Source organism: Lotus japonicus, chromosome 6 (genome assembly GCF_012489685.1).
Source record: "Lotus japonicus ecotype B-129 chromosome 6, LjGifu_v1.2".
Classification (NCBI taxonomy): domain Eukaryota; kingdom Viridiplantae; phylum Streptophyta; class Magnoliopsida; order Fabales; family Fabaceae; genus Lotus; species Lotus japonicus.
In genome coordinates, this window is record NC_080046.1 from 64,510,670 (window position 1) to 64,635,416 (window position 124,747).

Sequence of the window (124,747 nt, forward strand, 5' to 3'; positions counted from 1 at the left end):
CTCCAAGTAGATACTGCGAGGTAGTGGTCGAACACCATCCAGGGACCTCCTTCCATTACCTTCACTCTGTCCGGCTCCATATCAAACTTCACGATGTAGAAGCCATTATCCACATCCAGCAAATCGAAGGATCCCGCCAGTCGCCAAATGCTTGTCAACTTAGCCTTCATCGTTCTGAACCCCACGCGCTTCCCCAGCAGGCCAACCACGAGCGCATCCCTCCATGGGGCACACATTCCTTCAATCACTTCTTTGTCAACCACAATCTTAGGGAGCATGGGATTGTCATTGACGTACACCACCTTCATTGTTCCCTTGTCCACCAAGTCGATAAATGTCTCCTGAGATGGAGGGGATGCCCCCCCCCCATAAGCTTGTCTTTGAACGAAGAACGTACAGGTTGCTCGGGATTATCTGGTGGTCGCCGGTGGCCCTCCCCATTGAGAGAGAATTCCGACGACTCGCACTCCATGTCACTTATTGATGATTTCAAGTCACTAAAAAGCGCAAAGTGTTTGCCAAATATACTAAAGTATCAAAATGGATTAAAAAATTTCAAAATAAAAAATATAATAAAAAACTAAAAGGTCTGCAAGAAAAACATAAATTAAGGTGACTACTTAAAATAGAAAACGTTTAAGTTCCGTATGCTTTAATGTGTTTGTTTTTCCATCTTTCAGTAACAATTTTTTTACTAATGTGAGATGCCATTAAGAAACTAAACTGACCGATCCTGAAACTTTCAAGGGTGAACGACTGAACGTGACCATTAATAATTAATTTTTCTTAAAAATAAATTCTAAAGGTTTATATACAAGACTTTAAGATAGTTAATCATTTAAAAACAAGCGAACTATTAGTTAGTTTTTTAAGGAAAAAAGGGGGAAATTATATGTATTTATCTTCTTGTTTTAGTTTGGCGCTGCAAAGGAGGAGTGTGTCACATTCACACACAATTGGATGGCAATTACCTGCCGAACATCACTTATTCTAGTGCCATTGGCAATCTTTGTTTGTCGACATTGATTGCCCACTCACTGGCTTTATTCCTTCATACACTAAACTTATGATGGATACTCAAACTTAAAGAGCAAGTTTGTCTATGGATTAAATTGGAATTGAAACGTGGTCCCTTGTCTAAGAGTTGAGAATATATATAATACAATAATCGTGAATATACAAGAATATAGTACTGTTTTATTTTCAAAACATTTTTAAAAAATTATATATTGCCCAAATTAATGTATATACCACATGTTGTTTATCTTTCCATTTCTTTTAAATGCAGTAAAAGTCCAAATTGGAAAGATTCATAAAAAATTCTTTGACTAGTGTTACTAATTTTCTTTCAATATATTACTTTGGCACAATGCTAACTATCTATTTAAGAATGCCGCATCATTTGGACAAGATTTCGAGTACTAGTTTTGGGACACATTAAAAGAAACACACATACTAAATATAGGCATGCATGTAGCTAGTGAAGCAAGCTTTTTTATGAATTCATCAGGTGAAAATATTCCATAGATTGATAGATATAACTCAGCAACAACAATATATATCTTAAAATGACAAGGATTTGACAGAAGAGAGAGAGCTTCCGCAGATTGAATAGGAAGGATTCATGCATGGGGGATTTTATTTTAATGCTCATGTGGTGCTTGGCGGCTTGACTTGTCCCCTAATTAAGAGAGAAAGTCTGAAATTAATATATCTCCTCATCCATTAAATCCTTCTCCTTGAAATTCAGATGCATTTTTGCGACGCCTCTCATTATGTCCAGCCAAGCGCCTTCTACAACTCCTTTTTGTGTCATCAAACTCTGACAGTTCATGAAACCTGCAGCAAACACCAAGTTCCAAAGCAAACTCATCAACTAGCTAGCTAGCTATATAATTGATTGAAAATTTTCTAGACATGGATCGAAATTTGCAAAATCAATTGGGTCTTGCATTCACCGAGCATTGTTCATTAAGTCATGCAACAAAAATGTTCATTATTTGGTGTGAAGTGTGAACTGTGAAGCCATCGTGTTTTGTCATGATCATACACCCTGGAGGACCTTCTAACTTAAAAAATGAATTAAACAAATGACTCCAGAGTTAAGTGATCGATCACACTGAAGTGGAAATGCTATCCATACTTGACATGTAATTAACATAAATGCCAATGAGAAATGACTCCAATCTCCATAGGTGTCCGATCCCTGCCTTAGTACAAATACTTAATTGACATGTATAAATGCTCGATGCCCATCAATTTGGCTATGCTTTTTCATTTTTGTCATTTAAGTTTTGCTTTGCAATTCTCTTTGAGTTGCATTTCTCTTTCTTCTCCTTCTCCTGTAAACAGGTTTAACCGTGTTTAAAGCACCCCTTGTGGTTTGGTTTAAAAAAATCATGATCAGGGTACGTATCTAGTGTCAAGAATCATGTACATCAGATCGTTCAATTTGGACATTTTCTGAATCTTTGGAGAACTAGAGCAATATAATTGTCCACTATTATTGGTACCACTACTAGTAAATAGCTTACCACTCTTACTAGCCAACTATGCTTGCTAGGAGTGGAAATCTGAAAGTACACAATTTTGTGGAGTTCTCAAACCTAACCAATAAATTTTTTCCTCTAGAAATTACGGACTTGTCTAACTTATTCTCAATACACTTAATTCTAACTTTTGGCCTTCCAAAAAAAAACTTAATTATAACTTAATTATTACATGAACTACCTAGATAGCATAGGTATATATATTTAATTCCTAAGGTAATAAGTTAGAAACTCCAAATTTTATACATATAGTATTGACCTATTTCATACCCTTCAATCAACCACACCCCTATAAGAATTGTCTCTAGCTAGGGTTGATTGAATAGTGGACACACAAACCTAATCAAACCCCATCCTTCATCAATCACAGAAAAAAAATACAAATACCATAGTGTAATTAGATTCACAAAAAAAACTGTTTCTTTTGAAATAGGTAAGGGTTTCTAAACCTGCTGCATTGCTGGCAAAACCTTTGCTGTTGTTCAGAAAGTAGTACGGAAGGAGCCTTGGCATGGTGCTCACACACCTTGTGCCGCCGGTGGTACGCCTTAGCGCCGCTTAGATCAGCATAGCAACCCTCCACCTGACAAGAAGGCGGCACAGCTGAGCCTCCGGCTTTGGACCCTCTCTTGCTGTATAGATCAGTCACCACCACCCTTTTCTTCCTAATTCCATCCTCTCCATAAAGTACGGCCTCTTCTTCTTCTTCTTCATCTTCTTGCTCTTCTTCACACTCATCCTCTTCCTTGTACATCAAGATCCTCTTTCCCTCACTCCACCTTCCATCCATAAGTGTTCAGGGAATTCTGCAGAAAAAGAGGATCAATGAATCACCTGATGAACAAGGTTATGGAGAAGTCAAGAGTCAAGACAAGGCGAAGACCATAAAAATGTGTTGATATAAATAGAAAAACACAGAAGGGTTAAAAGAATAAGATGACAGAAAGGGTGACCACAATTCCACAAGAGGCTCTTCATTTATTGGTGGCAAACTTAAGGGTATGTAATAGTTTAAAAAAAATGATTGATACCTCAAATTTGAGATAAAAATAGAAGTGAGTAATGAGAACTAGTGACATGACTTTAATTTGTTCCAATGATAAGAAAAATATGGTTTATAAATTAAAAAGCATTTTTCTACAAATTAATTTTAGCACATAAATAAAGATATTGGAAATATATGTAGTGAATGTTAGCACATAAATAAAGATCTTACCTATAGTTGTATTATTTATATGGGTGATATATGATAGATAAATAAACGAGAAATATGTAGGTGGAAAATAAAAATACGGTGGTGGTAGAAGTCATAAATTATATATAGAGCCATAGAGGACTAGCTAGCCAACATTTATGAACGGATAATTATTTGTTTACATCTCAAAAATGAGATGGAATGAGGTGGAGGAGGAGAGAGATAGGAAGAAATGAAAAAAGTAAGAGAGAGAAAATATAAGATGTGATAAGTGATAAGAGGAGAGAGATAAATATAAAAATAGGTGGAAATGAAGTGTATAAAAAAGAAGGTGTGTATATATCATTGTTGTTTATGAACAATACAAGCTAGCTAGAAGACCCAGCGAAGACTGCTAGCTACAGCCCTTATCTCACTTCCCCTTGGATTTTTGTCTGACGACAATCTTACACTAGACGTGTTGTTAACGTTTATTTTAACACTTTGTCAAAAAAAAAAAACATTTATTCTAACACCTTATTTTTAACATTTTTTTTTGTGATTGGTTAAAATTAATGAGTTCCACTAAATTAAAAAAAAAAACTCATTTTTAATGAATCTCACATATATTTCATTTAACCAAAGAAATTAAGGACGGTGAAAAGATATTGTTTGTATAGCATTTTTCATTTTTGTATATGATAATGCATGATAACTTGGAGTGGAATAATTTTTTAGATTAATTTCTATGCACCGACGGTGTAAAAAGTTTGACACCATCATTCAATCACAACCTTCCATTTCCTACTTTTAGATATTCTTAAATTCAAAATTAATTGTAATCTAACAAAATGAAGGATGTGATTAAATGATGGTGTAAAACTTATTTACACCGTCGGTGCATAGAAATTAATCTCATAATTTTTACCCGATTCTTGAAGGTGGTGAAAACATGGTTCCATATTTAGTGGCCCTCAACCATCTGACCCAACCATTTCAAGGCTCTATAATTTCCTGCCATGGCGGCTTCCAATTTATATATTTCACCTTCATCATTTGAGAAACCAATAAACTTGAAAAATTAAAATTAAGAAAGGTTTTTTTTTTTTAATTTACACATGTTATTCATGTCATCCAATAAATAACTTATAGGTTAAAAATATTTTTTTATTTAAAAAAAAAGCTAAGGATTTTTATCCATTTGAAAAGAGATTCTTGGATTTTGTAATATTCAAGGGATACTAATTACAATTTGTTGCAGTCATAAACCATTAGAATTATTTTTTCTCTAACTCTATTATTTTAGTAGTTTAAAACTGCCACAAATTAGATATATCGTTTGAATATCATGAGATTCAAATTTCCATGACCTCTTCCCTTATTTTTTTGTGAAAATTTAAAAATTTATAGCAAAATGTTTCCTTACATTACCCAATCAAGTTAATCATCATTTCTGACTTTCAGTACAAAAAAAAAGGAAAGTGGGTTAAATATATTGTTGGTCCTGCAAAGTTTCAATTTAGTCCTTATGATTAGGGAGTTGTTTATTTTCAGTCCTCATCTGAGCTAAGGTGAAATACTTGCGTGGCTGGTCATCGTTTATATGATATTATCCACATCATTTAATGAGGCTGAATTGGTTCTTATGTACTTTCAATTCAAAATTAAATATTATAACACATGTATAATTAAAAATTAATTATTTAAATATAAAAAATACCCCTATTTTTTCACTCCTCTCCACCTTCTTCTCTATAAAGAAAAAAACTTCTTCGATGGCCAAAATTTTCAGAGACATAATGATTTGAGAGTGTGAGCGTCTAAGTGGAGGGAGTATAAGACTTATAAGAATGATTGGATGGAGAAATTAATGACCGACACTAACCTATGAACTTAAAAGACGGGGTTTCGGATCCACTTCACATTAGTGTTTGCCAAAGTCGACTCTAAAGGGTGGTCGGCTCGAAACACACCGCTAATGAATGGCGGGCGGACGTTATGTCGGCGAGTAATATTGAGGTAAGAGGAACCATGAAGAAAATAAGTATGGCTTAATTACAACTTTGGTCCCCGACGTTTACCAATGCCACGATTTTGGTCCCCCACCTAATTTAATTACATGGATGGTCCCCGACGTTGTAGGCTGCGTGCAACGTTAGTCCTATCGTTTATTTCTTAATGGAGGAGGCTTACGTGGACGTCTAGTTGGAGAGAAAAATGAGATATGAGGAGAGAGGGGAGCAGTATCACGTGAACTCACGTGAATCTTATATGAACCCATTATACCAAAATCCGAAACCCTAGGGATCTAAATCGTGTTACCTTCTTCGTTCCAGGGAGGTCAGGAGTTTAGGTATAATGGGTTCAGATAAGGGTCACGTGATACTCACGTGCTTCCCTCTCTCCTCATACCTCCTTTCTCTCTCCAACTAGACGTCCACGTAAGCCTCATTCATTAAGAAATAAACGGTAGGACTAACGTTGCACACGGCCTTCAACGTCGGGGACCATTCATGTAATTAAATTAGGTGAGGACCAAAATCGTGGCATTGATAAACGTCGGGGACCAAAGTTACAATTAAGCCAATAAGTATCAATGTTATGAATGTATGGGTTAAGTACCTCTCCTTGTCTTGAGCTCAGACAAAAAATTGGTGTCGTCTAGCTAGAAAGCACCGGTGATAATTAGAAAGCAACAGGAGCCCGTGTTCAACTTTTTGAAGAAAGAAAAGTGGAGCCCCTCACTCTGAATTTACCTTTTTCTACCGCCTGCAAACAACATTACATGTCCTTTTCGGATCGAAGATGGAGAGTGTGTGTGTGGGGGTCGATTCGTTACTCAAGCAGAGCAAGCATCTGAAACTGCATTATTGGATCCAAAAAGAGAAGATACGTTGAACTGATTTAACAAGTTTTGGCCTATTATATAATGTGACTGACTACGTACCATCCACTATTAATTAATTAATTAATTAATTGCATGGTTAATTTTTGTATCTTTTGTTTTTTTGCTTCATTTGTAATTTTGTTCCTCCCAGTTTGCATTTTGATCCATCGCCAGCTAGCTCCAAACTCACCTGGGCTACTCACTGTCCTTAGTGCCTCTCCATTATCTAGCTAGCAGGACCAGGACCACTTTTATTCATTCATTGTTATCGTTTTTTACATTGGTCCCCAGTTGTACCAGGTGGTAATGTTTCCAAATCAGTTTATTTTGTTTGTTTTATATGATATACATGTAACCGGACTGATGTTTTGTTATAATTTGAATTTTCAAAGTGCATACAGTGGAGTTAACTCTGGATCAAACATCAAATTGTTTACCTCTAAGAGCAGAATTTCATCCAAAAAAGAGTGAAATAAGTGACGGATAACTTCTATCACAAAGTTTTAATTAAAAACGCCGTCACAAAGTACGTTGGTGACGGAATTCATGAGAAACTGTGGCAGAATGTCTCATCCGCTAAAAAATTGTGATGAAATTTACAGTTTGTAACAAATTAGTGAAAAACAATTATCCGTCACCAACAAACGATTAGATTGAAGTTTACTTTAAAAGAAAAATCAATCACTTAAGATTCTACCTAAGTCGAAGGAATGAAACGGAAAGGAATTAAGATGAAAAATGGAGGGAATGTGTGGTTTGAGTGTGTTCAGGCATGTGATGAACATATGCATTATTATTCCACTAGCTTTTGAATCCTACATTATCTTAATTTGGTGACGAACCTATTCTGTGTCCATTCCATTGATGATAATAGCAAAACAGAAAAGGAAACAAAATATCAACTTGTTTTGGGAACCACTCAAATTACTGAAGAATTTGATTCGCTAAAACATCGTCACTTCGTCAGTATTGAGATCATACTCTGACGTATAAACTGTACTATTATTATGTCACGGCAGGAGTGGGATTAATTAATCTATACATCTTTCCAACTTATTTATATCAAAATCCAACCTAATCCGTCTGATTCTGTAATTAAATTTAACAGTTGAAAAATGCACTGTAGATGAGCCCAACCGTGAAGAAAGGCCCAATCCCCCAAAAAAGAGAACAATATATTGGAAACCCAAAACAAAATAAACAAAAAGGGTGAGCACAAAAAGAAAAACAGATGGAAAGTTCCAAACCCATAAAAGCAAATATGATAAATCCAGAGTCTTTCCGGTCAAGGTTAACCATAAGTCTCCCACATATATTATCAGTATATTATTTCCCACATATATTATATATCAGGGATTCTATTTCCTTTTTTTTGTCAAATCATGTGTTATTCTGTCTATACATTGTTCTGTTGAATTCAGCTCAATGTAAAAATATACATACATTAAGGCGACCGAATAGAACTAAGCCCAGCCCAGTTATCTAGTTTAAAAACAACAACCAATACACACTTTTTCACCAAAAGAAAAGAACATTTTTGTATTGTTTACACATTACTTCTTCAACAACCATCATCACTAGCTTTAGACACATTTTCCCCTTATTTTTCTGGAGACTCAAAACCCAAATAAATAAAAAAGAGAGGAAGAATTTGCATGTCAAGGAGTGCCGACTTGCGGACCCCGGCCATTGTCAACCAATATAATATTATGATCCAAGTAGTTTAACACGCCTTGATTAATGGATTTATCTTAATAACTAAGTAATACATATATTGTATAGATATTTTTTTTTTTGACAATAATAAGCTACCTATACATAAATAATGCAACTATCTAGAGTTACAAATATAAAAAATAAATATTGGCATTATTACAACTAAGGAAAATTCTAAAAAGAGTCATTGTTGATGTCACATGAATTCATCTTGCACAACTGCAACTTCATCAATGTTATCAAAAATTCTATTTAAGAGTTCATCAATCTCATCCGGCTGCATTTCTTGGATGCTAGTTTGCTGCTGATCATGCTATGAAGGCATTGTTTGGGCTTCTTGAAGTGGAAGAGACTTGTTTTGATCAACTTCACCAATGTTATCAAAAATTCTATCCAAGAGTTCATCAATCTCATCCGGCTGCATTTCTTGGATGCTAGTTTGTTGTTGATCATGCGGTGAAGGCATTATTTGAGCTTCTTGAAGTGGAAGAGACTTGTTTGGATCAACTTCATCAATGTTATCAAAAATTATATCCAAGAGTTCGTCAATCTCATCTGATGGCATTTCTTGAATGTTAGTTTGCTGCTGATCATGCAGTGAAGGCATTATTTGAGCTTCTTGAAGTGGAAGAGACTTGTTTTGATCAACTTCATCAATGTTATCAAAGATTCTATCCAAGAGTTCATCAATCTCATCCGGTTGCAATTCTTGAATGCTAGTTTGTTGTTGATCATGCGATGAAGACATTATTTGAGCTTCTTGAAGTGGAAGAGACTTGTTTTGATCAACTTCATCAATGTTATCGAAAATTCTATCCAAGAGTTCATCAATCTCATTCGGCTGCAATTCTTGAATGCTAATTTGCTGCTGATCATGCGGTGAAGGGATTATTTGAGCTTCTTGAAGTGGAAGAGACTTGTTTTGATCATCTAATCTAGTGATAGTTTCAATGGTATTAAAAGTGGTAATATCATGGATACTAGCTCTCCTTTTCATATCATGGATATTACGATTTTGCCTTTTGAAGAACTTTTGAGCATGGCTTGCCACTTGCGTGGGAGTTTTTGTGAATACAAACTTGTGAGCAATATCTCTCCATCTCCCTTTGCCACATTTTAGAAGCCCCTCCAAAAAACGCCTGCAATTCAATATGAAAAAATCCATGTCAATTTTATGACTTAAAAAAGGTTGAATTTGCTTATAAAAATTAAGAGAGACCAAATTTACTGAATTTAATAAAAAGAGGGAAACGAAAAAGAAAAAAAAAACTATCTAGGGGATCAAAATAGTCCAAACTAATTAAGGGGGAAAAGGCAATTAAATCTACTTTAAAATTTAATTTACTATAACGGCCTTCAAATTGTAGTATGGCTAATAGGCTAGATTTACAAAACAGAATAGCATAATAGTCATCGGATAACAATACACTAAAAAAACAAGATTGGAAGAAAAGAACAGCAGATTCAGAAAAGCAAGCCTATATAGATATTGTTTTCATGGCTAAAGAATAAGGAGAAACAAGTGGATCCTTGCTAACTTCCTCAGCCATTTAGTTACTGATTGAAAGATTACAGATATTGTCAACACAGAAAATTACAAAGAGAAATAATAGAAGCCATAACACCCAAACCCATGGACGCAATTTGGAGGATAAGCCTATAGCTTTCTACGTACGTTAAGGGACTCGTTACTACCAGCAAGAATTTTCTTCTTGTTGTAACTCAAAAACAAACCATTAGAACAGTATTAAACTAATTTTTTTATAGGTAAATGTTAGTTGTTAATTATTAGTATATTAGTTAATTCGCCAGGATTTAAACTAGTTAATATATTGGTTATTTAATTTGAACCTCTTGTGCGATATATATAATCATTAATCATGAAATATAATCAAGATTCAATTTCAAGAATGTTCTTTAATTTCTTCTCTGAATCATTTAAGGGGAACGTGAAACTTTAAAAAAAAGTAAACATAATGAATAAAGATTATCATAAAGAAACTCACTTGTGTTCCTCTTCTGTCCAATGGGCTATTTTCTTCCTCTCATTCTTGGAAGTACTCTTGATAGGAATCCTCTTCTTGCTTCCTTCACCAACCATCTCCAACGTGAAAGAAGAGTCAAGGTTGTATCCCTCTTGAGCAAACCCATTTGAAATGAAACAAGGCATGTACGGAGCTTCAATTTCCATAGCTTAAACCTCGAGATTGCACTAGCTAGCTAGTACTCTAAAAGAGAATGAAAACGAGAAACTACAAAGGAAATAAGGAATGCACCGATGACAAACTAACTTATATAACTTTATATAACTTTGATATCTAGGGTACCGGTTTATTATAACAAACTAGTTTTGGTGTTCCTATAATATTTGACATGTGTCTTTGGAAATTTTAACTCATAATAAATATCAATATATATATTTTTGACTCAATATTTACTTAACCTATTTTAACTGACACTTAAATTTAGTGTATCTCTTAACAAATTATTTCTTTTGAGCTAGTTAATAGGCGTGATTTTTTTTGCTTCTTTTTTTAGCTTTACTTCTTTTTTATTCTGGATTGTTTCAATATAATCTATGGTTTATCAAAAAAAGACTATAAAGATTTTTTTATAGAAAATTTAAGATTAATTCCACTCTACCGTCTCAAATTAAATATCTATCTTAATTGGGAGGAAGGGTAGTTCACTTGGTGAGCTAAGAGAAATGAAGAGATTTACAGGGTGAAGGGGTCATGGCTCAAAACTTGGCGAAAGAACTAATTTACTAACCATTCCTATATTAAAAAAATATCTATCTTAATTACATTAGGATTAAAACAAAAGTGAAAAACGATTAACCAACCAACAATCAAACCCTATTGAAATATAAAAAGCAAATGTAGCAGATTAATATTCATTCCAGCTCACAAAAAGCAAATGCCAGTGTATCTTTGATGCGGATTTTTCTAACAAACTTATCATTTTTCTTTTGAAATACTCATAATCTTTTTTAAAACTAAAAATAAAAATAAAAATATAAGCTAAACATATCAAGTTTTAGACAAGTTTATCTATTAAACATTTTATTTATTTATTTATTTATTTAATTTACCTAATGTTATGAGGTTTTAATTATTAGTATTATCACATCCATTCGATCACATCTCTTTATGTTTCATTTTTTTTTGAAAAAAAGTTTTATTTTAAATATTTTTCAATTCAAATTAAATTGTAACATAACAAATTGATGGATTATCAATGCGTAAAACTCTTTTACACTTATAACTCTTTTTTTTTGAAAGATTATAACTCATCTTATTATAACTACTGATTTTTTGGGTTTGGGGTATTGTCAGTGGCGGATCCAGGACCCCCCGGCCAGGGGGGTCAAATTTTTCACATGAACACATCGATAAAAATATAATTAAAAGCAACTGTAATATGTTTATACATCAGAAATTATACAAATCATAGTTGTCCTCTACGCGATTTCATATTCTGAAATCGTTGAACAATAAGCTTGATCCACATTGCTCACTTGATGACCTTGCTCTCTTGATTAAAAATTTATCCATGACCTTCACAAGATAGAGTAGACTTAAATTAGATTCATACATGAAGTTATATACAAATCATTCATGACAAACTTGAGCAATTTGAAAACATTTTCATTCAAATTCCAATCTCAAACCAATTACTAAATCAAACCATTTAAATCAAACCAATTACTCTCATGTAAAATTGAAAATAACTGGAATGTTTTGTAAAATTAAAATCAAACCAATTACCCTCATGTAAATCAAACCAATTACTCTCAATTCTCAAACCAATTACTCCCATTTTAAGCAAACTAGTGTATCAGTGTATGTAAATTGTTTTTTTTTTTTGGATAAGCAAATTAGTATTAGAATAGAGTACTAGGGTACTCTAACCCAAAAAAGTACAAGAAATATTTACAAAAGATAGACAAGGAAAACCAACACTAGTAGACAAAAACCAGTGTTGGTATAGCACTCCAAACCCAGTGTCATTTACAGAACAAAGCAACACTGAAGGAAGTTCCCTGATACCTATTCCACCTTAACTCAAATGAGAAACTCATTGTCATTTAACTCATAGACTAACAACAAGAGACTTAGCTTTCTTCTAGCTGTTTGCTGTCAAAATGCAGCAATAAAGATCCCAAAACACAACCTGCAATCTCACGCTTTCTCCAATCAGACCAAGCACCATGGGCCATGAATCACAAGGCAAATAAATTGTAAAATACAATATCATCTAAATATCTAATCATCCCATTACCGAAAGCTCCTGGTAGTGCTCCTTTTGCACAATGACTAATTGTCTAATTCAACAACTGACAAATTGATTTAAGCAAATTCAACAATTGACAACATACTCTACTTTCAAACTCAGCAAAAGGGAAAGCAAATCAAAATAATAGCAGTTAGGGTTTTCAATTTGGGGTTTAGGTTTTCAATTTGGGGGTTTTCAATTCCAACCAACCTTCAAGCTTCAACAGAGAGAGAGAGTGGGTGGTGGCGTTGTGCAGTGTGCGCCGGCAGCCGGTGGTGGTGGCTGGTGGCGTGGTGTCACTGGTGTGTGTTGTGCTTGAGATTTGAGAAGTAGAACCAAAGACCAGAGAGTGACAGCGTGAGAGAGAGAAGGTAGTGAGCAGAGAAGGATTGTGGTGGGCTGGTGGCTGGTGGCCGGTGGCGTGGTGCGTCGGCTGGTGGTGGTGGACTGGATCGGTGGTGGTCAAGAGAAGGAGAAGAGGTGTGACCGTGTGAATCGACAGGAGGAGAAGATTCGTGAGTGTGGTGAGAGAGAGACCGAGAGTGAGAAGGAGTGCGTGCGTGAGAGAAGGAGTGAGGCTGGGACTTGGGTGCAATTTTTTAATTTCAGGGGGTTCAAAAAAAAATTACTATAGGGGGGTAGGTAGGAATTTTTTTTTTCAGGGGTTCAACTGAACCCCCTGAACTGCACGTGGGTCCGCCCCTGGGTATTGTAGATTGGCCGTTGTTGTTGTTCTTGGTTTTTTTAATAGGTAAATGTTAGTTTTTTTTTATAAGTCAAGCCTTGTATTTAAATAAAGCACAAGGGTGCTACCCAAATACAAATAGATAGAGTCTGGAAAAAAGAAATTCAAAACCAGAGAGTAAGTTAGTTGTTAGGAAAATGTTAGTTGTTAGTACCCTCCACCCTTCACCCTCAGGGTTCGAACCCTTCACCCTTCACCACACTCAACATTTATGTCCTTAGCTCTTACCACTTGAGCTAACCCTACCACTTGAGCTAACCCTTAGCAAATGATTTTGTTTAATTATTTATTTAGAGATTGATAAAAAATTGGATTTGGGGGTTGGAAGATGAAGATGGTGAGATGAAAATGGTGAAAATTTAGATGACGAAGACTGTGGGGGGATGAAAATGATGAAAATTGAGATGATGGAGATAAAAAAAAATTGGATTAGAGTTTGTGTAGGTTTAATTTTTTGTAAATTCTATGGTACCCTGGATTTTTTTTTTGGTGTGGTACCCGGATTAGATAATTTAATAGATTATTATCATATTATTCAAGGTAAATACTACATCTTTAGATTTTACTTCAATTGTCAATTGACTTTATCTCATGAAATTCATTTTTTAATGAAAAATGGACGAGTGGTGGAAACGAATGATGGTGTTGGAGATGCGCGTAAAATGATCATGTTTAATGGATGAATAAAGCTCATAAAACACAACTCGCATATCTCATGTCCCTAAGAATGAAACACTGCATTACTATGATATAACAAAATCAAAACTGTAATCGATATATGAGTCTTTATTATTGAACCAACTCATTTTAGGTACCACACCTTAATCTGGCTTAAGGTACTACAGCAAACACCTTAATTTTTTTATAATTATTTCAGGGTGTTTTATTTGATTTTTTTAATTAATGATGTGGCATCTTAATGGTGCAAATAGTAGAGCCACGTCATTAATGAAGGTCAGCTAAGTGTGACTTCCGTAACAATTGCAGATTAAATTGACGACATAGTCAAACTGTCACAAGCTAAAAATTTAATGACAAAAATCGCTCGTTTTAAACAGTATGGAGTTAAATCACACAAGTATTAGGTTCTTTATGGATTAGGGACCAAAAGTGCAATTAAACCTTTAAATTATGAGTTAGATTCTCTATTAGGGGCTCGCAGGTTGATATAATGTGTAGTTGAATTGATAAGACTTGTAAAAAAATTGTACCAAACAAATATGAAATTGATGAATTAACAAACATACCAAAATAAGATGAAATCGGAAAAATAGTTTGCAAATAGTGTCAAATGCATTTGCAGAGATACAACCGTTGACATATTGTATACCAAAAAAAAAGTCATGTTGATAAATGATGAGTGAATGTTTAGCCTGAAACATAAATCCAAAATAAGTCACGACAATTTGGAAACTTCCGTAATGATTGGGTATTTAATAATATACAGCCGCATCTATCCAAGCTTTGGGGATTCGTTGGTTCGATGGGGACAGAGCAACGATCGGAGACTTGGACAACATCCTCCCTATTACCAATGCCATGCATGAGGTGTTCTCTAGTAGCAGGGGCGACATGATGTTCTCTAACAGACTGAGTAGTGTCCTTCAGGCTAAGGTTGGCTGAAATTTAACCCTGACAGCTTGGTGCTAGCCGATCGACTTCATCACGAGTTGTGATATATTGGTGCATTGAGAGACTCTTATCACTGCGACACTCTCAATATCTTTTTTGCAGAATCATCAGTGGTGTTTGCGACGATGGATATCCCTTAGATGATCATTGAGAGTGATTTGTCTAAGGTAATCAAGACTATTCTCTCGTGCCCAAATAGATCGCATCGATCCTATGCCGACGTCATGAGGCCTATTATTCTCTAGAAGAGCATTGCCCATGATCACGTTTGGTTCACTCATAGTCATAAGAAGTTTAATTCGTTAGCGGATTATTTACCCATATTGGGCACAATTTCCCTTTTTGTTTTCATATGATTAAAGTCCCTTATGAGCGCAGTTGTCTAATATTTATCAAGATTTAGCGGAAGGCTACGCCCTCTTCTTCATGTTTAGATATGGGTTAGCTTTTGTTTTGCTCCGGGGCCAAACACTCATTTTAACAAAACAAAAAGGAAAACTGATTTGTGTGATCCAGGCCAGGGTGCAAATTTCCACACAGTGAGTGCACAACTGAGCCATTCTCGTTCTGTCAGAAATTCCACATTCGTGCGACATTAATTGAGTGGGGAGTTATCTCCTCATGTTTCACTCTTTTCATATTCTTTCTGTTCACAGATATCCTCATGCCACACCAAAGATTTGCTTTTCCTTTTCTCGAAACCCACACACACTCACTGATCACCGGCAATTCATACATATATTCTGGTCACTTCATCGATCACTTGCCAGAACACCACTTGTTAATCAATAATTAAGCTTACGTGTATTTGATTCCAATTTAATTAATTTATACAATTTTCTGATCAATTTCAAATAAAATTTTCACAATAATATGTAATAGTTAATTTCAAAATAAAATAAAATGTAATAGTTGTTATATTTCTATCAACAAAACCATTGGTGTTTAATTTATGTATGTTCGTGTCAAGTAAGCTTACTCCAATAATATTTTACAATCCTAAGTCATTCATACCAAACCAAATTAAACCATCACAAACGTCCATGTATATACATAGTCCTGCCAAAAGAAAAAAGACGAAGAAATAGAAACACTGCTTGATCACGCGGACAGTGGGTTAGTTATTGATCATGATCAGGGAAACGATGCATGTCACATTTGCTATTTGATATCATTAATTAGCTCAGAGGATTAAATAAGATTGTTAGATTGACACTCACATAGCCCATGTTTGAATTCAAGTTCAGAAATTTCAGAATCAATATTTCTACTATCCAATGACTAAATTCTACCGGAATCAATTCTTCAACTAATTAACATGAAAATATATCGTGTATACAAACATGTAAAAGAGATGCAAGGAACATGATGAAAGGGCTAATATGACAAATTAATTGGGACTGTAAAGAGAAATTTGAACCCAAGCACTAATATGACAAATTAATTGGGACTGTAAAGAGAAATTTGGATTATCTTCAGTCAGCCACATGCCCATTCCATCAACTTTTTCAATAGAGCCATCAGTGTATCGCTTTATGCATGCATCTAGCATGACTTGCTTCAATTTTCGTCTAAATCACAATTTCACTTTACTTGTAGACTAAACAAATGATGATATATACTTTGCTTTTAGCATCATGGTGAGTAAAAAGGCAGGCAGAGAATTAACAACCAAAAACTTCACCTGATCATATAACTGTATTATATGTAATTAACAAAGTTTAGAAACGAAACAACCAACCTAACCCAACCCCTGCAGAAATTCTCTATCATATCTGTGCAATTTGATGCTACTGACAACACAAAATTCTCTAGGGTCCAAAGTTTGCTATATATTCTACAACTGACACTTCAAAGACAAATAAAACATAAGAAAGCTGAAACAAGACAAACTAATTGCTGATAAACATGTCCGGATTTTCAGGTGCAACAGCTCAGCTCAGTTCAAAGGAGGAGGTGGAGGAGGAGCATCATACCCTGGCACCACATCAGGCCACTCATCTGGAACAACAGAGAAAGAACCACCACCAATACCAGCGCCACCACCACCAGCAACAGATGAGTTTCCAGCACCAACATTGGGAGTGAAAGTGCTCCACATAGCTGCATCAGAAGAAGCCCTGCTACCTGCATTATTCATGAAGCTCAAGTTCTGAGGCTGGTGAGACCAGCCATGGTGAGAAGCAGAGGTAACATTAGCCATGGTGGATTGAACCAAACCTTGTTGAGAGTTAAACAGAGTCGACGCCGCCACGCCACTTCCTCCGGTAACAGGTGGATAGAACAGCGACGGATGAAAGTAGCTCTGGCTTTGAAAGCCAAGAGGAGGAGCAGCAACATCAAAACCTGAGAGAAGACCCACATAAGAATGCACAGCATCACCCCCAACATTCACAGACTGATCAAAAGGGAGTGACGGGTTCAGAGCAGCCAAATATCCACCGCCACCTCCACCAACACCACCTTGATAAAACGGAGCCACCACCGGAGCTACAGCTGCAGAAGGCTCCTTAGCCACCACCGGCTGCTGTGTTTGGACCACCACCTCCTGTGGTGGCTGCTGAGGCAGGGGACGGGGACGGGAAGCATTCCCGGCAACAGCGCCGGCGGTGGAAGAGTTTCTAGCGCGCTTAGCTTTACGGGAACCACCGCCAACAGGAACGTTCCTGAGGGCCCCACCTTGGGTCCAGTACCTTCTGCATGTCTTGCAAAAGTAACGAGGCTGTGTCAAGCTGTAGTTGTTGTAGTAACAGAACTTTGTGTTCATGGAGTCACAGCGAGGACACTTCTGTGGTTGCCGGGCCTGGGCTTGGGCTTGGGCTTGGGCCAGAGCCTCACCTTGTTGCAGCACTCTCCTTTCACCTCTTCTTCCATCTCCTTGACCTTGCTCCATCTCTTTGATCTTCTTCTCACCTTTGATTGAGTATGAGTGTGGGTGTTCAGAATAAGAGAGTTGGTGGGTTTGTATTTATACAAGAAAGTAGCTCTATAGAGTGTTGGTGCTTGCTTCTTTGATTTGTCAGGACATGCAGGAATTAAGGAAGAGGGGGTTTCAGCTCTACGTGTCCTCTCAGAATCTCCAATGAGCAAAACCACGGCGATGATCCTTCCTTCCTTCCTACCTACCCACAATTCTACAAAAACAAAAACAACTGTGGTAATTCAATTTCAATTTTAGTCAAAAAGTTTGGGAGAATATCTACATATATCTTTGTAATTGGTAATGAATTTAATGAAGGTTGCTTTAAATCTCAAATGTATACTCACAATCTTGACTATAATTAAGTTTCTATTGACTCAAATATTGTTTAGCTTGTGAAAAGATGAGGAAATGTGAAATCTTGGGTGATTCTGGGAGGATAATATATAAGATATATACTTGCTGGGCAATGGTATTAGTAGTATGGTCAAAATGAGGATGGAAAGTGGAGAACTGAAAAATCTCTTGGGATTTTTTAGTTTTGATTTGAGGGTGCCTCTTAAGGAAAGAAATTAATGAGCTATAGGAACAAATTAAATTAATTAATACCATTCAAACTTGATTTTTTACATAGATATTTATATACTGATCCTTCCCTATAGGTTATTTATTCAGTTCAGAGTTCAGACTCAGAAAAAAGATACAACCAATAGAAGAGATAAGCACGGATGAAGAACATGGCAAGATTACAGAGTGAAGGAGAAGGACCACAACAAAGAGAGAAGTTGGGGGTGGCAGTGATGGTGGCTGTGTCGGAGTTGCGATCAATTCTCTCTCTTACTTTTTCGTCTCTCTTATTCCTTTCATCCCTCACCACTGCAACAGTTTTTCAGTCTTCATTTCATTAAATTTTTAATAAAATAATATAAACTTTGTTGTTTCAGTTTTATGAGTTTAATTTCTTTAGCCATCAAACGAATGAGCAGTCAAGATAATAATATAAAATATAAAAATACTATTTTCTACAATTATTCACTATTTGATTAGTATTTATGACATCATTTCGTTCTTTTTTGGTCCCCTTTCACACCCACATACTGACCATTTCTGTGAACAAGTCATAGATATTTGGTTGATATCAGAATTGATTTTCGGTCGTAAAGGTCAAGAATTTTACATTCCAAATTAATGTTCTGGCAAACCTTTTTTTACCTTTGGCGATAATTAATTTACAATATTTTAATATAAACTATACTGAATATTCATTTTGACCTCTTAAAGATTAAGAATCAATCAATTTAGTCATTCAACTATATAAATATATAGTAAAAGTACTCATTTAATTATAAGTGCCCACCATGTTCACTTTACCAAAATGTTGCTTTTTTTTTATAATAACCAAAATGTTACTTTAGATGGTTATGTTTTTTTTAATAAGTCAATACAAGAAGGAAGAAATGAGAAAAGAGAAAGAACAAAGAATAAAAAAAATACAAAGCATCAACAAAGATCTCCTACTGGAAAATAACCCTCCACCCACCACCTCCTTTGGAGAAAGATTAAGGAAAACATGTCTCATTAAAACCTAACTAGGAAAAACCTCCTTAGTAAAACTTTAGATGCTTATCTAGTTATGTTTGGATATCTATTCATATCATTGCAAACACACATTATCATCCATTTTATGAGAAATGGTTTACAGAACTATTATAATCATCAGGGATGAGATTTAGATCTTGTCTTCTCGAATGATGTTTTGTTTTCTGCTTCAATTAAAAAATGTTATGTCAATTAAATATATATATATATATATAATATTATGATATTTATATATAACTATACATTTGTATTTTTAATTAATATTACACAATGATATTAGTGAGATCGAAAATAAGACATCATTTGAAGACAAAAGATTTTGATCCATTTAGATGAAAGTTCATTCATATTGCTTAAAACTAATATTCAAACATATATAAATGTTAAGTGCATAGTGTGCATCTAGTGTGGCAATAATGCATCCTTCCCTTTCTCACCCTCTCCTCTACTCTGCCCCTCCCCCTTTATTCCCCTTGCACCTCCACCTCCACTTCCACCACTCCCCCGTCCCCCTTGTACAACACCACGCTCACCTTTGTCACTCTTCTTCTCACCCGCCCCACCTCATTCCCAACCCTACTCCACCAATATTATCTTTCTCTGCCATACCTTTTTCCTCTCCTTGCCAACTCCACGCTTACCCTTCAGTCATTGTCTCCAATACCAATGGTTGACCTCCTTACACCCCTATCATTTTCCTTATCACATCTTCAACACCATTTGTCCCTTAACTCCTTCACTTTCCTATCTCACTCCATATGTGATGTGGATTAGAAATCAAAATGAATGATTTTGAAAACCTTCAGTCTGCTTCACCACATTCTCTTTTGTTCTCCTTTTTCCCCTACACGGTCTCTTTCCCCTCCTTTGCTCCAACCATCTCATCCTTATCCTCCACCATTTCCCCTTCTCAATCTTTCCCTCTTCACAACTCACCTTTTTCCCAAAGTTACCTAGATCTTTTCTCATCTCCTTTGCCATTACTCCACCCCCTTCCCTCTGACGTCCCTCCTGCCTCTCCTACACCACTGTCCTCACATCCTTCACTTCCCGTTCTCCCCCAAGCTATCCACATCCTCCCATTCACTCTCTCATTCCCTCTTCCTAACTCTTTCCTTTCCCTCATAGGCTCCACATCCACCCTTGTCTAATTTTTCTCCCCCACTAACGCCACACCTCTTTCACATTCACCTTAATGCACCCTTCTTTCATCTGTTTCCCCCACCAACATTACATCTCTTTCACCTTGACCTTGATGCACCCTCATTTATTCCCTTTATCACCCCCTTCAACACTCCCTGCATTCCTCACCTCTTACCCTTTTCCTATCTCCACCACCTATATCCCCTTCTCCTGTCTTCGAGTTCTCCCACTCACACTTATTTCCCCTCATTCATCCTACCTCCACCCATCACTCATATTCCCCCTCACCTCATTACAACATCATCTCTTCCTATGATGCCATATTCAATGCCACCCTCATATCCTTCACTTTCCCCTCTCGTCCACCTCACCCCATATTCTATGTGTCCCCCGAACCCTGCCGCCTTCCCCTCCCTCACCCACCCTTGACCCTTGTCGTTTCCCCTTCACTCATTCATCTCTCGCACCAATGTGTCCCACCTTTTATCGCTTTCGCCTCCCCCAACTTACATTTTTCTCATGCCTCCTCCTCATCCTCCTCAACCTATACCTCCTTCCCCTCCATCATTTCCTTTTGCCATCTCCCATTTTCTCCTTACATCTTCCTCCACTACCCCCACCTCTCCAAAATTCCAAACATAAATAAAATACAATCTTTTTTTCCACTTTTTTTCATTTCCTCATTCTGTGCAACCTCTTCCCTTCCCTTATCACCTTTTCTAATTTCAATTCTAGTTTTGAAGCCTACCCATGCAATGAGAGAAATGAGAGAAATACCATTAGTTTACCTGCCTCCTCCAACTTTTCCTCTGTGAGATCCGGTGCCACTTTCAAGGTCTTCAGATGCGATGAACTTGCCAGAGCTCGACCTGATCTTCGAGAATCTTCCTTATTGTTGGAAAACTCTTTAATTGGAGGTACCTCTTTGTGGATTTTGATAGAATCGAGTGGGTCAAAATCAAATTGTGGGTTGAATCCAGATCTATGGAAAACCCTTTTTGCTCCGCTGAGGTCTTAGGGGAAGCTTATAGAACATGTTTTGCTATGGATGGAGTAATGAAAAGAACCAAAGTTTTGAGGTTGATCTTGATGATAAACATGTAGTGACAAGTGTGTTGTCGATTCTGAGAATTAGGTTGCTTAGGATAAGAGTGAGATGAAACAAACTATTGATCAAATTAGGGTTTAAAGGTGGAGTGAATGACACAATGAGTTGAATTTTTGGAAGGAAATGAGGGTTGGAGAAGGATAGATGTGGTGAGGAAGGAATGAGGGTTGTGAGGGTGGATGAGGAGTAGGATAGACAAGAATGAGTGATGGAGAAGATGGAGGAATAGGGTGAGGGATTAGAGAAGGGAATGAGGTAGGGTGAAGGAGGAAGATCAATAACGTACAATTCGGTTCAACTTCCAAGGAAGGAGTATGGAGGGTCATGAGGTGAGATGAAGGCTTGGAGAGAGCAAAAGGGAAGCGAGGAGCGTGGGGCTACAAAAAATAAAAGTTTGATTTATTTATTTTCCACGTATGATGTACATTAAGAACTTACATGTCACACAAAAATATTTAGTAATGTTTGGCAACAAAGTAAACGTGACGAACACGCAAGAACCATTTTGTTTATTTTTATATTAAGTACCGATATAATTAACACATAATACTTTTCAATGACCAGAGTGACTATTAAGTCTTTGTATTATGAAGCTCTATATTTACACTCTTCAAATTAGTTTTTCCAATCATAACTATTTTATATGTATTTTCTACCACTTTTATTCTGATTATTATAATAACACAACGCAAAATAATTATTCTTTTTAATAACTAGTTTGAGTTGGGAACATTTACATTATAATGTAGCTAACTCTTTATTGGTGATTTTATTAGAGTTTAGTTATTATCCATTAACAGTATAAAAAAGTTCTACACAATCATTTAAATAGAATTCATCAATTTGCAGAGTCATAGTTAAATTTGAATTTTAAAATAGTTAAAATGAAAAATAAAGATATGTGATTGGATGAGGGTATAAAACTCTTTACACAATCAGGTCGTATAAATTAAATCCATTTTATTATTGTTTTTCACACATTAAATAATAATAAAATAATAATTTTTTATTTTATCTATTTATAATCTTATATAGACATCTAATTCTAATAGAAATCGTATATTTCCAATCTGAGAAGATTTGATTGCACAAAATCCTCAAAGAATTATCATATATCATATCATTTATTAGCCATCCCAATTAGAGGATATTTGATTGCATCAAATCCTCACTCAAAATCATCATATATCATCTCATTTATTTTTTAACTAATTAGTCATGGATTTTCTTACCTAAAATAAAGCGAGCTAGCCAAGAAAAAAAAAATTCTAATCCAATTATAAATTTTACTCTTCTTAATAAATTTTTTATAGGATATGAATTTAACGAATTGACCAGTAAATCATGTGATGTTACTATGACAATTATGTATACCAAATTTCGTTTAAATTAAAAATTTGTAGGCATGTAATCATCCGATATTTACTAGTATTTCCAAATATATTATCATCAAATTCTAATTATTATAGAACTTGAGGAAAATTTGTATACTTGATCTATTCATTTAAAAGTGTTTTTTTTTTCTAGTTTCGACCAGAGTGTGATGTGTGACGCCCGGGACCGACGAGGGCGGGGAGTGATCGCCGGTGCAGTGAGGCACGGACAAGGAGCGGCTCCTGACAGACTTCTAGGCGGAGGGGCACATGAATGAACCGATCTCACACTCGAACAAGAGGTATTCCGAGACTGTATAGGGATGGACTATACAGTTGAGGAGGGCATAAATGATTTGATTGGTACTACTCATAACAACAAGTTGCAACTTCTTTCGGGAACCCAACTGATAAGAACTCCATGGTTAAGTGTGCTTGCCTTGGAGCAATATCGTGATGGGTGACCTCCTGGGAAGTTTTCCCGGGAAGCGCGCGAGTGAGGACAAAGTGCACTGAAAAGACTCGTGTTGTTACCGTGAGGCCAGTCGTCAAGTCAGGATGTTACAAGTGGTATCAGAGCCGACCTCTCCCAGTACGGTGTGGTTCGGGGACGAACCAAGCGGAAGCTGGTGGGCCTGTGACGCCCGGGGCCCGACGAGGGCGGGGAGTGATCGCCGGTGCAGTGAGGCACGGACAAGGAGCGGCTCCTGGCAGGCTTCTAGGCGGAGGGGCACATGAATGAACCGATCTCACACCCGAACAAGAGGTATTCCGAGACTGTATAGGGATGGACTATACAGTTGAGGAGGGCATAAATGATTTGATTGGTACTACTCATAATAACAAGTTGCAACTTCTTTCGGGAACCCAACTGATAAGAACTCCATGGTTAAGTGTGCTTGCCTTGGAGCAATATCGTGATGGGTGACCTCCTGGGAAGTTTTCCCGGGAAGCGCGCGAGTGAGGACAAAGTGCGCTGAAAAGACTCGTTGTTACCGTGAGGCCAGTCGTCAAGTCAGGATGTTACATGATGGAGATTAAAGGTCTCCCTAGGAGAGTGGGGCTTCTAGAAATTGAATGTTCGACCTAAAAGTTTAAACAAACATTTTTTTATCATTATGACCAGCACGCGTTGTATATTTACTTAAAATTAAGGTTTAATTTGATGGTTTGATTTGCCAATCTCATATTCTTAGTTAGAACTTATAAGTTATGTAATACTTATAGGGCAACTTTTTTTTTTAAAGTACTTATTGAGCAACTTGGTTCCTCCTTTTTTGTTTTAAACGGTTTATAAGGGTTGTGCTAAAAATAATTATTTATTTCTACATTATAAAGATAATTTGCGCTCTCTAATAATTGCCTAAATCACTTAAATTGAGACGTGTATGTACTACTGTCTAGGGGTGTACAAGACCCGGCCCTACCCGCCAACCCCTCCCGGCCCAAGCCTTTAGGGCCGGGTTGAACCAGGCCCGATCATTAAAAGAGACCGGATTTGTGTTGATCTTTGAGTTACCCGACTTCGGGTAGGGTCGTGTCCGGGTTGACACTCGGGTCACCCGGCCCGTCCCACATATATATTTTATAAAATTTTAATTTGTTATAATGATTAAAATGTGATACATGGTGCTCAAATTTATCTTACCATGTAGATGAGATTAAAATGTCTAACATCTACCTTATGAATTAAATAAAAATTTGTCAAACTATGCATACTTTCATGTTCTAACAAGAGAAAATCATGTGTGTATTATACATATGTGAGACAGGTGAAGAAATGATCAAACAAAATGTAAACCTCAAGTGCAATAGATTATGAAAGAATTGGATCCTTTCAAGTTATTTCTTCCAAAAAAATAGTTCTAACTTATAACTCTTTTAGAATGTTATTATCTTTAATTTTTACAATTAGTATCAAATAGTCTTAAATTTATTGTCCCTCGGGCCAACCCGGTCCCGTCCTACATAGACACGTCCTAAATTTGACCCGCATAATGTCGGGTTGCTGCGGGTCTAGAAACGGGTTAGGGTCTATGAATTGACCCGATCAATATTTAGGGTCAGATTAAGGTTAACCAAAACCTGTCCCAACTCATCCCTTGTACACCCCTACTACTGTCTACTAGTTTTCAATATATCACACAACATTAACAGGGCAAATAAACGACGGCACGTGCCCAAGTGGCTTGATGATGCAATAAAGGGAGATGGTGGTGACGTTCGATGAAAATATAGGTTACAACTGCTCCATTATTACTTCAGTCAGGTTATATTCAGTTCCAATGGATCACACGTAAGTTTTGTCAGCTGTGATAGATATATCAATTTCTTTTATGCATTCACATTCGAAAAAAATTCACAATTTTAAACAAATAATTAAGTACATGTCATGAATCATTTTATATTTATTACTTTATAAGTTATAACACAGCATTACGCAAGAGCCTAGTTTTGTTCATTTGGAATTAAAAAAAATACACAACTCACATTTCTAATTCAACTTTTTATTATAAAAATACCGAACTCGAATACGTTTGATTATAAAAACTCTAACATCATATCAACAACTAGCAGCCACCCTTAAAAGAGTGCACAATAGCTCACTAATCCAATCCTCTTGCGCTCCAGCACTCTTACGTTGGAGATAAACGGGCTAAGTGAACTGCTAAAACTGTGAATGTAAAAATAAACTGGTAGGAGAGCATTTTGCTCTAGAGAGAAGTACCCGCGCGAGCAGTGATGGACGAAACTTATTAGACGAAACTTAACACCATATTAACAACCAATTATTTCAAAATTACGGACAACCAATTATTTCAAAATTAAAAGCTTAAACTATTGGATAAGCCTTCACTTCCCACTTAATTTTGTATCAACCCCCTTTCTTCCTTATACCCCACATGGGAGACCGCATGACAACTCTACATCCCCAATATGTAGTTAACAAATATGGTGCTTGCTACGATACCACAACACTTGTGTGGGTATGATACACGAAAAGGTTGTGGACCAATCACATCCTCCGTATTTAAAAAGAAAAAAATTAAAATATAAATTATTTTTGTTGTGGACCAATCACATCCTTCATGTATGATACATTGTGGGTATCATAGAAACCACCAACAAATATTAGTGTTCTGATTTCATGTAATTGTTCCATTATATATTCCATAAATTGTATACTTGCTTCATGAAAATATTCCATAAGAATATATTCGACCATATTTCTAATTAATCTTCCCTTTATATTGATTAACAATCATACAAAAAGGTGGACCAATTCTTATTCCAAGAGGATAATGTGTTGCATCAATATATGTCGCATAAGGGCAGACAAACAGATTTTGTTCCCCACAGCAAGCATATATGTAAACAAACTCATGACCCAAAGTTGAAAACGAAAAACAAACAAAATACAACATAGTATCTCACATAGTATTTACTAAAACTGTGGTACTATCACTCAACCTTAATTAATAATCACCATAACCCTTCCCAGCTCTTCTCCTGTATTCCAAAACATCCTCATCTTTTGCAGGAGCACCAACACCACCACCATAATCATCATCATCATCATCATCATCCTTCCCAACCACCGTCTCCTTAATCTTCTGCGTGGTGTCCTTAGTCTTCTCCCACGCCCCCTTCACCGTGTTCTTCGCCATCTCCCCTGCACCCTTCAACGTCTCCGTCGCAGACCCTGCAACCTCCCCTGTCTTCTCCGCCGTCCACTCAGCCCCTTCCCTGGTCTTATCCGCTGTCCACTCAGCCCCTTCCCTGGTCTTATCCGCTGCAGAACCCGCAGTTTCCTTCGCCCTTTCCTTCGTATCGTACGCGTAATCTTTCGCCCTCTCTTTCACATCCTCTGCTCTGTCAGATGCTCTGTTTGCTCCTTCTTTGGCTCTGTCCGCCATCGACCCCGCGACATCCTTCGTCTTCTCCTTTGCGTCACGCGCGTATTCCTTGGTTCTGTCTTTCATTTCCTCTGCTCCCTCTCGAGCCCTGTCCACGCCTTCGCTCATCGTTTCTTTTGCTCTCTCTGCCATTTCATCTGCGTCACGTCTTGAATCCGTAGGATCATAGGCCTGTGTCCCTCTCCCTCTCGGTCCATCTGCTGCATTTCTCCACTAAAAAGCAGAAGAAAAAAACGTTGAAATCATAATAGAGATTAGTTTTGAACATGAAGTCTCAAGTCAAGATAGATCAATTTTTAATCGTGATGAACTTACGTCTGAGTAGTTGGAAGCAGAGGCGAAGATGACCCTGGAAGGTTTGTGAACGGAGAGTGAAGGGACATGAGGGATTGACTTTGAGAAGCGGAAGAGGGTGTTTCTGGTTATGAACATTGCTGCCATATCTTTCTTTCTCCGAGTTGTGTTTGGTTACTCTGTTCTTCTGTTTTGGTAAGTGTTGCTCTGTTTTTCTGTTCTGTGATGGAAGAAAGTGATTGATTTATAGAGTTTCAATGGGTTGCCACCGTTTCCTGGAGGTGCATGTGAGAAAGTAAAGGTGGCAAACAAATGGGTTGCCGCGTGGAGTTCAGCTTGCCACGTGTACTCTGTAATTTGACACGTTCTTCATTGCTCATTAGGGTGCTTGTGTTGGTAGGCTAGGGAACTGAATTCAAACTTGTTCATAGATCTTTGGCACAGGTAATGCAGTGAGCCTATATTTCTATTTAGATAAATCTTTGGATAACTCCTACCTTTTCTTGATAGCCTGATATTTTAATTTATCTGTTAAAAAAATATATCAACTTTTTTCAAGTCTATAGTTTAATATACGATATGTTCTTATCTTGATTCTGAGGATGAGCTAGTAAATTACAATGCATAATTAATTAAGTATAACCATCAAATAGACAAATTATCACACTTCTTGTTTTGATAGATCTTAGAGACTAATTAGCCCAAGACTTGCAAGTTAAAGTACTAGGTGTACTAAAAAAACTATTTTAGTATCCATTGATTGTTAGAATTTTAAACATCACACTACGCTGTAATTAGATCTATTTGTATTGTATTTAAAATTCAAGATTTTAGATTATACCTAAGGTATTTAAAGTTTTTTCACTTAAGTTACATGTATTATTAACTACTATTCATTGATACTTTATTTTGTACAATATTGGCCTGATCATAACATTCTTATTTTCCGATGAGGTAATTTATCAATTACCCATACACATAATCATAGTTGATCACAACATAGGTATAACAATCCAAGCAAAAGAGGATAACGAGCATACAAATAGCTATTTGTAATTATACAGGTGCAATTCTAATCATGTAATTTATTAAAAAATGAGTGGGGAAAAATATGGCATTTTCATATCCTTTACCAGTCACCACTGTGCTATTGATTTCCAAGTCAAGATCCGATGGTAATTTGGTAGTTTGGTTCAGCGTTCAGACTAACAATAAACATGGAAGTGCATATTTGCAAAGTGCATCCATAAACTCAATATAATAAGCTATCCGCAAAAGCTTTTTGTATCCATGCGCAATTCTAATATAAGAGATGCAGAATCAAACATGATCTAAACAGTCAAACATTCAAAAATACTGAAAAGTGCAGTTGAATTGTAAAATATCAAAACATAGGACTCATTAAAATGAAATTGTCAAAAAACTAGTGCCAAGTTTGAAACTTCATCGATCTAAATGCAGTCTATGCTGTAGCAGCTGGCTTAGCAGCACTGGAAAGCTTAGATCTTCTCTTAGCCAAACTCTCGCTACGGCGTTCCCTCTGCTCCTTCAACCTGGAGGCAAGTAGTTTCTGGTATTCTGCTGCCTCTGATTTTGCTTTGGCAATTCTCTTCTTCTTATCTGCAATTCTTGCCCTCTTCCTTTGAAGTGTCAGAGGAGTGACCAATCGCTGAATCTTAGGAGCTTTGCTCACCTTTTTCCCTGCAACCAAATGCATATTACTCAGACCAGAATCCAACACAAATTATACACCCACAACTAATCTCCTGATCATATGGATCCTCCGTCCCCCAAGTTCAAACAATAACATAAATATGCATGACAAATTGACAATGGTTCCAAGTTTGAATGAGGGATAGAAGTTAGCTTCTTATGCAGCATATGCTAACTTTTACAGGTTTTTCAAGGAATGGAGTAAATGAAGACAACAAAAGAAGCTATGTAATGGAAATAATTGAATCAGAAAAGTTCTCATGACATGTGATATTATTTATAAACCAAACTAGCGCTGTAATGGAGTCGTCTTTACACAAATGAACAGCTTTTAAATGATTTACACATGTAAACTAATTTTCATTACCAACTCCCATCTTCCCATCAGCCCTTTTTTAGAGGAAGGACAAAGCGAAATATAAAATTCACAGAGAGAAGAAGTTTACCAGCTTTGGTTGTGAATGTTCTACGGTATGTGTTGACATACTTCCTCACATCATCATCCTTAGACAGATTGAACAGCTTGCGGATTTTAGAAGCCCTCTTGGGACCCCTCATCCTTGGCTTCTCAACATCAGTCAAGCCAGGTAAATCATTGTCACCCTTCTTCACAATCACCAAGTTCAGAACAGAGAGGTCAGGGCTGACAATGCATCCACGTACAGACTTTCTCCTGCGCTCTCCATTACGCCTTCCATATCCACGGAAGCAAGGAGTTCCTGCTCAAGCAAACAACAAAACAAGACTTAACAACACACCTAGTAACAAAGGTTACACAAGAAAATACTAGCACCAACTATAGAGACAATAGTCCTCCAAAATCAAACATGTTTCAGATAACACAAGTTATAGAACAGAAAGACATCGTTTACAAAAACTCAAGGCCGTACGCATAACATGTGAGCTGAATGATTACAATGGTATTGCTTTACCCACATAAAATGCTAACTACCCCAGAATCAAATGTGTCAGACAACACAAGTTATCAAACAATGAGGAATCAGGAATCATTTGCAAAACATCCAAGGCCATATCCAAATTCATAATATTGTGTTACCCACATCAAATGCTAATTACATTCTTAGCTATTGCGCTGCCTTTATCAAATATTAATAACAATCTCTCTATAATCAGTCACATCAAATTTAAATTACATTATCTCTATAATCAACCAAAAACAAATCAAAAAAAGGCTTTCAACAGAAGAGTGGTACCTCGGTGGAGCAAGAGGCGAACACGGCCAGGGGTCAACACACCCTGCTTCATTGGAAAACCTTGCTTGTCGCACCCTCCAGTGATTTTGAAGACATAGCCCTTGAACTCCTATTGAAAGCAAAACAAGCCAATCATCAAAGTTACTAACAAATTGAACATTCGAAGGAAACACTGAACTGTGGAAAGAATCGCATACCTCGCCCAAAGCATCACCGAGAACCTCTTGCGAGATCCTCTTGTCCCAGAAAGCGCGACTGCAATTTCAAATGGAAAATCAAGAAATGCAACAACATGAAAGCGATGGAAAAACAAATTGAAGAAGGTGAAGAGATTTACAGCTTGAGGTCGTCATCGATTTCGAGCTTCTTCTGGCACCCAGTGGTTGGATTCGCGATGTTGAACTGCAAAAGAAGATGAGAGCATGTTGAGATTCAAGAGTAACAAGAAATCGAAACGAGAGTTAGGGTTCAAAGGAATCAGAGGAGAACCTTCATTTTGAAATCCGGAGTTGGATCTCGCTCGCTCTCTGTGTCTCTGTTCGCGTCGTAGCGGCTGAACTCAGAGGAAGAAGAAACTAGGGTTTATGAATGATCGGTTATTTGGTGTCTTCACCGTTAATGGGCCTTTGCTTTCCTCGTTACGAAGTTCGGCCCAATGGGTCCAAATCCACAAATTTGTTGACAAAAAAATATGATACCACTACCTATTATTTGTTGACAATTATATTTTAAAAATTAAAAATGTTCCGTCTAATAACACTACTTATTTGCCTGATTCTAGTATCAAAATTGATTGGCGGATCGAATGAGTGTAGACGCCTAGAGTTGGATAGGAAGAGAAAAAAAGATAAGTACAAGATGTGAGATGTGATGTAAGAAGGGAGAGATAAAAATAAAAAACGAATTGTTTGAAAGGTTTATGTACTCTTAATGGTTCATGTATCTTAACTCTAGAGTAGGAAAGTTATCCATCAAAAGAGTATCTAGGTAGGGTGTAAACTTGAAGTTGATCAAGGCCCGTTTGGATAAAATAGCTTAATTAAGCGTTTTTGTCATAAGCCACTATAAACCCAAATTTTTAACAAAATCAAAGATGGAAGAATGAAGATTCAAGGCTGCATCCGCCACTTTTGTTTGGCTCTTAATGGAATTTAACACTTTGACCAAAAAAAAAAGGCTGCATCACATTAAAAGAATTTTTTTGCAAAGCAGTGTCAATTCTTTCTTCACTCCTCATCTTTGATTTATTAGCTCTAAATTCATCATCAGAGTGTATTTTAGCTCAATTTCAAAGAGGAAATTCACTCAGAGTGTGGTTGAATTTACTTTAAGCGCATTTGTCATAAAGCAGTTCAAATTTCAATTGGTTAAAGTACCTTTTGAAGATTAATTGTTTATGTCAAATGCACAGGTTGGAGATTATAGGAATAGGAGTGTTGGAAATAAGGTTTCAAATTTTGGTTGCAGTTACATCTGTTATTGGGAAAAAAATTGCAAATAAATGCACATTATGTAGACAGTAGACACAATAGCGGTCACAACGCAACTATGGAAGCTTGAAAAATTATGATGTTGCAATTACAATTTAAAACCATGGTAAAATAGTGGTTGAATAAAAATTTGATTTTAATTTTTTCGGATTTGACAGATTATGGAAGCAACAAAGGTATTGGAATCAATGTCAATGGGCTCTCTTCAATCTAAATGACACCCAAAGCCCTTTAGAAAATATTGAGTACTGGAGCGCAAATGCAGTGATGCAATTTCGTGAAATTTCCACATTCTAGTGGAAAACAAAGCCAAGGAAATTCATAAGATATGTGCATTGTATTGGGCTGGCTCAGGCTGCAGCACCTGTATACAATCTTAACTTTTCCTCTAAAAAAATAGTATGTGATTTTTGCACTTTGTACCTTTACCTATAGATTATTTAATCAATAAAAAAATATGTAGCAGGAATGGAAATCCTATCATACAAATGCCCAGATTAACACCTAGGGGCAAAAATATGAACTGAAATCCTCATTTCCATACTTTCACGCTGTTATCATGGCTAGCTGAGGCTATCAATTCACCTACAGGGGAATCTGCCAGTCCTGCAATCAACCCCTGGTGTGCAGCAATGGACCATGTTTTACTGCCCTCTGTCGGAGACCATGCTTCCAGGGACTGCAATAAATTGTAGACAAATTTGTTTCATTAGAACATGTTGGAGTTTCCACTTATGCTAAAGAGATTGTCAACATAACAAGCAGAGCTAGATTCTTGTCTGCTAACATGATCGTCAACAGTATGTAACATAGAGGCAAAGCCGACATGGATCTACTACTATCATTGGTATATGCAAATGCTAACAGGATAACATTTTCAAGGGGAATCCAGCTATAAAAAAAAATAGAAAATTATCCTATGCGTGCAAAAGGTAACACTCAGTATCATAGCTCAAATTAAAATAAACGAAATGTCCCGAAACAAACGAGCATCGTTATCAGTCACATATTGGATGAATAGTTTACCTGATAGCCACCGATAATTAAGAGGCTACGATATCCCGGATGGAATATGCACGACTGAAACTTGTTCCCAACTGAATGCAACTCACCAATGCATTTTCCGTCTGATGCAGCAGACCAGATACGTGCACTGTCTTCACTAACGGAGGCAAGGAAGTTTCCACTTCTATCCCAACAGATGGAAAGAACATCTTTATCATGTCCCTGTAAGGAGATGAAATTAAGCCATAACACATGAAAGCAAATTCAAAACTTCAACAGATGATGCAAACACTAGGTACCTTTAGATCATGTAGGTGGCTATCAGTCTCAACATCAATTATTGTGATAGAATTTCCAATAGCAGTAGCCAGAAGCTGCCCATACTGAGGCTGGAATCTGACTTGTTTACTTCCTCCCTGCAATACATTATTATCATTATTTTCCTGCATTTGTAGCAAGTATCTAAGCATGAATCTAGCTAAAAGAAACATAGTGTTCTAATAAGTATTTTGTCCAGCTCTGCATGCTTTTTTATATCTTGAACACAACGCTGAAGTCAGAGATTTAATCCAATCAAAACAATAAAGGATGTTAAGTGTGAAGTATTTGTTAGATGTCTTTTAAATTTTAATAGATATCTCAACAGTATTAAAACTAAGATTTCATACATATCTAGTTTGGCAATGCTCAACTTCTTGGACAAATAACAACACCATGATTTAGCTCTTATAATGACATTGGAAATGCTAAAATTAGTATCATTCCAAAACCAAGATATTGGTGTAAAACTGACCCGAGTGGTATGCATGCATTCACTTTGATTAACATTCCACAGGCGAATTACATCATTGCTATCGCTCGAGCAAAGAAGGTCCATCCTTCTCGGATGGAAGTCCAATGACATTACTTGTTCGTCATGCCCAGTGAGTATGCCCAAGGATCTTATAGGCTATATCATGAAACAAATTAAATAGTCCACTACTAAATAGACTCAATATAAAAAAGAACAAGATAGTGAATGAGAATGTAAACATGATACAAAAGGTTAAAGCGAGCAGAGCAGAAGATGGAAATGAATCAAATGATTCCCATTCTAAACAATATGGAAGTTATAAATATACATAGAGACAACCAACACAAGAAGAACGTGAGAAGTAACAGCTTACATTGCTAGCATCCCATAGTCTTACAGATCTATCAAAGGAAGATGTTGCAAACATAGTTGAACCTGGTTGAAACCGAACATCTGTAATGAGATGTGAGTGTGTATCTGCAGATGCAAAATATTGAAAATTTTCCATGTTCCAAATGAAAACCTGTCATCACAAACTTCAATAAGCTCTCTACAAAAAAAAACACCCAGCCAGCCACCCAGGCAATGGTTCAGAATGGAGAAACAAAACGAAAATTGAAAATTGGTCACTTCAAATCACCTTCTTCTCATGTCCAGCACTTGCCATAACTTTACCATCAGATGAAAAATGGCAGGTCAAAACCTTGTTTATGCTCTTGTGAAGGCAACCAATCTCTTGGAGTGAAAAACCTACCAAATAGTAGGAAATCCTTGTGTTAGAAATCAGTAATTATATTCTGAAGAAGAAAATATAAGGCCGCGGAATAATATAGCATCAGGCTTAATAATGTCAACCTTTAGTTACATCCACATCCTAAGCGGCAGAAAAAATGATAAAAATAAAGATCGTACAAGAAAATGAGTGTCAAAGAGAATTTGCATATGCAAATGGCAGGTTTATGGTATGTGATAAAAAAAAAAGATTGTATCATCAAAATAACAAATTATGACAATTGATTTTGGCCATCCATAAAGGTTTTTGGCGCTCTAACTCCATAAATTCCTCCGGAAACCATGCTACAAGATTCACTACTTTCAAAATTATATTAAGCTAAAAGAAGAACTTGTTATAGTCTAGATATATTCACACCAACTTTCTCTTCCATTTCATTTCCACTAACTTTTTCTTCCTATTACATTTCAATCAACTGATTTAATGCACATATTGCATCAAGACAGAATTGTTATCCAACAAATATGGATATTTTACCCTTATTTTCATTTCTACTGCATGTAGCTGAAATACGTTTCAGATTGCTGAAAGGCTCAATTCTATTATCAGCAGGTTCGTCTTCGAAAGACAGGAAAGACTCTACATTTTCATCTGCTGGTTTTGCATCCGCACAGTCCTATTGTTGTATCCCATGTCACGGAATGGACAAAGATTAGAAGATAGGAATTCAATTGATAAAACAAAAACACAATTTGAAAAAACAAGTGATGGTTTGACCAAAGTCCTTTTGTGCAGGGTAGGCAGGGGAAGATATATCCAGGATTATCTTAAACGAAAACCTACCTGGGCACTTTCTACAGGTCTTGTGGATTCTGTTATCATTCTCTTTGTGCTCTTCTGATTGAAAACAGGTACAAATATATTTTGGAAATATAGGCCCAGCAGTTAGTTCCCATTTTCCAATAAGGTAAATTGTAATAATTTGGAATTAAAATGAATATCATACCTCAACATTCTGGGACTGCATCTGTATCTGCTGATCCTGATTGCATTGATGTTCTCCAGTACTAATAATTTGTTCCATCTTCTGTGTCATCATGAAATTAGCTTGTTACTAAACCCACTAAGATAAGTGGAAAATAGATTTATATGAAAACCATTATCTACAAGTTGGACCATTACAACAAATGTTTCCTGGAGCATAACCCGATGGGATATCAATATACAAACCTGGCTATCATTTTTACTTGATCCAGTCTTGGGAATCTTTGGATGTTTATTCTTACGTTTGGTACCAGGAACTGTGGAAGTTTGTCTATTAGGAGTACATGCAGGTGCTTGAGTCAGAGCAGCATCCTGATTTTGTGTTTTCAACACTTGACACTGCTGGTGAGAGTTTGGTGTCTGCAAAAGTGAAGAAATGAGATAATGTCAACAGAACACTTTCAAATAGGCTTCAGTGGAAATTTAATGAAAATCTGAATACAAAGGAAAGTTTTTATTCAAAAGACTTCACAAGAAGACTCCATCACCTACATTTACTGGCCCTCCATTTAGTGGCTGTGGTACTAGATTGAGAGCTTCATTGTTGTCTGCAAAAGAAAAAAGTAACAATTAAGATCTCAAAATATAATATAAAATACAGTAGATGGGGAACAGGGAAATAAGCTCTAGACATACTTGTTTGATGAGGTCCATCTAAAGGAAGCATAGTTTTTTGCACAACATCCGGAGGGTCCCTAGGTACATCCCTCCCAACACGCATAGTAACACCACTACCCTGAAAATTCAAATAAAATAAATATGTTACTTCTTACACTAAGTTTGTGATTCTCATTGGTATATATGCTGGTAAACTGGGTCACTACCTTGAAGACGTACTTCTGGACCTGCTTGCCTACATCTTGCGGATGCGGTAGATGACTGGCAAAACAAAATACAGAACAATATGCAAAGAGAAACTGTGAATAGGGGTGTTTCACCACTATGTAAAACCATTGAAAGTAACAAAAATCAAGAATGCATTTCCTTCAATTTTTGAAAAGACTTTTTTTATCAGAGAGGCTGATAAAAGGCAATGTCTATGAAGGGTGAAGTAGCATAGTACTATAGTCACAATATTGATCAGAGAACCTTAAATAAACTACTTTGCCTAAGAGTGAAAGGTGAAATTGCATGCTTATGGTTTTGAGAGGAATAAGGAACCTTGTGAGTGTGAAAACAACAATCCTAACAGGATAAAGTACACAATCAAATTAGAAGGAAAAAAAAAAAAACTCATGTGTGCATTACTTCGAATTAGTTCCTGACAGAAGCTTCTGGTTATTTTCTCTGAGAAGATCATGCAAACTTGGTTCAACATTTTCGGCCAGATTTCCAAGTTGTCCATTATCAAACACTGCTTGAGGTATTAAACGAGCTGCAGGTTGTGGTATCATGTTGTTAAATCCGGAATTGGCTTGAAATTGTTGAGGTCTGTGTTCATTCATTGGTATTTGAGGGATTCTATGAGGGCTAGCATTGTTTGAATTACCAGCTGGCATCATATTCATTGGAACCTGAAATTTGACAAAAGTATGAGTAATTAATGAAACATGGGATGGGGTAACCCAAAAAAATAAACTTACATGTGTCATTTAGCTACCCACCTTACAAGAGGACTCTGGCCCAGTGCAGTGTCCCCTCCCATACCTTGAGGCAAACACCTCATAGAAAATAGACCACCAATCATAGAGGAACCCATCTGGAGAATCAAGCACTGAATCGAAATATTTCATGTCTGTACTCAATATAATCAATTTTTTCCAATAAGATTCAGAACATAAAAAACTGAGCTGAAGAGCAAATCAAAACCAAGTCCAACCAATTCCAGCAAGATTTAAACTACTAATTGAACTGAAATTGTACATGGAATTCAAGTTCATGATACAATGCATTAAGAATGGCATGAATCACTGCAATGTACCCCAAAAAGTAAAAACAAAAAGTGCCCTGTTGCTTTTTTTTCCCAATTTCAAAAAACTTAACGATGAAGAATCAACTATTCGGTGCAGTTTGGATAGTAGTACCAATTGAATCGATAAAAAGCTTATTCTAATCCGAATGGATTGCCATGCCACTAAAAACACAGTTCTGAGTTTGTTTGAATGTAAAGATAAAACAAGAGTGATGATATGATAATGAAAGGAGATTATATTGATGAGATGAGAATTGAGATAGGTACCAAGAGGTTGGATTTGAAATTGGGCTTCGTTTCTGAAAATCTCAGCGGTGTTACGCATTCCCCTTTTGATCATGTAATCATGCAAATACAATTGAAACCTGCAAATTGAATTAACCCCAAATTCAAAATCGTTAACAACATGTATGTAACTGATAAACGAAGAGAAGAAAAAGAAGGTTTAGAGTAGTACTGACATTGCATCAGCGTCAAAAACCTCCTTGGGATCATTACTGGAAGCCATGGATGGAGGTGGTTGGCGGTGGCAGTTGAGGTTCGGTTGAGTAGTTGAAAGAGAGCGCGTAGAGAATGAATGAAGAGGGAAACGAAGGAGAAGAAGAAGAGAGAGTAGTTATGCGGCAGAAGACAGTGCCATGCAAAAAATAAGCGAAAAGGTATAATAAACAGACAAACAAAATCGCTTTTAAGGGTTTAGAAAACGCGATTGTGAATGTGAGTTGCGTGAGTGTGAGTGCATGGAGTGTTACAATAGACTCGATAGACTAGACTAACCAACGTGGAATGCAATGGACTTGGGTCCAAATTCCAGATATAGTAGTTACTTTGGACTGGACTGGATTCACATGATAGTTGATACTAGCATGGAGCCGTGGATTCCACATGAAACATGGGCTGATCAGACAGTTATTGTGTGAGATAGACTGTGCTGAGTTAGCTTCAATTCTTGAGGATGGTATGGGCCTGAGAGTTCATGTGGATGGTCAGATTCTTCGTGACATTCGATACCTGATAGGAATTGGAGGATTAGTCTTGCTTGGATCCGCCGGAAAGGGAATGATGTAGCGGATTGGCTTGCTAGGAGGGGACTTATTCATTTGCGTCTAGTCTTGTAATTTTTGACATGTCTTCTTTTGAGCTTGAGACCTTCCTATTGAAGGACTCTTTTGAGGTTCCTTAGTTTCCTGGTCATTTGTTTTTTAGTTTTCCGATAAAAAAATTAGAAAAAAATAGGTTAGATATGTTTTTTTTTTTTTGTCTCTATAAACTAATGAAATGATTGATTTTGTTCATTCCAAAAAAAATTCGCTGAATATTGGTTTTGTATGTTAGTGAGGAATTGCATAGGGAACAAAAAGGATGAACAAGAAAAAAATATTGCAGAATTCACACTCATGTGCTCATTACATTTCTTATAATTTTGCGAACAAAATTGTCTAAAACTAGCAACACATGGAACATGCACATGTTATGTATGTGAAGGAGGAGGTTATGATATCCTTTGAATGTACAGACTCATAAGCGGACACATTAATGACTCCGACCTGTGTTTTGTCTCTATGCTCAACGTCACTTCATATCCATCTCATTCTAGGACTAGTTTCTATACATCAAATAATTATTTTTCCTTCAAGATGGGCATTGGTATTAATATCACTGCATCCTCATTAAATTCCATGGAAAAAAAATGCATACCTGATACTGCACCTTCAAAGTGCGGTACATATAGAAATAATAGGAAAATGTGTGTGGTGGTATCTATAGGAACGTACTTTAATTTATTGTTGATTTTTGTTTGTACCTCACAATACTCATGTATTATTATATGAGATACTCCCTAGTTTCTTGTGTGAGATACCTAACAATGTCCCTGATGCCCTGCCCCTGATTGATTTGATTAAAAAAGTCATGATCCCAAGAATAAGTGAAGAAGTTTATAGAAGAACAAGAATTCATCCATAACCAATAATCAATTGGCTTAAGTCCCCCTTTTTACCTTGTATGTCATATGTTTATCCCAAAATGTCTTACATAGATTTACCAGTAGTTCATAGTTCATACACTCGATATTGTTTACATTTCTGGTTGGTTTTAAACTGATTTTATTGCTATATTTTAAATGCAAAAAAGATTATCATAAACTGCTTGCAATCTTAATTTATATTCTTTTACTACACAAATATCATAATACATTCTTCAATCAAATTAAATCTAATCTTAATTGATTTCTTTGGTCTGATGTCCAAATTAAATCTACTTAAAAATGTTTTCTTTGGTCTGATGTCCATTTTATTCTTCTGCTTAATTTTTTTCACTGCCAAGTACCTAACCAACTTTTACCCAGCTTTTTCATATGCAGTAATCTTCAGATATAACACTCAAACCAACCATAAATTAGCATCATATATTCCTCTACAATTTTAATCATAATCTCATAGTAGCCATGGCTGGTAAGCTTGTTTTGTTTTTCACTAATCACGTACCCACTTCTGGGAATAAGGATTTTTTGTTCTAATCTCAACTCTATATATTTTACATGCAAATCAGAGAAAAGTGGCTGAAAGGAGGAGGATCTCTCCTATAAATATCAACCATACATATTTTACAATGCAACCAAAGTGTAGATCAAGGTGCACAAAAACCAAATGTTGAAATGGTTCTAATCTCCCATGAATGTAGGCCCTCTGAGTTTAGGGTCATGCTGGAGTCGCCATTCCTTCTGCTTCAGGCACTCCAGCAGAGACTGTGGCTCACTTCTCAGGTCTGTCACAGCACCACCACACCCATAAGGGATTGGTGTTTGAAAATTGTTGAAGAGACTGGCTTTGTGTTCACCTGCACCAACAAAACCATGATGCAATGGTGGGGGTCCTGGAGGCTCCATATATACACGCTGGTTAGAAGGCACAGCATTGCCCCATCGATCGAATTGATCAAACCGGTAAGTATCATGATACATGAAGTTTTCATGATTTCCATTACCATGAGGATTCAAATAAGTAGGCTGCATATAATTGTGCTTGTGATTCTCTCTGTACCAACGCAGCCATTCTGAAGATGTCATTCTGCCAGGTGGTGGGTATCCGCTTAACGAAACTGGAAATCCAGGATCATATCCATGTGGTCCATAATTAGGACTCCATTCTGAAAAACCAGTTATTGGTGATGAGTTCACTGGAAATCTTGGTGCAGATAAAGTAGATTGTACATCAGTAAACCAAGCAGCATTCTCAGGCAACAATGGAGCAGAAGGTAATGGAATAGTATATGTAGCAAAAGATGGATTGAAGTTTGAAGATTCATCCACTGAACTGATGACTAAACTCTCACTGTTATTGATGGAAAGACCAGCCAAAGATGAAGCTATTTCCTCAATGGGCTCCAACCTGTGCTCATTAAGACCTTTTGTCCCATTGTTTCTGTTATTGCTCAAGCTTCCTCCATCAAGAACCCAAGCATTTAGTGAGGGAGGGCCAGCAGAGATTGGGGCTTCTGAAAAAGTGTGTACATTTGATTCTTTTGTTGAAGGTTCTTGCTGTTTGAGTGGTCCGTCAGTCGTGAAATTCAAAATGCTTCCATGGAATCCCCATGGATCAGTTTGAGTTTGATCTGGGGTTTGTGCCATGAGCAGAGACGTAGCACGGCGCAAACAATCATCAGATGGTAAACTTTGGTCATCTTTGTCTTTTGGTGATATCTGGTCATCAGGTGAGGTAGAGGGGTATGATGGTGCTGAATTATACCTTGTGAGAGGCCGGAAGAGAATAACTTCTTCTTCTTCTTCCACTACAGAAGATTTCCCATCGGTACTCGAGCTACTGGGATTATCCTCTGTCATCCATTTGCCATGTTTCTCCCTGTTTTTGTTAGTTTGTTGGTTAGGCTCTTCCCCTCCTGTCCTATTGCCATTGGACTTCACATTTTCTCCTTTTTTCCTATCCTGATCCTCATATGGTCTAGCCACAAGAATTTGTTTCCCCAATTTATCACATGTAATCCACTTTTGCAAATGATTTGATCTGCTAGCAATCTTCATTGCTGCTTCTCTGATGCGCTCAGCACGCAATTCAGTTCCACTTTTAAAATTGTCTATGTGATCCCAATTACTGCAAAAATTCAATGAGGAATGCGAACAAGCTATAGGTACAAAGCCCCGCAACTCATAATCCTCCCATAGAGGGGTAGCATCAAGAAGCTTCTCAGTTTCCTTTCTGTTGTCATTAAGTTTATTTAAAAGTTCAACAAACACATCAAAAAAGTAAGAAATGGCCTTTCTACTCTTTTGATCAGTTGAACATACTTCAGTTGCATCAACAATGCTTGAACACCACTCCACAAAAACAAGCACAGAAGGTAATAAGGGGCAATGATTCAAAGAACTAGCATTTAGGCATCTTTCAATAAAACGTCCCATGAAGATGAAAGAAGTAGTAAATGCCAACTGCAACAAGTGCCAATCATTTTTGTCTTCTGATTCATTTTTTTCATGTTTATCATTTAGATTCTTGAGGGAAAAAATGAGAATAGAAACTACTTGTATGGCTCGGAAAGGACCTCTTCTAGCTAAAGCCATTTGACTATAGGACTCCAACATGTCCTTTAGTTCTATATCTTCTAGCTCCATCATTTTATCCAACTCTCCAATTGCAGATGCAAATGCACTAGAGAATTCCTCAAAACTGCTTCATGAGATATGAGATAAAATACATCAGAACACGCATAATAGGTGACCTAAAACTGTGTAGACATTGCTACAAGTCTTTCTACAAGTAAACAAAGTCTTTAAGGAGTGCAGATTAAGTGCATCCTAGTAGTGATATGCACAAATCTTCACCCAAAACAAATGACATAATATATTGAACAATGAAATATGTCCATTCCAGCGCTATCATTAAAATATTCAGAACCATGAATTAGTTTTTTTTATAAAAGATAACATGGCATATTAAGACAAAAAGGTACAGAACCCTCCCTTTTAAATGGGTACCGGAGAAAATAGCCGTATTGGAATACATTGAAGAAATAACTTTTCTTTTATTTTCTCCCAGTAAAAAAGTCACATACATGCAGCAATAATCACAGCGAAATTAGAATGTTGGCATCAGTATCTTTCTTTTGGGGCTGAGGTGGTGTAAAAAAGCTATGCTCACAACATAATATTCACAGATGTTAGTATAAACACTAGCTACTTTAAGGAAACTAAAAACCCTACATAATAAATTAGTTATTAACTGTAAACTGAACAGATGTACTCTTGAAGAAATTCTATTCAACAATACAGTGAATAAGAATGACTCCATTCGATTACAAGAGGGAAATTAAAACAGTAAAAAACCAGCACAGGACATGAAAATTCTAGAATAAAATAAAATGAATCAAAGATATACCTTGATGGTATGAAGAGGAAACTTATCATTCTGACCATAAGAGACCATAACTTTGTGTCTGTAAAATGACTACTTTCATCTTCAACTTTATTGCAGTTTGAGTAATCATCTTTCAGTTGCGCCTTTGTCTCTTTACCAACTCTTCCAAAAGGTTTAAAGAAATCAAAGCAGACATCACTGGAAACATACTGCTGAGAAGATGACCTGTTCTGCAAGATCATAAGAGACACTTGAGGAGATGGCAATAAAAGAAGCTTAGAAGCACTAAACATATAGATAGAATAAATGTAGTATATTAAAGAGCCTCAATATTATATTACCTTTTCAAACAACAAGATAATATTGTTCCATGCATCAGGAAAAGGTTCTTTAACTGCTAAACTTCTTACACAGTGGTATAGAGCAAGAAACTCATCACCAATATATGTTGCTAGCACAGCCAACTGCGTACGAATAAGGTTTTTGTCATATGAAAAAATGTAGAAGATAAAAGTTTTTCATTTGCAGGTGACAAGAAACATTTACCTGATTTTGAGGGTTTCCACTATTAGGCCAAATCCTTGTTGCTTCCATGTAATGGGTTGCTGCAACTGACCAATTATGATTTTGAATATCAGAGTTTTCACATTGTTGTTTGTACCTGGCAAGATCCCCCATACAAACTAAGCAGCGATGACATAAATATCGGCATTTTAGCTTGACATCTGGTTCAACAAAAGTAGAGATCCAACCCTTTTTATAAAATAAGGCCTCTTCTGGGACTCCATAATGTTTTCTGAGTTTTACAATCAGAGTTTGGTAAAACTCGGAAGCTTCTGACAGAAACAACTTAAATAACTTAGCATTGTTGTCATTGTTTCCCTGGACAAAACCAGTTTGCGGCATTCCTGATTTTCTGCTCTCCCCATCACCAGAGCTTTTCTTTATTATTTTGCGAAACTCATCAATGTGCTTATAGTGGAGCTTCCACAAAGAATATTCCACATCCTGAAGTTCTGAGTGGGTGTAATTATTCAAGATGATTCTCTCATAACTAGACCGGATCTTGCGGTACAAGTCTTGAACATCCGAGTGCAAAAGGCCTTTAGAATGGATCAGTGCCCACAACTGCTTTTCAGAATTCCCGATCTGAACAAGCCACAAAGTTGGAAGTTCAGGATATCAAATTAAAATACATTTCCCAAATCTAAAGCAGAACAAGGAATGCTAGTTTCAGAAATTCACCTCAAGTAAGACTTCTTCTTTACGAGCTACTGAAGAAAGAGACAGATTGGTTGTCATGGTCGAGGCTTACTTCAAAGGCAATGCATCTGTTTGGAACCCTGACCTATTATAACTGGTGCCGTTCATGATGCAATGACAGAAAAAAGTAGTCAAAATCTAAACCTCAAGTATGAATATGAACTCTTAACAGTCAATTTCAACATGGTCAAAACTCAAAAGTCTAGACATAAGGATACTACAAACACATGCATGAAATTTAATTTCAATGCTTAAATTTCAACTTTGAGGTTGACTCCCAAACTCAAGTATGGGTGGCCATAGATAACTTCTGATATATGTGCTGATACCTCATAAACTACTCATGAATCTATCCGTAAATTAACAAGAGTTTTAAGAGAAAGGGTCAGTTTTGTGTCCCTTGAGAAATGAGTATGAAATTTCAAGGATGAATCATACTAAAAAAATTAAACTTTTCCTTGAATTTGGGTATACCAAAGTGACAAAAAGAATAAAAGACAATTAAGCACGTGATGCTGAGAACCAAAACCTAATTACAACAAATAACCAACTCTAAGCTGAGATCTATCCAGAGTACTGTTTAAGAAGATAACAATGATGATTGATAACCTTGTTTGAGCAATTAGATGAACATCATGATCTTTGTGCATAAAAGTTGCATACCAGTTTACTACACATTAGGACATAACTTGAGGAGAAACATAGGAAATCAAGCAAGTTTGGGAGTTGCAATTTCATGAACAAACACATATCAGAACTGAATTGACAAAATTAGAACATCACAGAGAAAGACAGAGAACATATACTGAAGTAAAAACAAAGAATTTGTTATGTCAATTAAACTAAAAAGTTATAAATGAAAGACAAGAATTTAAGGAAAAGAAAAGATCACCTAATGAACAAGATATTCTAGAGTAAAGAGTTCCAGTGCAACCAAGGAGCCAGAAAGTGAGCCCAGATTATCTAAAGCTGTTGACAGCATACACCTGTGAGAGAGATAGAGGGAGAAAGAGAAGCAAGAAGAATTGGACCACCAACAGTGGTTCAGTTGTGAAACAGACAAAGGAAAAGGTAGGATTATGGATTTATGATCATGAGTGAGACTGCTTACAGGACAACTATCTTCGATTTTTTGGCTTTTAATATAAAACTTTTTTTACTTTTGTGAAGAAAAATATTATTAAAATGAATTAAATAAAGAGCCTTACTATCATCATTTCCTATGAAGAAGGTGTTCTTATAATTGTAATCGAGCTAGACCCTCAAGTGATGACATAAGTTTGAATATCGGAAAAATTATTTGTTGAAAGTAACCATTACAGTTTCTTGAATTGGTGAAAACATTCGTCAAATGGATATGAGTATATAATAGTTGGAGTGAAAATGAAGTATCTTGTAAACCAAAGAGAAAGTGCCTTGGGACTTATCTCAGGATTCATGGTATAAGATGAATCTCACTCTTCTACATAAAGTGTTATTTAAAAATTAATAATGTCACAAAATCAAACCAGAGCTGGTAGTTAAGTCAATAACTAAAAATTGCACATCTTCCCCAAAACAAAAGCTCCACCAATAATGCTCTAAAAGCAGCCAAACTCAAATGCCAAAGGGTATCACTATAACATCACAACTCATTAATAAAAGCAACACTACAAGAAATAAGTTAATTGGCAGCGACTTTTTCCCAACAATGAAAAAGTTGTTGGTAAAAATATGTTTATCGCAACAACATTTTCAACTTGTTGCCACAAATTTATTTTTTCCCGACACCACTAATATTGTTGTGAAAAATGAACTTTTTCCAACAACTTTCATTGTCGTTGGGAAATAGTCTATTGTATACCAACAACATTTAAGGATTGACGCAAAATGTATAGTCTTTTTCCCAACAATAAAAAAGTTGTTGGTAAAAATATGTTTATCACAACAACATTTTTAACTTGTTGCCACAAAGTTAATTTTTTTCCAACAACACTAATATTGTTGCGAAAAATGAACTTTTCCCATTAGCTTTAACTGTCGTTGGGAAATAGCCTATTGTATGCCAACAAAATTTAAGGATTGACGCAAAATGTATAGACTTTTTCCCAACAATGAAAAAGTTGTTGGTAAAAATATGTTTATCGCAACAACATTTTCAACTCGTTGCCACAAATTTATTCTTTTACCAACAACACTAATATTGTTGCGAAAAATGAACTTTTCCCAACAACTTTAATTGTCGTTGGAAAATAGCCTATTGTATGCCAACAACATTTAAGGATTGACGCAAAAAGTAGACTTTTTCCCAACAATGAAAAAGTTGTTGGTAAAAATATGTTTAGTGGACCAGAACTAGGGGACTACTGTTCTGAGAGTCGGTAAAATGACTGACCCCCTCCCGACACGGAGAGGAAGATCACCTCATTAGTTCTCGCTCCACTGCCTTAGTGGACCAGAACTAGGGGACTACTGTTTTGGGAGTCGGTGGAACAACCGACCATCCCCTTGTGCCTAAAGGGACGAACGTTCCGTCACACCTGACTTCATCACCTCAGTAAGATAGGGCCTGAGAACCACTTGGGTTCGACCAAGCCAATAGTATACCTTACTTAAGGTACCCACCACCCGACCACTGTACCAGAACAAGTACACAACCTTCACTCGACTGCGGTACCGACCCGACGACAAAGTCGGACACAAAGGAACCGAAGACAACGCTAGCAGTACGCCACAACGGGATGTGAGGTTTGAATCAACTCAACCATCACATCGCTGGCCCTACACCCCTAGTACAAAAAGCTAGGACCAAGGCTCGAGGCCTAGCCACTTGATCACTAGGAACCCTGGGCTGTTGGATCCCTGCGGCTTGCAGAGGTTGTAGACAGATCCAACGGCTGGAAGAGACCCTAGATCTTAGGCTCTTATGACCTCTCCTGAGGGCTGTCCTAGCTCTCGTGCTTTATATAAAAGGTCCCTTTCTTCAGGGGGCCAAGGTAATAACTTGATATTTTTCCTAACCCATCTACACTTATGCTTTTCCTCCATAACCATAACTCACCAAAACTAACTTAAGCATCGAAGTGACTTACACAACCCCCTTCTGGGCTCACCTTCATCGTTCGAGACTACTGCCTCTTCATCACATGCTCGGGCTCCTACCTCTTCCAGTCACCCTCTCCTAATGTCTTTCGCTCCCTTCTTCTCCTACCCTTTTCTGGGTAGGTTTGGTCAGATTTCCCCCGATCATACACTGGCGATGTAAAATTTGTTTACATATTTCTTATAAATTTTTGCTAAATCATAAAATATAATTTTATTTTAATTAAAATTAAAAATGAATTTGAATGTTTATTCAACTGACATAGTGTAATTGAATGTTAGTGTAAAATTGTTTTACCGGAAATGTATATCTATTAAACTCTTAAATAAAAAAAGTATAAAACACTGTTAAAAGTTAGGCTATCAACTTAATTATTTCCATTACTTATCTTTTTTTTTTGAAAGAACCGTTGCTTATCTTCTTTATCTCAAATTCTTTATCTCAAATTTAATAGATAATTGAAGTTATTCTTGATTGTTAACGGACTCGAAGCACAACAATCATGGTTATTTAAAATATATTTTAAAATCTTGTTATTTTTTCATTTAAAAATAAGCTAAAATTTTGGCGCATTATTCTAGCGCTATTTTTTAAAGCTTTTCCGAAAATTGCTAACCCCACTAACAATAACCGCTCCAATACTGGATCACTCATAAGCAAAGCTATGCTGCTCTTCTTTTAATCATTTCCAATTTCTTTGCGACTCACAATTATTTTGGTCTTGCTGCCCGCTGCCGCACTCAACCTCTCTGTTCCATCCTTGTCTCATCCAGATACACCATCAGGTTATGTATCAATATCTTGTGTATTCCTCCATTTTTCAAGTGTCTTTTAGATTTGTCTTATGGTTTTTAAAAACACGAGACAAATTTTTTATGTTGTATGTGTCTTTGAGGAAACTTTTTCTAATTTTCGTGAATTATATTATCTATCTCTATATCTTTTCCAATTTTGAATACACATTACTTTTTGGTTCTTGTTTAATTTTGTTAGTTCAGAGACTCTGCCCCAATCTGACACGAAGCTTCTTAGCCACCCAAAAGGGTTCATGGTGGAGGGGGAAGACATATACAATTATGCACTTGTTAGCTCTTTGATGTGCCGTAGCAGCAAAGTACATGCTTTGTCAATTTTCTCCAATTGTTCCTCATGAAGAAATTAAAGCATTTTCTTGGCAAACTTCATCAACGTTAGGCCATATTATGACTGTGAAGGACTGTTTGGTGGTTTTAGAGTATTGGAGACAACAAGGTGAGTGTAGAGTTTATGGCTTTTAATCTTCTATTTAAAATGGTTTTAGATCTGAGTTATTTGTTTTGCTGGAATTGCAGCCTTGGATGTCAATTTTAAGAGTGGAGTGGTACTTCCGTCGTCCGGAGATTCAAAAGAAAAGGGCCTTCAAGGTGTTAAATGGAATAATAAAAAAAATAACACCCTAACAAATAAAGAGACCACTAGTGGAACAAAATTAAAGGGCATCATAAAAGTCAAATGCAATAATAAAAATTAACACCCTAACAAATAAAGAAGCCACTTCTGGACCATAATTAAAGGGTGTCTTATAAAAGGAATTGTTGAGAAAAATACTTATGGTGACAATGTGATTTGTTGAGAAAAACATCTTATTGCAACGATGGCATGCAGTCGCTGAGACATGTAGTGTATAATGGCAGCGATAATAGTTGTTGTGAAAACATCAATAATGGCAACGACAATTGTGGTTGTGAAAACATCAACAATAACGGCAAAAATAGTCGTTGTGAAAACGTCACCAATGGCAGCGACTTCAAATGTCGTTGTAAAACTTTTTGCATCGGCACTTTTCGTGACGACATGCAACGACTTTTTTTTTGCTGCAAAATGTATTTTTGCCAACAACTTTCAAATTATCCTAACAACATTTGTCGCTGCGAAAAAACTTTTACCTAGTAGTGAACAAAGGCCATTGCACAAAAAGTTTTTAATAAGCCTAGTTCACTGCATGAAGAGAAACCTTTTATGTTTCGCACCTGACGTGTCAGCTAGGATGAACGATGAATTTTTTGATTATTTTTATTTAAAAATAAAAATAAAAGCTAAGTTAAAACTTGCACGCTTGTTTTATTTGAGACTAATCTGTTTCACAAAAAAAAACATTGTGAGAATAAATCCAAACAAAAGCTACAAAAAAAAAATTGTCTACAAGAATACTAAATAAAAACACACATGTTATTATTTTAGATGTGTATGTAAACATTTTGAATAAATTACACTTTATTACCTTCAAATTTAATAACATAACACTAAGTTTTTTTTTTTTTAATAAAATCTACACCTCATCCCTCTCCTTTAGTCTTTGTGACAAAATCAGAATCTATCACAAAATCTCTACCCCAATGAATAGTAAAGATGGTGTTAGTGATGGATTTTATAGATGTAGTTTTTTATCACAAAGGTCATCATTGATATAAAGTTGTCTATTTTAGCAATAGATTATTTCATCCCTAAAATTCGTCACTAAAACATGTAAATTTTAACAAATATTTCATCGCAAAATTGAAAGAAGATAAGGTGGAATGTTAATTTTAGATAAGAAATAAAGTTGAAGAATGTCGAGTGTAATTTACTCAAAACTTATTAATTATTTTTAAAACTTAGACCTTGATTCTGCCACGTAGACATGCATAAGGGAGAAATTATTTTTGATAAGCATAGATTGTGTAACTAATTAAAGAATGCTAAATAGCTAGGAGTAGTCTCTTTCACACCCTCTTTTGAACATTGTATATCATATATCATTATTGCTAAAATTCTATCTTGACCTCATTAAATAATCCAAAAAAGTCTAAACTCCCTCTCAATTAGCAGAGCCGGCATGGAATTAAACTAAATAAAAAGAACATTAAAAAGGTCAAAAAAAAATAGTTTGTTAATTAGCATTAATTTCTTTTACGCAATTATTAGTATTTTTCTCTACAATATATAGGATGTATAGCAACAAGCTTTTGTGAAATGATGGGCATATATACACATAATACTTAATATCTGCCACCTTCTTAAACTTTCACTTGTATTTGGGCTTAACACCCTTTGTTCTAATTTTAAATACAATTATTTGGCTTATAAAAAGAAAACATATTACTTCATGCATGGACAACATGGAAAGGTAGTTACAGTGATGGAACTTGGAATGTAAGAAAAAATTTCCGTACGGAAAGCAACACCATATAAATTTAAACCGCGCTTAATTAGGAGTTAGATGCCGCGGTGTGTGATCATAATGATAGGGATAATCATCTCACCAATTTTGGGTTAGATATTATCCCAACCTAATTTATAGTCAAATGAATTTTTTTTGAACGTATAGTCAAATGAATTTGGTTCCCTTTTTTATAAGCAAATGAATTTTTTTTGAACTATAAGCAAATGAATTTGGTTAAGATGGATATAGACATAAACTACAACTAAAATTATTGTACGTTATAATGTTGATGGGCATAGACATGCGCGCTGGCGTGGGGGGCCTACTTAGTTGTTGTTTAGTTAGTAATTTCATAATTGATATCCAAAATTCAAAGATCATTACTCCCTCCGTTCCTATATAACTGATACTTTAAGGTTGTGGCACAAATATTAAGAAGTAGCAATTAATATTCTTATTTTACTAAAATTACTATCTAACTTCCTATTATACCCTTTATCTCTCTTATCAATTCTAACTTTTCAATTTTCCTACCAACAATAAATGAAGGACACAATTGATAAAGTAGCATTAATGCTCTCTTGAAATTGTAAAAGTATCAGTTAAATAGGAACAAAAAAAAGAACCAAATTAGTATCAGTTATTTAGGAACGGAGGGAGTAACATATTATAGGCTTCCACTTGTCTCATACTCATCCAACAACTAGAGACTAGAGATAGCTTAGAGCATCTCCAATGTAAGATTCTTAGTTCTTATTTTTGAGTTAAGAACTAAGAACTGAGTTCTTAACCATTGAAAGAGATGACGTGGAGTTCTTAGTTCTTAAAAATAAGAACCGAGTTCTTATATAAGATGTTTTACTTTTTGAGTTCTTAGCAAGAAAAGTTAATTTTTTCTCTTTCATTCATCAATTGATTAAATTTAGGTATTGAATTAGCATTTAAATTTAAATCAAAATTATATGAAAGTAAAAAATATTACTTCTATAATGATATTGTAGGACCAAATGAATAGTGCTAGGAATTAAGAACTAAGAACTCATGGTTGAAGCAAAATTTGCATAGAGTTGCTTAAGCACATGTGAGAGTACGGGCTCACATGAATAGTGCTAAGAACTAAGAAATAAGAACTAGCATTAGAGATGATATGATCAGAATCAACTATCTCTAAATGAGTATCACATGCATTTCCATCTCACCAATAAAATTATATACATGTCAAATACTTGTATTTTTATTAGATATAACAAAGTCTCAATAGTTGGAAAGAAAATCAGGCTTTGAAATTTGGGGGGAAAAAATCGGGTTTTTGCGATAAAATATTAGAATCTAACATAAAATTTCTAACTAATAAATAATAGAGCTGAAATTACTAACGAATTTTATAGAGACATATTTTTCTTTCAAATATTGAAAATATTTTAAGTCTGTCAACTTTAGCAGTTGGTTTTTTTCCCATCAATATTAATACATGCAAATTTTCACAAATATTTTAAAATTAGTCAAAAACTTTAGAAATTAAAATAAATTTTTGTTGCTAATATATATTAACCTTTTTTAGTTTTTACAATGTTGTCAATTGTAAATTGGTGATGAAGTTTATCACGAAAAATCCTCTTATAAAATAAAAAATAAGTCACTAATTCTGAAACAGGAAGTTAATTATTCAGGGATTTCTTGACAAATTTTAATATTTCATCACAAAAGTTAGAAAAGGCATGGTGGAGTGTAGATAATTTTTATTTTTTTTTGACAGGGTGTAGATAATTAATCAAGTTGAAGTTACTGCAATTTACTTAATTTTATATGTGGCATGTAGGTATGGGATTTTGAAGAGATCCAGGAGCATGAACAACCTCCATGGTAGTTTTGTCACCTTCTTCAATAATTTGTAAGTAGTTTTCTAGTAATATATTGACTGTCATCTGGGGTCTATACTCTTTAATTAATTCTACGATGCACAAGAACTTTATATACGTACGTAACCTTATGGAGGATTAAACCATTTTAAAAGCAACAAGAAACTTCTTAGCATTGGAGATGTAAATGAGGATTTTATATTGGTTGGATTTCAGTGTCATATGAAAAATTTAGCAGGACTATTCAACTCAAAGATTAATTAACCATGGAAATATGTGTTAGGTCATGCCCCCAACCAAATTTGAGAGGCTGATTATTTATTAGAATACCTTAAAACAATTTTCTAGTGTGAGTGTTGTGATATTTTTCTATATCTTTAATGGGTGATATAATTTTGTACAAGTGTCTAATTGTTGATGTAACACTTGGATGAAATCAACGATCTCTCATTTGGAGTATACCCATTTAATATACTTTTGAAGAAATTGATGGATGAAAACCAAAATCTCACAAGGTTAACCAATTTCAGAAGCATGACGTGACCTGGCTAAAACAACTTGTAACAAATTTTGTTGACATTCTAGAAGAAACTGCAATTTTATTGCAATCCTATAGGAAACTAAATCCAAGGCAGAAAATGTGAGAAACGGGAGTGGCAAATGTTAATCCAATGTCTATGAATAATTAACTATATCCAGTAATTAACATCAATCAACAATGGAAATTTATCAAAGACCAGATGAAAATTTCACAGAGCATAATTACTTATAGTCTAGGTGAAGCTAGGTGCTACATAACTAGTCGCCAAAGATGACTTTTTGAGCCAGAGTGGTGGAGCATGGAAAGTTGATTAATTCTTCAAAACGGTTTCAGAGCGTTATATGAATGTGAATGTGCTTCCTTTCACTATCATCTCAGTGGAGGAAATGCAAACACGCTAAGCATTATTACGTACCAATAATGCATGATGTAATATTAATGGAATGAATACTCTTTTTTTATTGTTTTTTACTCGCATTTTGAAGGTTCCACATATTTTATTTGGGGAATCCTAGGTTCCATACTAACTGTTGAACTGTGCATTACTTTTGGGAGGTAGCAATAAAAGTCTTGTGATCAACACTCTAGGTGAAGACACATCCATATGGAATCCATGTACGTTTTTGGTATTCATCTAATGAATATTGACAAATGAAAAAAATTGCTTCGTGCACAACGTCTTTTTGTTATTTGTAGTCCCAATTTTGTTTATTTCTAAAAATTACGGTGAGTAAATAATAAAACGTGTATAAAATTTAAATGTAATTCTCGAATTTCAATTCACCCTTTAAGGAGAAAGCCCGGTAGACTATTGGGCCAGCCGCTTACAGTGGACCCTAAGAAAATGTGTCATTACAAAAATGTTCTGATTGGGCCCCTTTGTGAGCCCGTTGTGTGATGACATGTTTGACCCCCAAAAAATCCAAGTTTTATGATGTTATGAAACATAGAACCTTGCTATTTGACCAAAAAAAAAAAAAAAACCTTGCTCATAAAAAATTATGAAAATGATAAAATAATATTGACACACTTTGTTTTTCACCTAAAATAATCTAAACCTTATAAAAGTGAAGTGGATAATCCTTTGTCCAAAAGAGAAATCATTTGCACAAAATTTCAGATAAAAAAATTGATTTTTTCACACTCATGTTCTCTTCTATCTTATTTCTATTTATTTTCTATTATTATTATTTTTTTTTAATCATATTATCTATCATATCTCTCATTTACTTTCATTTCTTCTTTTCTCTCTAAGTGTAAATAGAATTGGAGAGTGAACATGAACTCACTGAAAAAACAAAAACACACATGAGGGAGAGATAGCACAAATATAGAAAATACAACACATGTGGAGGGAGGTTAATTGGCGGGGTTCAACTTTTGAGCAAACTCATCACAAGTTGCAAATTCAGTTACAGGCAATTAGAGAAACAATTGGGGCTCCCAAATATTAGCAAACATACATACTGGTAATCTCTTTTGACCAGAAATCCTGACATAAAAAAGGTGCATTACCCTATACGAGGAGATTAAGCTAATGGAAAACCTTGGCACCTTTTCACCTACCTTCATCTTTTCCCCCTCCTATGCCAAGAAGGGCAGGGGAAAGCAGCTTAAAAACCACTCTTTCCTCCCTGCAATCATCAATTCATCAAAAATGGAGTGCTCCGGGTGCTGGCTCATGCTTCTCATCCAGGCCCTCACCTTAGCCACAATGGCAGCTGAAGCATCCATGATTCATGAATTTGCAGGGATCCTTGCCGCCGCCAACAGTACTGGCGGTCTCATTGAAGATGAAAATAAGTTTTTAATGAGTTCTCAACCTGCCTATCGTGCACTGCAAGGCGGCCACGGACGTCAAGGGTAACGTTTTAATATATTCACACTCCACTTACTTTTTTATTACATCATCTGTTATATCTCTGTACTGTGCAGGTACATTAGCTACGGATCATTGTGGAAAGACTATGTCCCGTGTGTAAGGCGAGGATGCTCCTACTACAATTGCAGGCAGAGGGGCAGGGCCAATCCTTATCGTCGTGATTGCTCCGCCGCCACACACTGTGCCAGGAACCTTAATTAAGTGATTGAATCAACTAACGCAAGAATTAATAAGGGTGAAGAGTTGCAAGCCACTGCTTGTTTGTTTTTCTTTTTCATCATGTTAATGAAGTGTGATTCTTGATGAACTACATCAAGAATTGCTCTTTCAAATTATTTGCGAACAATGTATGGTGATCTTATTATCTTGTGTGTAATAATTAACCATGAGGTGATGAGGACACATGTTGTGCCCAAAATGTACTAATGAAAGGTGGGAGCAACTTGGTTTAATTCCTTATGTTTGTATATGTAACATGTTTGTGATTCTTCCTAGATCCTCTGCAGAGGAATGTTCTGCATTCCAGCATTCCTCTAAGCAATAATTTCATATGTCCTTTGGAACTATATGTCAAAATATATTTATCAATCATAATTATTAAAGATAGATATAATAGAAAGTAAAGTATGAACGATTCAATATTCAAAACTAAAACATGCTTAAGGTAAAAATGTACTGAAATGAAAAAGGAAAGAATTCCATATGTAAGAAACATGTTGATTTTTACTATACACAAACGTATACATAAATTTATGCGGTTGCGTTACTCACATTTGATAAATTTATCCAAAATTAGTTTCAAATTTACAATTGATGTCATTGTCAGTTCTCCTTCCCCTCACAAATTTGTCAATGCTTTATAATGCTGGTTTTTATTTCCCTAAAAATAACACATACTAATCGGACGAGTCCAATAAATCACTGCAAGAATTTTGATGGAAGACAAATGGTGAGCTTACTACTAGTTTGAGCTTCAAGGAAGATGAAATCGCAGAGCTCCGTCATCAGCGACGGCCAAGAGTTGTTCTTGTGTTGACCCTCTGATTCCTAAGTTAGAGGCTCGGGGAAGAGGATATTGAAGTTATGAGCTGGGAATAACGTGTGTTCATGTTTCTCTTTTAGGGTCTACCTTTTATGTGGGGATGACGAGATATCAAGGAGGTAATGAATGCAGGGTACGATCTCGAATGTTGGCCGTTGGATCTCCTATCCAATGCTCAAATCAGAGGATCGGGGCTTGCTTGTGTGTGTTGCTTGAAGTCTCTAACTCTGCTTCTACACCTGAAGCTAGAGGATAGTGGCTTGTTTGTGTGTGTTGCTTGAAGTCTCTAACTCCGCTTCTACACCTGAAGCTGAAGCTAGAGGGCGGGACCTTTGATAGAACGTGTGAGCCAATGGAAACATCCCTGGTCGCGAAGTCAAGGGTGAACGTAGATAGAGATGATGTACTCGTCAGATGGAGAGTGAGATTAAGACGATCAAGAGGTCCTTGATCAGAGAACGGTGTGAGCGATCGAGTATGCGCGTGATTGTAATGATTCCAAGATATCATGTTTGCTCCATGGACTTTTGAAGCATGATTATCAATATCAATATATAGTAGTCCATAAAAACAAATCATGCCACACATGGGATATGTTTTACATTTATCTCAAAAAAATGATTGAAAAATGGTAAGCAAAACGCAGCTACATAGGTCGTCCAAGAAGTGCACATGTTAAGTTTCAAAATTCTAATAAATACATCGAATCGATCACCAATCATGCATGAGTTGTGAAGTCCACAAAAATGATATATATAAGCAAACAAGAAGCACAAGGAGGTGATTCAAACACCGTGTCTTCCCATCATCTTTCATCATCACAAGCCCCACTTTCCTATCCCCCACCAACTTTCACTTTCTCATGTCCTCCTTCGATCACTTCAATTCTGGTCTCCTTAGAGTCAAAATGGATGATTAAAATAACATTGAACCGGAGAAAGAGGGGCTATCTTTGCATGATTGCGTTTTACGGCTGTTCAAAGCTTTGCATTTAGACCCTGACCCTAAAGAAACGTTAACGGTGTCCCTACTTCAGAGGAAAAACAAAAGAAAAGAAAAATATTTAAGGCCTCCAATGGTACAGGTACAGCTTCTTTCGTTCACGCCACAAATGGATTTATTGCACTCATCTAAATATCATGAAAGCTAATTTGACTTCTTACGCATAAACTCCCCAATTTTCAACACTTGTGAAAAGGATATGATTATGAACTATCACATTGTATAATATAAATTCTAGTTTGAGGATAAACATAAGTAAGGCAACTCCACCAAGCACCAGCACATGTTTGGATCATATTTTCTTTTGGTAGAATTAATTCTTAAAACATAAAAGTAATTTGAAGTAGTTTCTTCCCCTGAAATTATTAATCTAGTTTTAATCCATTACACGTTTAGACAAATTAGACCGGATTCATAAAGTAATGTTATATTCTCTTATAAATCATCAGACAAATATTTCTACATATTAAATAAAGAAAGAGTTTAATTTTAATGCATCGATGGTGTAAAGTTTTTTTACACCGTCAACCAATCAGATTTCGAGGATGTGAGAAAATTTCTTTTTTCATTTAATTTCATTAATTGACGTGACACATCCTTAAAATCTGATTGGTTAACGGTGTCGGTGCATCAAACTTTTTCTCATAAAGAAAATACAAAATAGAAAAGTTAAGGATTTAATTTATGCGCATTGAGTGCAAACAATTTTACAAGTCTATCCAATCAAATTTCTCAATTTTTCATTTGAAGTTATTGGATTTGAGTGCATCAAATTAAACACAACTACTATACTAGTAAATAAATCAAGTTAATGCATATTTTTAAAATGTATTTACTGATTTCATCTTTTCCCTGACTCAGAAAGACAACAAAAGAGTCAAGATTCTTTCTCCATTCTTCCACTCTTTGTTTGACAGGTTACTCAATTTCAAACCAACGCTCGCTTTCTTCACTCTCTCCCTATCACATTCACACCCACCCATATGCCAGTTTCTTCCCTAGAGTCCCTACCATCTCTCCAAAGACTGCACTCAGTACACAATTCATCAATGTTGCTAATTATGAATGCCCTCGAGCTGAAGAAATTGAACTGTGTCAGGTCACCCAATTCAATTTTGGCATTAATTCAATGATTTGACCAAAGCAAGAAAAAAATACTAAATCATCTGTAATCTACCCTCTGATCCTAATAGCTGCCAATTATAGTACTAACAATGATAATTATAGAAAAAATCAAAATGTGTTAGATTCCTCTACTCAATCTCGTAAACCAAACCAGAAAAAAAAAAACAGAGGAATTGACGGAGAAAACAGAGCATAATTTTACATACAATTGAAGCAATAAATCATTACAAATTATCATCCCTCTTTTCAGCAACAATGTCAATAATAAAATAAGAATCTTATACAAGAAAAAACAATTCAAGATGAAGAACCTGAAGCAGTAGGAGAAGTAGTTGGAAACAGAGGAAGCAAAACAGGTTCAGCGTCTCTGGGTGAAGGATGCAGGAAAAACCCTTTCTCCTTAATAGCTTTATCTTCAGCAGACTCTGTTGCATCACTTCTGGTGGATCGGTCAAATGGGTCGGGTATGAGAGGCGTGACGGGGCTGAGAACGAGGGAAGGGAAGTCGAGGATGCTGGGTGAGAGGATCTCGGGTTTTCGGGTGGAAAAGGTGGTGGTGGGGTTGATGTGGAGGTTTTTGAGGGCGTTTCTGCGTTCGTAGAGCTTGAACTGTTGCTGCTTCTTTGGTGTGGATTTGATGGGTGGGATCGGTTTGGAAGAAGAAGAAGAAGAAGAAGAAGCTTGTTTGACTGTGTCGGAGGATCCGGTTAGCATTTGGACTACTTGTTTGAAGGAGGAGGTGTCTGCTTGGACGAATGTTGTCGGGTATGGGTTTGTTGGTTCGGATCTTGTGATGGGTTTGGGTTGTTGAGGTTGAAGAGAGGGTGGTTTCTGATTCTGATGATCTTGGTAGTCCATAGTAGAATGAATAGCAATGGAGGAAGAAGAAGAAGAAGATGAAGAGTGTGGAGTGAGTGAGGGAGTGATTAGAGTCAAAGTAATTTGAAGAGACTTGTTACGTTATGTTTTGTTTTCGTAGTCTTGTGTCTTTAGGTCTTCTCCTTCTTGAATCATGGCACGCGCTTGGCTGCAGTGTGTATCCACTCCCAATGCATGAGATGAGAGATTAATGTGGATGATTAAAGAAAGTTTTGACTACATTTGTTCTTGGAAGGAAGTAGAGATACTAGATCTAGGGTTTTTTGCACGGCGTTATCGGTAAGAACATGTCTGGTTGAATGAGAGATTTAACATTTTATAGTATGGCTAAACCTTAATTTTAGATTATTACATTATGGGCTTTACATTAGTTTAATGAGTTACACTCAGGTTTAGCCTAAACCTTAATGTTTCATTTCTAGTCCTTAATGAGGTCTCGCCTTGCGGCCTAATGACCCTCAAAAAGGGGATGCGACGCGGGTCCATTACGTAAAAGTCATTCTATTAGAGCATTTTGCTCAGAAGAAGACTTTTTGGGGGCATTGGCAAACATGCCCTAATTCTAGAATAAGTGATTTGCCAATTGCCAATTTTTTTAAGGCTTATTAGCACTTTTGGTCCCCCAGGTTTCAAAAATGTGCAAATGGAGTCCCTCACGTTTAAAAATAGCATTTTGGTACCCTGACGTTAGTCTCCGTTAACAGTTTTGGTCCCCCAGCTGATTTCCGTCCAAAAGTTAACGTTTTTTTGCTGACGTGGAATTTTTTTAAGTGAGATGGCATGACATTAGGAGAGAGAAGACTTCATTAGACTCACCCATGTGAGCTGCACATGCTTCCATCTCTTCACCATTACCCACTACCCATAAACATTATGATCTTCATCTTCTTCCTCTACATCTTCACAATCTTAACCCAGAAAATAAAACTCATTAACATGGAATTTTTTTTTCAGATTGAACAGAAAAAAAATAGTTCAGAATGTCTGTACAAAGAAGGTTGATTCCATGGAACGAATTATATATTGTATTGTCACTAATTCAGAGCTTGATTCCATGAAAATCATTAAGAGAAAAAAATTCAAAAGACAATCACAAAGCCACCACAGAGTGAAGGAAAGAGCGTTAGAGCCACGAGATTGGGAGAAGAGGCGAGATGACCTTTCTTTTGGAAGAGGAGAAAACCACACAGCCGCCTCAGCCATCACCTCTTTTCTCAGCCCCAAACACGAATCACGACCGCCGCCTCTATCCTTTACTTATCTTGATTCAAAAAATCGAGAGAGAGAAAGTAGAGATTCAGAAACAGAGAGGGAAGCAACGATTCAGAAATAGAGAGGGGTTTCTGGGTCCATCGCACCTCCAATGCGTCCTAGATCTCCATCTCAACAACAAGCAAACCCTCCCCTCCGTCGTGCCCAGGACTCGCCGCTGTGCCATTTCCCCTATGCCAGTTGCGCCGTGCTACCGTTTTCCCCTCGATCTCGTCCCTCAGATCACTCTCCAAACCAAGATCTGACATTTTTCATCCCTCACCGTCTCAATCTATTTTCCCCTTTCATCCCTCACTTGATCTCTTTCTCTTAATGGGAGACTGGGAGGTTGGGGTTAGGGTTTTGATGGGGTTGGGGCTGAAGAAGAAATGGACAAGATGATGCAGAAAGAGAGAAACGATGAAGAAGATGTTTTTTTATAATTAATTTTAACTATTAAATTTTATTTACTTTCAAAAAAACAATTATTAAAAATTCCACGTCAGCAAAAAAAGTTAACTTTTGGACGGAAATTAGCTGAGGGACCAAAACTGTTAACGGAGACTAACGTCAGGGTACCAAAATGCTATTTTTAAACGTGAGGGACTCCATTTGCACATTTTTGAAACCTGGGGGACCAAAAGTGCTAATAAGCCTTTTTTTAACAAGGAAAGTTGGTTAGGCTTCAACTAGTTAGGTTTTTTTTTGTCAAAAGCCAATAGTCAGGTTGGGTTAATGCATTTTTTTTTGGCAAAAGCCACTAGTCAGGTTGGGTTATTGTTTTTTCGACCAAACATATCTGGTCAGCATGGACAATCAAAGAGGTATAATGAACAAAAGTGGGCTAACATGTATAATCAAGGTCCAATTGAACGAAAAACATACCAGCATCTACTACTTCTTATTCTTCCACTACTGTAGCTAGAAGACCACCTATAGCGGCTCGACACGTGTCTTTGTTTTGTTTATAATTTTTTTTTTAACTCCGAAAACTGAAAACGACGTAGTTTTCAACTTCAGCACTGTTTCTCCACATCTCTACGACTGATTTCGCGTGTTCCTCTTCTTCTCCACCCACCCCGCCGTACCAGTCATCACCTTCTGATTCGTGATTTCTCTTCCACATCCTTCTTTTTCTCCACATCAATCTGAAACCCGACCTGTGTGATTCTGTGTATCCTTCCTCTTTCCACCCACTTCTCACCAATCCATCAAGTGGGTCTTTTCCGATTGATCTGATGAAGTTTTACTTTCGGCCGCCGCTTGATGTTTCCAACCATTCACGTCTCTACACCTCAATCCCTCAACTATTCATTCGTCATCCCTTCTCATCAGTTGCCCAACTTTTAGGGTTGAATGCATCAACAAAGGTCAGTATCAATCCAAATCTCCATTAATTTTCTCCATTGGGTTGAATTTATTTTGTACTACACCAACTCTTTTATCTCTGTTATTGATTTTTGTTAATGAGATTTCAATTTTTTAAAATTTATATATTACAGCTGCTTGATGTGTGTTTATGTCAGTATAGTCAAATTTTGGCTATAAATACCCCATGTTGTGAACTCTCATTCACACCATTCCCATATCCCAATCCTTCTGCTTGAAACCCCCACCTCTATTTCATCTGATTTCCCTATTCTGTTTGAATGCTCATATTTCATCTGATTTCACTGTTTCTTGCTGTGGAATGGGAGGGCAATTTTTATGTCATTTTATTATCAAATTGCAGGTTCATCTTTGCGGCATACTTGCTTCCTGGGGATTTAAGCAGAGAAGGAAGAATTGAATGTATGCAAAAATGGCATGGAGAGTTGTTTTAGGTGGGGTTAGCCATTCACAAAGATGAGATACTTCTCTCACTTAAAGTCTCTATTTTCAATGTTTCTCCTTATATTCTTTGTTTCCTTCCACCAATTACTTTAATAATTACTTTGGGATATTTATAATTCTGGTCTCCTCTGGTATTTTATGTCATTTCCAGATTCTGGAGTGTTGGGGTTGTGCTGTTTTGCCTTTGGAAGAGAGCCTTGCGGGTTTGTTGATGGCTTATGGCTATATATGGATACAAAGAGACCCCTCTATGTATAGTTTATGTAGTTAGCCTTTGGGCATTTGGTATTCCCTTATCTTTCTTTGTTCTGTTTTAGTCTTAGTTTAGTCATTCCTTCTGTTTTCTCCTCTATTGTAATTCTATTGTATTTGGGTTGAGGCACCCCCTTGTGCTCCCTTTAATACAACTCTTTGGCTTATAAAAAAACTTCAATAATTACTTTGAAGAGCAAAAAGAGATGGAATTCAGGTTTTTCTCCCTTTTACTAATGCTGTCATACTACTAAAGGAAAGGGAAATATTTCTCGGCGGTTGAATTTGTATTTTTATATTTTAAGTTATATTGTGTTTCCAACTATGTCACAAATAGAATAAGAAAGCTTTGGCAAGTAGAGAAATCTGATTTAGTATCAAAGAAGCGATATCTCATGTCATGTACCATTTAGTGTCATGTCTTTATGCAAGATCGTTAATTTAGAAAACTAAAGAAGTTTTAACCAGATTTAGATATGGATTTCATTTGCTAAATATTCTGTTTAGCCTCACTCATGTGGTTACTGAGGTGGACTTTAGGGATGTTTGAGGGCTGAATTTTTATAGTCGTAAATATTAGATACAGAGTGAGTATAATGGAATGTTGGCAAAAATTACATGGAAAGTGGTTTTATGTGGGGTTGGCCAGTCCCAAGAGTGAGATTCTCTCACTGAGAGCCTATATTTGAAATGGTTATTCCTTCTTTGTTGCCTTCCATCAATCACTACAATACCTATCCTTGAATATCCATTGAAGAAAACAACATTGTTAATGGGACCACAACCGTGTTCTTTCATGCTTGGAGTGCCTTTGTGGCTTTTTGTTATTTTCACTGACAAGTTCCAATTAGAACATGTTCTTTTATTGTTGGGGTAACTTTGTGGCCTTATGAGATTAACTCAGTTTAATTTGAGTTATAAGTGGGTTAGGTTTTTTTTATGCCTCATTACATTTGCTGATAAGCCGTGAATAGTATTACTTTTTTGATACTTGCCAATAACTATTAGAAATAATTGTTTATTGTCAGTTATCTTTCTTACTTTCAATCTTGCTTAAAGTATATTTAAGAGCCAATTACTTGCCAATAACTATTAGAAATAATTGCTTATTGCTCATTACATTAGTTTCTTTCATTGCTTGGACCAGGGATCTTGAATTTTAAAGCACACATTTCCTCATTCTGTTTATAATTCTATAGTTTTATTTATTCAGATATATGGTTATTATTAAATGAATTGAGGCTTTATATTTCATATTTAGTGTTGGACATTGCAATTCTGGATTCAGCTTTTGACTTTTCTGGTGTTACTGGATTCAAATATTCACTGATGCTTCTGCATTTCTTTTTTCTGCTTAATTTTGTATTTTGGAATTAGAGTTGTTTGTTAGAATTTAGAACCTCTTGAGTCTCCATCACCAATAAAATGTGTAAATTACAAGTTACTAGAACCTGTGGAAACATTTCATGTGGAAAAGTTGAATTACTCCCTTTTGGAGAAAGTAGAAGCTAAGGTGCATTACATCACTCTGCTTTTCTAACTGCAAAAGGCTGAATTGAAGGTGGTTTTTGTTTTTATTTCTTCTTTTTCTGGAGCTTTCCTACTTTCCCTTACTAGGAAAATGTGATTCAACACTTGCCTAATATTTCTATGATTACAGTATAACATACATTTCAGAGAATTTAAGAGTCAATAAGGAAGCCACTAATCAAGAAATTTATGTATTAGCTATTCAAAGGTTATGTTTTCATGATGTATTTTCTTGCTGTGATTTCCAATACAAGGTCCTTATGGGATAGTTTTATGCTATAGGGACACAGTAGGGGATCTCCTAAAGATAACAAGAATCTCCACGAAGAAATTGAAACCACATAATACTCCTCATGCAGCCATAACATTGAAGTAAAAGATCAGGTACTAATTAATTTATGGTGTTGGAAATATAGAGTTTTAATCTGATTTTCTTTTTAATTCAAGAAAACTGCTTTAATTAACATGATCTTGATGCTTTTAAAAAAAAAATTAACATGATTTTGATGATGAGTTTGCAAACTATCAGCATTTAAAAGATTAAACCAATTTAGTATGTTGATAAGCTTTGAAATGCATTAAACTATTATTGACTTTGAATCTTGCATCCTCATTGTTGTATTTTCTCTCTCCTGTTGGTTTCAAAATCATTATTAATACCCTTATGTTGACTTATATATTGAATAAGCCTGAGCCATTGTAACTTCATGACTTGCTGTCCACACATGAAAAGAAGTGGTGGACGTGTTTGGAAAAATTGTTGAAAGATCTTTAAACTTTTGGTGGATAAGTTTAAGCTTTTGGCATATTCACTTTTTCTTTCGCACATGAAATTTTGTTTATATTAAGTCTTCAATTCATGTAGTTTAATCTCTTGCCATGTTCATTTTTTCTTTCAAAATAGATACTTTAGAGTCAAGAGCTTTATTTTCAAAGATTGTTTTTCAACTTTTTCGTGCTGAAGCCACATTCTGATTTGGCAGGTGCCTTGGGGATGAAATATGTGTTTGCTGAGAGTTGGGCTTCAGAATATCTAAATGTCATCTTATCCAAATGGCCAATTGAGAGGTGGAAAGTTCCAGAATGCTGATAAGGTTGATGATTTCAGGTTCCTTCTTCCTCTTATATTTCCATTGAAAAATTGACACTTTCCATTTTTCATCATGAAAGTAGTTAGTTAAGATTTTTGTTAAAAAAGACTGCAATAAGAAGTGTTTATGTGTTGCAAGAATGTGTTGAAGGCCTCAATTATTGTGCAGGAGAATCAGAAAATGAAACTGTTTAGATCATCATGAATTGTGGTCATGTATTTACTCTTTCTCACATTAAGCTACCTATGAGTTACACTTGCAGGGATACACATAGTTCTCATTCTTCTTCATAGGGACTTTTGTATCATGCAGCAACGGAAAACCAAAGGAGCTTAAGGATTTTAATGAGGTATGGCCGTATGGCACAATATTCAATTTTGCAATGTGTTTTCTTTACCGTGAATGATTGCTGATTATCTATTTCTTTAATTCATTTTTTTCAAATGTACAGGGTTTCTATTTTATTGTTTGTGCCACTATCAAATTGCCACAATCAGTTTTCTGTTGCTAATAGGGTGAAGGCCATCAATTTGCAGATAAAACATTCTTGGATTTTGGATAAGATGTGAATCTCACTCCTTCTACAGAGAAAGTAAGACAAGGATCATGAAAGTGTTTGCAAAATTTGAAAAGTTGTGATCATTTTTCCATTGGAACACTTCATTGCAGTATGTTTTCCATTGGAACCCTTCATTGCATGTCATCATGTTTTCTTTTACTTATTCCTTAGTATAAGGAGACATCAATGAGTGAAGGAAGATCCAAATCTCATTAGATTTTTTCTTTTACTCTCTGTCATAAGGCTCACACTTCTACTTTTTTTCTTCTGTGTGTCCATGTTTTTATATAATTTTTTTTAACACTACTCTGGTTTTCATTGAGTGCTTCAGATTATGAAAATTACTATGCTCTTATTAATTTTCTTAAATCAACTTAACTAATTCTGTCTATTTTAATCTTGCTTCTCATATTGTATTTGTTAGACGTTGCCTCACTCTTCAATTTATCTTTTATAGTTTCAATTCAAAATCGAACAAACAAGCTTATAATCACAACTCTGGTTTTCTTCTTTCATAATGTATTGCAATTTTGAATTTATGCTTTTCTATAGTTGGGGATTTCTATATCTCCTTATGCACAATGTTATATCAAATATTGAGAAGAAAATTTATCAGAAAGGGAGTGAGCTACAAAATAGGCAAGTAACTGCACTTCAGTTAGAGGATAAAGTGAGATCTTAAAATGATTTGATGCCTGCCATATACCAATGTGTGTAGTGTGTGATTCTGTGTCTTTAGAGAAGTAAATATGTATTATATTTTTATAAATAAGAACTGGCAATGTTTCTGAAATTTAATGGTGTATTGCAGAAATTGAAGCTCTATTGCATGAACTTGATGAGGAAGAGATGCAAATGGATGAATTAGCAAAGAGGACTATAGAAGTTGAAAGAATTCATTCCTTGAGGTGTTGATGCTGTTAAACCTGTTGAAAATGGCTCATGACAAACTGCAGCTTTTAAACATGATGAAAATATTTATACAAATATAGAATAGTTGGTTGGTTGTCTCATACAACTATTGGTAGATAGGGATAATGAGTAATAGCTTTAGTGTGATGGTGTTAGATGATCATATGTGAGGGAATTGGATAAAGGGATATTTGAAGGAAGGTGATCATGAAAAAGGCTACATATTCTCATTTGATACTGTGCCGAAAAACAAAAGACTTATAGATGCTACATAATTGGTTCTTATCCTTCGATATGAATAATATTGTTAAACTATATTTCACCTTAAAAAAAAAGAATCTACTTTAATAAAGAGATATTATAAGTGTGAATATCACACAAGCTCTAATTTCAAAATTTTAACTTTAATCTCTTTGGCCAAGGTTAATCAATTTTTTTGATTGTGTGATTGCTAAATCATTGTCTATACTGTTATGCTTTTTTTTTTTAATTAGCTAACAACCGACAAACTTTCAAAGAGCTATGTGAACAACAATGTTTTTTAATCTTATCAGCTTTGTATTACAGTTTTTTTGTCCTTTTTCTTTCTGTATCCTATCTCTTAAAAAACCAAGTATATGTTTAATGTGGTTTGACAATCATAAAATTTAATCTTTTCCTTTCAGTGACATCATTAAAATCTTCTAGCTAGAGAGATGCTTGAGAGTTGAGTCAAATTGAACAATTTTGGTCTCTAAATGAAAGTTGATTCCAGGGTGAGTTGTTTTTTTAGCTACCATCATAATCAAAAACCACAAAAGCACACATAACACACCTATACTAACGAGAGTGATTATAGCTGGACCAGTACAGGTTAACAGAATAACAATAAATTGTTGCTAAAATCTTTGGGCATTACCTACAGAATTTAAGAAACCAATTAAGTTAATTGGAGGATTTTAGTGCATGTAACTTCACTTTTAAGGAACTAGGATCACTTGTCTTTTGCATTTTAATGCATGTAAGCTCATTTGCAAGGTCATTGAATAATGTTTTGTTGACACTTCTTATCCACATCCACCTTAGATATATAGGAAGAGAAAATAGAGAAATGTGTGGAAATGAGATAGGAAAGAAAGTGAGATATGAATAATACTCTTTGATGTGTAAATATTTTCTTTTAGTTTCAAATATCTTTCTCACAGTCTAATATGTTATTACATTTCAGTCAACTTTTCATCTTTTACCGTAAAGATTGCGCCAAAGTGCAAGTCGACAGGGGTCAAACACAATTTACATTTGAAACTCATCTAATTCATATATATAAGAAAGATAAAACATTTAAACATAAACATAAGATAATAATGAGATATAAGTGTTTGACTAATTGAAATTGTACGTCTTAGTAAATACATCATTGTATTATTCCATATATATCAAATACTCAATAATTGTAATTAACAGTGGAGTTCGTAAAAAATTATCCGTGCATCGCACGGACAAACGGGTATAATACTAGTTCCCAATAATCGTTCAGATTAGGATCTTCTCAAGTGTTTTGAAAATGTTCCGTGAAAGTATATGTTTCTCTTCATAAATTACAAAGAATCTCACTTATTCAATACATATGAAGAGAGAAATATACACAAATTTTCAACTTCATAAAACTTAGAAAATTTGCATTTGAGAGGATCCCGACGAATTGATATCAGCCTTTTTTTGGGCTTGAATTCTAAAGAACTTGATCATTGAGGCAACCACGTTTTTTGTAACACTTGGTAACATACACATAGCTTTTAGGAAACACTTCAATTGAGTTTTTATTGAGAAGTTTGAAATAAGCTCAAAAAATTTAATAAATGTTTATTTGTGAGCTAATCTAAATAACTTATGAAAATTAGCTCAACTATTTCTAATAAAATCATAAGCTAATTATATAAATTATCTCAGACTCTTGTGATGATGTTTTTAGTCAGACGTAGAGAAGGTCAATCCCTCTAAATATCCCTTTCCCCACGATTTTTTATGTGCATGTTGCCACTGGAAAATTGTAATTCTTGCATTCCTCAAAATAAAAATAAAAAACGTCTTCATTTGTATAGTTAACTGAAAATCTTAGGCAAAGAGGTATTGTTCCTGAACTGTGAACTCTACTGTTACCTATATCGGTTTTAATGGTTCACTAATTTTGTTTTACAGAAAAGTTGCTGCCGAAGAAAGAACAGAAGCAAACTCTATTTCATACACTGTAAAACTTGTTTGTCTAAAATCTACTTGTGAAGGAACAAAAAAATTCTTCACTGTTCCCTATTTGCTCCACTGAGTTCATTATCGTAGGATTCAGCTCCAGTATTATAAGATGTGATGGAATTGTTATAATTCTGCAGAAAAGTGAAACGTCAGAATAGATATTAGAGCAACCTAGATAATGTATACGCATCAATGAAAAAAACAAGGGTAGATATAAGATATTTGTGCCAGTGTATAACAAACTTGACTTGCTTAATGTATAACTAAAAAAAATCAATTCAAACTATCATGACTCGACCTCTTGAGAAGCATCTCTACAGAATTACCCAAAAAATAACAGAAAGTGTGATAATACCTGGCAAAACCTCTTGTTTCATTGAAAAAAAGATCATAAAAACATTTTGTATTTACAAATATAAATAAAATGGAATCATCATTCTGTAAGAAACAAAAACAATAATAGTATTTTTCCTATTAGGTGAGGTAGGTTAATAGAGATCAAACAATGATATTGGGCACTAATTTAAACCAACTGGATCAGAAATACTTAAAATGGGCATTCAAACTTTCAGATAATACAATTTGCAAATAATACAATTTGCTTTGATGAAATTCAATCTCCTGCATTTTGTGATTGTGATTTATATTCAATTGACAGATTCAACATTCAGATAACCAAATGCCCTGTTCACAGGGGAAGCAATACTCGATTACCGTAAATCGTTGGAAAATAAAGAAGTCCCATGTCAATTGAAACTAAGAGAAGCATAGGATATAAATTATACAGCTTATTGCAATGGTACAATAAGCTAAGGCGATTTGGACAAAGTAGCAATTTTCAAGCATAAATCCAAAAGATCATCTCCTCTCCCAAGGTCCAAGACTGGGATATAATAATATCAAGCATGGTATCAAAAAAGTTCAAATGGTCTCACAGCCTATTGATGATTCAAGGGAAGACTCGAGACACATATATTGTGGAACTTGAAATACGAGTCTAGACTACGAGATTGAAGACAAGACAAATGGCATCTAAAACCGACCAAAATATAGTTCACTAAGACTTTTGAGGGTGAGTGTTCGAAAACAAAAGAAGTAAAGTGGATATAAATTTGGAGTGCATAAGAACAATAGGCCAAGACTTTTTGGAGAAAGTAGCAAATTTCAAAGCACAATCACATAGGCAAAGATCAGCTCCTTCTCTCCCATATTCAAAGACTTGGATGCCCCCCGCAATACACAACATAAATATACTGCATTCTAAATTTCTATTGCTATATAATGATTCATGGTCATCTATTTTATGGGTCACATATAAATAGAAAAAGCATTTTTTCATGTTAAATTTATCCACATTAAAAACCAAAAGAAAAAAAATATAAGAATGATCAATTATATGATCATTATTAATCAAGAACCTAGAAGAAAAAGAAGAATATAGATAAAAAATTCAATCTTTTGAACATACACACAAATATTCTGTTTAACGGGCTAGTAAAAGGGATAAGCAGATGAAGATCTACAAACCGTTTTAGCGAGACCGTGAGCTGACATAACTTCATACAGCTTGCGCATCAGCACACCTTCTTCCACCTATAGATACATTACAAAATTTCAGGAATTCAAGTTGATGTATATGACCACCAAATGAACTTGAGTTCAATAAAAAGCTAATAAAATACAAGTTCAAATGAAGTTTGAATATTAAACTCAAACAGAACTGCAACATGAAAGTCACCACCATCAGAAGGAGATGAGATTTCAACCCGGATATAGACAGCATGAAAAAAATACCCATATTTTCATACTTTGCACTCTCTCCAACAAATAAACTAGTAAGAATTAAGGAATGCAACTCTAGAACACAAACGGTCAATCATAACCGAACATGGTTTTCCAACAAGCCATTAAAATATGTGTTATGAACATATCATTCAGAAGATAAATCAGACAAGGAGCTGATAAAATCAATGGGAGAGAATGTTTGGTTGTAAGAGATTGAAACTAGATACCAAATGAACTAGATTAATAGGATAACTAACTTTCCCACAAGAATTTAGTATCAAAATGCAAAGACAAAGGAGCCATCAACTTTGCCATATAAGCAGTACATGTGAGTGATTATTTCAAAGGAAAAAATTGAAATCAAATGAGCAAGAATAAAAGTTTAATTGATTAGTAATATCAGATGTCAGGTATCAAATTCCCAATAGAAAAATGCAAAAAGTCCATACCATAGAAAAACAAAGAATGCAAATTCTTAATTAATTCTCTTGATACAAAACAAAGCCCCAAACAAATTGAAGCGATAGAGAAGTGCAAACCCTAAGAATGAAAAACGAAATTGGGGATATGAATTGAAAGAACCTTGAGTCTTAGCTCTGCACGCAACATGGAGGTCTTGACTTCCTTGAAAACCTCGTTTTGCTTATCTATATGCCTGTTCATTCACCAGAAAACAATATAGAATGAAAAACAGTTAAGAAGAAGATTATGAATGAAAGTTGAGTAGTTGGAAGAACAGTGTCAGTACTTGAATAACTCTCCAGTGTGTCTTGGCTCGAAATTTCTAGGTTCCATGCTGAGTGATAATAGCAAAAGCGAATGAAATCTGCGGTGGCCGGTGAACCTAGTGAAGGTGATATAACAGTGCCAGTGCCTCCCTCAAGATTACGTACGAAATTACGTTTTTATCCTTAAGTAGTCATGTCATGTGGCCATATTTTTGTGAATAGTATTGACAAATCAAATAGTGGGCTTTTTTTTGGTACATGCCGGGCTTTCCTAATGAGTAACTATCATCATATAATTCTTAAGGAATGGAACCATAGCTGCTTAACTTCATAAATATGTTCATGTGCTTCTGTTTTTGTCCATCAATCGACCTAGATGCATAATTTCCCTTATTCAGCTTTATATATATAATTAATATTGATATTTATATCATCTTACATATATTCATTTTTCCCACTTTCTCTTCAATCAAACAACCTAAAAGTTAGCTTATTTTTCGATCTCTTTCTTTTCTCTCACTGCTTTTCTATATATATACCAAACATATCATTAATAAACTATCCAAACCATCAAAAATAAAATTATGTTATATCCTATAGTTTGACATATTGGTTCCAACAGTGGCGGATCCAGGACCCCGGGTCAGGGGGTTCAAATTTTTCAAATGAGCAAATCGATAAAAATATACATAAAAACAACTGTAATATGTTTATACATCAGAAATTATACAAGAACATAAACACAGAAAGTGAAATTAAATTAATCAATCCCACTACAAAAGACCATAACAAAAACACAGAAAGATAATGTGGAATTTATTTGTGCTTTTAAGAGGATTGTGTTGTAGTTTGCTTTTGCATAACCCAGTTTGGTAGTATTCCATTTCTTAGACATAGCACTATATGTGGCTGCTATCATATTCTATAACACTGGTATGAAGTTTTTGATTCTTTGTTATCATGAAGTATTTCAAACTATTGCATATTTGCACAACACAACAAGGATTAACCGACACTAGGGGGATTTACCTTCTTTAGCTCTTCAAAAGTAAGAATTGATATAGATTGCATAGTGTCATATTAACAATGATAAAGATTTCTCCTCCACTTAGCCTATTATTGTGTCTAGTAGATTCTCCATGCATTATGCTATCAATGAAGTTAAAATTCACAACCCAACACAATATTTTCTTTTAGAAAAGAGAAATTCATTGATAAGGAATAAGCCTCGGGAAAACAAACTCTCCTAAGTAAGATAAAAGGTTCAAAGCAACATAATAATAAAGCTACAGCAATGAATAAAACTACAGCACTAATCAAAACAAGGAAAAAAAAACTAGAGCACTTGAACAAAAGAGAAGAAAAAAACGAAACAACAGCATAACAAGTCCTCACGGTACTCTTTCCTCAGGTTCCACGACTCCACAGCCAAATTAGCTCAAGGCAAACAAACACCCTTCCTTCTCAAGAGACAGCAAACAACATTAATGAAGACAATCAAAGAGACCTGTAATAGCAAGCCTTCTGCAGCATAACATTAGACATGCCCAACATTCCCCAACTAGACACATCATCTACTAGATCAGACTTGCACAATCATTTACTTCTAACATATAGTGGTCAATTAAGTTCAGTACCTTCAAAGAATAACATACAAGGGTAACAAGGCTATTTTTTCTTTCTGGTGGACTTCATTTTTTTTTGTACGCCTACAAGGTGGTTCAAAAAAAATGAAAAGGACCAAAAATACCAGTAGATATCTGATTCAGATTTCTGAACTACATAACTACTCTGACAGTATAACACCAACTCACGTGTAAACTAGAACTGAGAAGTTTATATTATGAAGGCCATTTGCTAAGCTAGAAATTGACAAGAACACAGAACATGAATGGCCTTAAGAACAGCATAGACAAAGTGATAATCAGGTTGAACCAGAGCTTGGATTAACCTCGAAAAACCTTGATAAAACCCAATCAACCCATTCTATAAGACCACTGATCACCTTCATAGCTCATATGATAATCAGGTTGAACCAAAGCTTGGATTAACAACTAACAAGCCAATCATACTTTGAAAACTTGAAATTCCTATTTCTTGCATCATTTGAATGAAATTATGACATTTGAGGAAATCAATTTAGGGAAATCAAGTTTGAGAAAGGAGAAGAGAAAGACAAGAAATCAATTTAGGGAAATCAAGCTTGAGAAAGGAGAAGAGAAAGGAAATCAATTTTGTCATTTAGGGTTAGGAAAATCAGCCATACCTGTAGAACCGCAGAGCCAGAGGCACGGCTGGACAGTGGTGGTGCGGCGGCCGGCGTGGTGGTGGCCGGTGGTGGTGCGCGTTGATGGGTGAGAGTGCTTGTGGAGTTGTGGTGTATCGTGAGAGACTGAGAGAAATCAGAGAATGAGAGTGAAGAGCGTGAGAGAGATCTGACGTGATGAGTGTGTGAGAGAGGAGTTGGGGTCTAGGGTGCAAATTAGAATTCTCAGGGGGTTCAAAAAATAAATACTACAGGGGGGTAAGTAGGATTTTTTTTTTTTCAGGGGGTTCAACTGAACCCCCTGGGCTGGCTGTGGGTCCGCCCCTGCATGGAACATGCACATGTTATGTATGTGAAGGAGGAGGTTATGATATCCTTTGAATGTACAGACTCATAAGCGGACACATTAATGACTCCGACCTGTGTTTTGTCTCTATGCTCAACGTCACTTCATATCCATCTCATTCTAGGACTAGTTTCTATACATCAAATAATTATTTTTCCTTCAAGATGGGCATTGGTATTAATATCACTGCATCCTCATTAAATTCCATGGAAAAAAAATGCATACCTGATACTGCACCTTCAAAGTGCGGTACATATAGAAATAATAGGAAAATGTGTGTGGTGGTATCTATAGGAACGTACTTTAATTTATTGTTGATTTTTGTTTGTACCTCACAATACTCATGTATTATTATATGAGATACTCCCTAGTTTCTTGTGTGAGATACCTAACAATGTCCCTGATGCCCTGCCCCTGATTGATTTGATTAAAAAAGTCATGATCCCAAGAATAAGTGAAGAAGTTTATAGAAGAACAAGAATTCATCCATAACCAATAATCAATTGGCTTAAGTCCCCCTTTTTACCTTGTATGTCATATGTTTATCCCAAAATGTCTTACATAGATTTACCAGTAGTTCATAGTTCATACACTCGATATTGTTTACATTTCTGGTTGGTTTTAAACTGATTTTATTGCTATATTTTAAATGCAAAAAAGATTATCATAAACTGCTTGCAATCTTAATTTATATTCTTTTACTACACAAATATCATAATACATTCTTCAATCAAATTAAATCTAATCTTAATTGATTTCTTTGGTCTGATGTCCAAATTAAATCTACTTAAAAATGTTTTCTTTGGTCTGATGTCCATTTTATTCTTCGGCTTAATTTTTTTCACTGCCAAGTACCTAACCAACTTTTACCCAGCTTTCATATGCAGTAATCTTCAGATATAACACTCAAACCAACCATAAATTAGCATCATATATTCCTCTACAATTTTAATCATAATCTCATAGTAGCCATGGCTGGTAAGCTTGTTTTGTTTTTCACTAATCACGTACCCACTTCTGGGAATAAGGATTTTTGGTTCTAATCTCAACTCTATATATTTTACATGCAAATCAGAGAAAAGTGGCTGAAAGGAGGAGGATCTCTCCTATAAATATCAACCATACATATTTTACAATGCAACCAAAGTGTAGATCAAGGTGCACAAAAACCAAATGTTGAAATGGTTCTAATCTCCCATGAATGTAGGCCCTCTGAGTTTAGGGTCATGCTGGAGTCGCCATTCCTTCTGCTTCAGGCACTCCAGCAGAGACTGTGGCTCACTTCTCAGGTCTGTCACAGCACCACCACACCCATAAGGGATTGGTGTTTGAAAATTGTTGAAGAGACTGGCTTTGTGTTCACCTGCACCAACAAAACCATGATGCAATGGTGGGGGTCCTGGAGGCTCCATATATACACGCTGGTTAGAAGGCACAGCATTGCCCCATCGATCGAATTGATCAAACCGGTAAGTATCATGATACATGAAGTTTTCATGATTTCCATTACCATGAGGATTCAAATAAGTAGGCTGCATATAATTGTGCTTGTGATTCTCTCTGTACCAACGCAGCCATTCTGAAGATGTCATTCTGCCAGGTGGTGGGTATCCGCTTAACGAAACTGGAAATCCAGGATCATATCCATGTGGTCCATAATTAGGACTCCATTCTGAAAAACCAGTTATTGGTGATGAGTTCACTGGAAATCTTGGTGCAGATAAAGTAGATTGTACATCAGTAAACCAAGCAGCATTCTCAGGCAACAATGGAGCAGAAGGTAATGGAATAGTATATGTAGCAAAAGATGGATTGAAGTTTGAAGATTCATCCACTGAACTGATGACTAAACTCTCACTGTTATTGATGGAAAGACCAGCCAAAGATGAAGCTATTTCCTCAATGGGCTCCAACCTGTGCTCATTAAGACCTTTTGTCCCATTGTTTCTGTTATTGCTCAAGCTTCCTCCATCAAGAACCCAAGCATTTAGTGAGGGAGGGCCAGCAGAGATTGGGGCTTCTGAAAAAGTGTGTACATTTGATTCTTTTGTTGAAGGTTCTTGCTGTTTGAGTGGTCCGTCAGTCGTGAAATTCAAAATGCTTCCATGGAATCCCCATGGATCAGTTTGAGTTTGATCTGGGGTTTGTGCCATGAGCAGAGACGTAGCACGGCGCAAACAATCATCAGATGGTAAACTTTGGTCATCTTTGTCTTTTGGTGATATCTGGTCATCAGGTGAGGTAGAGGGGTATGATGGTGCTGAATTATACCTTGTGAGAGGCCTGAAGAGAATAACTTCTTCTTCTTCTTCCACTACAGAAGATTTCCCATCGGTACTCGAGCTACTGGGATTATCCTCTGTCATCCATTTGCCATGTTTCTCCCTGTTTTTGTTAGTTTGTTGGTTAGGCTCTTCCCCTCCTGTCCTATTGCCATTGGACTTCACATTTTCTCCTTTTTTCCTATCCTGATCCTCATATGGTCTAGCCACAAGAATTTGTTTCCCCAATTTATCACATGTAATCCACTTTTGCAAATGATTTGATCTGCTAGCAATCTTCATTGCTGCTTCTCTGATGCGCTCAGCACGCAATTCAGTTCCACTTTTAAAATTGTCTATGTGATCCCAATTACTGCAAAAATTCAATGAGGAATGCGAACAAGCTATAGGTACAAAGCCCCGCAACTCATAATCCTCCCATAGAGGGGTAGCATCAAGAAGCTTCTCAGTTTCCTTTCTGTTGTCATTAAGTTTATTTAAAAGTTCAACAAACACATCAAAAAAGTAAGAAATGGCCTTTCTACTCTTTTGATCAGTTGAACATACTTCAGTTGCATCAACAATGCTTGAACACCACTCCACAAAAACAAGCACAGAAGGTAATAAGGGGCAATGATTCAAAGAACTAGCATTTAGGCATCTTTCAATAAAACGTCCCATGAAGATGAAAGAAGTAGTAAATGCCAACTGCAACAAGTGCCAATCATTTTTGTCTTCTGATTCATTTTTTTCATGTTTATCATTTAGATTCTTGAGGGAAAAAATGAGAATAGAAACTACTTGTATGGCTCGGAAAGGACCTCTTCTAGCTAAAGCCATTTGACTATAGGACTCCAACATGTCCTTTAGTTCTATATCTTCTAGCTCCATCATTTTATCCAACTCTCCAATTGCAGATGCAAATGCACTAGAGAATTCCTCAAAACTGCTTCATGAGATATGAGATAAAATACATCAGAACACGCATAATAGGTGACCTAAAACTGTGTAGACATTGCTACAAGTCTTTCTACAAGTAAACAAAGTCTTTAAGGAGTGCAGATTAAGTGCATCCTAGTAGTGATATGCACAAATCTTCACCCAAAACAAATGACATAATATATTGAACAATGAAATATGTCCATTCCAGCGCTATCATTAAAATATTCAGAACCATGAATTAGTTTTTTTTATAAAAGATAACATGGCATATTAAGACAAAAAGGTACAGAACCCTCCCTTTTAAATGGGTACCGGAGAAAATAGCCGTATTGGAATACATTGAAGAAATAACTTTTCTTTTATTTTCTCCCAGTAAAAAAGTCACATACATGCAGCAATAATCACAGCGAAATTAGAATGTTGGCATCAGTATCTTTCTTTTGGGGCTGAGGTGGTGTAAAAAAGCTATGCTCACAACATAATATTCACAGATGTTAGTATAAACACTAGCTACTTTAAGGAAACTAAAAACCCTACATAATAAATTAGTTATTAACTGTAAACTGAACAGATGTACTCTTGAAGAAATTCTATTCAACAATACAGTGAATAAGAATGACTCCATTCGATTACAAGAGGGAAATTAAAACAGTAAAAAACCAGCACAGGACATGAAAATTCTAGAATAAAATAAAATGAATCAAAGATATACCTTGATGGTATGAAGAGGAAACTTATCATTCTGACCATAAGAGACCATAACTTTGTGTCTGTAAAATGACTACTTTCATCTTCAACTTTATTGCAGTTTGAGTAATCATCTTTCAGTTGCGCCTTTGTCTCTTTACCAACTCTTCCAAAAGGTTTAAAGAAATCAAAGCAGACATCACTGGAAACATACTGCTGAGAAGATGACCTGTTCTGCAAGATCATAAGAGACACTTGAGGAGATGGCAATAAAAGAAGCTTAGAAGCACTAAACATATAGATAGAATAAATGTAGTATATTAAAGAGCCTCAATATTATATTACCTTTTCAAACAACAAGATAATATTGTTCCATGCATCAGGAAAAGGTTCTTTAACTGCTAAACTTCTTACACAGTGGTATAGAGCAAGAAACTCATCACCAATATATGTTGCTAGCACAGCCAACTGCGTACGAATAAGGTTTTTGTCATATGAAAAAATGTAGAAGATAAAAGTTTTTCATTTGCAGGTGACAAGAAACATTTACCTGATTTTGAGGGTTTCCACTATTAGGCCAAATCCTTGTTGCTTCCATGTAATGGGTTGCTGCAACTGACCAATTATGATTTTGAATATCAGAGTTTTCACATTGTTGTTTGTACCTGGCAAGATCCCCCATACAAACTAAGCAGCGATGACATAAATATCGGCATTTTAGCTTGACATCTGGTTCAACAAAAGTAGAGATCCAACCCTTTTTATAAAATAAGGCCTCTTCTGGGACTCCATAATGTTTTCTGAGTTTTACAATCAGAGTTTGGTAAAACTCGGAAGCTTCTGACAGAAACAACTTAAATAACTTAGCATTGTTGTCATTGTTTCCCTGGACAAAACCAGTTTGCGGCATTCCTGATTTTCTGCTCTCCCCATCACCAGAGCTTTTCTTTATTATTTTGCGAAACTCATCAATGTGCTTATAGTGGAGCTTCCACAAAGAATATTCCACATCCTGAAGTTCTGAGTGGGTGTAATTATTCAAGATGATTCTCTCATAACTAGACCGGATCTTGCGGTACAAGTCTTGAACATCCGAGTGCAAAAGGCCTTTAGAATGGATCAGTGCCCACAACTGCTTTTCAGAATTCCCGATCTGAACAAGCCACAAAGTTGGAAGTTCAGGATATCAAATTAAAATACATTTCCCAAATCTAAAGCAGAACAAGGAATGCTAGTTTCAGAAATTCACCTCAAGTAAGACTTCTTCTTTACGAGCTACTGAAGAAAGAGACAGATTGGTTGTCATGGTCGAGGCTTACTTCAAAGGCAATGCATCTGTTTGGAACCCTGACCTATTATAACTGGTGCCGTTCATGATGCAATGACAGAAAAAAGTAGTCAAAATCTAAACCTCAAGTATGAATATGAACTCTTAACAGTCAATTTCAACATGGTCAAAACTCAAAAGTCTAGACATAAGGATACTACAAACACATGCATGAAATTTAATTTCAATGCTTAAATTTCAACTTTGAGGTTGACTCCCAAACTCAAGTATGGGTGGCCATAGATAACTTCTGATATATGTGCTGATACCTCATAAACTACTCATGAATCTATCCGTAAATTAACAAGAGTTTTAAGAGAAAGGGTCAGTTTTGTGTCCCTTGAGAAATGAGTATGAAATTTCAAGGATGAATCATACTAAAAAAATTAAACTTTTCCTTGAATTTGGGTATACCAAAGTGACAAAAAGAATAAAAGACAATTAAGCACGTGATGCTGAGAACCAAAACCTAATTACAACAAATAACCAACTCTAAGCTGAGATCTATCCAGAGTACTGTTTAAGAAGATAACAATGATGATTGATAACCTTGTTTGAGCAATTAGATGAACATCATGATCTTTGTGCATAAAAGTTGCATACCAGTTTACTACACATTAGGACATAACTTGAGGAGAAACATAGGAAATCAAGCAAGTTTGGGAGTTGCAATTTCATGAACAAACACATATCAGAACTGAATTGACAAAATTAGAACATCACAGAGAAAGACAGAGAACATATACTGAAGTAAAAACAAAGAATTTGTTATGTCAATTAAACTAAAAAGTTATAAATGAAAGACAAGAATTTAAGGAAAAGAAAAGATCACCTAATGAACAAGATATTCTAGAGTAAAGAGTTCCAGTGCAACCAAGGAGCCAGAAAGTGAGCCCAGATTATCTAAAGCTGTTGACAGCATACACCTGTGAGAGAGATAGAGGGAGAAAGAGAAGCAAGAAGAATTGGACCACCAACAGTGGTTCAGTTGTGAAACAGACAAAGGAAAAGGTAGGATTATGGATTTATGATCATGAGTGAGACTGCTTACAGGACAACTATCTTCGATTTTTTGGCTTTTAATATAAAACTTTTTTTACTTTTGTGAAGAAAAATATTATTAAAATGAATTAAATAAAGAGCCTTACTATCATCATTTCCTATGAAGAAGGTGTTCTTATAATTGTAATCGAGCTAGACCCTCAAGTGATGACATAAGTTTGAATATCGGAAAAATTATTTGTTGAAAGTAACCATTACAGTTTCTTGAATTGGTGAAAACATTCGTCAAATGGATATGAGTATATAATAGTTGGAGTGAAAATGAAGTATCTTGTAAACCAAAGAGAAAGTGCCTTGGGACTTATCTCAGGATTCATGGTATAAGATGAATCTCACTCTTCTACATAAAGTGTTATTTAAAAATTAATAATGTCACAAAATCAAACCAGAGCTGGTAGTTAAGTCAATAACTAAAAACTGCACATCTTCCCCAAAACAAAAGCTCCACCAATAATGCTCTAAAAGCAGCCAAACTCAAATGCCAAAGGGTATCACTATAACATCACAACTCATTAATAAAAGCAACACTACAAGAAATAAGTTAATTGGCAGCGACTTTTTCCCAACAATGAAAAAGTTGTTGGTAAAAATATGTTTATCGCAACAACATTTTCAACTTGTTGCCACAAATTTATTTTTTCCCGACACCACTAATATTGTTGCGAAAAATGAACTTTTTCCAACAACTTTCATTGTCGTTGGGAAATAGTCTATTGTATACCAACAACATTTAAGGATTGACGCAAAATGTATAGTCTTTTTCCCAACAATAAAAAAGTTGTTGGTAAAAATATGTTTATCACAACAACATTTTTAACTTGTTGCCACAAAGTTAATTTTTTTCCAACAACACTAATATTGTTGCGAAAAATGAACTTTTCCCATTAGCTTTAACTGTCGTTGGGAAATAGCCTATTGTATGCCAACAAAATTTAAGGATTGACGCAAAATGTATAGACTTTTTCCCAACAATGAAAAAGTTGTTGGTAAAAATATGTTTATCGCAACAACATTTTCAACTCGTTGCCACAAATTTATTCTTTTACCAACAACACTAATATTGTTGCGAAAAATGAACTTTTCCCAACAACTTTAATTGTCGTTGGAAAATAGCCTATTGTATGCCAACAACATTTAAGGATTGACGCAAAAAGTAGACTTTTTCCCAACAATGAAAAAGTTGTTGGTAAAAATATGTTTAGTGGACCAGAACTAGGGGACTACTGTTCTGAGAGTCGGTAAAATGACTGACCCCCTCCCGACACGGAGAGGAAGATCACCTCATTAGTTCTCGCTCCACTGCCTTAGTGGACCAGAACTAGGGGACTACTGTTTTGGGAGTCGGTGGAACAACCGACCATCCCCTTGTGCCTAAAGGGACGAACGTTCCGTCACACCTGACTTCATCACCTCAGTAAGATAGGGCCTGAGAACCACTTGGGTTCGACCAAGCCAATAGTATACCTTACTTAAGGTACCCACCACCCGACCACTATACCAGAACAAGTACACAACCTTCACTCGACTGCGGTACCGACCCGACGACAAAGTCGGACACAAAGGAACCGAAGACAACGCTAGCAGTACGCCACAACGGGAGGTGAGGTTTGAATCAACTCAACCATCACATCGCTGGCCCTACACCCCTAGTACAAAAAGCTAGGACCAAGGCTCGAGGCCTAGCCACTTGATCACTAGGAACCCTGGGCTGTTGGATCCCTGCGGCTTGCAGAGGTTGTAGACAGATCCAACGGCTGGAAGAGACCCTAGATCTTAGGCTCTTATGACCTCTCCTGAGGGCTGTCCTAGCTCTCGTGCTTTATATAAAAGGTCCCTTTCTTCAGGGGGCCAAGGTAATAACTTGATATTTTTCCTAACCCATCTACACTTATGCTTTTCCTCCATAACCATAACTCACCAAAACTAACTTAAGCATCGAAGTGACTTACACAACCCCCTTCTGGGCTCACCTTCATCGTTCGAGACTACTGCCTCTTCATCACATGCTCGGGCTCCTACCTCTTCCAGTCACCCTCTCCTAATGTCTTTCGCTCCCTTCTTCTCCTACCCTTTTCTGGGTAGGTTTGGTCAGATTTCCCCCGATCATACACTGGCGATGTAAAATTTGTTTACATATTTCTTATAAATTTTTGCTAAATCATAAAATATAATTTTATTTTAATTAAAATTAAAAATGAATTTGAATGTTTATTCAACTGACATAGTGTAATTGAATGTTAGTGTAAAATTGTTTTACCGGAAATGTATATCTATTAAACTCTTAAATAAAAAAAGTATAAAACACTGTTAAAAGTTAGGCTATCAACTTAATTATTTCCATTACTTATCTTTTTTTTTTGAAAGAACCGTTGCTTATCTTCTTTATCTCAAATTCTTTATCTCAAATTTAATAGATAATTGAAGTTATTCTTGATTGTTAACGGACTCGAAGCACAACAATCATGGTTATTTAAAATATATTTTAAAATCTTGTTATTTTTTCATTTAAAAATAAGCTAAAATTTTGGCGCATTATTCTAGCGCTATTTTTTAAAGCTTTTCCGAAAATTGCTAACCCCACTAACAATAACCGCTCCAATACTGGATCACTCATAAGCAAAGCTATGCTGCTCTTCTTTTAATCATTTCCAATTTCTTTGCGACTCACAATTATTTTGGTCTTGCTGCCCGCTGCCGCACTCAACCTCTCTGTTCCATCCTTGTCTCATCCAGATACACCATCAGGTTATGTATCAATATCTTGTGTATTCCTCCATTTTTCAAGTGTCTTTTAGATTTGTCTTATGGTTTTTAAAAACACGAGACAAATTTTTTATGTTGTATGTGTCTCGCAATTTCGGTTTAAGTGTTTAACTCTGGCTTGGCATCCGTAGAACAAACAAGAAAAACAAAAACCCTCAGCAATATAAAAATGATTGGTCCAGAAAATCAGATACTAACACTGTAATAAGTATTGTTCCCTTCTTTAGTTTTCACTTGTTTTCTTTTCTGGTACCTTCTTTTCTTAGGACAAACATTTAACTTGTTCGCAAGTATACAAAATCTTCCATTATCACGCAGCGTTGAACATCCACAATTATGAGTCGAATAAAAGCCAAGAGAAAAGTCCCAGTCCATAATCATCCATGATGTTGCGTGTGTAAAAGACCCACGACCATGATCATATTGTCCTGAATAGTAGACAGGAATCCAATGCTTGATGAGGACAAAGTAAGATTGCACATTATAATATGATTACGGAGTCTTTATTTTATGGGTCCCAACTCCCATAGCATCTTATTCTTATCCGTTACGATCCCATTGTCCTTCTCATTGCAATCTCTCTATCTAGTAAAGGTGCCTTACACGTCCCATGCAAAAATTAAGTTACTATTATTACCTTCCATAATTAATGGCATCATGCTTAAGCTTGGAGGATTATTTAATAATTAGTTATAAATAAGATGATCAAAATGGATCAGCACAGCAGGTTTTGGCATAAAGCTATAACAGTCAAACTTATTGTACATAATTAATTCAAGCATAAAGCTAAATCATTACTACAAGTTCAAGGACCCACACCCTCACCTCGAAACACTAGAAAAATACTAGAAATGGAGACAATAAAGCTATTCATTCATTCATCCATAAAAAGGCAAAACAAACCAACCAAACACAGCTTAATCAGTTTAATGTGGGCCTGGGCAGGTGGGCTCAAACGCGAGAGGCCCAACATTGTAGAGCAGGAAAGGAAGCTTCTGGTAAAGGAAAGGCTTGACGGGCCTGAGCCCAGACCCAATGACACCACCATGCAAATTGGAGGGCTTGAGGCCCGCGGGTGCACTGACCAAAAAGACCTTGCATTTGTGGGCCCCAAAGGTGGTGATGGTCTTGGGAGCTTGCAAGTAGAAGTAGCCGTTGTGGTCAGTCTTCACCTTCTGAACCAATCGGTACCTGGTGTTGTTGCATTCGAGCTTCACAACGGCACCTGCGTTTGGTTTTGAAAAAGACACGCGTGAGTTGTCGTTTAGCCATCATCAATCAAAGAGCGAGTTGAGTTTCATGATTCATCTTTCTCGCATGCAAAAGGGTCCCACAGACAATAAACCCTCGAAACATGCAGCTATCTATAATGCCAACTTTATACTACTAGCTACCTACTGCTACTGTACACTGTGCTACAACGGGTCAATGTCAATATTTCATACAAAAAACTGTACCATGCTTCCTTTTTTGTTACAAAACTGTACTATATATAGAATTTAATTTATTAATAATAAATCATGTTTATATATAAACAAAAAGCTACGTGTATTTTTTAATACATCTCTAATTGTTTGAAATTCAAATGTTTTCTGGGGATTGAAACCAAAATTAAATAACTAAAATAAAACTTCGAGACTGAAAATAACAATATACTGGTCTTCTGGAATTGCTTTTTTTTTTCAGGGACTCGAGGTGTCTTTCTAAAAATTGGGATGTATTTTAAAAAACCTTGAAACATGTTTTAGTAATATTTAACACAGTAGAGACACAGATAATGATTCTGAAAGCCTGAAAGCTGGAATGTGTTAAATAAATTCTAGGAAAAATCTAAACTTAAGTTCTGCTTCTGATTTTTGTGATTTACCTCTTATTTTTCACAGTAAAAAATGGAATACATGCAGAAAACAGATCTCAGTACAAGCTAGCTCCACAAGAGAGAAACAGAAAAAACAATAATAAAAATACAGAGGAATGCAAGTAATGCACTTGTCCAATTTGTTAGATCTATTAGAAAACAACAGCATATAGACAGATAAATGAAGATAAGGACATAAGCTGGAAATAGCATTAGATAACAAAGAGAAATTTGTTAGGTGACTGAACACAGTTTGTGTGTTAAATGCAGGGGATATTTAAAAAATGTAGGTACTTTTGGTAAAGTTTCAATTTCTAATTTTTTTAACAAGCTTTTTTGAAGTTAAGGAGACTAACCAGAAATGGGAGTGGCACCCAAGAGGGTGTCAACCCCTGCATATTTGCAGGACTTGGTAAAGACAACACCTTGAACAGCAACAAAGCTTCTAGGGAAGGGGTGAACAGGTGGGTGAACAGGAGCAGGGGTGGGAGGGTAATGGTGGTGTGCAGGGGCTGGAGCAGGAGCAGGGGAAGGAGGATGGTGGTGGTGGTGGTGGCCGGTGGGGGGTTTAACTGGGACAGAGGTGGGAGGGTGAACTGGAGGCTTAATAGGAGCAGGAGCCGGAGCCGGTGGGTGGTGGTGGTGGTGGTGGTGTGGGGCGTGAGCCGGTGGGTGAATAGGTGAGTGTGTTGGGGGGTGAACCGGAGCAACAGGGTGGTTGTGATAGTTAGGTGGTGGAGCTGCAACTGGTGGGTGAAGTGGAACGTTGTGTGGAAGTGCTACAAGGGAGGGAATGGTGGAAGGGTTAAGGACTTCTTGATCTTGTGCAAACACAGTGAAGGAAGTAGCTAAAAGCAGGAATAGTGCTAGGGTTTTAGCCATTGCTGCTCTCTGCAAGTGTAGAAGAAAGAGAGAGAAGTGAGGGTGGATTGGTGGTGGTGCAGTGTGTGAGATAGACAGGGTGTGGTGATTTATAGGAACTGAAGCTGCTGTGAGTTCAAGTGAAGTGTTTTTTGTTTTTTTGTTATTTTATGTAAAAGAAAAATTGAAAAGAAAACAATTTAATTAATTGGTCTGCATTGCTATAGGGAAACGGCTATTATGTGGGGAAGAGCCAAACGGGGATCCGGGGAAGGGACCAGATTTGCTGAGATCACAAGCTAACTTTATTTTTATTTTGTTAACAACATTTATTTCAGTAGATAAAATCTATGTAAATTTCACTAAATTATATGGACTCTGCATTTATTTCGACTGTACATGAAGCTTAACTCATAAAGCCTTGAAGGGATAATGTTGTTGAAAGAAAGTGAAAATAATAGTGGTTGGAATTATGTACACTATGCTTAGTACTATATAATAGTACAAAAAGTGAAAAGAGTCTTGATTTATTCAACTAAAATTCAAGTAAAACATCATTTAGAGTCTTAGGTGAAAGGTGGATTCCACTACCTTTTTGAGTCTGCCCATGATAAAAAAAAGTGTGAGAGAAATTAGATATATGATAGGTCATGTGATGAAAAAAGAAGAAAAAGATAAGAAGAGAAACAAGTATGAGTTATATCTACTTCTACCTCAAAAAGCTAGTTTAGTGATGAGAATTACTATACCATTATTTATCATATATTTGGTTAATATGAAAATTCAATGACTCATATTATTAGATAGTCTCAAATTAAATAAAAAAATAAGTTGAACTCTAGTACCATCTTAAAATTTGAGTTTAGCCACAAACATTAGTTTATGGGCGTGATATAGCTCTATCATTTATAACGATTTACTTTAGTAATATCTTGAGTGAATGTGAAACTTCTCTACCCCTACCCCCCTACCGGTTGCTTTGACCTTTTGTTACAGGAATGCGATATTTGTCTTCCCTGAGCAAATTGAACATGAGTTGGGCTTCCCCAAATACACTCTTAATTGGTTTGAGTGAGATACTGAAATAATCATATTTTAGTTTATTGTAAACGGGGTTGTTAATATTTAAAAAGAAAAAAACTAATGAGAAATTCAACATAACGTCATTTAACAGTAACAAAAATTGACGTATATCCACGCTATATCTAAGTAGCAGGCCGCAATCCATGTCAAGAATATTATTCTCAGCTTAACAATGCAAGTGACCATATATTATACATGCATCAAGTTTGGGTATTTCTGGGGCTATCACCAAACTTTAATTGCCAACCCATATGGTGTAAAATAAAGCTTATGTAATCTTACAAAGAAACTTTATGGTTATCCTCCACACAATTATCTTTACCCTCTGTTCTTATTAATATTAGAATAATAATTTATTAATTTATTACAACCATCCACTACATCAAAATTCGCAGCACACCAAATTCGATTTATGGACGGTTAAATAAATTGATTGCTTTATATCATTTTAATTTTGCCGTTTACAGAGCATATAACGCAACAGTCCTTTTGTAACTTCCTATTCAGATGCAACATGGAAATGTGTAATTATTTCTTATAACAGTATTAAAAAAAACTCAAAAATATGCAAATAATAACCCTAAGTGCTCAGAATTAAAATAAAATCTGACAACAAAGGAGCAAGATACAATTTTGAAAGTACAGATTCCGCTTAAATAAGTTAAGGTCTGTAAATCATAAACAGCTGCAGCCTCAAAAACTCAAGAGTATGGCTTTTAAAAACTCAGGTGTAGAGGAACATCTCAAATGGTAAAATTTTGGCCTACAAAGGGCTGCATAAGAGAAAATGATTTGGACTGCGATTAGCTCCAACGTGAAAAGCTGCAAACCCCCATTCATACATAACCTGCACCACCCAAAACAATCACACGTCATCCCTTATTGTTAACTGCAAGCTGAAAATATTGACTTGAGCACACATTAAACGCTTCGAAGGCATAAATTGCTCAATAATATTCTCTAAGTACTGAAAACTAGTAGAAAATGACATGAGACTCAGCAATATATTCAGAGAATTGCGTCAAGTTCGTACAGTAAATAGATGGTTCCAACAAAAGCAATACACGTGAGAGCATAAGACAACATAACACTACTTGAGATTCAGGTAAAAGTTTTTCACAGGTTCTCTGAAATTGGTTAGTAATCAGGGCAGGGGACTTCAATTCTCGATACTTGTGATCATGAATTACTCGTGCCTAGCTAACATGTTACCTGATAATTGACCATGTTCTAAAGTTCTCAAATGAAAACTCCCCAAGAGACATGATTAAGACCATTTAAACTACTGACAAGGAACAGATACAAAACCTTTCATTATGAACATGAAGAAAGAAAAATACTACGGGTAACCACTATTAAAGAAGTATCACTTAAGCTAGAGAGAAGACTCTAATAGGTAGAATCATTAATTGATGCCAATAGTCATGGTCGCCAAGACAGTCAAAAACAGCCACTTCACTAGCCTTAAAGCACAAACTGAAAGAGAATGAAAAGGAAAACAAAAGATGTCAAATAATAAGAGTACAGAAGACAACAATAGATTGGCATAATTCCTAAGAGAGGATGACTCCCAGGTAGCTCAATACAATCTCTAAGTCGAGTATGACCTAACTTCTCGGGAATTCAAATCCTACAAAGTAGGATTGACAAGACTTTAGACTAGAAACTCAACTTGAAAGTTGAGGCTCATCTGGTTTACTCACCGAGCATTTGGGAGTGGGTTCTTCACTAGTCTCAACAACTAAGCACTTGATGCAAGGGAGCTCACCAAACAGAAAATTATAGAAAACAGAACAATTTGAAAATAATAAATGATCACATAAATCTTGACTAAAATAACTGGAAGACAAGATGAAATGGTACAGATGTGACAGAGGACGAAGGTCGGCAAAATAAACCAGGGCATTGGATACATAGCATAAGATCTCTGAGAGTGGAGTTCAAATTGCAATTACGAAGAACATGAGTAGCAATGTATAAGGCATGCACATTGGGCACTAATTTGCATCAGGGTGAAGCTTCAGGGCAGTGTTGTCATAGAGGTTTTCAAGAACAAATTAGGCTGTCTAGTTAATTGCTTCGGGATATTCTAAAGAAACATGTAAAGAGCAGACATGTATATATGACTCCGAGCACCAAATCCTACTGAAACAAGTCAAGAGAATATCGTTTGGGAAACTTTGGGAGTAAGAGATGATTAAGAGGCTATAGAATTAACTTCAAGGCAACCTAAGGGTAAGCCAACAGCCGTTCAGCCAACAGATACTTGGATCATTAATAATATTATGCAATACGCACAGGTACATTGTAATAAAGGGAAATAAACAATGAATTAAAATTGCAATTGATTTAGAATATGGATAACACCACCTCAAAACAGATTGCAATTTTTTAAAAAAGAGATGCATATTGAAAGCAGATAAATCCTAAGGAGCACTTCGCAATGAACAATTATAAAGGAAGGTTAATGACTTCATGTATATAACTATAACCCCAAACACAAGAATAACAATACACCAAGCCATAATAAAGTAGGAGAACAAAAAACTAAAAGGATGAAATGGTCACAAAACAATAGGAAGCGCAAAGACTTTATCATAAGAAACAAGAGGCATCCAAACATTTGTAACATAAATGAAATCAAATAGAGAATGAATTTGAGATAGTACAATTGCCTTTCAAGCTTGATCTTCTACTGGCTTATCTTCCACATCATTGGTGGTAGCAGCAGCCTCTTCACCATCAGCACCCTCTGCTGGAGGTTGAACTTGTTCATCTTCAGGAAGTGGCTCCTCCACGTAGTCGTTTTCAAATGCATTTGCTGGAACCTCATAAATCCTAACCTGGGGCTTAGATGGATCCTTCACAAGAACATATTTCCCCTCATTCAATTTCATGCACAAATCCACAATAGACTTCACAATTCCCCACATATTAGAAGTGTTCAAATTAATCTGTGCAGCAAAGTCCTTGGGTTTATATCCAACCACAGCCAAAATCACATGATTAAAGTGGTCACGGGGATGGATACGAGACACATATCCCAACTTCATCATATCCGCACTTCCAAGCAGAGCTTGGGCAGTCCATTTAGCCAACTTATTTGCATTGTTCTTGAGCTCAGTAGCCAACACAGCACCTCTCTGCGTCTCCAACTTCTGCCTCCAATCAACACCGGAATACTTAGGATCAAACTCATTCAACGCATTCAATGTTAGGAACGACCTCTGCTTGTTCACATCAACAACACTCTGCACCTCACACCTAGCAACCAGATACATATCATCATCAAGCTTCCACCTCCTATACCTATAAGCCACAGAAGCAACCTCCTCACCCTCATTAGCAAAAGGATTCGCCTCATCAAAAGTAACCTTGTTCCCATCCCTAATCAACACTTGCTGGGAGAAATTCTGATTGATATACGCGGCCTCAACGCTCAACGAATGAGCCGAGTTAATATCATCCTTAGCCTCAGGCAAAGGCTCCTGCGATGTCTCATGAACAGAAAGCAAATCCAACTGCGACCCATCTCTCTTATCAAAGAAAAGCTTATTCCCAACACGCTCAACAACGATATCCCAAGAGTAAACAGACCTGGGTGCACACATGAGCGTGGAGAGAATGGTGTCAGTGGCAAACACAGTCGCTTTATCCTCATTCGCGAGCCTCCGAATAACAGGGTCATCAGTGGTGGTAACCTTGAAGAAGTTGCGATTCTTGAACCTCTCAAGCCGGCGCTCGTTCTTCGGGGTGATTCGATCGTATGCGCGATCGTAGTACTCGAGAGCACCACAGAGGAGAAGATCTTCGGGTTCAGGGACGGTGAAGGAGAGCTTGGAGAACGTGGAGAATGGGATCTGATCATGCATGTTCCACTCTGGCTGAATATCCACCGACGATTTGAACACCGCAGCTTCACGGCGAGGGGCGTTAGGGTTTGAACGGTTCAGGTGGTACAGGCGATCGCGGCGGGCACGTTCCTTCTCGGCCTCACGCTTCTTGGCTTCAACCTCCTCATCGCGACGCTGAGGGAGTTGACGCTGCTGCTGGAAGCGCCACTTGGGACCGAACCTGGGACGCGGAGGGGGTTTGCCGTCGACGAGGCGGAAGGAGGCGTCGTCATCGGCGGAAGCGGGGAAGGATTCGTCGAGGGAGAAGTCGAATGCCGAGTCGGCTGGGTTCTTGGAGCGGGTCGGGTTGTTGAAGTTGCGGGTCCAATCGGCGATACGGCCGAGCTTGTCGGAGCGGGAGAAGGGGGCGAAGGGGACGTTGAGAGGGAGGTTGGTGTTGGCGGCTGCGTTGTCCAATGGCCCCCAACCGTCGGCGTTGAAAGGAACTGCGCCGACTTCGAATGCTTCTCCCATTGTTGCTCTGCTCTGTGAGGAAGAGATGAAGGAGTGACTGTGAAACCCTAATTTTCCAGAAAAAGGTGAATTTATACTCTCTTGTTTTGTTATTGTGTATTGGTCCCTGTTTTCTTCTTGGGTCGATTGCAGGCCCTTAATATATCGCTTAATTGTGTTATGAAATGGGATGGGCTCGTCTTTCTCGAGTTGGGCCTACAATACCCAAATTAAAAAATTCTCAATAGTCCAACAAAATTTTCTTGATATAAATTAAATGATGGGCTTGGTCCTGAATTTATTAATCAGATTTTAATTGTACTTATTCCTAAGATAAAAAGCATGAGTATTCCAATTAATGTAGGCCAATTATTAGTCTCTGCCGTGTCTGGCTGAATCGGTAACCAAAACAATTGCAAACAGGCACGGGCGATTCTCCTTGAGATTATTGATGAGAATTAAGCTTCGTTTGGAGGAGTTTATTTGAACTTATTTGATAGCATAAGCGCTTATGCTAGTGTTTGACAGAGCTTATGTAAACAGTTTATGGCTTACCCTAAGCTGTTTTAAACTTATTTTCATAATTTATTCAGGATAGCTTATGAAAAACAGTTTATGTTTATATATTGATTATTTTCAATTTATTTCAGTAAATTTTTTAAAATAACTTATGAATAAGCATTTATGACCATAAACGCTTAATTAAGCTATTTTCACAAACGGGTCTTAAAGCGCTTTTGTGCTTAGCTGCGTGATTACATATAATGTTTTGATTGTTAAAGCATTATGCTGAATCACATGAACAATTCAAACATCCAAATCTTTTAATGGAAGGATGAATAATTCTTTAATCAACTTTCTTTTAAATGCAATTAAGATATCAATTTAACACATCCTCTAACTTAGATCATTAGATTGGGCACCCCAATCATTAGAAATGTCACCCCACTTACGAAAACTCAGTTTCTGAAATATTTCGGAAATAAGGTTTCCGAAGCAGTTTTTTACTCAAAAGTGTGGTTTTTTACTCAAAAGTGTGGTGTTAGATGTATTTTGAACTAAAAATCACGAATTAATTTCGGAATCTAAGATTCCGAAATAATTCGGAACTTGAAAATCCAAAAATTGAGGGTGTGAAATCTAATGGTTGGGGTGGCAAATCTAGCTCTCTCTAACTTATCCTTCAGAACTAAAAATAGCACAAGTAGGTCTCATAGAATTAAAAAAAAATATATTGAGTTTGCACGACTTTTTATGTGAATACGTAATCAGAACAAATCACAAAAAGAGACAACATATGATAAGCTTCCCCAACCAAAAATTTGTTATCTCTATTCTGTCTTCACAAAGAATGATGAACCCCCTTTTCACAAGGCATACTTGATAATTCAACTTCAAGAATCAAATTGGACTTTTTAATTAGAATGTAAATTCCAAATGTTGTGATGATCTCAAAGCCACTTGATAGCATATGTTTTCTGCTTCGAGATGATCCCATTATTTGTCATTATACAACTCAAGCATTACCATCTGTACTCGTATGGGCTTATATGGTGCATTAATTCTATAAGCGTCGAGAACTTAGGAAATATGCATTACTGATATGGACGTACCAACTTTGTAATATTGTGGGATACGCAATACTTGTACACATAATGGGTCGGGCGATCCATGATCCCAAGCGGGTCAGAACCAAGCTATAAATATCAGACACCACCAAAGAGGTGGGAGATCTAACTTTTCACACATTTTCTCATTTTGTCAGTTTTCTATCGCTCTCAAACTGTTTAGCCCTTGCTTGATAGTTCCATACCGGAACATTGGCGCCCACCGTGGGGCCTCGGTAAAACAGATCCCCCACTATCACAAACAAGAGGCTATGTCATCTCTACTTCTGAGAGAGGAGGGCGAACGAAATTGAAGGGGAAACGATGCAATAAATCTCTGTCAAAATGTCAGTTTCAAAAGGAAATAATGCTTTGACATCAAAGAAGAGGGCGAACGAAATTGGTGACATCAAACCAAAAATTCAACATCAGGAAACAAATGAGGGAAAGGGAAGAAGACCAAGAGGAGAACAGAAATTCGCTGCGGCGCGATCTTCAACGGCAAGACGAAAGCCCAGACGCGAGCAAAATTTGATGCTTGATGACGGGATATACAATATTAACCGTCGAAGCCATCATTTTTGAGTTGAAACCGCCCACTCAATATCAACCGCCATCCCTAAATTTAAACGGTTATTTTGTCTCAACTGTCACTTTAGAGTTGCAACCGCTCATGCCCGCCACCTTTGAATCGAAATTTTCCATGCTCGCCCTGCCGAAATCGACCCTGACCGATGACTCTTCAAGCCATTCGATTTCTTTGATCCTTTTCTCTAACTCTTTTTCCTTTAAAAGTTTCTTTGACATTTTCATTGAGTCGATGCTCTCTTCGGGCTAGCAAATTTTCACCTTCTATTGTCATTTGTTTTGTGCAAATTTCAGATTTCAACATTGCACACAGAGTGTTTGATCAAATGCCACAATGAGATGTTGTTTCATTGCGAGTAGGGCGATGTAAATTGGACCGCCCTGCCCAGGTCCCAAAGGGGCGAAAAGATTTGACATCTGTGTTGGTGACTTTCGAAAGTGGTACCCTCTAAACTCACTCATGTTATATGTTTATTCATAATCTTAGCCTTTTGGGGCTGTTTGTGCTATTAGTTGCTAAACTCCTATAATTTGTGGTTGAGTTTAAACTGATTGTTGTTGAATATCTTACCGGGATTGATAATGTTTCAAAGAATAAAATTAACATTGTTTAAATATGATTTCACAACTATGCGATGTGATGATTTATTTGAAACTGGATCTCTTTCATCAATGATTTTAATTACAAGTGATTCTGACATTTCGTATTCGGGCTTAGTGTTCTTTGAAAGTGAAGCATTTGTTATTTTCCAAGGCCAGTTGACAAGCTTTAAGAAAGTCCACATGTTCATCTTGAAAAGAATGAAGTATTTTTAAGAAAGCCCATATGTTCATCTTGAAAAGAATGGAGTATATTTAGTAAACGTTTTTGAAACATCTGTGCTTAAAACATGTTCTTTTTCTCGAGTTACATTTACATGATGAGTTTGTGAAACACATGATGTTTGTATACATATGCTTGAGTTGCTCTTGTGTCGAAATTCTTCTTTGAAAGAGTGCAAGTGTTGGGTGTTTCATTCTTCTAGCAAGTATTAAGTTTTACAAGATTTTATTATGTTATTGCAATTTTTAAAGACAAATAAAAGGAGATGGAGATTAGTTTTTCTTACTTGGGCGTGGAAATTAAAACATTGGGCGGAGAACAACTAGTTTTGATATTGTCAATGTGTTATATTATATTTTATCTTATGCTAACAAGGTGATGAGTTGACTAAAAACAGTCAAATGATACAACATTATGCACTCTTTTTCTCTACCCGGGCATGAGAGTTTTTAATGAGGCATAATTCTTAAAACATTGCTTGAACAAGCATGTTTTTCATTTCTCCAACTTAGGTCTATCAATTGGGTCATGTCAGACAATTGAGATAAGAGTAAGACTCTTAAAACTAGAGCATCTGACCACGAATTCATAAGTACAGCCTTGATTGGTTTAAGCTTACCCAATTCAAGCATAAAGCCTCCAAGCGAGCAAAAGCCTTGTTAGATCATCGATAAAAAACGAGCATAATGCCAAGAAATTAATTGAAATTAACTTTCTTGGTTGAATCTTGATTAAGTTCAAGTGTTAAAACCTTATGAATTCAGAGAATAGTTGATAGAGAAATGATGAGATTGTTGGGCCAACAATATCGTTTTTACAAATGGTACAACCTACTACACACACGTGAATTTTGAGGCTGTGAAGAGACAACTTGAGTCAACTTGCACGCGCTACACAAAGATTAAGAAGCAACAACAAAAGTTGAAATGACAAAGGAATGACTACTTAGCTTTTATGTCTTTGAATTTTTATTTGATTTTGGAGCCTGTGCGCCCATTATTTTCTTTGCACATTTTTGGGCGTATCAATTACTTGTTAATCTTTGTATAGTGTTGGGTGAGTTGATTACTTGTGGGCTCGAAAAGAAGACACTTCGTCTTAAAGCTTTTAAGACTTGGTGTCTTGTGGGCTTGTGTACTGGTATGAGCTTATATGGCGCATTAATTCTATAAGCGCCGAGAACTTAGGAAATATGCATTACTGATATGGGCGTTCCAACTTTGTAATATTGTGGGCTTCGCAATACTTGTACACATAATGGGCCGGGCGATCCTTGATCCCAAGCGGGTCAGAACCAAGCTATAAATATCAGACACCACCCAAGAGGTGTGAGATCTAACTTTTCACACATTTTCTCATTTTGTTAGTTTTCTATCGCTCTCAAACTGTTTAGCCCTTGCTTGATAGTTCCATACCGGAACACCATCTGTCTCAGGATTTACAAATACCACTCTTAGCATAACAGATGTAGAAGGATACATCTTGATGCTAGAATAACAAGGTCCTTGTCCAATGATTTTTCCTGAACGAGAATACACATTTTTTGATGATGGAGTTTATATTTGAGATCTTAACAAATTGCCTGGTCATGAGCCTATGTTTAAAGATTAACAAACACAAAACAGAAGAACGGTGTAAGTAATAAATAAACTTTAAAAAAAATTCTAAATCCACTTATGTACGGTCACGAGCCTCTGACATGTTTGTAAATTCTACTACAATTAATTCTGAAGCCATAATAAATAAATTTTAGGGAGATGTTTTTTGCAGCTGAGTTTTGGTAATTGCTTCTGGGTTTTAGTAATTGATTATGAGAACGAGAAAATCATCAAAACATGCTATCAAAAATACAATATTGTGACAAAAGAAATCAAAAGGTAATATAGCTAGAACCATATATAAACTTGTTTAGTCGTTCAGAAATCCTCTCAGCAACATTGGCAGATCCTGTCACCTGAACAATGCAATCAGAGTTATTACATGAATAAACATTATGGAAATCAAGATCACTTAGAGTTATTATATATAACTAACCAGGCAGTGTATTGAATGGAAAGCAGAACCTTCAATGACTTTATAACTTGCATTAACAACATCTACTCCTTCTTCATGAAGAACGCGAATTGTCTCATTGAACATGAACTGACAATCCGACCCAGTTATCAGAACAACATCTAAGGCTGAACCCATTTGTTGTATCTCAATTTTTGGAGATTTTAACCCCATGCTCGGGCCTTCTTTCAAACTCATCACATTAGGCCTCTCAATTCCCAACAGGGTGTTCTTCTTTTCCTTCATTTTCTCTAGGTTCACCTGTAATCTTTTTATGTAGTTTGTGGCTTCCTCTAGCTGATCTGGTAGTGAAATTGCCTCCTGTATATTCAAATAAAAGAGCAAACATATACTTCAAATTACTTATATTTTATATTTTGTGCTGAAATTCAAATTTTTATTTGAATAATGACAGCAACTGAGCAACACCGACCAAACTCTAGACCATTTTATCGTAATGCCTTTAATTACATGTGATGATCAAGTGTCCCACAATTTTATGTCATACTTCTAATGTTACACTACCAAAAAAGTTGCTCAAACAACAAAAATTACAATGGCTTCGGTTGATGGCAGTTTAGTGACTAAATTAGTGCCTGAATTTGTTCTTAGTTCAATAGCTAGATTGGTCAAATTAATGCAGTTTTGTGTTCAAATACATCTTTTATCAGAATAATAGCAGCAACAATGATGAAATTCTATATGGCTGTCATAAAAACTAAAAACATGTTTTGATGAAATGTCCTAAAAAATTATGTTTTTAGGTGAAACAGATGAAGAGGTTTATATTATAGTTCTAACATTATACTACCAAAAAATTTGCTCCAAGAGGGATAGTTTTTTAGTCGCTTCAAACACTAACAGTTTAACAACTAAATTAGCGACTGGTTATTTTCACATCAATCACTAAATTGGTTAAATTACTGCAAATTTGTGTTGAAATTGAATTTTTTATTAGAATGATGGTTGCAACAAGGATGAAATTTTATTTCACTTTGTCATAAAGACTTAAATTACATGTTTGGATCAAGTGTTCTTAAAATGTATGTTGTTATAAGCCCTGTTTTTGATAATTCTTGCTGGGAGTATTATTTGGCAGTCCTGTTCTGTTTTTACCAGATAATAGTTGGCTCCTTGCTAACAATATCTATTTCACTTGTAATTGCTTGGAGTACTCATAGTACTTCTTTTTATATCAAATTTTCCTTATCTAAAAAAAATGTGAATAGATTTATTTTATAGTTCTAACATTAAAGTACCAAATTTTTTTGCTAAAAGAGCGACAATTTTTCTCAGCCGCTAACAGTTTAGTAACTAATTAGCAACTAACTTTTTTCAGATGAATCCCTAAATCGGTCAGTGAAGTTCTGATGTGTATAAGAAGATGAGAGAAAAGAGAGGGACCTTTGAGGTTTGATGAAGCACCAGTGAGTTGAGCTTGCGGTAGAGTGTTCTCATTTGATTTCTTCTATTCCTCTCAATGACTTTTCTATCAACTCTGGATGAACTAGGGTTGTTATCCATCAATATTCCAGGAGCACAACCTCAATGTAGGTAGCAGAAAATGCTCATTCCATGAAAAGAGCAAGCTAGCTTAGCTTCTCATATAATAGTTGTCAGTTTCTTGGAATCGTTGGTGCATGTCTTTTAGAAAAGCAAGATAATATCATTACATGCTGCTGATCAAAGTTCAGTGATTGTGACGGTTGTGGGGGCACTAGTAGCTGTGTTCATATCTCCTACACTTATCACCAAATAATATCATTACATGTTATAAATAATATATTAAATATTATATTTTATAGAAAATAAAACAGGCTCACGTACAGATAAACTGTTTTATAACATTGTAAAAACTGTTTTATATAATGGTTTGCCATAAAATTATTTGAAAAGTGAGATCGAATGTATTAAAATTGATTTATTATTTTCTAATTTCTCCTCAAAAAGTAACTTGATTTTTCTTAATATTTAATATTATCAAAGGTGGATTTTTTCTTTCACAAAAGATACAATTAAATAACATGATCATTTAAAAGATTGGTGTGATATAAAATTAATTCTTTTTAAGCTTTAAGTAACATTGAACTTACCTTTATATAAAGCTTATGTTATGTTGGTTTGATTGTTTGAATAACGTTGATATTACTTTTATAGGTACAATTTAATATCAACGGTTTTTCCTTACAAGAGGAAATAGGGACAAAATAAACTACGCAGGCTTGTTTAAACATAACGAGGCAATAATATTTGATGGAGGAATATTTGTCCAAATACGACGTGAGGTACTTCTAACGAAATTTGGCGGGTTAAGAAGTCAGCTGCGTTATTCATCTTTCTTAGAACTTGACATATCTCTACTCTCCACTCCTCAGAGATCAAAGTATTGCATGCTCAAAATGTAGACAAACAATGTCAAAAGTTTGAGATCAAGCCTACCAATGGAGTTTTGGTTCCTATTGTTCAATCACTTCAATTAAATTTCTTTTTACTTTTAAAATTTAACACATGCAATCAGGAAATTGACATGGATTACAATTCTCTCCAAATGTAGTAAATTATACTATTAGGATTTCCAAACATTCAATAAAAAAAAGAAAATGACTAATGTACTATAGGTATGTAACATCCTAAAATTGGTACACAATTTGTCGGTTCCAAGGGATATTTATGGATAGAAACTTCAATTTTGTCATGACAGGAAAAGAATAATCTTTTTAAAGTGGCTTTGGGTGCTCTACCACAGCCACACACTGCAAAGACAAAAGATATATCATGTTCTTCTTTTTCGCCACAGTCATAATAGTATCACGATAACATTTTGCAATAAAACATTGGATAATGATAGATACACGAATTGTGTAAATTCTTTTCACACTTATTTAATTATTTTCTGTCATATCAAAAAATATAATTTTAATTTAATTTAAATAATAGAGGAATTTAATAGTCTATCTTATGCAGCATAAAATGGTTGGATCATGTCCATTAAACTCTAAAACATATACGTAAAAGTTTGATTGCTTTTTAAAGCTTCATAGGATCAAAAATTATACACCATCTTTAACATTCAAAACTAATAAGAAAGTCCAAATGAAACGAGTTATATTGTTTGAAACAAACCAAACAAACCTACCCAAAAACTTAATGTCATATTTATTTGAAAAAAAAAACTATCAATGTTATATTTGAGTCTCGAGATAAATAATCTCATTACTTTGGACCCTGGGGTAACTAGCTAATATAAAAAATAACAACAATAAAATATACTATTAGTTTGTGGTCGATACAGCAAGGAACGGAGCCCAAAACAGTTAGGCCCCAAAGCCAATCAATAAAAACTTTATACTTTAGAAAAAAATTAAGATTGTGCTGGCTATCAAGTTTCCCCAACCCGCAAGGCAAGAGAGCTTCTTAGTGGGGCTCATGGGATAATTTTTAGGCAAACTTAAAAGGTGAATTATGTGGTGCTTGTGAGAAAATGTGGGTGTGGGAATCCGGATCCTCTCCTACACAAATTTTCATCCAGCCCCTCCTGCAATGTTATTGGCCGTTAGATTTATCATGTGGTCCAGAAAATTCCTGTCTAAAAATTATGATAGACATTAAATGACAGCCCTTGGATGCATCTAACGGTGCACATAATAAACCTCATTTGAGTCATTTCACAGTCCCTCTCTCCCTCATTCTTGTGCCTCTTCTCAACGACGGTTATCTCCGCTGCTTCAATTTTGTTCCTGTGCCTTGTATGAACTGAAAGCTTCCCTGTTCTGTTTGATTTTGGTCCCAACTCTCCACTACTGTGTCAGATACTTTCTCCTTCTCTTGCTACAACTTTGTTTCAATTGCAGTATAAAAGGTTTGGTATTGATCAATGATATGGTGAGGTAATCTCAAAGGATATCAAAAGAAAGCAGACAAGAGGAGGAGCAATGGTCGTTGATCAGAAAAGGTTTTCTCATGACGGCAAGGAACAAGAGTGTCAATTGGATTTCTGTTTGGAGCTATTTAATTTAAACCATTAGATTCATCTTACAGTTAACATTAACTTAACAGTATATAATTATCATAATTTTTAGACTATAATTTTCTGGATCACATGATCAATCTAACGGCCAATAACATTGCAGGAGGGGCTGGATGAAAATTTGTGCCGGAGAGGATCCGGATTCTTGCCTCCATGTTGTTTATCAAATAAAAAAGAGACATCTGGCAATTATTATATCAAATTTTTTATTTTCCATCAATTTCCGTTTATTCTATAAATTCAAAATAATTTATGATATTAATTTTGAAAAGAGTTTTTTAGCAATTGTTAGAGAGTTGCCTCTGGTTAATATGAGTTTTTACCATGAGTGAGATTTAGTTTGAAGATTGAAACAACATTGTTGGTTCATATTCTATTGTTCTTGGTTCATCCTCAACACACCAGTAAACCCTAATCTCATACTTCTTCATCTTCAATTCTTCATCTTTCAGAAAGGAGAACCCAAATATCACATTTTTCCTCTTTCATTTTGGTTCTCTTTCACCGATCAAGTGCTATTGGTGGTTCATCTTCCTTTGTATTTGAAATCTGCTGCTCTGCAACTTCTTCTTCTCTCTCCCTCTCTCGTTAATTTCAAGCTTTTTTAATCAACAAAGTAAAGATTGTATTAGTACTAAGAGCATCTCCAATGGTAGGAACTTATTTTGGGACTTAATTTTTGTGGGCCCAAATTGCCACATAGGATTTAAGACACTCATAAGGTCTTCATGCACATTTTACTCTAGTGGTTAAGATCTTATTTTACTTTTTGACTGGACCCACAATACCCAATATATTTATATTATTTATTTCCCTCCCTAATTTTTACTTTGGTTATGGTATTGAAGGAGAGAGAAAAAAATCTAATAATATATAGTTTGAGACTCATTGAAAGCTTAGGTGTCAATAATCTACAGCTTCCACAATTGTAGGGACATGTATCAAGCTAATAAAACTCATGAAATAATATATATATAGTCAAGCTTCATAATATTCACCTAATAAACCTATATACTATTTGAAATTCAAAATATAGAAGAAAAGAAAAAACAAACGTAACAAACCTATACTTCAGTGGTCAAAAGTTTTGATTTTTTAATAAAAAATTTGATAATATAATATGAGATTATAATTTCTTTAATTGCAATATTCTAGAATATATACTAACCTGAAAACAAAAACGTGAAACATCTTCTCATCTTGATTTTAGTGGATTTCAAAAACTAACTCTTGAATTTCTGGATTAGTTTACATTTAGTCAAGTAGAAGTATTTAAGGTTAACAATGCACCTGGTCTTATATTCATTCATCTTTAACTCATAAAAAAAAGAGGGAAATTTAAAATACAAAATTTAAAAATAAAAACATCATTATAAAAAAACCATTATCACACATTTCAGAATTCACGTTCCCCATCTCAAAAATTCTCACACAACTCTCTCTACTTCCCCCTCCTTCCTCTCAACCATGACAGACCTCATATCAGATGTTTGTCTTTCAAAAGTAACAAGTTCCTTCGCTGCAAGGATATTACGTATGTGGACTTTGTCTTCCTTTGACAATCCATCAGACATAGGTACTATTGACATGGTATTGATGGATCATCAGGTATATTCACAAACTTTACAATTTTTTTCTTGGTAAATTTTCAAATATTTTTGCATATAATTTTTTTTAATCATTTACAGAGTTCGAAAATACAAGCATCAATAAAAGACTCGGCTGTCATTGAGATCTTTAATGACAAACTCATGGAAGGTGAGGTATACTGGTTTAGTAGTTTAGCTGTTTTGGGTAATATCAGAAAGTACAGATCAACACGTCACTCCTGTCATCTGAATTTCCAAGAAAAAACTACAGCTGTCGTGATTAAGGAAACAAACATCCCGATGTTTGGATTCTCATTCATTTCATATTCTGAATTGATCAACATAATTACATAAGTATTGATACATCTTTCCTGGTTGGTGAGTGCAATGTTTTTATCTGTTTTGATTTTTTAATATTTATTTTTTAAATTGAAAACACTATTTTAAAATTTAAAAAAATTATCAAGATTTTATCTGGAAAAAATTGACTCTTTCATTTACGGAAATTTAATATTTTTCATTTATATTATTAGTTTTCCAAAATATGAATTTAAAATTAACAAAAAAATTAAAAAAAAAACTAACGCCTTTTTAGAAAAATAGATATACAAGTCAGTTATAGCTTCCATTCCAACCTATGCTATGCAAGTTTTTTACCTTCCTCGTAGTGTGAAGATCCGAATCAACAAGATCATGCGTTCATTCATCTGGAGAAATAATCAAGGAGGAAAAGGATGGCACCTCGTGGGTTGGCATAATGTGGCAAGACCTAAGGATGAGGGAGGTTTGGCACTCCGTGATATGAACTATGCAAACACAGCTTTACTTGGCAAAGCAATTTGGGGTATCTTCCATAAACCCCATAAATTGTGGGTTCAAGCACTAACACATAAATATTTGCGTAAGTCTTCAATTTTACAGGTCCAATCGAAACCGTCGGATTCTCATGTGTGGAAGGGCTTACTTAAAGCGCGGGATCAATTGAAGAATGGATTCCTGTATCGTCTAGGTGATGGCACAACTTCCCTATGGTATGATGATTGGAGTGGGAGCGGAAAAATTGCCACCATGGTCCCTTACGTGGACATCCATGATGTTAGCTTGTCATTGAGGGATGTTATTTCAGATGGAGCTTGGAACGTGAGCAACTTATATACTGTTATGCCGACTGAGGTGGTGGAACAACTGGAGAAAGTGAAGCCAAATCTGATTCAGGGGCGTCGAGATACTTGGATTTGGGATCCCAGCGACAAAGGGTGCTACACGGTAAGAGAGGCATATGTATGGCTTCGTCAGCAGGACCAACCAGAAACACCTCAAGGGGATTGGCGATGGCTTTGGCGTTTGAAAATTCCTGAAAAAGTTCGATTGTTTATCTGGTTGGTATTGCATAACTCCCTCCAGGTGAATCGTTACAGATTCAGATGCAATATGGCGGATTCGCCGAACTGTGGCCGGTGTTCAGCGGCGGTGGAAGACATTCTCCATTGCCTGAGAGATTGTCCGCATTCCAGAGAGATTTGGAGGATGGCGGGTGCCTTGCGATGGAGGGGATTTATGGATAGCGACTGCCAGAACTGGGTTCGAAGACTAGCGCAGGGACCAGATGGCTTGAAGTTCATGATGTGTTTATGGGGAATCTGGAAATGGAGAAATAATATGGTTTTTGAAACCTCGCCATGGCTGATTCAGGAAGCATGGAGGCGCATCTGCCATGAGCATGATGAAGTGGCTCGGTTCCTGGATAATAACATTGCTGCAACGACTGAAAACTGGATGTGCAACAGGTGGGCGGTGCCTCCATCTGGGAAAATAAATCTGTGCGTGGATGGTAGTTTTTGGTTGCAGGATCAGCGTATGGGTGCTGGGGGCCTTGTGCGGGATGACCAGGGACACTGGGTGCGTGGGTTTCATGCCTTCCAAACGACGGGAAATGCCCTCCTGGCTGAAGCTTGGGCCTTAAAGCTTGGCTTGCAGTTGGTTTGGGATTGGGGCTTCAGAGATGTCATATGCAATGTGGATTGTGCTGACTTATTGAAGTCTCTGGAGGATGAAGAGAGTAGGATGTGCCTACCTATCCTGGATGACATTCATGAGCTTATTAGCAGGCAGTGGTCAGTCTCCCTGATTCGAGTCTCGCGTGATTGTAATAAGCCGACAGATTGGTTAGCAAAGAAAGGAGCCTCTTCCCCTACGGTGCCCCTTTGTGTGCTTGATTCTCCGCCATTGGACTTAGAGATCCTCATTATGGGTGATCGTTTTGCGGCTTTGTAGTTGTTTGTGTTGGTTTATTTTCCGATGTAGCAAAAAAAAGAAAAATAGATATACAGTAAAAAAAACTCTTTTATTTGCTATTTTCTTCTGTTTCGATATTTAGATATTTACTTATCTTTTTAAATTGAAAAAAATTATTTAAAAAAAAGAATCAACTCATTCTTTTACGGTAATTTAATATTATTTGATTTACATATCCAATTTTTCAAAATTTGAATTAAAAAAATCTCTTTTATAAAAAAAATGTACATACAGTTATAAGAAATACTGTGTTTTGAAGGCTAATAGTTAGAAAAGTTAGAAATGAAATAAAACAAAGTTAACATTAACTACTTTATCTTTTTCATCATTTACAGATATAATCGGATTGTTATTTGGTCAACCTCGACTCACTCATTATGGAAAGGGGAAGACGAAGATTCTCAATATAGATCTGTTAATTGATGGGTAAGTATTTGGTTTACCAATCAATAATTTATGTTCTTAATTCCATCTATTTACAACATAATGACTTCAAATTAGATATATTTATTTAATGCAGACATAAAATGGAGCGCGCATTGTTTCGTGAATACGCTGATGAGTTTAACACATTGCTTCATAATGACACTTTTCCCAGCCAAGTTGTCGTTATTAATATGGCAAGAGTTAAATTTTATAAGGGTAACAACTCTAAATTTATTTAACATCTTAATTTTATGCAACACGTAGATAATGTGTTCTTTATGGTGATTCTTTATGGTGATTTTATACAAAGGTAAAAATGTACTGCAAAACTCAATGTATGGAACAAAGATATTTTTCAACTCTGATATTCCTGAGGTCCTTGCTATCAAGCAAAGGTATGTACATTGCAATATTCTCTTCCTAATAGTACCCACCATGCCCATTCATTTTATACTGACTAAATTCATTCTTATTTTAAGCATAATGGTCAATCAAAGTCTCACACCATTCAACAATCAACTCAATGATCCTAGCCAATTGAAACCAGAAGATGACTTCTAATACTATATAGTTTAAGACTCATCAGAATCCTACGTGTCAATCATATAGAGATTCATCTTTAATGGACACGTGTCAATCAATCAAAATTCAACAAATAATCAATATGAAACTTTGATTAATTATACACTAAACCTTTTTTTTTCAAAATATTATACACTAAACCATACTATTTGAAAATCTGAAAATTCATAACTATTTGAAATTCAAAATATTAAAGAAAAAGGTAATAAAATACATAACAACCATCGAGAATGATTTTTTTTAACTTCGGTGGTCAAAAGTTTTGGATTTTGAATAAAAAATCTGATAATATAATATTATATTTTGAATTAAAAATCTCACAATTTAAGGGTTCCAATGCACCTGGTCAAGAATATGAAGCTTCATCACAAAAAGTACAGGTGTCTAATTTTAAACAACCTCAATGTTCAATTCTAATAATTTGATATTATAAACTATATAATTACAATATTCTAGAATATACTAACGTGAAAAAATCTTGAAACATCCTCTCATCTTAATTTTAGTAGATTTTATTTAGGTTCTATGAATATGGTCACAATTTTAAAGGTTTTTATAAACAAAAATCTGATTTTGATATATGGAATGTGGGAGAGAAATTATTTTGATCTGTCAATTTTGAATTTAAAACTTTATCATTTTTAAAATATTTCAAATGCGCCAACTTTCAATTTTCAAGGGTTAAATTTGTTATTAAAAATTGATCACTATCACATTTGAGATACCACGCACTCCTAACTCTTTCTCCCTTCTTCCTATCAACCATGTCAGACCATACTTTCTTCTCCTTTTTTTCTTTCATGTATTTCAACAATGCTTTGCTTTGTGCCTTTATAAATTACAAATTGTTATAACTCAAAAATATACAATTTCTTCATATCCTGGTTATTTGAAGGTTGATTTTCCTTTTATCATAAATTCATAATGAAAATAATAGGTAATCTTTCTTTCTTCCTATTGAATTCTTTCGATCTTTGTTGTATTAAAGGTTGATTTTCATTTTGAAAGCAGTGAAGAAAAGCATTCATGATTCGTCCTTTGTAATATAAATTTTTATTTTCACAATACATATTGTCGACTTTTATCAACTGTGATGGGTTTTTTTTTTCTTTTCAAATTTGTATATCTATTGTCTTATGTCTTTTCTATGAATTTACAGGCAGTTTTAAGCTTTTCATTTGTAAGGAGTAGTGAGAGTCATGGCAAAGGATCTCAGCTGAATTTACAATGAAAACATTATTTCACATGGATCCATGAGTATGATTTTGTTCAAGCATTCATTTCTTTCTTCTATATTTTGTACTTATTTTAACTTTGTATTATGATTTCAATTTAATTTGCTAATATACCTCTAAATTACCATTTGAGGTTTGAAATTAGAAAGTCAAACAAATGCAAGAGTTTGGAAGAAGATACAAGAGTATAGAATATGAGATTAGTGAGTGTCTAAGATTTTTTTCATAATAGCTAATGATTTTTCTTAAATAAAATAAAATAAATACGGGACAAAATTATTCATTAAGAACAAAGTGAGTTGTTTTTCTATGAACTAACTAAGTTTATTTTTAGCTTAATTACACTTTTGATCCCTATAAATTCATAAATGCGCCTTCAATTGCTCGATTTAAGTCATACACTTGACCATATGCATAAATTTTCTCTATTTTCACATCTGATCTTTGTAGACTGCTTTGGATTCGTGGTTTTGAAAACTAAATATTGTTTATCAAATTCACTATATTTTTTTATCATTATAAACCCGTGCCCTGCACGGGTACAAAATACTAGTATTATTTTATTTAAGATCTCACATTTGAGAGTACCTGAGCTAAGGCACGGATCTTAGCTTTTGCTAAGATCTCATGCCATGTAGGATAACTCCAATGGTAAGATCTAATAAGAACCGGATCTTATTTTAAGGTCCCAAAATAAGGACTCTATTGGAGATGCTCTAAGGATACTCCAAACCCAATACAGCAAGGAAGAAAAAAGGAGAGAAAGAGATGAAAGGGGGTTATATACAAGAATGATGACAGAGCACAAGGTACACATCTTCCCGAGTAATGATATATACACACCTCATTTTTTAAACACTTCATTTCCACCTCTTTTTATTTCTTTCTCTCTCATCTTATCATCTATCACATCTCATATTTTCTTTCTCTTACTTTTTATTTTTCTTCCTATCTCTCTCACCATTACACCTCTCCACCTCAAAAGAGAGGTGTGGATGAAACATTATCCACATCTTCCCTGCAACAAATACAATCCTAAATCTGTCCAAACACCCCATCTCCCTTTAGGAATGGAAAGAGGTCACAAAACAGGCCTAAAAAAAACGCAGACATTCCTCACATCAATGCCCACACACCACTTGCACCTTCACACAATTGCAAGCCAACGGAAACAGGGCACAGACATTGCAGACCACAGTAACCATTATAGAGCTTATTACCCAAAATTTCCATAAATACCAAGACTTTAATTCACAAATCTTCAGCAAGAGAGTTAAAAAAATGGAAGACCCAGATGATAAAAATCAAAACTTTAATATCAAATCTGTACAGAAACGGAGGAAAACAAAATGGGTCGCCCGGTAAATGGACATTAAAAATCCGAAATCAAATAGAAAACTGAAAAAATGGGTCGCATGAAAACGAAAAAAACAAATGGGTTAACACTAGTTGAGAAGAAAAAAAATAGTGGAAACAATTTATTTGATAAAACCAGTCTTCAGATACAGAGAATAAGGTCGTGGGTGGTGAGGCTCTGCGATGGTAGTCGTGAGGCTCTGGCCGTGGGTGAATGTGCTTGAGGTGGTCGTGGAGGATCTGCTATGGTGGTGCGAGGCTCTGAGACACCAGCTTGACGGCGCAACAATGGACGACTTCTAGGTTAGGCGGGGTAGTAGCTAGGGTTATTGTGTGGAAGTGTTAGTGAACATTTTTACAGTGGTAACTGATTTAGTTAGGGACAAGTTAGCAAATATATAAACTTTTTTTTCTAAAATAATATTATTTAAAAATCATTTCAGGATAAATGGAAAAAACACATCATTTAATACATGTTTTGTTGCTACTGGTCAAACTAGGCAGAGGCACCATACCTGCATCTGAGAGGAGGCACCACAGCAGGCACCAACTTAAAAATGTTGTTTGTGTTTTAAACAGCAACCATGCCTCCCCTATATTGACCAATAGTAAGATGCTAGGATGCCATGTCATCATTTTGACTAGTAAATTTTATATTTATATTCTAAACTTGGGTCCCTAATTTTTTTAAATTTAGTATTTTATCCTCAACTATTTATAATTTTTAATAGTTCTTGAAATAAGAAAATTAAGTTAACCTAAAATAAGATTTTATTTTGCTCTGTACCTCCACTGCAAGCCGCCCCTTAGCGGTGGTCTTTCCTGCCGACATGGATAATCATTGAGTTTGTTTGTGAAATGAGTAAAATTTGCTTCTTCATTCTGCCAGTTTGCTTGATAAAAATGAAAATATGCAAGAAGGAACAAAACTCATTTTAATCAATTTATCAAGTCTGTAGATCAAACTTTGGCACTTGCTTTTTCACGTTAATTGCCTACCTATATTGATATAGTGTGCTCCTCCTACAATTCATCACACGCTTCCAATTATTGCACTCCTCCAAGGCTCCAACAGATTCTATTAAAATCAATATGGATGCGTCTATCAAAGCCTGATTGTGGAGCAGGCCTTAGTTTTGTTGCAAGAAACCATTGCAAATTTGCAACTACTTATGCAGGGTTACTTTATGTAGCAGATTTTGTACACACTTACATGCCTCTCTTTTTTCAGCTAGTGGATTTGGCATTTCTTGCGTTAAGATTAAATTAGCCTTCTGTTTAAAGGGGTTTGAAGGCTTCTTGGTTTTTCTGAGTTTTTTTTTTTTTTTTTCCTTCTGAGGGATAGTTTGCCAAGTGTTTGTGTTTTTGAGTTTTCATTTTGGAGTGTTTAGCATTTTCCTGTATTTGATTTGTCACAGCACCACAGATAAGAAGGTGAACTCAGAGAAGAGGAGGAAAGATTAGGTCAATAAATTTACCCCAAATCAGCTTGAAATGTTTAAAATCAATTTCAATAAGGTTAAAATCAATTTGAAAATAAACATTTTTTGAAAAATAATTGTATTTTTATTATATGGTAAAATTTATAATATAAATAGTTGGAGGATCTATTTAAAAAAATTTAAAAGTTAAAATGACATGGCACAAATCTCCATTTGGCATTCAATTGGATATGGAAGAAACAACATTATAACCCTCCCTCACCAACCAGCATGTAAAAGTTTGCCTAATTTTTAATCCCTTCAATTTTCTAAGCATATCAAAACCATGGTAGATCCCATTTATACGACAAAAGATATTCCATTTTGATAATTCTACACCAGCAAATAGTATAAATACAAAATATTTAAATAACATTATTATATAACATTTTTTCACAAATACATCTAAACATAGTTAACTTCATAAGCAATTTCCGAATATCAACAAATTCACTCTAAACAAACTTTCTTAGAAGTTTGTATTTGTTTGGATTCCCATCAAACACAATTTGAATCCACGTTGAAGCCAACGTGTTAAAATCTAATTTCTCCTAGTCACATTGAACTCAACATGACAAGTTTTTTCCATTACTACTTTAAAATATGTGAAATCATCACGTTTGCGTTAGCTGTAATGTCAAACTACCAAACATGCACTGTAAAACCACCAATATCTCATGTGACCACAGAGAAAGAAAAACAGAGGAACAAAAAAACACATACACACATTTTAAATATTTGAAAAAGCAAGAAATGTCAACTACAACTACACATGAAGCCAGTGTGCCATAACTTTATTATAATTAAGGTGGACGCACACAGCACAAATAAAAGATTCTTTTACCTTAATGTGAATGCCTAAAAATCAATTTACAAGCGCATGAATGTTATAAAGAAGTGGACTACTACAACCAGAGAAACTCAAAAACAAACCTTTCATTCTTAATTACAATGGACCTGGTGTGCTACAAAAGCCAGGAACACTTCAGAGTTTCATGTGAATTTGGGTTTAAGCATAGGGCCACTATTATGATGAGCGGGACCAAGCTTTTGAATCCAGTGAAGAAGCCCTTTCTTATGATCTTGGCAACATGGATTTTGCAGCAGAGTTAGGGTTCCATCACGGGCAAGAGAAGATTCAAATTGCTCTAACACTTTCACAACCTGCCAGAACTCAGGCCTCTTATCTGGTTGCAAGGACCAGCATTGCTCAATCAAAGCACGCATAGCAGGAGGGCAGTTTGAAGGAATAACTGGCCTTGAATTCTGAAGAAATACAATACAACACACATATCAGAAACATAACGTACTGCATAGGCACACCCTGTCATCTTAGTTTCAAAATAAGAGACTAACTAATGTATGAAATGAAACATGCTGACACCCTCTACTTTTCTATAAGGTCAGATAAATCAACAACCAAAAAGAAATGAAAGTATGAAAATGCTTGCTACAAAATCTTTCCCACAAGTATCTAATTATCTGTTGATCCTATGAATTAAATCAGCTCCATTCTTTGATATCTATCAGCTATAAGGTTATAACTCTCAAGCAGATAGAGGAAGATGTAATGATTTAATTGAATAATATACTAATAAATGTTAGTTCAACAACAGATAAGAAATCATTTGTATATATTTATACTTAAATATGACTTCTTTTGGATCAGTTGGCCACACATCTCAAGCAGGGATGAATAGAGTTCGTATCACTCCTCTTTCGTTTTCTAAGCACAGGAGACACATAACCAACCCTTTCAGCTTCACATATACTTGGTTTTGCTATAATATTTAGTGTATTTAGTGTATGTTGGGAAACTCTTCTATTCAATTTTAGGGAGAAATGATCCAAACATACTATTAATAGAATGAGAATAAACTTGTTTGGATTATTTTTTATGGCATAAGTGCTTCCAAAGAAAATGAACAGCCAGGATAAACATTAATGGAGCATGCATTGTCTAGCAACAAGCCAAGCGAATCATCAATTTTATACAATTCCAGTTTGCATTACAAAACAAACAACAGCTTCAAAAGAAAACCATGGAAGGAAAAGGCGCTATGAACCTTTTCCAAGCATTGCAAAACTAGATGATTTAGTTGTAAACGAAGATAAGTACCTTATTTACTACGGCAAAAGCAGCCTGGAAAGGATTCATATCCTCGTATGGTACTGTTCCAGTCAACATTTCCCATAACATAAGCCCAAAACTATAGACGTCAACCTTTCTCCCATAAGACTTACGTTTAATCATCTCAGGTGCCATCCAACGGTAGGTGCCAGGGTCATCAGCTAACAAGTCACAGGATGCCTCCTCACAAGCAATGCCAAAATCAGCAATCTTGAGGTGACCCTCTTCACTGATAAGGACATTCTCCGGTTTAAGGTCTCGGTGAATTACACCTTGAGAGTGTATATACTCCATTCCATGAGCAATATCTAGAGCAAAAGCTATTAGCTTTTGTGGGGAAATAGTTTTGTGCTCCAACTTATGCAAATATGCCCTCAACGAACCCTCTGCCAGATATTCTGTAATAATAAAATAAGCTTTTCTGCATGCTGCTACGAACTGTAATCAGATCAAAATATATCAGAAAATAATTAAATAATCTCAATACGATTCAAATGATCTGGCCAACATAAATGAGAAAACATTTATGTACTAGCATAGCTACTTTAAAAAATTACTATTCCAACATGACTAGAGGGCCAAATCCACTAAATGCATGCGAAGAGATCTTTTTATAATTGATTCTAAAGTCAAAATCAATTATGGGAAGAAGCTCATGTGAGTAGATTCTGCCTTGGGAAAAATAAGTTGATCCAAACATGCTGGCGGAAACCTTATCTAACGACATAACATATATTATCCATTCACTATGAAAACAGTACATACAAAAGAAGAGAAAAGAAGTAATCACCTTTATAACATTTGGATGGTGGAGGCGAGATGAAAGGGTGACTTCTCTAATGAACTGCTTCTCTAATCGAAGAGCCAAGTCTCTATTTTCGTCATCATCAGGTACCAAAATGGATTTAATAGCAACAGGATACCCCTTGTATGTACCAAGGTATAGCTTGCTATGAGCCCCATGAGCAAACTTATGGCCTATGAACAGCTTAGACATGTCAATACTCCATTCCTCAGCTGTTTCCACAGCGGTAACCCTTCCTCCACTACCATTATCAAAATACTTGCACCATGACAAGTCCTTGCGGGGCTTCGGTTTCATTGACCTACTTGGGCTTCTTCTGGAGGATGATTTTGAAGAACTTGATCCCTTAATTTCCAGAGAATCCATCTTGTCGGATAACGAGCCCATAATCCTCTTCTCCCTGCTAGGACCTGGTGTTGAGAACCTCTTCTGTTCATGCCTAGCTTCCCTAAAAGCATCAGAAAGAGAAGTTTGAGGCAATATTGGTGACAGAGCTCTCTGCTTGTTTGTTATGGGGTTTGTCTGAACCTTAATAGCAGAAGAAGCCCTTGAATCGTGCTTCGACTCCATGCGGAATGGAAGAGCGCCCCAACTAGATGAATCCAAACGATGGCAAACTGTGTGAGAATATTTAGTCCTCCTTATCCATGAATTATTCTCTTCTTCCATCTTTTCCCCAGCTATAATAATCCCTTCCCTTCTCACAAAAACCTTATCAAGATCTTGTACTTAAAAAACTCCTTCAGCTATATTTGTAAACATGACTCCAATCTAGATTGATACAATAAGTGGAAGAATCACAAAAAATTCTGATTTTTCCATTTGAACACAAAAGAAAAAAAAAATAAAGAGGAATGGTTCAATCAAAAGGTGCAAATAATCAAGCAAGGGCTTAACCTTCCGTAAACTCAACAACCACCACCCCTTTACTAGTCAAAATCCCACCTTCCGTAAAAGCCTGAAAAATCTCACACAGATTCCTCAATACATTAATCCATTCAATAAAAAACATAAAAATTGAAATTTAATAAACAAAAAAAATGACTTGTTCATGTTCATGATGATAATAAAGAAATGAAACACTCATGATAACAATCACAAATACATTAAGCTATTAGCCAGATAAAATGACCCAGATAAATATATAAATAAATAAATATATATATCAAGCAATAAAAAAATTAATGAATTTTGGCAAAAAACAACAAAAGTAAATCAAAAGACGTTGTTTGTTACCTCTAAGGTTAGAAGGCTTTCACCGAGGTGGAGAAATCGAAACGCTACGCTAGAAATGGTGATGTTTCTGTTTGGGTGAAGGGGTTGGTGTGGTGGTAAGAGCAGAAAAATGGTGCACGTAATTCCATCTTAGAAAGAAAGGTAAAGACAGGTGGAGGAGAACGGAGAGGATCTGTTATTTCTTTTTTTTCACCTTCAAAATTTAGGGTAAATTTAGCAGAGGGGTCAGCTCAGAGAATAGAGACAGCAGTTTTGGGAGGAAAATGGTGACCGTGAATGAGAATGAGAGGAGACAGATTGGTTTTGGAATTTGGAATGAGGATTCGTGATGGTGATGATGAGGTGCATGTGTCATGTTTGTGTTAATGTGCTTGTGTGTGGTATTGGGATTGAAATAGATACACCCTCCAGTCACATATATAAGCAAAAAAACATATTTTAGGTTCATTCATTTAATGAATGTATCTAGTTTTTTTAATGATTAGATACATTAATTAAATGAATGAACCTAAAAAGTGTTTTTTACTTATATATGTGACCGGAAGATGTAGGTCTAATAATAGTACATGTGCGGTGGGGCATGTATGAATAGAGTTAAAAGTGATTATTTAAATGTCAATTGAAAGTTTGATTTGATTCTAATGAGAAACACTTTTATGCCTATCTTTTATTTTTTTTTACAGGCAAATGTTAGATGTTAATAATATTAGTAAGTTAGTTCATATTCTGGATTTTCAAACTTCATTTAATTTAATTTGTGTGACTCCCATTTCTTAGCAGTTGAGCCAACACTAGACGTAAATAGATTATAGTTATGCTTAAACCAAAAGAAGAGGAACATGGTGATGATGGGTTAGGTTGAAGTGTGGGTGTGGTGGTGGAATGTGGGGACCATGGGAGGGAAGAAAGTCAGAGAAAACGGAGACACGTATACAATTTAGTTTGTTTTCAGCAAAATGAAAGATGGAGAATTGAAAGTAGTGGTTAGTGGAGGAACCAAAGTGTCGCTATCGGAGAGAATGAGGTACGGATGGCTATTTTTTAATGCATGTTTTTCGGGTGGAAGCATTTATTTTTTATTTTTCTATAAATATTTAATTAATTACATTAAATGGTGGGTAGAAAACGTGCGATGGAGCGTACGGTTCGCACGGATGTGAGTACTTACTTGGTTTGGTAAGTGCAACAGAATAAACCAACTTGTTTATCATTTGGGCCAAGGCCCAAAGAGTAATGAAGTTAAGTCCCAGTCCTCTGATATTTCCCCCTTTCTTTTTTGTTTAATTTAGAATTTGGACAAGTCTCACTGGACTAAAAGAAAGACCAAAACACAAGTTATAGGCCAATATAGGATATGAGGCTTATTGGTTTGGGGTGTGCATCCCTACTAAGCCGTGAGAATATTGACAAAAAAAAAACTAAGCCATGAGAAAAAGTTATATTACATGTCTATATAGGGCTAAAATTTTAGTTGACCCAACAAAAAAAAATAGACATATACCTGGGATTCACTCAATCACTTTGCTTGTATTAGGTTTCTTCAATGGAAATGAAGTCTTGGTCTTACCTTGGAGTTTAGATTATACTCTATTAGTCTTGAAGATTAATTAAAACAAGACATATACATAGCCACCTATTAAATGGTGTCAATTAGTACTCTTTTCAAAGTAATAAAACTCTAAGCAATAACAAGAACAACAATAAATATCGTATTCATTGGCCCAAACCACTATATAACCTAATATTTTCATAGATGATCCAAATAATTCACAGCCGAGTGAATGCTTTGTTGGTCGGCCATAAGAACTAAAAGCGATTTTTCCCGTTCAATAGTCAAGTGAGAAAAACAGAACCAACACAAGTTACACAACTAATAATATGTAGACTGCCTAAGCACTGGCATCCAAATATTTCAAAATGACTTTACTAAGGTTAAGTGTTTACACTTTAAAACAAACATTGTAAGTATGTATCGGTTTGATTGTTTAGTTACATAAACAATACTCATTTTGCTATTTAATATTCTTCTAAAGACTTTGAGTTTCTTTATGAGTAGAAATTGACTTGAGTGTCGTAGTGTCTTTTGCAGATACATTTTTTTTCTTGCTTTGTCATGAACGTTTCTTACTTGACCGTATATTCAGTCTACATCCACAACACAACGATCAGAGTTATTCAAAACTCTATTGCAATGGAATGTTTATCATGAAAGCCAACTATTGAACCTTGAACCGTTACTTCGTCCCGGTCCAATTGTGAATAAACTAGTATGGGAAACCGAGTTAATTAAAATACCAATAATGAGTGAGTATATAAATACCAGACGGGTAATAAAGAATATGAATATTAAAATTAGGGTAATCAAGAATATGAATATTAAAGTTGTTGGCCACGCATATATGAATTCAATTGGGAGTAATTTTTTCCAAATATATATAGATTTTGGCATGAACTGTAATATTAATATCCCAGTTGTACCACCTATTATTCTTAACTCCCATTTACTAGTTAAAATTAATTAACAACACACTAAATGAGGCCTAAAAAGCAAACTCTAAAGTGAGGCCTTAATACCTAAATGAGGACTATAACAAACTTTAATTTCGGAGGCATTTTTTACTCAGTAAAAAAATATTTAGAGGCCTTTTTTACATAGTAAAAAAATAAATTTTTTGGAGGTCTAAAACCCTTGCTTGAGTGGTTTTACCCTTGGACCGGCCCTGATCTCCGGGTTTTCTTACCTATAATAGAATGGTCTAATTCCATATTTTGTGGGATATTCTCGAATTTGAGCTCTCGATCGATAAGTATTATTTCTATGAGTTTCCTTCTCTTTTTTTTGAAAGTATAAAATTAATGTATAAAATGAATAAGAAATAGATGGTTCATGCTAATGAACTTTAATTCAGGCTTTGAACAGGGCACCCATTTCTATTTACATTTTGTCTGCAACATATGCAGATCACTCCTCTATCTTACAACTACAAAACCTCAACCGCTGTGCAATGCATGTTTGGAAGCTTCTCTAACAGATCAACAGTCAACATGGACGCCTTCTTTGGCTTTGGCTTTGGCTTTGGCATCCTCTCAGAATTATATCCCAACGACAGAGGAGTTGTTGAAGTGTTCCTCTCACAAGGACCCAACCACTTAGCTTGCATGTACCTGTGCTTCCTCCATGGCCCCAAGTGCATTTTTTTCTCCTTCATGCACCTTTTCGCCGCCATGCATAAGATCTTTATCACGTTGCTTAATCTTTCTACTTTCCCTACAAACACCTCCGGCAGCTTCCGGACGAGTCGGTTGTAGTCTTCGCTTCCCTTTGCCATCTCAAACTCTGCTCGGAAATTCAACTCTATCATCACCCTCACCACCCCTTTCTTTGAGTTTGTATTGTCTATCACATCCAAAAAACTGTGTTCCCCTGCACATAGTTTGATAATAATTAAGTCTAAGAAATATTAACTCAATTTTAAATTCACATGTCAAGAAATTCTAATTAAATATCCCTAGAATATTTTTTGAAACACAAGTTGTCGTAAGATTTAATATTCATGAACCAACTATCTCATAAAACTTACAGTGTCGGCCGCGCATAATGATCAAAATCTAGACCGGTGATAGGCCGATATCATGTTATGAACTAAATATATAAAATACATAAAATGCAAATTAATTAATTAATACATGTTCTTATCATCATCACTACATCCCTACAAACTAGAGTGCTAATTAAGTAATAATTTAGACATAATTTATTTTGTCTAGTTATAATTTGAAAGTTACTAGTATCAAGTCAATCTTATCTTAATTATGAAGATCACTTTATATTTATTAAGATAAACTAAACAAGAAAAAGGTGCAATTATATTTAAATAAATTATATTATATTATATACCTGATGGAATATCCGGTGAGCTTCTCCATTTTGTTCTGCAAACTGCGCTATTATAACCTGCATTCTGAAGCCTCCTAGAAACTTCCCTCATCAAGCAGTTTCTGCAACTGGTCACAGCCACCTCTCTGCTGCAACCACACACGGTTGCTCCGCTCTGTAATTCCAGAATCGCTTCTTTCGTCACTTGCCTTATCCTTGATTCCAATGAACTCGTTCTGCATATATTCGCCTGAAAATCAAAATCAAATTAAATACAAAGAAAATTAATTAAAACATTTTTACTTAGAGCGCAAGCCAAATCAGAAAATTAAATTCACAAATCTGAAATTAAAGAATGCTTCCGTTAATTAATGCATCAATTACCTGCAAAACCTGATGTTGATTCTCCCAGAAGCTTCTATCCTCCTCAACGGTGTCGTTCAGATCCTTCTCCGGTTCATCTTCAACATTCAATTCCATTTCCTCACTACTAGCACTCTGACCTAACATCACCTCACCTCCGTCGTCAAGAAATTCAAACTCAACAACATCACCAACACTCTGATCTGGTTGCTGCAGATCACCATACACGAACTCGAAGCTATGGCGATTCTTCAGAAACCTGGTTACTCTACCAGCCATGGAGATCGAAGTTCCACCCATGGTGATGAAGATTAAGTAACTGAATTTGTTTTCTTCTTGGCATGGATCATGCTTGTGTGTCAGTGCTTTATATACCGAGATTTTTGGGATCAACGCGCCGCGTGAATGTGAATTCTGGAAGCTGACGTGGCGGTGATTGATTGGGTGATTCAGATCTGACCAGAGTCATATAACTTGGACCGAACAGCACGGATCCACGTCAGTACCCGTCCAATAATTCCAACCTACTATTTTCTTCCCTAACCATATGGATATACTCGAATATTCATATTTCTGTTTTTTATTCCACTTCAATTATTTAATTACCACCATAATTTTTAGATTTTTATATTGAAAAAAAATCATTTTTGAAAGTTTATATTTCTTTATCTTTAGCATCTAATGGTATTTTTCAAAAAAGAAAAAAAAGCATCTAATGGTATTTTAGGAGATTATACGCTCAGGGTAAATGAATATTCTGAGCACCCAAAAAATAAGAAATTAGCTAGCTAGAGATGACCTTTTATTCCAAAATAATCTATTTTTCAATTTATATCCATGTTCGACATACGTGGCATTAGATACGTAATTACTACCTTCTAGAAAAAAAGATACGTAATTACTGAAAATATAATTTCGGTTTAATTGGAAAATGACTCTGTTCAAAGAAAAAAAATGACTAAATCTTCTAAATGTGTTGATAATGGATTTTGATAGTTAGGATTGAGATTAAATCTTTACCTATTAAGTAGAAGAGATGTATCAATATCATTATCAATTCCTTGCTGCGTAAGTTATATGAATAAATTTTATGACCATTCAATTTCATCTTGAAGGGTAATGAATAAAATTTATCTAATAGTCACATGATCATGACGACGAGCCAATTAAAATTGTTACGGGACTTTTTCTAAAAAGTCATATAACACGGTATTTTAATGTTAATCGATCACTTGTGATTAGTTCAAATAGTCATTATTTTTTGTGTTTTCACATAAAAAATGTCTTATATGATACATTTGTGGACTAGAAATACATATAAAAGTTTAATTTCAATGCAGAGCGATCGTTTAAAGACTTTTTTACAACCAGTCAAATTTTAAAATTATATATGACAAAACAATAAATTAAATAAAATAGATTTTTTTTGTTACAAGGAGGGAGAAGACCCCCGACGCACTAACTACGCCCAGCAGAACGAGACAAGGAATTTGCCTCAACCAAATCCTTTGCCATCAACGAATGACACCCCCAAATGGAGAATCGAACTAATGAGTCCCAAACGGAAGTCCCAAACCAACTTGAGCTACATAATCTGCCAAAGCATTTGCCTCCCTGTAATGATTGGTTGATAATGTAAATATTTTACACTCTAATGTATTTAAATTTTTTCCTCTTTAATACACAAATATAATAAGAGAAAATGATACTAATATAATCATAGCATTTTAAAAAAATATTGATCACTGAAATCAAACAGCTCACATATTCAACACAAATATGCAATTTTGATGTTTTTGTTGATAAACATTTTTTTACACATTGTTTTTCCTCTATCTCTTTCCTACCCATTATTATGTTATCTCTCAATCATTTTCTTGTATCCCGGATTGTCACTTACATCCCTGTTTTTCTCTTATCCTTCCATCATCTACACAAAAATGGTTGTTTAAAGTTATCATTTTAATTTGACAATTTAAGGCAAGAAAATTAACTAGTGTAAGCAAGAATAAATGAAAACGAAAGAAAAAAACAAACATGTGTTTGATGAGGTTCCCGTATCCTAATCATGTGATTGGATAGGGACCACGTGATTAGGCATGATGTGGATTGAGCTGCAACGTTGCGAGATCATGGCCGTCGATTTAAGATCTTATCCGATGGGAGAGTAGGTGGGGCCAACATGTTACTTGAGAACATATTTAAAATGAGATTTATGAGAAAATACGCGGCGTCTTGCGAATGGTTTAGTGGAAAGAGATTCCTCACCCCATGGAGAGTACATCATGTCATCATCATTATCAATTATCATACTGACACAGGCGACAGATTGGAGGGCTTTTTTGTAATTTTGTGGTTGTGCAATAATGTTGACACCCCACCACCAGGTCATTTTTTTCTCCCGGGTAGGGCGAATATGCCTTGACACTATAGTGTTCGATAATGTTTCATTCACACCTCTCTTTTGAGGTGGAATGGTGAGAGAGATAGGAAGAAAAGAAAAAATAAGAGAGAGAAAATATGAGATATGATAGATAATAAAATAAGAGAGATAGAAATAAAAAGAGGTGAAAATGAAGTGTTTAAAAAATAAGGTGTGTATATATCATTACTCCTAGAGTATTCCTTAGAAATTGACTTCACTAGCTACATGATTAAGTGTGTGGATCAACGTTTTTAGTATAATTGGATTTGATCATAATTAGATCTAGCCAAAATTGACTCTAGGAACGTAATTTTAAGTGATGAGGTGATTTATGTTTGATACATTTACGTATAATTTATTTTCATAACTAAACTATTGTGAATTACGCAAAATCGGAATAGTCAAATGAAGAAGCTACTCTATATCAATTCTGTCATATCAACATGCATTGTAAAATTGATTCTCAAAATTGGTTCTTAAACATTTTAAAACGCTAGAGATCCACATTTGGGAATTACAACCAAATACACCCTAAATTATCATACATTATGTTCAAAATGATTTGTTATACATTTTTTTTCATAACAAAGCAAGGTTTAATTTCCCTTCAACGTAAGACGAATTTGAAATTTGAGTCAAATCCAAATCACAAAATAAAAATATTACAACTTTTAAATCAGGTTAGTGTAATAATTCAAATTAAATAAATATAAAAAGAATTAATATTGCAAATTAATCCAAAAGTTTCATGTCACTTATAAATTAAAAAGAAAATATGCTCCGATAGTGTAAAGATCTTCACACATACATTCAACCACATCTATTTGTTTGATAATTTAAATATTTTTAAATTCAAATCTAATATAATTATATGTGATAAACAAATAATTTTGTTTGGAAGCGATAAACAAATAAATTTTGCATTAGATAAATAACGCATATAATTTCTTCTAGAATGATAGATTAGGATATTCGATTGTTCTCAAGAAATTCTGATGTGTATATATATATATATATATATTTTGTGTATTTGTTTTAAAAATAAGTTAGGAGTTCCTCTTTGGAACTAGAACTAGTGCGTGTTTTGAGGCCACATTCATCTGCTCATGATTGTATGAGTTAAATGAATTTTTTTAGGCAAATGTTAGTGGTTACTCTCTCCATTTCAAAATATAAGTTGTTTAAGGTTGTGCACATTGTTTAATGACTCATCACTTAATAAATATTTTGATTGAAATGCCCCTATTTAAAGTTTGTTATATTAAGTAGAGAAAGATGTTATTATTGGGTTAGGACATAGTGAGCGTTGTAATTGGTATAAATTGAAAGTAATAATTAAGAGATATAATATTAAATGAGAGCATTTTTTTTAGATAAACAATTTATTATATTGAAATGAAGTACAATAGGTATTTCAAACCAATACAAGTAGTAGAATGGTAACAAGAAGGAAGAAAGCCTAAAAATACAAGGTAACATCAAAGATCCTACAACTAATAAGCCCACCACCCGTGAAGGAAAAAAAATTACATAAGTTCTTTCAAAAATCAAGAGGAAGTCTCCATGGAGAACAATACATATCAAGATATCAAGATGAAAATTTGTCAAATACCATAACCCCACCGAGAGTCATCCAACAAGCCAGCAGCAGCTAATTAAATTCCAATACTATTCCAATACAATGCTTTCAGGTGTCACCAAAGCTCTCCAACATGAGTTATCAACAATCAACAATACAGCACACCTCCAAGAGAAACATAAATACCGAAGAGCCAAGAGTGATGCAGTAACCACTAAAACCTTCAAAGCAAAGACACCAACATGTCTGTTAGTGTCAAAAAACAGTAGGCTAATGAGAAACATGTGTTATCCTCCCAACATAGAGGTGCCAAGAAAAGCTTCCAAAGATATACAAGCTAATGGCACCACCGCTAATTACCAGCGCTACAAGCCACCACTTAGAAATTAACAGCACCCGACCCCAGCCTACACAAGACAACACCCCGTGAGTCAATCACCAAGCTAGCTCCCACTCATTGAGTTTGCATAACAATTTATATTTTCAAATATAGTAACAAATTCTAAAACAACTTATATTTTGGAACGGAGAGAGCAGTTGTTAGTAATTACAAATGTTAATCCCTAGGGTTCGAACTCTGGACCTCTATCTTTAACACCTATTTCTACTGTTAGCTTAATCAAGTGAGCTACCCCTCTCACCCCATGAATTAAATGAATTAATAACTTAATAATTGAGTTGATCTAACGGTTTAACATTTTGCCCCATAAATAAGTAAGTGATAATTCGATTTCTAATGCTTGTAAATAGTTAAAATCATCGGCCAATCTATTAGACTATTACTATTTAATTTGCTAATTAACAATGAAGCGGGCGATTTATCTCATATCTATCAAGTGTAGAATACAATGGTTAACGTGGGAAAAAATAATCAATGAGGGGAATGTGCATGCTATTGCTTGAGACAACGGCCTTTTGTTTTTTCCTGAAAGCCAAACTTTACATGAGAAACTATGCCCCACTTCACATGACTGCTTCCAAGTTTTCAATTGATTGGAAAATAATTGATGTGTTATGTTTGGGAAACAATTATTTCACAAAAGCCACAAAAATGGAAAAAATAAAAACGTCAAAGAGCGATTGTTATCGTTCATAAACTTTTACGCAAACACAAGTTGCAATTTTAATTCCATTTATTGTGTTTATACTAATGATGAACGCCACAACGCGCGCAACATGCATTGTAATAGCTGAAATAATACCAGCATTGAATCACAGTGGTCACAATCATAGCCACATTGGCGGTAGACTGGGAGCTGCAAGCTCACTTTTAAAATAATGCCATCTACCGATCAAGAATATGTGGTTACCAGTAGGGGTGTTTGCGGATTGGATTGGATCGGTTTTGAGGAGAAAAATCATCCGATTCGATCTCATCGGTTTTATGATTTTGTCATCCAATTGATTTTTTACTAAATCCAAATCCGAACCAATCCGATCCAATCTATAGTGGTTTGGATTGGATTGGATTGTTCGGTTTTTATTTCACTTTTTTATACTTTGAAATTGTGTTGCATAAATTTTAAAAATATATAATATATGATAAATACAACGATACAAAATTTATAACATTAATATAGCATTTATAAATTATAACATAGTCAACATATTTTTAAATTATGATTATAATTGTTTAATTTGATGCATGTATATAGTTCAAATAATTACTTGAACTTTTTTTTATTAAAACGTAATTTTATAAATAAGCATGTGTGATATAATCAATATGTACTATGTAAGTGTAAATGAAATGATATATGTATAACTAAAAGTATACATATTTGTGAATGTTCGGTTTGGATTGGATTAGTTCGGTTTTGGAAATCAAATCCGAAATCCGATCCGATCCGATCCAATAAATAATTTCGGTTTTTTCAATTTTCAGTCCGTTCGGTTTTCGGTTTGATTGGATTTCGATTTTTTTATATCGATTTGTCGGTTTTGTTTGGATTGGTTCGGTTATGAACACCCCTATTTAACATATAGCATGTAGCCAAACAGATAAGATATGCAAACCTTTCAGTTCGGTGCATCATTTATTATTATTATTATTATTTATCAGAAAGCAAGATATATCGATCGATAGTGTTCTGCATGTGCCTTGTCCATTTATCTGTTCCAAGAATATGCAAGATATCTCTCTCCAATCGCAGAGGATACTATTTTCTGTTACTTTTGAAAAGGGAAATGTTCTCTTCAGGTTCAGGAAATATGTATTGATTTAAAATTTGACTGTAATACAATATGGACGTGTAATTCAGCAGGTGTCGTTCACTAATTATTATATGTTCCTTTCATGATCGTGTTTGGATCAGGAGCCGTACATTGGAGACACAGACTTCAATCAAAACAAGGAAGGCCAAGAGGCAAGAGCAGAAATCCTTTTTCGGTCAATCCAAAAAACTAATTTGTATGGTAGTAGTGGCCCAGCCCAATTATCATTTACGAAAGTCCAAACAAAAAACAAAGAGACCCTACTGGTTTAACAATTTTGTTTTATTTGTTTTGAAATTTTAATATTGTTTTTTATCTTCACGTTCCATTGACGGGATTATGCTTCGACCAAAAAATAAAAACGGGATTATGCCACATGTAAGCCTATCTTTGCTTCTAGGGGTGGGAATAGACCAGGCCGTTCGTAGGGGCCTATGATCTAGCCTACCACAGGCCCATGTCAAATTGATAAATAGTCAAGACTTAGGCTTTTTGAAAAGTCTATTTAATTTAACAGGCTAGGCTTAGGCCATTCAAAAAGCCTCGTAAGCCTTATAAGCTAGCCTATTTAAGTAAATATAATTAGTATTTTTCTGGTACATTATAAATATGATTAGTATAAATATATTTTACCATTAATGATGTTTATATCAAAAACTTATCATAATATCTTGATATTATATACTTATTGACATTTTTATATATTTAAACAAATTGACTTATATAATGATTCAAAGTTATAAGTCTACTTAGAAATATATATATGACGTGTTTAAATACCTTAATATGAAGTGTGATTTTAATTGGACTCTCTGACTCTAAGAAACCAACATAATCTTGTTTAGTTTCGTCTCTACCTAGTAGCTTATAATATTAAAAGTCTGATTGTTGAAAAAATTATTTTAGTATAATTTAACATGTTAGCTTATAAGTTTGATAGTTTCTTTACATATAAGTTTGTCAGCAAACGTAAAACTCTTCTAGTGAAACGGGCCTTTAAACAGGCTAACAGGCCAAACCATGCTTTAGGGAAGGCCAGACCAGGCTTGAAAAAAAACATTTGACAGGCCACAGGCTAGGCTCAGGCCTTAAGATTTTTAAACAGGTTGTGCCTATTTACGCAAAGCCTACTTAGGCCCAACCTATTCCCACCCCTATTTGCTTCCAAGAATCGAGCATCACTCAACCATTTTTTGTGTTCTTTCTAATTCTTAAAATCTTGTTGTGTTATGAAAGAAGTCTCACTTCTATTAGGACTCACATATATGGGGCTCCTGGTCCATATGCTATATTTTACTATTTTCTTGTGTTTTTAAGTGATAATGTAATGGCCCATACATGACCTTTTTCATTCTAAGGTTGTTTAACTCAGACTTTGTTATAAATTGTACGTTTTTTTAATGGAAAGGTAATCAGACATTTGTCTCATTTTATCCCTTTCTTAGGCTTTGATAGTTTTCTTCTTATTAGTTCATAGCTGATCCATATTGATATGGATTTCTTCCTATCATGTTATTAGCCGGAATTACTTCCAATGATAGCAAATCAACTTACTCAATTTTGTGATTGAAGATGCCCATGATTCATTCACATGGGTAATAAAACAACTCATTTGTTAAT

At 35.5% G+C, this 124,747-nt stretch overlaps 16 protein-coding genes and 1 long non-coding RNA gene across 31 annotated transcripts in view; 2 read left to right on the forward strand and 15 right to left on the reverse strand.

The window, feature by feature from the left end:
- Positions 1-308, reverse strand: part of LOC130725778 (uncharacterized) — a 1,488-nt gene extending 1,180 nt beyond the window's left edge. Inside the window, exon 1 of the mRNA XM_057576969.1 lies at positions 1-308. This exon is cut by the window's left edge and continues 1,180 nt beyond it. Within this exon, the coding sequence (XP_057432952.1) occupies positions 1-308 (308 nt within the window).
- A 1,129-nt stretch (positions 309-1,437) lies between these two features.
- LOC130721956 (squamosa promoter-binding-like protein 3) lies at positions 1,438-3,489 on the reverse strand. The gene is made up of 2 exons (XM_057572540.1): positions 2,999-3,489; positions 1,438-1,839 (listed from the first exon to the last, which is right to left on the reverse strand). Exons 1-2 carry the CDS (start codon positions 3,337-3,339, stop codon positions 1,719-1,721), a joined length of 462 nt encoding a protein of 153 aa, XP_057428523.1. The 5' UTR covers positions 3,340-3,489; the 3' UTR covers positions 1,438-1,718.
- Positions 3,490-16,899: 13,410 nt separating this feature from the next.
- Positions 16,900-17,800, reverse strand: LOC130723779 (dof zinc finger protein 2-like). Its single transcript, XM_057574906.1, has one exon. The coding sequence runs from the start codon at positions 17,746-17,748 to the stop codon at positions 16,921-16,923; it is 828 nt and encodes a 275-aa protein (XP_057430889.1). The 5' UTR covers positions 17,749-17,800; the 3' UTR covers positions 16,900-16,920.
- An 8,589-nt stretch (positions 17,801-26,389) lies between these two features.
- LOC130722356 (uncharacterized protein ECU03_1610-like) lies at positions 26,390-28,126 on the reverse strand. Its single transcript, XM_057573056.1, has 2 exons — positions 27,357-28,126; positions 26,390-27,254 (listed from the first exon to the last, which is right to left on the reverse strand). Exons 1-2 carry the CDS (start codon positions 27,480-27,482, stop codon positions 26,601-26,603), a joined length of 780 nt encoding a protein of 259 aa, XP_057429039.1. The 5' UTR covers positions 27,483-28,126; the 3' UTR covers positions 26,390-26,600.
- Positions 28,127-28,662: 536 nt separating this feature from the next.
- Positions 28,663-30,906, reverse strand: LOC130722357 (40S ribosomal protein S6). Its single transcript, XM_057573057.1, has 6 exons — positions 30,752-30,906; positions 30,600-30,664; positions 30,460-30,517; positions 30,263-30,371; positions 29,495-29,767; positions 28,663-29,036 (listed from the first exon to the last, which is right to left on the reverse strand). Exons 1-6 carry the CDS (start codon positions 30,755-30,757, stop codon positions 28,798-28,800), a joined length of 750 nt encoding a protein of 249 aa, XP_057429040.1. The 5' UTR covers positions 30,758-30,906; the 3' UTR covers positions 28,663-28,797.
- Positions 30,907-32,067: 1,161 nt separating this feature from the next.
- LOC130722355 (transcriptional corepressor LEUNIG-like) lies at positions 32,068-37,894 on the reverse strand. 5 transcript variants are annotated; one of them, XM_057573054.1, is made up of 17 exons: positions 37,701-37,894; positions 37,507-37,604; positions 36,932-37,041; positions 36,576-36,841; positions 36,152-36,206; positions 35,964-36,063; positions 35,820-35,875; positions 35,514-35,687; positions 35,290-35,370; positions 35,127-35,180; positions 34,821-34,959; positions 34,191-34,300; positions 33,924-34,073; positions 33,551-33,706; positions 33,057-33,173; positions 32,779-32,979; positions 32,068-32,431 (listed from the first exon to the last, which is right to left on the reverse strand). In XM_057573054.1, exons 1-17 carry the CDS (start codon positions 37,745-37,747, stop codon positions 32,285-32,287), a joined length of 2,061 nt encoding a protein of 686 aa, XP_057429037.1. In that variant the 5' UTR covers positions 37,748-37,894; the 3' UTR covers positions 32,068-32,284. The 5 variants fall into 5 exon arrangements, with proteins under 5 accessions (XP_057429037.1, XP_057429036.1, XP_057429034.1 ...); XM_057573053.1 differs by having other exon boundaries at positions 35,127-35,177; positions 35,290-35,367; positions 36,932-37,062; XM_057573051.1 differs by having other exon boundaries at positions 35,290-35,367; positions 36,932-37,062.
- Positions 37,895-39,606: 1,712 nt separating this feature from the next.
- Positions 39,607-44,972, reverse strand: LOC130722622 (nonsense-mediated mRNA decay factor SMG7-like). Of its 2 annotated transcripts, none has more exons than XM_057573421.1 (6): positions 44,764-44,972; positions 43,854-43,965; positions 43,155-43,757; positions 42,950-43,072; positions 42,630-42,838; positions 39,607-41,924 (listed from the first exon to the last, which is right to left on the reverse strand). In XM_057573421.1, the coding sequence occupies exons 2-6, from the start codon at positions 43,908-43,910 to the stop codon at positions 39,902-39,904; spliced, it is 3,015 nt and encodes a 1,004-aa protein (XP_057429404.1). In that variant the 5' UTR covers positions 43,911-43,965; positions 44,764-44,972; the 3' UTR covers positions 39,607-39,901. The 2 variants fall into 2 exon arrangements, with proteins under 2 accessions (XP_057429404.1, XP_057429405.1); XM_057573422.1 differs by having other exon boundaries at positions 39,607-41,921; positions 44,764-44,971.
- An 8,936-nt stretch (positions 44,973-53,908) lies between these two features.
- Positions 53,909-54,982, forward strand: LOC130726517 (protein RALF-like 19). The gene is made up of 2 exons (XM_057577795.1): positions 53,909-54,397; positions 54,470-54,982. Exons 1-2 carry the CDS (start codon positions 54,072-54,074, stop codon positions 54,615-54,617), a joined length of 474 nt encoding a protein of 157 aa, XP_057433778.1. The 5' UTR covers positions 53,909-54,071; the 3' UTR covers positions 54,618-54,982.
- A 1,151-nt stretch (positions 54,983-56,133) lies between these two features.
- On the reverse strand, positions 56,134-58,730 carry LOC130726605 (VQ motif-containing protein 4-like). Of its 3 annotated transcripts, none has more exons than XM_057577909.1 (2): positions 57,897-58,730; positions 56,134-56,485 (listed from the first exon to the last, which is right to left on the reverse strand). In XM_057577909.1, the coding sequence occupies exons 1-2, from the start codon at positions 58,441-58,443 to the stop codon at positions 56,463-56,465; spliced, it is 570 nt and encodes a 189-aa protein (XP_057433892.1). In that variant the 5' UTR covers positions 58,444-58,730; the 3' UTR covers positions 56,134-56,462. The 3 variants fall into 3 exon arrangements, with proteins under 3 accessions (XP_057433892.1, XP_057433891.1, XP_057433894.1); XM_057577908.1 differs by having other exon boundaries at positions 56,134-56,488; XM_057577911.1 differs by lacking the exon at positions 56,134-56,485 and adding an exon at positions 57,505-57,536 and having other exon boundaries at positions 57,897-58,729.
- A 2,062-nt stretch (positions 58,731-60,792) lies between these two features.
- Positions 60,793-66,157, forward strand: LOC130722051 (uncharacterized). 2 transcript variants are annotated; one of them, XR_009013753.1, is made up of 8 exons: positions 60,793-61,085; positions 61,448-61,538; positions 61,700-61,833; positions 63,613-63,714; positions 64,314-64,438; positions 64,684-64,770; positions 64,873-65,013; positions 65,792-66,157. It is a non-coding gene; the product is annotated as an uncharacterized LOC130722051 (long non-coding RNA). The 2 variants fall into 2 exon arrangements; XR_009013754.1 differs by having other exon boundaries at positions 64,314-64,770; positions 64,958-65,013.
- A 1,786-nt stretch (positions 66,158-67,943) lies between these two features.
- LOC130723081 (uncharacterized) lies at positions 67,944-73,114 on the reverse strand. Of its 4 annotated transcripts, none has more exons than XM_057574006.1 (5): positions 72,901-73,114; positions 70,655-70,732; positions 70,489-70,561; positions 69,649-69,714; positions 67,944-68,252 (listed from the first exon to the last, which is right to left on the reverse strand). In XM_057574006.1, exons 2-5 carry the CDS (start codon positions 70,699-70,701, stop codon positions 68,169-68,171), a joined length of 270 nt encoding a protein of 89 aa, XP_057429989.1. In that variant the 5' UTR covers positions 70,702-70,732; positions 72,901-73,114; the 3' UTR covers positions 67,944-68,168. The 4 variants fall into 4 exon arrangements, with proteins under 4 accessions (XP_057429989.1, XP_057429988.1, XP_057429987.1 ...); XM_057574005.1 differs by having other exon boundaries at positions 70,655-70,750; positions 72,901-73,113; XM_057574004.1 differs by having other exon boundaries at positions 70,655-71,006; positions 72,901-73,111.
- Positions 73,115-74,159: 1,045 nt separating this feature from the next.
- LOC130723080 (nonsense-mediated mRNA decay factor SMG7-like) lies at positions 74,160-79,503 on the reverse strand. 2 transcript variants are annotated; one of them, XM_057574001.1, is made up of 6 exons: positions 79,296-79,503; positions 78,386-78,497; positions 77,687-78,289; positions 77,482-77,604; positions 77,162-77,370; positions 74,160-76,456 (listed from the first exon to the last, which is right to left on the reverse strand). In XM_057574001.1, the coding sequence occupies exons 2-6, from the start codon at positions 78,440-78,442 to the stop codon at positions 74,434-74,436; spliced, it is 3,015 nt and encodes a 1,004-aa protein (XP_057429984.1). In that variant the 5' UTR covers positions 78,443-78,497; positions 79,296-79,503; the 3' UTR covers positions 74,160-74,433. The 2 variants fall into 2 exon arrangements, with proteins under 2 accessions (XP_057429984.1, XP_057429985.1); XM_057574002.1 differs by having other exon boundaries at positions 74,160-76,453; positions 79,296-79,502.
- Positions 79,504-83,016: 3,513 nt separating this feature from the next.
- Positions 83,017-85,174, reverse strand: LOC130725835 (non-classical arabinogalactan protein 30-like). Its single transcript, XM_057577024.1, has 2 exons — positions 84,503-85,174; positions 83,017-83,513 (listed from the first exon to the last, which is right to left on the reverse strand). Exons 1-2 carry the CDS (start codon positions 85,026-85,028, stop codon positions 83,215-83,217), a joined length of 825 nt encoding a protein of 274 aa, XP_057433007.1. The 5' UTR covers positions 85,029-85,174; the 3' UTR covers positions 83,017-83,214.
- A 1,482-nt stretch (positions 85,175-86,656) lies between these two features.
- LOC130722246 (eukaryotic translation initiation factor 3 subunit D) lies at positions 86,657-90,514 on the reverse strand. Of its 2 annotated transcripts, none has more exons than XM_057572922.1 (2): positions 88,766-90,514; positions 86,657-86,937 (listed from the first exon to the last, which is right to left on the reverse strand). In XM_057572922.1, the coding sequence occupies exon 1, from the start codon at positions 90,455-90,457 to the stop codon at positions 88,769-88,771; it is 1,689 nt and encodes a 562-aa protein (XP_057428905.1). In that variant the 5' UTR covers positions 90,458-90,514; the 3' UTR covers positions 86,657-86,937; positions 88,766-88,768. The 2 variants fall into 2 exon arrangements, with proteins under 2 accessions (XP_057428905.1, XP_057428906.1); XM_057572923.1 differs by having other exon boundaries at positions 88,760-90,514.
- A 4,765-nt stretch (positions 90,515-95,279) lies between these two features.
- LOC130723641 (transcription factor bHLH162) lies at positions 95,280-97,148 on the reverse strand. Its single transcript, XM_057574748.1, has 3 exons — positions 96,911-97,148; positions 95,489-95,827; positions 95,280-95,408 (listed from the first exon to the last, which is right to left on the reverse strand). The coding sequence occupies exons 1-3, from the start codon at positions 97,028-97,030 to the stop codon at positions 95,325-95,327; spliced, it is 543 nt and encodes a 180-aa protein (XP_057430731.1). The 5' UTR covers positions 97,031-97,148; the 3' UTR covers positions 95,280-95,324.
- A 12,116-nt stretch (positions 97,149-109,264) lies between these two features.
- LOC130722875 (serine/threonine/tyrosine-protein kinase HT1-like) lies at positions 109,265-113,039 on the reverse strand. 2 transcript variants are annotated; one of them, XM_057573733.1, is made up of 5 exons: positions 112,670-113,039; positions 112,331-112,391; positions 111,419-112,204; positions 110,617-111,066; positions 109,265-109,763 (listed from the first exon to the last, which is right to left on the reverse strand). In XM_057573733.1, the coding sequence occupies exons 3-5, from the start codon at positions 112,100-112,102 to the stop codon at positions 109,491-109,493; spliced, it is 1,407 nt and encodes a 468-aa protein (XP_057429716.1). In that variant the 5' UTR covers positions 112,103-112,204; positions 112,331-112,391; positions 112,670-113,039; the 3' UTR covers positions 109,265-109,490. The 2 variants fall into 2 exon arrangements, with proteins under 2 accessions (XP_057429716.1, XP_057429715.1); XM_057573732.1 differs by having other exon boundaries at positions 111,419-112,391.
- Positions 113,040-115,553: 2,514 nt separating this feature from the next.
- Positions 115,554-117,246, reverse strand: LOC130726215 (uncharacterized). Its single transcript, XM_057577451.1, has 3 exons — positions 116,931-117,246; positions 116,568-116,796; positions 115,554-116,093 (listed from the first exon to the last, which is right to left on the reverse strand). Exons 1-3 carry the CDS (start codon positions 117,207-117,209, stop codon positions 115,651-115,653), a joined length of 951 nt encoding a protein of 316 aa, XP_057433434.1. The 5' UTR covers positions 117,210-117,246; the 3' UTR covers positions 115,554-115,650.
- Between the last annotated feature and the right edge of the window lie 7,501 nt (positions 117,247-124,747).

Excerpts from the sequence above, each read along its gene's own strand:
- LOC130726605 (XM_057577908.1), bottom strand. The coding sequence starts at position 58,443 with ATGGACTACCAAGATCATCAGAATCAGAAACCACCCTCTCTTCAACCT. Across the intron at positions 56,489-57,896 it reads TACTTCTCCTACTGCTTCAG|TAGGGACACCGTTAACGTTT; the intron begins GTTCTTCATCTT and ends TTTCCTCTGAAG.
- LOC130725835 (XM_057577024.1), bottom strand. The coding sequence starts at position 85,028 with ATGGCTAAAACCCTAGCACTATTCCTGCTTTTAGCTACTTCCTTCACT. Across the intron at positions 83,514-84,502 it reads GGGTGCCACTCCCATTTCTG|GTGCCGTTGTGAAGCTCGAA; the intron begins GTTAGTCTCCTT and ends AACCAAACGCAG.
- LOC130723641 (XM_057574748.1), bottom strand. The coding sequence starts at position 97,030 with ATGGATAACAACCCTAGTTCATCCAGAGTTGATAGAAAAGTCATTGAG. Across the intron at positions 95,828-96,910 it reads TGCTTCATCAAACCTCAAAG|GAGGCAATTTCACTACCAGA; the intron begins GTCCCTCTCTTT and ends TTGAATATACAG. Across the intron at positions 95,409-95,488 it reads TCCATTCAATACACTGCCTG|GTGACAGGATCTGCCAATGT; the intron begins GTTAGTTATATA and ends TGCATTGTTCAG.
- LOC130722246 (XM_057572922.1), bottom strand. The coding sequence starts at position 90,457 with ATGGGAGAAGCATTCGAAGTCGGCGCAGTTCCTTTCAACGCCGACGGT.
- LOC130721956 (XM_057572540.1), bottom strand. The coding sequence starts at position 3,339 with ATGGATGGAAGGTGGAGTGAGGGAAAGAGGATCTTGATGTACAAGGAA. Across the intron at positions 1,840-2,998 it reads TTTTGCCAGCAATGCAGCAG|GTTTCATGAACTGTCAGAGT; the intron begins GTTTAGAAACCC and ends TGTTTGCTGCAG.
- LOC130723080 (XM_057574001.1), bottom strand. The coding sequence starts at position 78,442 with ATGACAACCAATCTGTCTCTTTCTTCAGTAGCTCGTAAAGAAGAAGTC. Across the intron at positions 78,290-78,385 it reads AAGAAGAAGTCTTACTTGAG|ATCGGGAATTCTGAAAAGCA; the intron begins GTGAATTTCTGA and ends TGGCTTGTTCAG. Across the intron at positions 77,371-77,481 it reads TTATCTTGTTGTTTGAAAAG|AACAGGTCATCTTCTCAGCA; the intron begins GTAATATAATAT and ends ATGATCTTGCAG.
- LOC130726215 (XM_057577451.1), bottom strand. The coding sequence starts at position 117,209 with ATGGGTGGAACTTCGATCTCCATGGCTGGTAGAGTAACCAGGTTTCTG. Across the intron at positions 116,797-116,930 it reads ATCAACATCAGGTTTTGCAG|GCGAATATATGCAGAACGAG; the intron begins GTAATTGATGCA and ends TTTGATTTTCAG. Across the intron at positions 116,094-116,567 it reads CTCACCGGATATTCCATCAG|GGGAACACAGTTTTTTGGAT; the intron begins GTATATAATATA and ends AACTATGTGCAG.
- LOC130722875 (XM_057573733.1), bottom strand. The coding sequence starts at position 112,102 with ATGGAAGAAGAGAATAATTCATGGATAAGGAGGACTAAATATTCTCAC. Across the intron at positions 111,067-111,418 it reads ACCATCCAAATGTTATAAAG|TTCGTAGCAGCATGCAGAAA; the intron begins GTGATTACTTCT and ends ATCTGATTACAG. Across the intron at positions 109,764-110,616 it reads CTTTTGCCGTAGTAAATAAG|AATTCAAGGCCAGTTATTCC; the intron begins GTACTTATCTTC and ends GTATTTCTTCAG.
- LOC130722357 (XM_057573057.1), bottom strand. Across the intron at positions 30,372-30,459 it reads TCGGTGATGCTTTGGGCGAG|GAGTTCAAGGGCTATGTCTT; the intron begins GTATGCGATTCT and ends TGCTTTCAATAG. Across the intron at positions 29,768-30,262 it reads TCGCCTCTTGCTCCACCGAG|GAACTCCTTGCTTCCGTGGA; the intron begins GTACCACTCTTC and ends TTGCTTGAGCAG.
- LOC130722356 (XM_057573056.1), bottom strand. The coding sequence starts at position 27,482 with ATGGCAGCAATGTTCATAACCAGAAACACCCTCTTCCGCTTCTCAAAG. Across the intron at positions 27,255-27,356 it reads CTGCTTCCAACTACTCAGAC|TGGAGAAATGCAGCAGATGG; the intron begins GTAAGTTCATCA and ends TCTGCTTTTTAG.
- LOC130723779 (XM_057574906.1), bottom strand. The coding sequence starts at position 17,748 with ATGAACACAAAGTTCTGTTACTACAACAACTACAGCTTGACACAGCCT.
- LOC130723081 (XM_057574006.1), bottom strand. The coding sequence starts at position 70,701 with ATGGAACCTAGAAATTTCGAGCCAAGACACACTGGAGAGTTATTCAA. Across the intron at positions 70,562-70,654 it reads CACACTGGAGAGTTATTCAA|GCATATAGATAAGCAAAACG; the intron begins GTACTGACACTG and ends GTGAATGAACAG. Across the intron at positions 69,715-70,488 it reads GTGCAGAGCTAAGACTCAAG|GTGGAAGAAGGTGTGCTGAT; the intron begins GTTCTTTCAATT and ends ATGTATCTATAG.
- LOC130726517 (XM_057577795.1), top strand. The coding sequence starts at position 54,072 with ATGGAAAACCTTGGCACCTTTTCACCTACCTTCATCTTTTCCCCCTCC. Across the intron at positions 54,398-54,469 it reads GGCGGCCACGGACGTCAAGG|GTACATTAGCTACGGATCAT; the intron begins GTAACGTTTTAA and ends TGTACTGTGCAG.
- LOC130722355 (XM_057573050.1), bottom strand. The coding sequence starts at position 37,747 with ATGGCTTCCAGTAATGATCCCAAGGAGGTTTTTGACGCTGATGCAAT. Across the intron at positions 37,063-37,506 it reads ATTTCAAATCCAACCTCTTG|ACATGAAATATTTCGATTCA; the intron begins GTACCTATCTCA and ends TATTGAGTACAG. Across the intron at positions 34,301-34,820 it reads CAGTAGAAATGAAAATAAGG|GTTTTTCACTCCAAGAGATT; the intron begins GTAAAATATCCA and ends ACTATTTGGTAG.
- LOC130722622 (XM_057573421.1), bottom strand. The coding sequence starts at position 43,910 with ATGACAACCAATCTGTCTCTTTCTTCAGTAGCTCGTAAAGAAGAAGTC. Across the intron at positions 43,758-43,853 it reads AAGAAGAAGTCTTACTTGAG|ATCGGGAATTCTGAAAAGCA; the intron begins GTGAATTTCTGA and ends TGGCTTGTTCAG. Across the intron at positions 43,073-43,154 it reads GTGGAAACCCTCAAAATCAG|TTGGCTGTGCTAGCAACATA; the intron begins GTAAATGTTTCT and ends ATTCGTACGCAG.